We start from the raw sequence: 112,469 nt of genomic DNA on the forward strand, positions 1-112,469 counted from the left end.
TGTAACAGCCTTCTCAATTAGTCCTGCCTCCTTCAAACATTTATGTACATACACCGCTGTATCTCTAAGCTCCTGCACCTCCCTCCATTAAAATTATATAATTTAGTTATCTGTCTTCTTTTTCCTACTGAAATGTGTCACTTCACGCTCTGATAAATTTCATTTGCCATGTGCCTGCCCAGTTCACTAGTCTATGTCCTCCTGAAGTCTGTTTCTATCCTCCTCATTGTTTACAACATTTCTTAGTTTTGTATCATTTGCAAACTTTGAAATTACGTCCTGGATACTCAAGTCGAGGTCATTCATATCGAATTAAAAGCAGCAGTGCTCCTAATACCAACCCCTGGGGAAGATTACTGCATACTTCACTTCAATTTGAAAAACAACCATTTACCACTACTCTCTGCTTTCTGTCCCTCGGTCAATTTTGATTCTGGAATGGTCCTAGCAGATTGTAAGTTAGCGAATGTAACACCACTCTTCAAGAAAGGAGGGAGCGAGAAAACAAGGAACCACAGGCCAGTTTGTCTAATATCAGTTGTTCAGAAGGTTCTGCAATCTATGATTAAGAAAGTCTTAACAATGCACGTAGAAAATCATAGTGTTATCAAAGTCAACATGATTTAAAAATTTTTTTTCTTTATTCTTCCATGGGATGTAGGCATTGCTGAAAAGGCCAGCATTTGTTACCCATCCCTGTTGCCCTTGAACCAAGTGACTTGCAAGGCCATTTCAGAGGGCAGTGAAGAGTCAACCATATTGCTGTAGGTCTGGAGTAACCTGCAGGCCAGGTAAGGATGGCAGATTTCCTTTCCTAAAGGACATTAGTGAACCAGATGGGTTTTAATGACAATCGGCAATGGTTTCATGGTCACCATTACTGAGGCTAGCTTTTCCATTCCCGGTTATTAATTAAATTTGAATTCTACCAGCTGCCATGGTAGCATTTGAACCCTTGTCTGCAGAACATTAGCCTGGGCCTCTGGATTACTAGTCCAGTGACATTACCACTACACCACTGTCTCTCCACACACCCCCACCACCCCGCAACTTTATGAAAGGGAAATCATGTTTAACAAATTTATTAGAATTTTTTTTTGTCTAGTAGGGTAGATAAAGGGAAACTAGTAGATATAGTATACTTGGATTGCTGAAACTCATTCAATAAGATGCCACACAAAAGGTTTATATGCAAGGGCTCATGGAATGGGGTAATATATTAGCATGGATAGAGGATTGGTTAGTGAGGGGAAGCAAAGAATGGGCATAAATGGCACTTTTTATGTTGGCAGGCTGTGACTAGTGGAGTGCTGCAAGGATCAGCGCTCAGGCCTCAGCTATTTACAATCAATATTAATGACTTAGACACATTATTCTCTATCCCTTCATCTAAGTTTACTGATGATACAAAGCTAAATGGAAATATAAGCTGCAAAGATACAGAGGGATTGCAATGAGATATAGACAGGTTAAGTAAATGGCCAACAAGATGGCAGATGGACTATAATGTTGGGAAGTGTGAAGTTATTCACTTTGTCTTAAGAATGGAAAAGCTGAATATTCTTTTTAAAAGGCATGAAACTTGTAAATGTAGATGTTCAGAGAAACTTGGGTGCACTCACACAGAGAACAGAAAGTTAGCATGCAGGTACAGCAAGCAATTGGGAAGGCCTTTATTGCAAGGGAATTGGTGTACAGGAACAAAAAGTCTTGCTACAATTGTTCAGGGCACACCAGGTGAGACCACACCTGGAATACTATGTACAGTTTTGGTCTCCATATTTAAGGGAAGGATATTCTTGCATTTGACGCAATACAGCAAAGGTTCACTAGATTGGTCCCTGGGATGAAAAGGTTGTCCTATGATGAGGCTGAAGTAAGTCTATATTCTCTGAGGTTTAAAGAATGAAAGGTGATCACATTGAAACATACAAAATTCTGAAGAGGCTTGATATGTGAACACAGAGCACTTTTCTTCTGACTGGGGAATCTAAAACATGGGACACAGTCTCAGGAAAGGGGAAGATCATTTAGGACTGAGAAGAAATTTCTTCACTCGAAGGGTTGTGAATCTTCAGAATTCTCTGCTGCAGAAGGTTGTGGGTGTTCCATCATTGAATATATTTAAGGTTGGGATAGACATATTATTGGCCTCCTAGTGAATCAAAGAATATGGGGAGCAGGTGGGAAAGTGGAGTTGAAGCCCAAGATCAGCCATGATTGTATTAAATAGCGGAGCCGCTTGATGACATGGTCTACTCATGCTCCCATCTGTTGTGTTGTGATCTTATATCCAATGCTGCCACTGTCCCTTTAATCTCAGGTTTCAATTTTAATAACAAGTCAATTGTGTGGTACTTTGCCAACCTACTTTTAAAAATCCATATACACATCAACTGTCCAATCCTCACCAACTCTTTCCATTAATTCAGCAAAAAATTCAATCAAATAAGACAAATATGAATTGCCTTTAACAAATCTATGCTTTCATTTATTAGCTCATACTTTTCCAAATGCCAATTAATTTTGACCTGAATTATTGTCTCTAAATGTTTCCCAAACAGCAAACTGGGCTACCTGGCCTTTAGTTGCCAGGTTTATCTCTCCCCCCCTTTTTAAACAGAAGTTTAACATTTGTAATCCTCCAGTCCTCTGGCAGCACCCCATATCAAAGATAGATTGGAGGATTGTAGCAGGAGCCTCTGCAAATCCTATCCTTTCTTCCATGTGTATCCTAAGATGCATCCCATCCAGACTGGCCGATTTTTAAAAAAAACTTTAGTCTATCCAACATCACCACTACCTTCTCCTCTACTGCTACGTGTCAGCAACCTCTCCTCTGATGAAGACAGATGAAAAGTACGTATTTAGTACCTTAGCCATGCCTTCTACTATGAAGATGGCAGATTCTAACAACTGGGAGACAATCGCTGACAAACTCTGACCTTTGGAGACCAACTGTTTGGAAGAAGCGAGCAGGAACAAAAAGCTCAGCTAGCCAAGAGGGCCAAGAGAAAACAGAGCACAGCAAATCGTGCACCTTCTCAGCCCACTGTCTTCCTCTGCTGCAAACGTGGCTACGGCTGCCATGCCAGAATGGGGCTTGAGTCACATCAGGTGATGCTTAACACAGATTTGACGCCCATGGCACAAACCATTGTCTTAGGATTCGGAAGGCAGCCTTTGTTGTTGCTGTCTTCTGCCTCCACAAGATTATCTCCTTTTTGCTCCCTAATCAGTCCCACTCTTCCTTTGACTATTTATATGTTTATGAAAGACTTTGGGTTCTCTTTTATGCTAGTTGTTAAACTAATCTCACATTCTTTCTTTGCTTCCCTGTTTAGAACTCCCATGTACTGTCTTGTATTTATATTACAAGATTGTATTCATAATACAGTATTATGAACCTTACATTTGTCATAAGCCTCCCTTTTCTGTTTCACATAGCACCTTGCATGACCTTAGGACATCCCAGTGTTCTGACGAGTAGTCACTGTTGTAATGTTTAAATAAAACTATTTATTTAAAAAATGATCAATGGAAAAGTGAAGTATTCATTTCAATTTTTCCCATTTTAACTTTCTTTCTAGCTCTCCCAGGCGTATTTCCAAAGTCACCATTCGACTCATGCTCAATGTGCATGTGTAGTTCCCCACTGAGTATGCAGGCTCGTGGAATTATCATGATGGCAATTTTTGTTGAGTGTAAAATCCAGTGCACAAGTCAAATCTTCATCCAGAATCCTGGGCTCTTAATCTGAGGGTGTAAGTGATCTTCTGGCACTCAGTCACCCAACAGGAATGCCATAGGTTTAGCCTTTAATACTCATATAACTATGGTTTAATGCTTTAAAAATATGCTGACATTAGAACTTCTATCTCTTAATTGTTGACAATGCAGCGCGACACAATATACCATATGTACAAACCACGGAATTTCACTGAATATGTCTCAATACTAAAATGACTCACTTTGTCACACTTAAATCACGGCTTCAAGTTACTGATGTTGGCATTCTCTGACATCTACATAAATGTCTTGGGACACACTGTTGTGAATAGGGATTAGTTATCTTCATAATTAAAATAAAGTCACCCAGAATAAAAAAGGCATTAATGCTTTGTTTGTTTCCACTATTTTTAATTTACTATATTTACATGTCATAGCAATATCTGGTATATATAATTAGATGAAAAGAAACATTAAACAGACATTGAGTAAATGTTTCTCCATGTTTAACCACAAAAGCTGCCAAATATTTTGAACTTGTCTATGTAGCAGCGATAAAGACAGCAAATGTTTTCTTGCCTTTGTTACCCCCAGGCTTGACTATTCTAACACACTACGGCCAGCCTTCCATGTTCTACCTTCCGTAAACTTGAGGTTATCCAAAGCTTTGCTGCCTCACACATCACCTCTGTGCTCGCTGACCTACACTGGTTCCAGGTTAAGCACCAGCTCAACTTAAAAATTCTCATTCTTGTTTTCAAATCCGTCCTTGGTTTCACATCACCCTATCTCTGTAATCTCCTCCAGCCTACAACCCTCAGAAATATTTGCGCTCTTCTAATTCTAGAATTAGCATTCTCGATTTTAATTGCTCCAACTTTGGTAGCTGTGACTTCAGATGCCTAGGTCCTAAACTCTGGAATTCCCTCCCACCTAAATCTCTCTACCTCTTTCTCCTTAAAACCTACCTCTTTGACCAAGCTTTTGATCAGCTGCCCTAATATCTCATGTGTCATATTTTGTTTTGTAATGTTCCTGTGAAGTGTCTTGGGACATTATACTATGTTGTTTCTATTTACTATAAAACTTACTATGTTAGTTGCAGTTATATATATTATGCCTTTTATCTAATGTATGTAAGTGTGACTAGGGCACCGCTGGCTTTTTTTTTTTAACCAAAACTTTAACTGTGAAAAGATGGCGTGCATTTCATACATAGATAAAATTTTATCATTCAGATTTTACATGGCAGTTAATATTTTTAAAAGCTGTTGTAGCATAACATTTCATAAGTTTTATTACCCTCCCCCACTCAAAGGTTCTTGTATCTAATTCATTATGTCAGCTTAAAAATAAAGAGAGAGTAACAACAACGATTTTCACGTTAACATTCCCATAAAGGAATATTTACTCAAATAGTGTTTGCATCACTCAAACTTTTATACAACATCAATCTATCAAATCAATCCTAAATGAAATGCTTTATTTCAAAAATCTGCATAAGCATAATAACAATGATCTTTGGAGATGAACTGCTTACATTGTTCTTGATGCCTCCTTAAAACTCAATATTCATTGCCTGTTAAGAAGGAACTTTCGTGATTACAAAAATGGAACAAAATGTCAGTTGCACAACAAAAATACAGCATGTATAAAACTGGATTTATTTTTATCAAAGCAATTCATGCTCCACCAATAAATACCGTTAATCAACTTACAACCGGAAAATCAATATCCGCTACTGATATATTTTAAGGCATATACCAGATGACTTCAAGGTTTATCCATTCATTGACAGTTGCATCTATACCTCATTTTAATATAATTACCTTGAATAACAAACGTGACTATAATACTGCACCTATAATACTGCTGGAAAGAAAAATATATCATGAATACAAGGCAACAGAGCATGTCACTGTTATCATAATATATGAATACACACATCACGTAGTAAGGCTCCTCCAGCTCAGTATGATTTTGGAACACTATCTATCCTGAAGCTCAAATTTAAATAGCTTTGAGGAAGTTTGTGTTTGTGGCAACACAAATGTTTTAACTGCATTGTTAACACTTCTAACAGCATTCCTTTGCAGGGTCAGGCTCTGATGCAACATGCATACATGGTTGATGTTAAAAATTCATGATGAAATCAAAAATATCATCAATACCACATTCAGAAGTACACAATTCCTTTATTCTAAATTATCCTTCGGTTGTTTGTTTTGTGGTTTTTTTTAAGGTAAGGAATGCTGAGAAAATTGCAATATTCTTTTCTGATCTTTAGCCTGGAACTAACCAATAAGAGGCATATATTAATTGGTAAAAAGCAGACTGAGTCAGTTTTTTCATCTTTATCGATGAGCTTGACTCAGATCAAAACGTGGCACACCAGTTTTGAGTGATAACTACTGAGGCAGAGTTGCCTGGTTTGGCTGATGTTTTAACAAACAGGTCAATCTTTTTCTATCTGGCAACTTCAAATAGATAATGATAGAAAGATATAAACATTCATAAGAAATTGCTCATTTCTATTTCAATTTTAAATCAAGCCTTCAAAATTTCAATGTATCCATCAAGTAATATTTGCTGGAATTCACTCTGTTCATAATTTGTCATGTTATTGCACAACAGAATTAGAGAAATGTACAGAATCACTGTTTGTTCTCTCACTCTTAAAGTCATAGTAAATGGTTAGGTTTCATGAGGATGCCCAACACACACCTCAAAAGACTAAAGCCACTAGCATTACTTATGTGCCACCTGAGAAAGGTTGGCGCCTTTGGTTCAAGGCAAGGTGACATTAATGAAGCAATTTAGTCTTCAGCTATACGCTGAGCACACCAGCGTTTTGTTTCTGTTGGACATTTAATGAGCTTCAAATTGGAAGGGCACTATTTGGTCACATTTTTAAAAAATATATTCTCTGAATTCATAATCAGCACCTTAGCTATCATAGTCTTCATTTTGCTCTCCAACCAGCAGAGAGCATTTATCATGTTCCTCCTTTAGAGATACTCTCCGATATGGTCATTTGTCAGAGGTCAAGGAGTTGAGGGATAATTGACTAGTACGTCTTATTCGATCCCAGGCACTGGACCTTGGCAAATCTCGTCGCCTGTCATCTAATCCAATACGGATACTAATTTGTGATGGTGTTAATTGCTTCATGCGACCCTGTGCTTGAGATTCAAGCTTTTCTATATCTGGCTTCTTGTAGCTGAAATGGAGAACGGCAAGATAGAACATAAATTATACTCAGAATTGTGGATAGACACACACACACCATTTAAATTACTAAGCAGGTATAACTATTTCTGTAGGAAAAATCAGTCAAACATTGAGGTTGTTCTTTGATTCCAAAGAATACAAGTCATGGATCATAAGTTGTCTGATTCAAATTGATAGACACAGCAAAAAACATTGGTTTTGTTTTCAATCATATTACATTATATTGATATCTGCCATCCTTCCTAATGTGATAGTGGTGGAATGAGTGTAAGAAAAAGGAGCAGAAGGATAACAGGAAAAATTGGGAAAATGATACTGTATTCAATGGGGCAAGAGTTTAGTTAGTGGGATATCAAACACTTTAACATTATGGATTTTTACCCATAGTATTTAATACATTTAGACTTTACAACTAGTGATTAAAAGGTGTAATTTCTACATCTGTAACAATATCCACCTCAATTACTACTGGCAACATGAAACATGGAATGAGTTCCATCAAACCCAATCTTTTTGCAGGGAATGGTCTACATAAACTACTCATCCATCCCCACATTTCTGCTATTCATCTGCAACCTGTGCTCTCCACAATTAACATTTTCCACTTTACATAGCAAGACAACCGTCACATCCTGCAAGGCATTTTATCATCTCAGTTTGCTTCCCCACACCTACGATAGCACCTGTAACATAGAAGTGCAATCTGACAAAAATGGACAATGAGGCAGAGGAGGAGATATCAGAAAGCATGACTAAAAGTTTATTCAAAGAGATGAGGTTTAAGGAGGATGTTGTGGGATGAGAGGAAAGCGGAAAGTTGAAAGATTTAGGAATAAATTCCAAAATTTATGGCCTAGATAGTGGACAGCTAAGCCACTAATGGGGAGGTAAAGGGACTGGGGGGGATTCACAAGGCCAGAATTGGAGGAATGCCGAGTTCTTGGAGGGTTATAGGGTGGTAGAAGGTTACAGAGATAGGAAGGCAGAGGTCATAAAGGGAATTCAACACAAGAGAATTTTAGATTTGAGGCACTTGGGGAACAGGAGGAAGTAATGAAGGTCATCGAGCACAGGGGTGGTGGGTAAGTGAGACTTGGTGAGAAATAGGATACAGGCAGCAGAGATTTGGGTGTCATTTCATGGAGGGGAAAGAATGGGAGGCCAGGCAGGTAAACACTGGAATAGGCATGTCTGCTGCTTAGAAAGGCAGGGATAAATGTTTCTGCAGCAGATTAGCTGAAGCACAGGCAAAGTTAGAGGTAAAGGTAGGCCAGAATGAAGTTGGAATGGAGAGAATATTGGCCTGGAAGGTCAAAGTGGGGTCCAACAGAACACTGGTGTTCAGAACAGTCTGTGCAATGAGACATTGGCAGGGGAGAGGGACGAACTAGATGTCAAGTGTACAGAATTTGTAACAGGGGCTGAAGACATAGGCTTTGGTCTTTCCAGTGTTTAACTGGAAGAAATTGTGCCTCATCCAGGGCTGATGTTGAATAAGCAGTCTAACAACACAGAGGCAGTGGAAGAGTTAGTGATATGGTGGAGAAGAGGAGCTGTGAGTAGCCAACATACATGTGGAACCTAACACCATGATGGTGTTGCCAAGGAGCAGCATGTAGAAGAAGAAGAGGCAGCCAAAGACAAATCCTTGGGGAGCTCAGAAGTAAAAATGCAGGGTTAGGAAGGGAAGCCATTGCTACAGATGCCATAATTATGGCAGGTAATAATGTAACTAAGCAATTGATTGAGCTGAATAGTGAAGGAGGATTGTGTGGTCAATCATGCCAAAGAGGATATTAACTTGTATTTTTATAGCACCTTTAACGCAGTAAAACATCCCAACGTACTTTACAGAAGCATCATCAAGCAAAATTTGACACTGAGCCACATAAGGAGATATTAGGGAAAATGACCTGGTTAAGAAGCATCTTAAAGGAGGAAAGAGAGAGAGGTTTAGCCAGACACCTTGGCAACCGATGGCATGGCCACCAATGGAGGCGTGATTAAAAGTGGGGATGCTCAAGTGGTCACAACTGGAGGAGCGCAAGCATCTTGGCGAGTTGTGGGGCTGTAGGAGATTACAGAGATAGGGAGGGGTGAAGCAATAGAGGGACTTGGAAACAAGGTGGAAAATATTTAAATCAACGTGTTGCTTAATGGGAAGGCAAGGTAAGACAACAAGCACAGGGGTGATGAGTGAATAGGGCTTGATGTGAATTAAGATACGAGCAGCAGAGTTCTGGTTAGCTTCAAGTTTATGGAGGGTAGAACACAGAAATCAAGCCAGGGGTGCAATGGAATAGTCTAGAAGCAACAAAGACATAGATGAGGATTTTGGCAGCAGGTGAGCTGAGGCAGGGGCTACAGGGCAATGTTATGGAGGTGGAAATATGTTGTCTTAGAGAAAGCGCGATTTGTAGTCGGAATCTCGGACAAAGTTGACCAAGACTCCAAGGTTGCGAACAGTCTGAGTAAGTCTCGGACAGTTGCCATGGAGAAAACGGAGTTGGTAGCTAGGAAATGGAGTTTGTGGCAGAGATTAAAGACTCTTGCGGGGAGAGTACGGAGGGGCAATTGGGGTTGCTGCTTGTCAGGAGGCAGCAACAAATGTCTTTGTGAGCTTTTGGAGGATGCCAAGAGATGTACAGAGGGAAACTGTAAGATTAATAAAGAGGGAGTCAAATCTTGGACAGTGGCAGCAGAGTAGGAATGTCAACAAGTGAAGAAGTGAGCAGGAGAGATAATGCACCACAGTCAGAGGATGGGTGACTTGGAAGTATTGTGAAATTTGAGAAGGATAGTGATAGACTTCAAGGGGACATTAACAGGCTGATGGAATAGGCAGACATGTGGCAGGTAAAATTTAATACAGGGCAGTGTAAAATAGTACATTTTGGTAGAAAGAATGAGGAAAGGCAATATAAAATAAAGGACACAATTCTAAAGGAGATGCAGGAACAAAGGGAACAGGGGGCAAATATGCAACATCAGAGAAGGTGGCAGTGCAAGCTGAGAAAGTGGTTTAAAAGGCATCTGGAATGCTGGACTTTATAAATAGAGGCATGGAGTACAAAAGCAAGATAATTATGATGAACCTTTATTAAACTCTGGTTCAGCCTCAAATGAAGTATCTTGTGTCTAATTCTGGGCACCACAATTTAGGAAGGATGTGAAAACTTTAGAGAGGATTCAGAAAAGATTTACGAGAATAGTTTAGGAAATGAGTGGCTTAAGCTACATGGAGAGATTGAAGAAGCTGGGCGTATTCTTCTTAGAGTGGAGAAGCTTGAGAAGATATTTGATTGAGATGTTCAAAATGATGAGGGGCCTAGATAGAGTAGATAGAGAGAAACAGTTCTCATTATGGTAGAAGGGTCCAGAAACTAGAGGACAACAATTTAAAGTGATTGGTAAAAGGACCAACTGCAACATGAAGAAAAGCCTATTATGGAGTGAGTAACTAGGATCTGGGATGCACTAACTGAGAGTGTGATGGAGGCAGATATAATCAGGACTTTCAAAAGGAAACTGGGTAAGCACCTGAAGATAAAGATTTGTAGGGCTACGGGAAAAGAGCGGGGCAGTGGAACAAAGTGAGTTTCTCTTACAGAGCAGGTACAGACATGACACGCCGAATGACTTCCTTCTGTGCTGGAATCTTTCTATGATTCTATGTCATTTGTAGCCTTGATTAGGGCCATTTTTGGGCAGTAGCCTCCAATTCCATTTCTAGCTATTTCTTATCAAAGGAATGAATTGAAACAGCTTCACGTGTTCTGCTGTGAGACAACAGTGCTATTCACTACTTCTTTCAAAAAATAAAAATTTGTGAAAACGTTCAGTTACTTACAGTCTCAGCAATAGCGATGAAACCACTACAGAAACAGAGGAAGCAGCCATTGCTGCAGAACCCATCCATGGCTGTAAAACTAGGCCAAATGGCAAAAACACTCCTAGAAAGTCAAAAGAACAGAGCATATTTGGAACATCACAACAGTCAAGGGCCATTAATGAAGCTACTCTAACTTAGATTAAACAAATTAAATGAATCTGATAGCTTATATCCAAGAATCCTGAAGGAAAATGCATAAGGAAAAGCAGAGCTTTTGACTATAATTTTCTAAAATTCTTCAGAATGAAAATATTGCCAGAGGGCTGGAAGATGATAAATGTCAGGCCAGTCTTCAAATAAAGACATAGCTAAGCCAAAAAGTTACAGGTCACATAGTCTTACTTCAGTTATTAGCAAATTATTAGAATCTACAGCAAATAATGAAACTACAAAGCACTGAGAGAAACACAGGGCTGGATCTAATGGTCGCAGCAATGGGCCCATCTGCCATCCAGGCTGTCAGATTGTGCGCACCTACCATGTACTGGTAAAACACCAGCAGTGGCAGGATGAGGTTCTTAAATGATCCTTAATTGGCCTCCAGGCAGGAAGGTTGTCTTCAATCCTTCCCACACAGAACTTAACTGGAGGGAGTGAGGAAAGTGATGGCTTCTCCACCCCTGCCTTCCAGCTCCAACTTATGCTTCCCCTCTGCCCCCAGCTAGGTACCGGGAGTGGGGAGGAAGATATTATAATCTGCTCACAGCTACAGATTTCCAGCATCTGCAGTATTTTGCTTTTGTACAACTTCAATAGGGCCAATCAGCATGGGCATTTAAAACGCAGATCCCACTGAAGAAATAGCAGAGGATAGATAAGAGATTTTTTTTTCTATTCATTCGCGGGATGTGGGCGTCGTTGGTTAGGCCAGCATTTGTTGCCCATCCCTGATTGTCCTTCAGAGGTGGTGGTGAGCTGCCTTCTTGAACTACTGCAGTCCATGTGGCGTAGGTACACCCACAATGTTATAAGGGAGGGGGTTCCAGGATTTTGACCCAGTGGCAGAGAAGGAACAGCGATATATTTCCAAGTCAGGGTGGTGAGTGGCTTGGAGGGGAACTTCCAAGTGGTGGTGAAATGGTATAATTTAAATTGATTTTCAAAAAACATTTAATAATGTGTTGCCATGAATTAAGTGAAATGTGGCCACATGGATAGACAGTTAATGACAGAAAGCAAAGGGTAGGGTTAGGTAGAGCAAGAGTTTTTCCAGACTGAAGGTGGGAGTGTCATTCCACAAGTAACTGTGTTGAGGGTCATGCTTATTTATTAAATACATAGGAATGATCTAGACTTAGGAATTGATAGGTTGGGTAGTTTAGAGGTAAGTGAAGTTTAATGCAGTAAACAGTGAAGTAGTATATTTTGGAAGTAAGTAGAATGGGGAAAAATACAGAACATAGATATTATGTTGTGGAAGAACAAAATAATATACCTTAAATTGTCGAGGAGCAGAGAAACATTTGTTTGCTGATTCATAGGTCATTAAAGGTGACAGTGAAGTAATTAAGGTCATAAAAGGGCAAAAAGAATACTTGGTTTTGTACCCAGAAGCATATATCACCAAACAAGGGACACAATGTATAGCACTGAAAAAAATCTTCCAGTCCAATAGAGTTATGTTAAAAGACATGGAGAATGAGGAGAGTGGATTTCAACTGGGTGGCTCATCTGGAAAAATATTATGACACAGAATTAACAGATCTAATTGCCTACTTCTATGCCATATCATTCTATGATTCTAAGGATGAAATAAATGGTTTGAAATTTGAAAAGAAATATCAATATTTTGGATCAAGCCTTAAAGGTTACCAATAACTTCTTTAATAAAAACAAAAAATGCTGGGAAAACTCTGAAGGTTCACATGGGCTTGAAACGTTAACTTTGTTTCTCTCCACAGATGCTGCCAGACCTGCTGAGTTTTTCCAGCATTAATTCAGATTTCCAGCATCCACAGTATTTTGCTTTTATCTTGAATTAAAAACTACCTGGTGTCTAAATTGCTTCAGCCAAAGATACACATTCATCTATATATTTAAAAAAAGCATCTGTTCAAATTAACAAAACTATGATTCAAAACTCAAAACAAGGAACAATTCTAAAGTTTCAAAAATTGTATTGTATCAGAAGCTATTGAAGCAAAGAGCAATGCTTCATTATTTTCGTATTGCAGAATTATTTTAATGAGTTGTATATCACCAATCTATTATTTAGGTGTTATCTCATATTACTATCCCTCAAAGTTACGATCTGCGCAGGGTTTTCAAAGAGGACATCAAATTTTAACATTCACATTGCAAATGCAATACAATTTCTAGCTTGTTTGCTACACAATGCAAATAGTAAATAATGTCATGCAGCATTTTAACGTGGTGATAGATATTTTACAATTAATGGGGTATGACACTATTTTATTCATTGGATCAGCACAGTATGTGAATAAAATGACTAATGTTTTTAAACCTATTGTCATAATTTTATAATGCACAGAGATATTTGTCACCACACCCTCCCCATTGCTCTCCTCCCCTCCCCCCACCCTCTGAGTAAGTAAAAACTTGGAGTTTGACGAGAGGGGAGTTTTAAGTGTTAATTTTGTTCTTAAATTATGCTCTTAAAATATAATTGAGTCTGTAATCAGCAGTAACTGGAAAGTACTGTGTAAGCAAGCTAAGTTCTTTCTTTCTTGAAGTTTAGACAGGGTATACTCACTCTCAGCTGTAGGAGCTGAATAGTTAATTAGCTAACTGGTTGAATCTGGTTACTGTAGCCCCAGTTCAGTTTATTATAAATTCAAGGTTCTTTAGTGTAGCCTTGGAAAATGGAGTTCAGCAGACTAACTGAGTGAAGACTTGGAGTTTGGTGAGAAGGGGAGAAAGTTGTTTGCTTCCTCTTTCTATCTTTGTCACGCCACAGAAATTGGTTCTTGCTCCACTACAGGGAAAGGAACTAGCTGTTTGGTGAGTGGGTAAGTTCTATTCTATCCCCAAGGTTTAAAATCATAAACAATTTGGTGGTAAACTTAATAAAATATATAAGAAAGCAACATAAATAAGTGATTAATATAATTAAGTAATTATTTAAAACACACTAGGGATGGCAGGACAGGTGATGTGTCAAGGCTGCAGTATGTGGGAGCTCCTGGATAACATTGTGATCCAGGGCAAACACGTTTGCAGTAAGCGTGGCTTGAGGAACTTTGGCTCAGAGTCATTGAGCTGGAGGCTGAGCTGTAGACTCTGTGACACATCAGGGAGGGGGAAAGTTACCTGGATGTTTTATATCAGGAAGCAATCACACCACTTAGGATAAAGTCTTCTGATTTGGTCAGTGGCCAGGGACAGGAGAGTGTGACTGCAAGTGAGGCAGGTAAGTGGATCCAGAGGGCAGGAGTGTGAGGCTCTGCAATTGTCCAACAGGTCTGAGGTTCTCCCAGCTTGTTTGGATGAGAGTGGGGGCTGCAGGGTGGATGAGCTAACTGTCCATGGCACCATGGTACAGGAACCATCCAAATTGGGGGAGCATAAAGGAATGTAGTGGTAGTAGGGGACAGTATAGTAAGGGGGATTGACACTGTTCTCTGTAGCAAAGATCGAGAGTCCAGATAGATCTGTTGCCTGCCCAGTGCCAGGGTTTGGGACATAAGAACATAAGAAATGGGAGCTATTCAGAGCTATAGGAGCTAGGCTATTCAGCCCCTCAGGCCTGCGCAATCATTCAATATGATCATGGCTGATCTGCCCCTGGCCTCAACTCCTCTTTCGTGCCAGCTCGTCATAGCCCTGATATTTCAAAGCTCTATCTACCTCCTCTTTAAATACTTTCACTGATCTAGCTTCCACAACTCTGAGGTAGAGAATTCCAGACATTCACTACCCTCAGAGAAGAAATTCCTTCGCATCTCAGTTTTAAATGAGTGTCCCCTTATTTTGTAACTATGTCCCCTAGTTCAAGATTCCCCCACTAGTGGGAACACCTTCTCAACATCTACTCTGTCAAGCCCCCTCAGAATCTTGTACGTTTCAATAAGATCACCCCTCATTCTTCTAAACTCTAATGAATAAAGGCCTAATCTGTTTAGCCGTTCTTGATAAGTCAACCCCTTCATCCCAGGAATCAGCCTAGTGAATCTTTTTTGAACTGCCTCCAATGCCAGTATATCCTTTCTTAAATACAGGGACAAAAACTGTACATGGTACCCCGGGCGTGGCCTCACCAACACCCTGTACAGTTGTAACAAGGCTTCCCTATTTTTAAACTCCAGCCCCTTAGCAATACAGGCCAAAATTCCATTTGCCTTCTTAATTACTTGCTGCACCCGCATGCTAACTTTTTGTGTTTCGTGCACAAGAACACGCAGATCCCTCTGTGATGCACTTTTTTGGAGTCTCTCTCCATTTAAATAATAATCTGCCTTTTGATTTTTCCTACCAAGATGCATGATCTCACACTTTCCTACATTAAATTCCATCTGTCAAGTTTTTGCCCACTCACTCAACCTGTCTATATCCCTTTGCAGATTCCTTATGTCCTCATCACAACTCCCATCTATTTTTGTATCAGCAGCAAATTTGGATACATTAACTCTGCCCTCTCCTCCAAGTCATTAATATAGATAGTAAATAATTGCGGCGCTAGGACTGAAGTCCCAGGGCCTCAATTATTTACTATCCACTAGTTACGTTTTTCCAACCTGAAAAAGACCCATTAATCCCGACTCTGTCTTGTGTGTTAACTAATCTTCAATCCATGCTAATACATTACCCCAATACTGAGAGTTCTTATCTTGTGCAATACATTTTATATGGCACCTTTTGAATGCCTTCTGGATATCCAAATACACTACATCTACCAGTTCCCCTTTATCAACTCTGCTTGTTATATCCTCAAAGAACTCTAGCAAATTTGTCAAACATGATTTCCCCTTCAGAAAATCATGTTGACTCTGATTGTGTTAAGCTTTTCTAAATGTCCTATTTCTTCCTTAATAATGGACTCTAGCATATTCCCAATGACAGGTGTTAGGCTGACTGGCCTATAGTTTCCTGGTTTTTGTCTCCCTCCCTTCTTGAACAGGGGAATAACATTACCGGTTTTCCAATCCGCTGGGACCCTCCCAGAATCCAGTGAGCTCTGGAATATTTCGACTAATGCCTCCACTATCTCTGCAGCCACTTCCTTTAAAACCCTAGGATGCAGGCGATTAGGTCCTGGTGACTTGTCTGCCTTTAGTCCCATTAGTTTGTCAAATACTTTGTCCATTGTGATAGAGACTGTTACAAGGTCCTTCCTCCCATTAGCTCCTTGCTTATCTGATATCTTTGGAATGTTTATAGTGTCCTCCACCATGAAGACCGATGCAAAATATTGATTTAAATTTATCTGCCATTTCCCTGTTCCCCATTATCAATTCTCCAGTCACATCCTCCAAAGGTCCCATGCTCACTTTAGCTACTCTCTTTCTTTTTATACATCCGTAGAAGCTCTTGCTATTTGTTTTTATATTTCTTGCCAATTTACTTTCATAATCAATTTTCTCCCTCTTCATTAGCTTTTCAGTCATCCGCTGCTGGTTCCTAAAAAATTCCCAATCCTCTGGCCTACAACTAGTTTTCACCACTTTGTATGCCTTAGTTTTTGATTGGATACTCTCCGTGACCACCTTTGTTAACCACGGGTGGTTCATCCTTCTCATCAAGTCCTTCCTTTTGACCGGGTTAAATTTTTGCTGAGCGTTATGAAATATCTGCTTAAATGTCTGCCACTGCTCATCCACTGACCTTCCCCTTAGTCTATTTTCCCAGCCCTCTTTAGACAACTCTTTCTTCATACCTCTGTAATTGCCCTTATTTAAGTTGAGGACACTGGTTTGAGATCCGAGTTGCTCGCCCTCAAATTGAATTTGAAATTCTACCATGTTGTGATCGCTACCCCCTAGAGCATCGTTAACTACGTGATCTCTTATTAATCCTACCTCATTCCACATTACTAGATCTAAAATGGCCTGTTCCCAGGTAGGTTCTGCAATGTATTGCTCTAAGAAACAATCCCTGAAGCACTCTACAAATTCGTCTTTAATATGCAGATTAAAATTACCCATGGCAATTGTAGCGCCCTTCTTACATGCCTCCATTATTTCCCAGTTTATATTTTGTCTTTCAGCGAGGCAACTTTTCGGGGGCCTATATACGCCTCCCAGCTCTCAGGGCTGGAGAGGAACTTGCATTAAGAGGGATAGGATCCAGTGGTCGTGATCCATGTAGGTACCAATGAAATAGGCAGAATGAGAAAGGAGGCTCTGCATAGTCAGGGTGAGGAGCTGGGCACCAAATTAAAAAGCAGGACCTCAAAGGTAATAATTTCTGGATTATTACCTGAGCCACGTGCAAATTGGCATAGGACAAATAAGATTAGAGAAACGAACTTGTGGCTCAAAGACTGGTCTGGGAGAAGTGGGTTCCAGTTTGTGGGGCACTGGCACCAATATTGGGGGAAGTCAGATCTGTACTGTTGGGATGGTCTATACCTGAACTGTGTTGGGGCTGGTGTCCTCACAAGATGCCTATCTAGGGAAGTAGAGAGGGCTTTAAACTGAACAGTAGGGGTAAGGGATCAAATTTGGGAAGATGTGGTAGAGACGAGTAGAGACAAGGCAAGGGAGACAGATATTAATACGGGAAATAAAGAACAGAGTGACAGGAAGGGGCAGAGAGTACAAATCTAAAAGTAAATCGGCAGATAAGGCTAGACGCAACAAAAATAATAAAAGGACAAAACTAAAGGCTCTGTACCTCAATGCATGTAGCATTCGAAACAAAACAGATGAACCGATAGCACTTATTTATTTCTATTTACGCTGATAGCCATTACACAGATGCGGCTTCAGAATGACATAGATTGGGACCCGAATATTGAAGGGTACGTGACATTTAGGAAGCGCAGGAAATTAGGAAAAGGTGCAGGGGTGGCTCTGTTAATTAATGATGGTGTTAGCACGTTAGAGAGGGTTGATCTAAGTTCAGGAAACTAGGATGTAGAAGTGGTTTGGGTTGAGATGAGGAATGATAAAGGCAAGAAGTCACTTGTGGGAGTGGTCTACAGGCCCCCTAATTGTAACTACATGGTAATACAGGGCATAAAAGTAGAGATAATGGGAGCTTGCCAGAAAGGTACAGAAATAATCATGGGGGATTTTTATCTACATATATACCGAAAAAATCAGTTGGACAAAGGTAGCATAGATGAGGAGTTCATAGAATGTTTTCAGGATAGTTTCTTAGAACAGCATGTTCTGGAGCCAACCAGAGTGCAGGCTATACTAAACCTGGTATTGAGCAACGAGATAGGATTAATTGATAACCTCCTAGTGAAGGCACCTCAAGGTAGCAATGATCATGATATGATTGAATTTTACATTCATTTTGAGGGAGGAATGAGTGCGTCCAAGACTAGTATTTTAAACATAAATAAGGGCAATTATGAGGGCATGAAAGGAAAGCTAGCTAAAGTGAATGGGCAAATGAGGTTAAGGGATATATCATTAGAAGTTCAGTGGCAGACATTTAAAGGGGTATTTCAGAATACTCAGAATATATACATTCCAATGAGAAAGAAAAATTCCAAGGGGAGGGCCCATGGTTAACTAAAAACATTAAAGATAGTATCAAACTTAAAGGAAACGCATATCGTTACGCAAAGACAGGTGACAGGTCGGAAGACTGGAAAAAATATAAAGAACAGCAAAGAATGACTAAAAGATTAAGGAGGGGGAAAAATTAGAGTATGAGAGAAAGCTAGCTAGTGATATAAAGACGGATAGCAAGAGTTTCTATAGATACTTAAGAAAAGAGTTAACAAAGTGAGTATTGGTCCGATAGAGAGTATGTCTGAGGAATTGATAATGGAAAGTGACAGGTATTTTGCTTCGGTCTTCACTACAGATGACACAAGTAACATCCCAGAAATAGCTGTAAATCAGGAAATGGAAGAGAGGGAGGAACTCAGGAAAATTACAGTCACCAGGGAAGCGGTATTGAGCAAATTGTTGGGGCTGCGGACTGACAAATCCCCAGGTCCGGATGGACTTCACCCTAGGGTCTTGAAAGATGTAGCTAGTGAGATTAATTAATGCATTGGTTTTAATTTTCCAAAATTCCTTCGATTTGGGGAAGGATCCATTAGATTGGAAAATAGCGAATGTAGCTCCTTTATTCAAAAAGGGAGGGAGACAGAAAGCAGAAAACTACAAGCCAGTTAGCCTAACATCTGTCATAGGGAAAATGTTAGAAATTATTAAAGAAGCTATAGCAGGGCACTTAAAAAAAATTAAAGGCAATCAGGCAGAGTCAACAAGGTTTTGTAAAAGGGAAAACATGTTTAACCAATTTATTGGAGTTATTTGAAGGAGTTGTATGTGCTGTGGATAAAGTAGAACCGGTGGATGTACTGTACTTAGGTTTTCAGAAGGCATTTGATAAAGTGCCAGATCAAAGGCTTTTGCAGAAAATAAAAGCTCAGGGTGTAGGGGGTAACATATTGGCATGGACAGAAGATTGGTTAGCTAACAGGAAGTAGAGAGTTGGCATAAATGGGTCTTTTTCTGGTTGGCAGGATGTGACAAGTGGTGTGCCATAGAGATCAGTTCTGGGGCCTCAACTTTTTACAATTTATATAAATGACTTGGATGAAGGAACCAAAGGAATGGTTGCTAAATTTGCTAACGACAAAGATAGGTAGGAAAGTAAATTGTGAAGAGGATGTAAGGAGGCTACAAAGTGACATAGATAGGTTAAGTGAGTGGGCAAAGATTTGACAAATGGAATATAATATGGGCAAATGTGAAATTGTTCATATTGTAAGGAAGAATAAAAAAAGCATATTATCTAAATGGTGAGAGATTGCAGAGATCTGAGAGTCAGAAAGATCTGGGTGTCCTAGTGCATGAATCACAAAAGGTTAGTATGCAGGTACAGCAGGTAATTAGGAAAGCTAATAGAATGTTAATGTTTATTGTAAGGGAATTGATTACCAAAGTAGGGAGGTTATGCTTCAGTTATACAGGGAATTGGTGAGATCACATCTGGTGTATTGTATACAGTACTGGTCTCCTTATTTAAAGAAAGGTGTAAATGTGTTAGAAGTTCAGAGAAGGTTTACTAGACTAATACCAGGAATGGGCAGCTTGTTTTGTGAGGATGGGTTGGACAGGTTAGGCTTGTATCCACTGAAATTTAGAAGAGTAAGAGCTGACTTAATTAAAACCTTTAAGATCCTAAGGGGTCTTGACAGGGTGGATGTGGAGAGGATGTTTTCTCTTGTGGGAGAATCTAGAACTAGGTGGTCACTGTTTAAAAATAAGGGATGCTCATTTAAGGCAGAGATGAGGAGAAATTTTTCTCTGAGGGTTGAGAGTCTTTGGAATTCTCTTCCTCAAAAGGCAGTGGAAGCAGTGTCTTTGAATATTTTTAAAGGAAGAGCTAGATGGACTCTTGATTAACAAGGGGGTGAAAAGTTATCTGGGGTAGGCAAGATTGTGGGGTTGAGGTTACATTCAAATCAGCCATGAATTATTGAATGGCGGAGAAGGCTTGAGGGGCTGAGAGGCCTACTCCTGCTCCTAATTCATATGTTCATATGTATGTGCACAAATGCCACTGGGTCCCCCAAGGTGCTTTCTAGAAGCCAGTTGCAAGGCAAACAGCACTGCTGGGGTTCAGTAAGGGCTATTTCCCAGAAGATACACAAAAAACATCTTTTTAAACATTGGTCTTGGTGACTGCTGAAAGTTTTCACACAGAATCACGGCACAGAAGAGGCCCTTCGGCCCATCGAGTCTGCACCGACACGTGAGAAACACCTGACCTACCTACCTAATCCCACTTGGCCCATAGCCTTAAATGTTATGATGTGCCAAGTGCTCATCCAGGTACTTTTTAAAAGGATGTGCCGCAACCCTCCTCCACCACCCTCCCAGGCAGTGCATTCCAGACCGTCACCACCCTCTGGGTAAAAAGGTTTTTCCTCGCATCCCCCCTAAACCTCCTGCCCCTCACCTTGAACTTATGCCCCCTTGTGACTGACCCTTCAACTAAGGAGAACAGCTGCTCCCTATTCACACTGTCCATGCTCCTCATAATCTTGCACACCTCGATCAGGTCACCCCTCAGTCTTCTCTGCTCCAATGAAAACAACCCAAGTCTATCCAACCTCTCTTCATAACTTAAATGTTTCATCCCAGGCAACATCCTGGTGAATCTCCTCTGCACCCCCTCCAGTGCAATCACATCCTTCCTATAATGTGGCAACCAGAACTGCACACAGTGCTCCAGCTGTGGCCTCACCAAGGTTCTATACAACTCCAACATGACCTCCCTACTTTTGTAATCTATGCCTCGATTGATAAAGGCAAGTGTCCCATATGCCTTTTTCACCACCCCACTAACGTGCCCCTCCACCTTCATAGATCTATGAACACTGATGCCAAGGTCCCTTTGTTCCTCAGAATTTCCTAGTGTCGTGCAGCCAACTGCATGAAACTCAAATCTGAGAAGTTTAACAGCACTGGCACAGGTCTCATGCAATTTATAAGTACTTTAATTGCAATGGAGAGGGGTAAAAAGCATAGAGTTTTTAAAAATTAAATATGACATTTAACATGACGAAGTAAATAAAGCAAAGCAAAGCTCCCACTCACCAGCAGCAATAGGGATTCCTAGCAGGTTATAAAATAAAGCAAAAATAAAATTTATTCGAATTCGACGAACGGTCTTTTTTGACAAATCAATACTAGCTACGACATCCAGCAGATCATTCTGGGGGGCAAACAGAGAATGCATGAAACCGTAAAATATAAATGAAAAGATATGTTCAAATAATAATTTTGTATTTCTAATGACTAGTTTTATCCTGGGTCTATCTTTGCAATAAAATGTGGACAATCTGAGAACAAAACTTAAGAGTTAAATATTATATGAATATTAACACTGGCTCACTCTAATAAGCACGACATCTGCTGCTTCAATAGCCACATCTGTGCCGGTTCCAATAGCAATTCCCACATCAGCTTTTGCCAGGGCTGGAGAATCATTCACTCCATCTCCAACCATTGCTACAATTTTCCCCTGATTCTGAAGTTCCTGCACTTTGGCTACTTTATGTGAGGGAAGAACTTCTGCAAACACCTTCTTGATGCCAACCTTAAAAAATGGAAGCACAAGCATAAAAGGATAAAGGGTTTCTTGTATATAGTTATACCAACTATAAAAATCTAAACCAATTTAAATTTCTGATAACTGCGATTAGGAACATTAAATGGGACAAGTATCTTATTAATTCATGTATATATTTCCACTGGGTCTGGGAACTCTTAAAAACATTACTTTTGAAAAATGAGTAACTTGAAATGTGAACATAAAGACCTTCACCTCTGAGGAGATGGCAGTGTATAAGGTCTTCTTATGAATATACTGTATGTACTAAATGGTCACCTCTAGTAGAACATAGTAAAGAGACTGGATGCTAAGAAAGCGGGGTACTCATTCCATAATTTCAATGGGAATCTTCCAAAAGGACAAGGATTGTGCCCTGAATCCCTGAAGATGATTATTTCAAAACAAAATTAAATGTGCCTGTTCACAAAGAGAACCACTGTGGGAAGCTTCCAGATCTTCTGAGGGGATTGGGACCCTGATCTTGTGGCTCAGTTGGTCATACTCTCACCTCCGAGACAGAAAACTGTGGGTTCAAGTCTCATACTCGAGACTTGAGCACAAATATCTAGGTTGAAACTCCAGTGCATTACTGAGGTTCCAATTTTCGGATAAACTATTAACCCAAGATCCTGTTTGCTCTCTCAGGTATGGATGTTAAGGATCCCATGGCACTATTTCAGATAACAACAGGGGAGTTGTACATGGTGTCCTAGCTAATATTTGTCCCTTGCTCATCATCAATAAAACATTATCTGGTATATATCACATTGCCATTTGTAGGAGCCAGGTGTGTGCAAACTGGGTGCCGCTTTTCCTACATTACATAGAAACAAGGAGCAGGAGTAGGCCATTCGGCCCTTCGAGCCTGCTCCGCCATTCATTACGATCATGGCTGATCATCCAACTCAATAGCCTGCTCCCGCTTTCTCCCCATACTCTTTGATCCCTTTCGCCCCAAGAGCAATATCTAATTCCTTCTTGAAAGCATACAATGTTTTGGTCTCAACTACTTTCTGTGGTAACGAATTCCACAGGCTCACCACTCTCTGGGTGAAGAAATTTCTCCTTATCTCAGTCCTAAATGGTCTACCCCATATCCTCAGACAGTAACCCCTGGTTCTGGACTCCCCCACCATCGGGAACATCCTTCCTGCACCTACCCTGTCTAGTCCTGTTAGAATTTTATAGGCTTCTATGAGATTCCCCCTCATTCTTCTGAACTCCAGCGCATATAATCCCAATCGACTCAATCTCTCCTCATGTGTCAGTCCCACCATCCCAGGAATCAGTCTGGTAAACCTCCACTGCACTCCCTCTATAGCAAGAACATCCTTCCTCAGAAAAGGAGACCAAAACTGCACACAATATTCCAGGTGTGGTCTCACCAAGGCCCTGTACAATTGCAGCAAGACATCCCTGTTCCTGTACTCGAATCCTCTGGCTATGAAGACCAACATACCATTTGCCTTCTTTACCGCCTGCTGCACCTGCATGCTTACCTTCAGCGACTGGTATACAAGAACACCCAGGTCTCGTTGCACATTCCCTTCTCTCAATTTATAGCCATTTAGATAATAATCTGCCTTCCTGTTTTTGTTACCAAAATGGATAACCTCACATTTATCCACATTATACTGCATCTGCCATGCATTTGCCCACTCACTCAACTTGTCCAAGTCACACTGAAGTATCTCTGCATCCTCTTCACAGCTCACCCTCCCACCCAGCTTTATGTCATCTGCAAATTTGGAGATATTACATTTAATTCCCTCATCTAAATCATTAATATATATTGTGAATAACTGGGGTCCCAGCACTGATCCCTGCGGTACCCCACTAGTCACTGCCTGCCATTCGAAAAAAGACCCGTTTATTCCTATTCTTTGTTTCCTGTCTGCTAACCAGTTTTCTATCCATCTCAATACACTACCCTAAATCCCATGCGCTTTAATTTTACACGCCAATCTCTTATGTGGGACTTTGTCGAAAGCCTTCTGAAAGTCCAAATAAACCACATCCACTGGCTCCCCCTCACCAACTCTACTAGTTACATCCTTGAAAAATTCCAGTAGATTTGTCAAGCATGATTTCCCTTTCATAAATTCATGCTGACTCTGTCCAATTTTGCCACTGTTTTCCACGTGCTCAGCTATTAAATCTTTTATAATGGACTCTAGAATTTTCCCCACTACCAACGTCAGGCTGACTGGTCTATAATTCCCTGTTTGCTCTCTGCCTCCCTTTTTAAATAGTGGGGTTACATTACCTACCCTCCAATCTGTAGGAATTGTTCCAGAGTCTATAGAATCTCGGAAGATGACCACCAATGCATCCACTATTTCTAGGGCCACTTGCTTAAGTACTCTGGGATGTAGATTATCAGGCCCCGGGGATTTATCGGCCTTCAATCCCATCAATTTCCCCAACACCATTTCCCTACTAATACTGATTTCTTTCAGTTCCTCCGTCTCACTAAACCTTGTGTTCCCCAACATTTCTGGTATGTTATTAATGTCCTCCTTTGTGAAGACAGAACCAAAGTATGTATTTAGTTGGTCTATTTCCCTGTTTCTGACTGTAAGGGACCTACATTTGTCTTCACCAATCTTTTTTTCTTCACATACCTATAGAAACGTTTACAGTCAGTTTTTATGTTCCCTGCAAGCTTACTCTCGTATTCTATTTTCCCCTTATTAATCAGTCCCTTGGTCCTCCTTTGCTGAATTCTAAACTGCTCCCAATCCTCAGGTCTGTTGTTTTTTCTGGCCAATTTGTATGCCTCTTCCTTGCATATAATACTATCTCTAATTTCCCTTGTAAACCATGGTTTGGCCACCTTTCCTATTTTACTTTTGCGCCAGACAAGAATAAGCAACTGTTGCAGTTCACCCATGCACTCTTTGAATGTTTGCCATTGCCTATCCACCATCATCCCTTTAAGTAATGTTTCCCAATCCATCATAGCCAACTCACACCTCATACCATCGTAGTTTCCATTATTAAGATTCAGGACCCAAATGTCAGAATCAACTACGTCACTCTCCATCTTGGTGAAGAATTCTATCATATTATGGTCGCTAATCCCCAAGGGGCCTCGCACAACTAGACTGCCAATTATTCCTTTCTCATTACACAATACCCAGTCGAGGATGACCTGTTCTGTCACTGGTTCTTCAATGTATTGGTCCAGAAAAACATCCCTTATACACTCCAGGAATTCCTCCTCTACGGTATTGTTACTAATTTGATTTGCCCAATCTATATGCATATTAAAGTCACCTATAATTACAGATGTTCCTTTATTACATGCAATCTCTAATTTCCTGTTTAATGCTATTCCCAACATCACCACTACAGTTTGGGGGTGTATATACAACGCCCACTAACGTTTTTTGCCCCTTAGTGTTTCTCAGCTCTACCCATACAGATTCCATATCGTCGGAGCTAATATCTTTCCTCACTATTGTGTTAATTTCTTCTTTAACCAGCAATGGAACTCCACCGCCGTTTCCATTTTGTCTGTCCTTCCTAAATACTGAATACCCCTGGATGTTCAGTTCCAATCCCTGGTCACCCTGCAGCCATGTCTCCGTAATCCCGACTATATCATACCTGTTTACATCTATTTGCGCGGTTAATTCATCCACTTTATTGTGAATGTTCCTCATGTTAAGGGACAAAGCTTTAAGGCTTGTCTTTTTAACATTACTTGTCCCGTTCCCACAATTTTTCATTGAGGCCCTGTTTGATTCTTGCCCTTGATTTCTCTATCACTTTTCTTATTCCACTTTCTGTCCTTTGTTCTTGTCTTTGATTCCCCTTCCTCTGACTCCTTGCATAGGTTCCCATCCCCCTGCCATTTTAGTTTAAATCCTCCCCAACCATTCTAGCAAATGTTCCCCCTAGGACATCAGTCCCGGTCCTGCCCAGATGTAACCAGTTTGTACTGGTCCCACCTCCCCCAGAACCGGTCCCAATGCCCCAGGAATCTGAAACCCTCCCCTTCACACCATCTCTTCAGCCACGTATTCATCCGATATATCCTGCTATTTCTACTCTGATAGGCACGTGGCACTGGTAGTAATCCTGAGATCACTACTTTTGAGGTCCTACTTTTCAACTTACTTCCTAACTCCCTATATTCTGCTTTTAGGACCTCATTCCTTGTCTTTTTTACCTATGTCGTTTGTACCAATGTGTACCACGACCACTGGCTGTTCACCCTCCCCCTTCAGAATGTCCTCTAGCCGCTCTGAGACATCCTTACAACATTCAAAAGTACCTCATTGGCTGTAAAGTGCTTAAGAATGGGTCTCAAAGTTACAAGTGATGCTATATAAATGTAAGTCCTTGTTTTATTTTCCTTCTCCTTGGCAGGTCACCCTTCGGTTGGACTTTCCAACCTCATTAGCATTGCAGGGTACTTAGCTGCATCTTCAGTGGGCCCAGTGCCTATCACCTCACAAAATAGGACCTTCCTGCAACCCCATGCACACTGGTGGGGTCAGCATGTCTCAGCACTTAATAATGGATTGTACCTTCTCTCAGGTTTTCAGTGTCCTGAATTAAGGGATCGAGTCAGTAATCCTATTATTTCTGATTCCCCATGGAACTGATTCTTCTTGAATCCTTCATTAGCAATACATATTTATAGTAAAGTAGTTAATTATAAAGCACTTTTGGATACTGTGAGAGTATGATTTTCTTTAAATGCAAGTTCTTTACAATTCTCTCCCATACTAAGAAACCTGATTTTGGTCACTGGCGACTCACCACCTGATCATCACAGGTTTACTAACATGGGACTTCAAAGCACCTGGCGCATTAACTTAGCCCGTCTTTGATCACTTCCATTCCCCAGGTTCAGAGGGAGAGGGGAAGAGGAAACATAGAAACTAGGAGCAGGAGTAGGCCATTTGGCCCTTCGAGCCTGCTCCGCCATTCAATATGATTATGGCCGATCCTCTATTTCAACGCCATATTCCCACTTTCTCTCCATACCCCTTGATGCCCCTAAAATCCAAAAAATTATCAATTTATTTCTTGAATATACTGAGGGACCCAGCCTCCACAGCCTTCTGTGGGAGAGAATTCCACAGGTTGACCACCCTCTGAGTGAAAAATTTTTTCCTCATCTCAGTCCTAAATGGCCTGCCCCATATCCTGAGACTGTGCCCCTGCTTCAAGACTCCCCAACCAGGGTAAACATCTTCCCTGCATCCAGTCTGTCTAGCCCTGTTAGAATTTTATATGTTTCAATCAGATCCCCTCTCATTCTTCTAAACTCTAATGAATACAGGCCCAGTCGAACCAATCTCTCCTCATACGACTGTCCTGCCATCCCCGGTATCAGCCTAGTGAACCTTCGCTGCACTCCCTCTTTGGCAGGTATATCCTTTCTTAGGTAGGGAGACCAAAACTGTACGTAATACTCCAGGTGTGGTCTCCCCAAGGCCCTGTATAACTGCAGTAAGACATCCTTACTTCTGAACTCAAATCCTCTTGCAATGAAGGTCAACATACAATTTGCCTTCCTAATTGCTTGCTGCACCTGCCTATTTACTTTCATTGACTGGTGTACAAGGATACCCAGATCCCTTTATACATCCACATTTCCCAATATATCACCATTTAAGTAATACTCTGCCTTTCTGTTTTTCACACCGAAGCATATAACTTCATATTTGTCCACGTTATACTGCATCTGCCATGTGTTTGCCCACACACACAACTTGTCTAAATCGCCCTGAAGCCTCCTTGCATCCTCCTCACAATCCCACCCAGTTTTGTCTTGTCAGCAAACATGCAAATACTGCATTTGGTTCCCTCATTCAAGTCATTTATATATATTGTGAACAGCTGGGGCCCCAGCACTAATCCCTTCACTAGTCACCACCTGCCACCAGGAATAAGTCCCATTTATTCCCACTCTCTGTTTCTGGTCTGTCAACCAATTCTCAATCCATGCCAGTATATTACCCCCAATCCCATGTGCTTTAATTTTGCCCACTAGCCTCTAATGTGGGACCTTATCAAAAGCCTTCTTGAAATCCAAATACACCACATCCACTGGTTCTCCATTATCTATTCTACTAGTTACATCCTCAAAAAACTCCAGTAGGTTAATTAAGCATGATTTCCTTTTCATAAACCCATGCTGACTTTGTCTAATCCCTTAATGCTTTCCAAGTGTTCCATTACCAGGTCTTTTATAATAGGCTGTAGCATTTTCCCCACTGCTGATGTTAGGCTAACTGATCTGTAACTCTCCGTTTTTTTCTCTCCCTTCTTTTTTAAATAGTGGGGTTAATTTTGCCACCCTCCAATCTGTAGGAACTGCTCCAGAGTCCATACAATTTTGGAAGATGACCACCAATGCATCCAATATTTCCAGGGCCACTTCCTTTAGTGCTCTGGGGTGTAGATTATCAGGCCCTGGGGATTTTTCAGCCTTTAACCCCATTAATTTCTCTAGCACCATTTATTTACTAATACTGATTTTCTTCAATTCTTCCCTCTCACTAGACCCTTGGTTCCCTAACATTTCTGGGGAATTATTTGTGTCCTATTTTGTGAAGACATAACCAAAATATGTGTTCAATTCTTCTGCCATTTCTTTGTTCCTCATTATAATTTCCAACGTTTCTGACTGTAAGGGGAGGTGATGGCGTAGTGGTATTGTCGCTGGACTAATGATCCAGAGACCCAGGGTTACACTCTGGGAACCTGGGTACCAATCCCAACACGGCAGGTGGTGGAATTTGAATTCAATAAATAAAATCTGGAATTAAAAGTCTAATGATGACCATGAAGCCATTGTCGATTGTTGTAAAAACTCATCTGGTTCACTAATGTCCTTTAGAGAGGGAAATCCGCTATCCTTACCTGGTCTGGCCTACATGTGACTTCAGGCCCACAGCAATGTGGTTGACTCTTAAATGCCCTCTGAACAATTAGGGATGGGCAATAAATGCTAGCCTAGCCAGCGATGCCCACATCCCATGATTGAATAAAAAAAAGGGAACTACGTTTGTCTTCGCTAATCTTTTTTCTTCACATATTTATAGAAGCTTTTACAGTCAGTTTTTATGTTCCTTGCAAGTTTACTTTCATACTCCATTTTCCCCTTCTTGATCAATCTTTTTGTCCACTTCTGCTGAAATCTAAACTGCTCCCAATCCTCAGGCTTGCTGCTTTTTCCGACAATTTTATATGTCTTCTCATTGGATCTAATACTATCCCAAATTTCTTTTGTAAGCCATGGTTGAGCCACCTTTCCTGTTTTACTTTTGCGCCAGACAGGAATGAATAATTGTTGTAATTCATGCATATGTTCCTTAAATATTAGCCATTGCCTACACTGTTAACCCCTTTAGTAAGGTTCCCCAATCGATCATTGCCAACTCACACCTCATACCCTTGTAGTTCCCTTTATTTAGATTCAGGATCCTAGTTTCGAATTCAACTTCTTCACTCTCCATCCTAATGAACAATTCTATCATTTTATGGTCGCTCTTCTCCAAGGGAACAACAAGATTGTTAATTAATCCTTTTTCATTGCACCATACCCAGTCTAGGATAGCCTGCTCTCTAGTTGGTTCCTTAATGTATTAGTCTAAAAAAAGCCATCACATACGCAGGAAATCCTCCTCCACAATATTATTGCTCGTTTGGTTTGTCCAAACTATATATAAAGTCACCCATGATTATAGTTGTACCCTTATTGCATGCGTCTCTAATTTCCTGCTTAATGCCTTCCCTTACATCTCCATTACTGTAGACAATCCCCACCAATATTTTCTGCCCCTTGGTGTTTCTTATCTCCACCCAAACAGATTTCATATCATGATTTTCTGAGCCAATATCCTTCCTCACTATTGCATTGATTTCCTCCTTTACTAACAATGCTACCCCACCTCCTTTCCCTATTTGTCTGCCCTTCCTAAATATTGAATGCCCCTGGATGTTCAGTTCCCATCATTGGACACCCTGCAGCCATGTCTCCAGAATTGCAACTATATCATAACCATTTATATCTATTTGCATTGTTAGTTCATTTACCTTTTTGAGATACATTAAGATACAATGCCTTTAGACTTGTCTTTTTAACCTTGTTAGCCATCTTCGCTTTATTTTGCACTATGACCCCATTTGTTTCTCGGCCTTGTTTTTTCTGCCTTCCACTTTTGCTTCTTACTTTTCTGTCTTTTGCTTCTATCCTTGTTTCCCCCTCCTTTGTCTCCCTGCTGTTTCCCACCTCCCTGCCATTCTAGTTTAAACCCTCCACTACCGCACTAGCAAACGGCCTTTCCCAAATTCAGATTCCTGGGACATTGGTCCCAGTCCTGCCCAGACGCAACTCATCCTGTTTGTACTGGTCCCACTTCCCGAGAACTGGTCCCAATGTTCCAGGAATCTGAATACATCCCCTCTACACCATTTCTTCAGCCATGTATTCATCTGATATATCCTGTTATTTCTACTCTCACTAGCATGTGGCCTGAGTAATCCTGAGGTTACTACCTGTGAGGTCCTACTTTTTAATTTATGTCCTAACTCCCTATATACAGCTTGTAGGGTCTCATTCCTTTTTTTCACCTATTTCGTTGGTACCAGTATGTACCACGACCACTGGCTGTTCACCCTCCCCCTTCAGAATACTCTGCAGCCTCTCCAAGAAATCCTTGACCCTGGTACCAGGGAGGCAACATACCATCCTGGAGTCTCTTTTGCGGCCGCAGAAACACCTGTCTGTTCCCCTTACTATTGAATCCCCTATCACTATAGCCCTACACTCTTCTTCCTCCCATCTTGTGCAGCAAAGCCACCCATGGTGCCATGAACTTGGCTTCTGCTGCTTTCCCGAGAAGTCGTCTTCCCCAACAGTATCTAAAATGGTATATCTGTTAGAGAGGGGGACAGCCATAGGGGACTCCTATACTACCTGCCTTCCTCTATTCTGCCTGGTGGTCACCCATCCCCTTTCTGCCTGTTCAGTCTTTACCTGTGGTGTGAGCATCTCATTGAACGTAGAAAAGGAAAGGGTGAGGGCAGCGGCGCAACGAGGCAATGCGGGGCCGTGAGGGGGGCGGGGCTGCGAGGGTGAAGGAGCGTGGGGAAGGGAGGGGGAAGGCGGGGGAAGAGAAGGCAGGTAGAGAGAAGGAGGGGATGAGTCGGGGAAGGGAAAAGGGATAAGGAATGAGTGAGCGAAGGTGTAGGGGAACAGAGAGAGGGAAACAGTGAGGCCCCAAGAGTTGAGCAGTTTTGAAAATAAAACCTGTTCCACGCCAAAATCAAATGGCTAGCTAACTTATGCTGGACTCATGCACTTTTTATGGCAAGTTATAGTTCCCTTTTATTTCTCCCAACTTGTTTGAATTCTGGGAGATCAATGCTTGAGCATTACACTACTAAATAGAAATCACTTCTTTCCATTTCAGAATTATAGTCTCATATAAAACTGGGCCTATAATTATACCACTAAGATAAAGGAGCTGGATTTAGTACAATAAATATGGCAGCTGGCTGTCTTCCACAATCAGAACTAAAAACAACCAATGATGATATTGACAGAGGTCAAAAAACAAGTGCTCTCTCTGCTCTCTCAGATGGGGTTTAATGGAAGGATGTTCCCAATGGTGGGGGAGTCCAGAACCAGGGGTCACAGTCTGAGGATATGGGGTAGGCCATTTAGGACTGAGATGAGGAGAAATTTCTTCACCCAGAGAGTGGTGAGCCTGTGGAATTCATTACCACAGAAAGTAGTTGAGGCCAAAACATTGTACATTTTCAAGGAGGAGTTAGATATAGTTCTTGGGGCGAAAGGGATCAAAGGATATGGGGAGAAAGCGGGAGCAGGCTATTGAGTTGGATGATCAGCCATGATCATAATGAATTGCAGAGCAGGCTCGAAGGACCGAATGGCCTACTCCTGCTCCTATTTACTACGTATCTATGAAGGAAAAAATTTGATTACAGAAGTAATAAACCAGATGCAGTGAGTACTGTACATGGGGATCAATCAAACCTTATTAAAACCTACCTGGCTGGCAATTGATGTTGCTGTTTTGCGGTTGTCACCTGTTATGAGCACCACATCCACTCCCATGCTGTTCAAGGTGCACACGGCCAGTGCAGCTTCTGGTTTGACTGTATCCGCAATCGCTATCATTCCACAAAGCATACCTTTGCAGAGCAAAACATATAATTTCGCTGAATATTAGGAAATGCCACAGAAATCTCACGAGATCACACATCTCACAGAAATGTGCACGCATGATATTTATATCATTTGCATTTGCACTCATGCAAAGTAATTCATGCTTTGCATCGATTCAGTATACTGATCAATATTAATCATCTTTCTCTATATGTTTTCCTATATTAATTTTGAAGCAGAATGGATAAAATATTTGTCTAAATTTCTTAGAGTATTACTATTTAGTGTAGGATATTATTAACTACCAATAGTGTAACTATAGTACAAACTGTCCCCACACCCCAATCCAAATTCCTGATAAAGCTCAAGAATTTTCTGTTTATTTCAAGTTTCCAGTGTTTTAACTCCTTTCTCCCTATTTTCTAACTTTGTTTCTTTCCCATCGATTTTCATGGTTTTAGCTATTTAATGTGATGATCTTTGCATATCTTTCAGCAATTTCCAGCTCTATTATACTCCTTATTTTAACCATTTACTCATTGGGTGTACTCTGCATGAGTCAGTGTTCTACCTGCTGTTTACTGGCCCTCCTTTCTTTTAGTCAGTCCTTTTAAGGCATTCACCCAAAACACTAACCTGACTTATCCGTTTATAGATGCTGTATATTTCTTTTAATAAAAAAGAGCATCCAGGCAGAATATAAATAGTTCAAAGCATTCAAAAATCTTTAATCAAATAATTGAATCTAGAACAATTAGGGAAATGCTGATTAATTCCAGGCATGTATGGGTCATAAAGGGTTACCTGCTTAAAGTTAGGAAGTCAGACACAAAATATCTAAAGTCCCATGACCAGTGTCTGATTAATCTCTGTGCTATAAAGAGGGAAGAATACTTGCATTCAATCTTTAAAAAAATCAGGGAATCACACCTAAATGAATAGCATTATTTTGCAAGGAAAGCTATTCTTTTGCCTCCAAAAATGTCAATTAGAGTCCTTGAACCTATAAAGTTTAATTTATGTCCTAACTCCCTATATTCAGCTTGTAGGGTCTCATCCCTTTTTTTCACTTATTTCGTTGGTACCAGTATGTACCACGACCACTGGCTGTTCACCCTCCCCCTTCAGAACTTTGAGGGCCTTCTCAAAGCCAGAAAATATGTACAATTAGTGGAAACTCGCAAAGGTGATTAATTCAATTTGGCGCATGGTCAGATTTATGGGTGGAGTTGGCTTTCAGCATTTTAAACCAGTGCAAAATTTGCACTGGACATAATTTCTGCTTGAAATTCATTAGTCTTTTGTGCTAGTTTGACCGATTTAGTACAAATTGAACTCAGAATATTAAAATAATCTAGCAGAAGCTCCATAATTTTTTCTGGAACTTGCAGTTTTGTTTTGCTGAATGCAGCAGGAAAAAGTAAATAATACAAAATAATTAAATTAGATTATGCAAGATAGCCTGCAATTAAGTTTTAAAAAATTTGTTCATGGAATGTGGGAATTGCTGGCGAGGTCAGCATTTATTGCCCTTTTCAAATGCTCTCGAGAGTGCTGGTGAGCTGACTTCCTGAATTGCTGCAGTCTGTATGTTATAGATACGGCCACAGGCAGGGAGTACCAGGGTTTTGACCTAGTGATAGTAAAGGAATGGCAATATATTTTCCAGTGTGTGGCTTCAGAGGGAACTTGCAAGAGGTGGTGGTGATCCCACATGCCTGCTGCCCTTGCCTTTTTAGATGGTAGAGGTTGCAGGCTTGGAAGATGCTTTTGAAGGATCCTTAGTGGATTGCGGCAGTGCATCTTGTAGATAGTACACACCACTGTCACCGTGTGCCGGTGCATTTTAAAGGTGGAGGGTAGGGTGTCAATTGGTTAGGCAGCTTTCTCCTGATTGGTGTTGAGTTGAGTGCTGTTGAAGCCACACTAATCCTGGCAAATGTATTCCACCACACTCCTGATTTGTGCCTTGTAGATTATGGAAAGGCTTGGGCAATCAGGAAGTGAGTCCCCCATTGCATAATTCCCAGCCATTGACCTGTGCGAGGAGTCACATTTTTAAGCAGCTGCTTCTGCCGAGTTTCTGAGGTCAATGGTGATTCCCAGGATGTTGTTGGTCGGGGATTCTGCGATGGTAATGCTGTTGAATATCAAAGGGAGGTGGTTACATTCTCTCTTGTCGGAAAGGGTCATTGCGTGGCACTTGTGTGGCACCAATGTTACTTGCCACCCATCTGCCCAAGGCTGAATGTTGTCCAGGTCTTGCTGCACGTGGGTTCTGCCTGCTTCATTAGCTGAGGAGTTGTGAATGGAACTTAACACTTTGCAATCATCACTGAAATTCCCCACTTCTGACGTTGTGAAGCAAAGGTCATTGATGAAGCAGTTAAAGATGGTCAGCCCTTGGACTGCTCTGAGGAATTCCCGCAGTGATGTCCTGGAACTAAGATGATTGGCCTCCAATAACAACAACCATCTTCCTTTGTACTAGGTATGACTCTTCAGTGGAGAGTTTCCTCTTGGTTCCCACTGACTTCCAATTTTATAAAGAATCCTTGATGCCACACTTCATCAAATGCTGCCTTGATGTGAAGGGAATCACTCTCACCTCTCCTCTAGAATTCAACTTTTCTGACCCTGTTTGGACCAAGGCGGTAATGAGTTCTGGAGTTAAGTGATCTCAGCAGAACCCAAACTGAGCATCAGAGAGCGGGTTGTTGCTGAGTTAAGTGCTTGATACACTGTCGATTACACCTTCCAATACTTTACTGATGATTGAGAGTAGACTGATGGGCCGATAATTGGATTTGCCCTGCCTTTTATGGTTAGGAAATATCTGGGCACGTTTCCATTTTGTCGGGTAGATGCCAACGTTGAAACTGTACCAGAACAATTTGGCTAGAGTTGCGTCTAGCTCTGAAGCACATAAGCTGGGTGTTGTTGGGGCCCATAGCTTTTGATGTATCCAGTGGCTTCAGCCATCTCTTGATATCACATGAAGTGAATTGAATTGATTGAATACTGGCATCTGTGATGCTGGCAACCTTGGGAGGAGATCATGATGCATGTGGCAAGTACTACAGAGTTTGATTTGATCTGTTGTTTATTGGATCATTTAACACTGTCTGTAGCATGCTGCACCTGTTCTTTAGCAAGCATGCAAGCCCTGTGTTATAGTTTCACCAATTCTTCCTACTTCTCCATTGAAGAATTGGGGCTGTTGCCATTTACTCTGGATTATGGCCAGTGTTTGTAATGGGCCATTGCTGTGGAGTAACGTCTAATTCCATTATGATAGTTCAGAGGAGGGATTTTAATTACATGAATCTTACCATCAATGGCCACCAAAACTGCTGTTTGGCCTTTCATTTCATGGTTGGTCATGGCCTCATTGACATCACTTCCAACATGTAAACCATTGCGCATCATCCACTCCCGGTTTCCAATTAACACTGAGTAGACCTGAGAAGCCACTGCACCTAAGAATGGTGAAAAGGTCTGTAAATAATTTATTAATATGTAAATAATTTACTCATAATTATTCAAAATCCACCTATTTTAAAAATGTATCAAGAAAGTGATATGAACAGTGCAAAAGGCTAACAAAGTCATCATTCCAATATATACTTGGAATATTGCACTTCCATTTCTCACTATACTTATCCTTGTAGACATTTTGAGAGACACTTGAGCAAATTTGTGCACTTTAGTGCCAAACTGTGGGTCCTTTCATGTATTATATCATCTGGTGGCTTTTTGTGAGATAAACAATGACCAGGACCTCTGTATTTATCCAAGTGCTTTCATTGATAAAAATTACTAATGTTCAAAATATTTGGAACCAAATTCTTACCATAGTCAAATAAATTTAATTAGACATATTATCAATTGTTTGCAAATCTAATTTTATTCAAATAGACAGCAACGAACATTTAGAAGCAAAATATTTACCTTCTGGTGCAGTAGTCTGTGAGGACACTACATTGACACCATGAGACCCAATAATATGCAACAAATGTGTCTTCTGTTCATGTTGTTTGTTGAGACTCTGTTCACTTTTCATCACAACTGTTTCAACATTAGTAACTTTGCAGCTGATACCGCAACCTGGCACAGACTGAAAATCAGTGCAGTATCCGAGGACATCTGTGCTAAGCTCCTGGAACAGGTAAAAAAAAGCTTAACCTTAAGATAATTGTCAACATAATACAGAATACTTAAACTTTCCTGAACAACTACGAATAACACTTACAATGCACGTTTAAGGTAGAAAAATCCCAAAGCTGTTTCATAGAGGAGGAACAGATGTTAAAGAATAGCAGATGATTAAGGGAGGTAACCAAAGATATGTTTGTGGACAAAACAAATGTTATAGCAGTAAACTGTGGGATATGAAGTGAAAATTTGCCCTGATTAGTAAGAACATGACAGATCGAAAGAACAGAGATATAGGTGTGCAGTTTCATTGGTCAATAATGATGAGTGCAGGTAAATGGGTTATAAAAATGTAAATGGGATTCTGTGCTTAAACATATAGAGATATTCAATGTAAGAGCAAGGAAATGATGCTAATGTTGTACAACATATTCAGCCACAGCTGAATTATTCCATGCAATTCTGGGCAACCCACTATAGGAAAATATTAGTACCATTTAAAGGGTACAGTAAAAATTCATCAGAATTACATCAGGAACGAGTGATTAAAGTTATGAAAAAAGGCATGAAAAATTGAAGTTCCTCACACTTCACATTGAAGATAAGAATTGGGGTACAGGGAAAGGAAATCAAAGGAAGAAATATTGTTGAAAGGAAAATCTGGGATTACCTTAGTTTATTTTGAAGAAAACAGTTCTAAACATACAGATATTGGTCTGTTAAATTACGCAATACTCAAAATAGTAATATTTATTTCACAACAAAATTCCTACAAAAGCACAAAAATACTTTTTTTTTTAAGTGGGTCAACGATAGAATTAGTACAAATTATTATTTAGTGGCAAACCTATTATAATTTAAATAGACAATAATTTTGGTGTTAGTGGTAAAAATATTATATTGCCAAGATTAAAATGTTCAACATATTTGAATGTTTTGGCCCAAGTTTTGTGGTGAGCGATGAATAAAGTGTTTGTCATTCACATCATTGACAGCTGCCCACAAAGTTTATACAGGTTTTTGAACAGAGCGTTGCTTTAATCTGACGTCCGAATCATGGGCATCTGTAGCTTTTTAACAAGTTAGGCTGAAGAATCCTCTCTGAGACATGCAGACTCTAAACCATGAAGTATAAATTAGATTTAAATCATGCATCGGAAATTAAACAAAGATTACAAGAAAACAGGTGGAGTTAAGAGAAAAATAAAACTGACAGCCAGAAGAAGTAAAAAAGTATATATTTTAAATCTCTGCTACTAATTAACTTCTCAAACAATGAGACTCCATCCTTGTAAAATGTTCAAGGCCAGAGAGATTGATTAGCAGTTAATTACACTTATCACAATAACTTAATAACTCTTAATAACTCTCTTACTCCTGAATGTACCACCCCTAACCTTTTACTCAGTTAACTGTGCACGTGCAGACAGTTGATGTTGCTATCTGATTTACTCCATAATAAGTGAGTTGCAACGTCTCATCAGTATTCCTATTGCAAAATCCAGCACTATGGTATATCACCACGTTATACATGGGATTTTAGTATGAAGTATCGACTGCACTGAGAAACTGAGAGATGTAGTAGTGAAAGAATGTCTGTGACTTACTTCTTTGCAATATTTGGCCACAGCATTTCCAAGAGGATGCTCACTGCTAGCTTCTGCGGTACCAACAATTGCGAGCAATTTCTTCAACGGCAGTACAGTTACATCTGCCAGTACTAGAACCCTCATTACCTTTGGAACACCATGTGTAATTGTTCCAGTCTTGTCAAACATCACCACTTTTATCTAGAGATACAAAAGCTTTTATCACTACAGTGAAAAAATCAAAGTCATCAACTGTAGTTATAATTTTTTAAATGTAATTTCCCATCTGTTGTCAAGGTGTAGGGAAGTTTAATTTAAGCAGATTAGATGATGAAATATGTATCCCACTTTGTAATAACAAATAACCCACTAACCAACTACAAATGCTGAACTCACTGCTCCTGTGGTTGCTGAAAATATAACCAAAATGTATATATTTATTTTAATTTTGTGCAGGTATTCCACAAATAAAACTTTGAGCTAATTATTAAAATAATGTTATGTTGAGTTAGGTAATCTAAGTTGGTTAGGTGTTGGTGGTATTTAGAAATACCTGTGTCCCCATGTAGAAAGACAGAAAAATATCAGTCACAGTTTCCACTCATGATCACATTTCAGTGAGATCTCCTTCAAAGTAAGCATGCAGAGCCGAGGAAAGCAAGGTTGACTTGGCTTTGATGCTTCCTGTAGCTAAAAAGCCTGCAGACACACACTGCCCAAATACATACATACATAACTAAGATTCTTGGGTGAGAGCTATCCTCATCCAGATTTACTTGTAGGAAAAATACAATTGCCTTTACTTTTTCTAAAGAAAGAAACTTTGAAAAAGATAATCGTAGAATTATACAATGATACAACACACAAGGTGCCATTCAGCCCATCATACTTGTGCTGGCCCTTTGAAAGAGCTGTTCAATTAGTCCTATTCTCCTGCTCTTTCCCTATCATCCTGCATATTTCTGCCTTTCAATACTCTTACATTTCATGAGCTTCTGATTGGCTGTTTATCAAAAATATTGATCCAGTGTAACCAATCTGAACTGTTCCTGCTGGTAAAAAAAATGTTGCTTTCTACGGTAACTTTTCTTACTAGATCTCCACCACTAACCTTGTGTGCCATCTCGAGTGGTTCTCCACCTTTGATGAGAATGCCATTTTGAGCACCAACGCCTGTTCCCACCATCACAGCTGTAGGTGTAGCCAGTCCCAGGGAACAGGGGCATGCAATAGACAACACAGTAATGGAAGTCTGAAATGCGAATCTGATAATCAGCTCAGCTTTAGGTATATGCTTGCTGTAGCCCTAAGAAGAGAAAAGTTCATGAGTCAACATGAAAAACCAGCCAATTCTGGACACCTTGTGATAACAGTATATAATACAGTCTCAGGCAGTCAATAATCCTGGAAAATTACACTTCAACACAATATCACTTACACGATGGGGATATTAAATAGGTGGTATTACAGTTCCATGACTGAGCTTTCTCAGCTGACCACTAAGGTTCTGGCAGTAGTATAGAAGCATACTCAACTGGCAGAGATCATTTTGTGTTTGTCTAATTTTTTTACATGACAAAAGCCGACAACGAAGAGATCATATCAGACTTTACTTACTAATCTTTTGATTGACTGAAGAAAATGGTCTTTAGAGTCAATATTTCCTGCCAATGAAACACAGGCTGAATTTGATGGGGTGTTGTGGCTTTGAGGGGGGGGTGGGGGGTGAGGAAGGTAAAGAGGAAAGTGCGATCTTGGGGGTTTGGGGTGGGGTGGGGCCCTCCAATGGGCACAGGGGTCCCCCCACCAAGGAGGAGCCCCCCCCCCATTGCCCGACACCAGCTCACCCAGTAAAAGCTGCTGGCTACCCACTTGGCATGCCTCTGCTGTAGATAAAATAGCAACGAGGGCACGATGAAGCCTTTAAGTGGCCATTAATTGGTCTAGGGCAGAGAGTTAAGTGGCGGGAAGGCTATACGCTGGATTTTACAAGCTTCCCCCTTCAAACCAGCTGGCGGGGGAGCGTAAACTCCAACCCTAGGTTTTTGAAAATGGATCCTACCTAAAAATTGACAATGGGAACTAGGAAGAATGAACAAACTTGTATTTATCTTTCATTTTTAACAAGCTCAGAATGTCCCAAAGAGCTCAATAGTTAGTGAAATACTTTAGAAGTGCAGTCATTGTTGTGATGTAGGAAGCCCAGCAGCCAATTTGCAAACAGCAAGGTCCCACAAACAGCAATGAATTAAACAACCGGGTCATTTGTTTTAGCCATTGGTTGAGAGACAAAAAGTGACAGCATACTGGGCAGAAGTGTCATACTCTGCTTTGAATAGTGCCGTGGATCTTTTACATTCACCTGAGGGGGAGATGGGGCATCAATTTATCGTCAAATCTGAAAGACAGCAGCTTTGACAATATATCACTTCCTCCATACTGCACTTATGTACCAGCCTGGAATACATGTTGAAATTTGCGAGTAAAAATGATCTTTTTCAGAGCAACATAATAGGCACAGAAAACATGCCCGACAGCGAGATGGCATGTTTCCAGTGTCTGCATAATTAATAAAGCGGGAAGGTGGCGATACAGCACTAAAAATTGTGGCCAGTGGGTAAAACCATTTTTTTCATGCCCACTACTGCACTTAGTACAAATGGGGCGATTCCGCCCTAAGTCTTAAAAAATTTATATTGTACAAGTTCTTAATTTACTTTATCGTAATAATCTTACTCCTGATATCTGAGTATCTTTATTAGATCAGAATTTATTTTAGTATTGCAGGCCTTGAACTGAAAGCTTACAAAACCAGTGAGCCCAAGAGAAAGAGGTTTCCTTGGATCTGCCAGCAGCAGCCCAGGATTAAGTGACACTATGTGAATGGAAATGGATATTCAATGTGTCTTGCAGATGATTTCAGCCTGGCTGCCAGTGAGAGGTGCCAGGCATAGATAAAATGCTTATTCCACAGGAAGGAGGTAAAACTGGACTGCAAGTCTGCTCACACTTACTTTTTGAACAGCTAAATGGTTGACTGCAAAAGGCAGGAAGACTTCCAGCCCTCTTCCTAGGTAACTACTAAACTGTTTTGTGCAATTTATGAGAAAAATTCTCCCTTCCAACCACCCACCAAACACTGAAGTTCGATGGGTGGTAAATACCTAGGTCTTAAAATAAATTTTCAAACAGTCTTTTAAAAGAGACATTTTAAAAAGGGCGTGGGGAGACTTAATTTTAAAAAGAACACGGAGAACGGGGAGACTTCATTTTAAAAAGAGCGCAGAGAGCGGTGAGATTTCATAAGAACATAAGAAATAGGAACAGAAATAGACCATTCAGCCTCTCGAGTCTGCTCCGCCATTCAATAAAATCATGGCTGATCAACTTGCTTTTCGATTTCCACATTCCCATCGAACCCCGATAACCTTTGATTCCCTTGCCAAACAAGAATCTATCTACCTCTGCTGTAAAAATATTTGATGACCCCGCCTCCACCACCTTCTGAGGCAGAGAATTCCAGTCGCACAACCCTCAAAAAAATTTCTCCTCATCTCTACCCTAAAAGGGCAACCCCTAATTTTAAAACAGTGCGGTCTAGTTCTGGACTTACCCAAAAGAGGAAACATCCTTTCAACGTCCACCTTGTCAAGGCCATTCAGGATATTGTATACTTCAATCAAATCACCCCTCACTCTTCTAAACTCGAGTTGAAACAAGCCCAGTCTGTCCAACCTTTCCTCATAAGACTGCCCACTAATTCCAGTAAATCCATCAATCTAGTAAACCTCCTCTGAACTATCTCTAATGCATTTACATCCTTCCTTAAATAAGGAAACCAAAATTGCACACAGTATTCGAGGTGTGGTCTCACCAATGCCCTGTATAACTTAAGCATAACATCCTTACTTTTATAAAAACAGAATTACCTGGAAAAACTCAGCAGGTCTGGCAGCATCGGTGGAGAAGAAAAGAGTCGACGTTTCGGGTCCACACGACCCTTCAACAGAATTGAAGTATAGCTAGGAGAGGGGTGAGAGAAATTGAGGGTGGGGTGGTTGTAGGAACAAGCAAGCAGTGATAGGAGCAGATAATCAAAAGATGTCACAGACAAAAGGATCAAAGAGTTGTTGAAGGTGGTGATATTATCTAAGAAGAGTGCTAATTAAGAATGGATGGCAGGACACTCAAGGTACAGCTCTAGTGGGGGTGGGGTGGAAAGATTGACGAGGTATTAGTTGTAGATTTAAAAATAATGGAAATAGGTGGGAAAAGAAAAATCTATATAAATTATTGAAAACAAAAAAAAACAAAAGGGAGGGGGAGGAAACGGGGTGGGGATGTGGGGGAGGGGGAGTTTAAGATCTAAAGTTGTTGAATTCAATATTCAGCCCGGAAGGCTGTAAAGTGCCTAGTCGGAAGATGAGGTGCTGTTCCTCCAGTTTGCGTTGGGCTTCACTGGAACAATGCAGCAAGCCAAGGACAGACATGTGGGCAAGAGAACAGGGTGGAGTGTTAAAATGGCAAGCGACAGGGAGGTTTGGGTCTTTCTTGCGGACAGACTGCAGGTGTTCTGCAAAGCGGTCGCCCAGTTTGCGTTTGGTCTCTCCAATGTAGAGGAGACCGCATTGGGAGCAACGAATGCAGTAGACTAAGTTAGGGGAAATGCAAGTGAAATGCTGCTTCACTTGAAAGGAGTGTTTGGGCCCTTGGATGGTGAGGAGAGAGGAAGTAAAGGGGCAGGTGTTGCATCTTCTGCGTGGGCATGGGGAGGTGCCATAGGTGGGGGTTGAGGAGTAGGGGGTCTCTCCCCCCGCCCCCCACCTTAAACCAGCTTATATTTCACCCCTCTCCTAACTATACTTCAGTTCTGTTGAAGGGTCGTGTGGACCCGAAACGTTGACTCTTTTCTTCTCCACCGATGCTGCCAGACCTGCTGAGTTTTTCCAGGTAATTCTGTTTTTGTTTTGGATTTCCAGCATCCGCAGTAGTTTTTTAGTTTTTTGCTTTTATCCTTACTTTTATGTTCAATCCCTCTCGTAATAAAGGATAGCATTCCATTAGCTTTTTTAATTACTTGCTGTACCTGCATACTAACTTTTTGTGACTCATGTACTAGAACACCTAGATCTCTCTGCACCTCAGAATCATGCAGCCGTTCTCCATTTAAGTAGTACTCTGCTTTTTTGTTCTTCCTGCCAAAGTAAACAACTTCACATTTTCCCACATTAAACTCCATTTGCCAGATATTTGCCCACTCAAGGTGGAAGACACAAATAGCATTCCAAAAATACTAAATAATCAAGGGGCAAAGCTCGGGGGGCGGGGGGGGGGAGGAAATAAATACAATAACTATGACTAGAGAAAAAGTACTAGGGAAACTAATGGGGCTAAAGACCAATAAGTCCCCTGGGTCTGATAGGTTGCAACCTCAGATTTAAAGGAAGTGGCTCCAGAGATAGTGGATGCACTGGAAGTAATCTTCCAGAAACTAAGAATTCTTGGAAAAGTCCCAGAGGATTGGAAAACTGCCAATGTAATGCCCTTATTCAAAAAGGGAGACAAAAACAGGCAACTATAGGCCAATTAGCTTAACATCTGACATTGGGAAAATGTTAGAATCTATTATAAAGGATATAATATAGCAGAGCATTTAGATATACATAATATAATCAAGCAGAGTCAGCATGGATTCATGAAGGGAAAATCATGCCTGTCAAATTTATTTTAATTCTTTGAGGAGGTAATAAGCAGGACAGATAAAGGGGAAACAGTATATATAATATAATTGGATTTCCAAAAGGTGCTCAGTAAGGTACCGCACATAAGGCTACTTAATAAGATAAAAGCCCATGGTTTTGGGGGTAGTGTATTAGCATGGATAGAGGATTGGCTAACTATTAGAAGACAGAGAGTTGAGATAAGGGGGGCATTTTCAGAATGGTAGCCTGAAACTAGTGGAGTGCCACAAAGATCAGTTCTGGGGCCACAATTATTTACAATATATATATTAACGACTTGGATGAGGGAAGTGAATGTACTATCGTCAAGTCTGCAGATGACACAAAAATAGGTGGGAAGGCAAGTGGTGAGGATGACACAAGGAGTCTACAGAGGGATATAGACAGGTTAAGAGAGTGGGCAAAAACTTGGCAGATGGAATATAATGTGGGAAAACGTGTGGTTATACACTTTGGCAGGAAGAATAGAGGAGCAGAATATTACTTAAATGCACAAAGACTGCAGAAAGCTGCAGCAGAGACATTTGGGGGTCCGCAAGCATGAATCACAAAAATCTAGCATACAAGCTCAGCAGGTAATAGGGAAGGCAAATGAAATGTTGGCCTTTATTTCAAAGGGAATGGAGTATAAAAATAGGGAAGTCTTGCTAAAATTATACAAGGCACTAATTAGACCACACCTACAATATTCTGATCCATTTTGGTCCCGTTATCAAAGGAAAGGTATACTGGTATTGGAGGCAGTCCAGAGAAGGTTCACTAGTTTGATTCCGGGTATGGAAGGATTTTCTCATGAGGAGAGATTGAGTAGGTTGGGCCTGTATTCATTGGAGTTTAGAATAATGAGAAGCGGCCTTATTGAAACATACAAGATTCTTAGGGGGCTTGACAGAGTAGTTGCTGAGAGATTGTTTCCCCTTGTGGGAGATTCTAGGGCCAGAGGACATAATCTCAGAGGAAGGGGTCACCCATTTAAGACAGAGATGAGGAGGAATTTCTTCTCTCAGAGGGTAATGAATCTTTGAAATTCTTTACCATAGAGGGCTGTAGAGGCTTGGTTGTTAAGTATATTCAAGGCTGAGATGGACAGATTTTTAATCAGTAAGGGAATCAAGGGTTAAGGGGAAAAGGCAGGAAAGTGGAGTTCAGGATTATCAGATCAGCCATGATCTCATTGAATGTTAGAGCAGACTCAATGGGCCGAATGGCCTACTTCTGTTCCTACGTCTTGTGGTCTTATAGTGTTGCTAAACAGAAGCTGTTTTTAAAAAAAAACTGTTTCTTGCCCCATACATCTACCTGCAGCTGACTTCTTTATTGGTTTCAACTGTAATATCTGATTTGTAAAAAGCACCATTAAAATAGACATTGTCTGGAGCACATACAAGGTAACATTTGCTTTGCCCTTGCATAAAAAATTCCAAAATGCCTCAGGGCTTATTATTCCAGGCTGACAGCTATTGCAGGCACTACTTACTGACAAGTACTTTTCAATGGCGTCAAAGTTTGTAAAACCAATGATGATCCAGACAGTCAGTGTAACCACAGAAATAACAACGATAAATGGAACAAAATATCCACTCAGCTTGTCCGCAAACTGTTGAATTGGAGCCTGTAAAAGTCAAAACATATTTCATTTAGATTCATGAAATGAAGAGCAAATTAAAAATTATGTTACCATGTTAAAAATTATATTGCCACAGATTTCCATGGAAACCAGTCTTTCCCCCTTTGTTTTACTTTTCATTTCTCTCTTCACCCTCCCCTCCAAATTCATCATGGTTCAGCAATTTATAATGCACTAGGATAGGAGTTTCAAGCAATTGATGCAGTACTGGAAACATGAAAATCATTTAAATTTTTCCCTGTAACTTGTAGCATTGCTCCAATCTGTCTAAACTGTCTATATCCTGTGTTATTATTTTAAACAAATTCCTTAGTTTAAACAAAAGCAGTCTTTATGCCATTTTCAAGCAGTATTTTGTTTTCTGGTGATCCACACAAGTCGGAAGGGACCTTTACAATTTGTCTATGGTTTTAACTCCATAGAAATGTTTTATGATACTTTGATAGTATATAGTAAGAGTTAAAAATTAGGATAAACAATGACCTACTATTTAAAACACATGGGGTTGAATCTTAAAACAAAAAAAAGAGGGAATTGGGGTTGGGTGGTAGATTAATGTTTTAAAAATCAGAATCCTGATCCAAACCCACCTCCAACCCTCACACTTCCAGCATTATCCGAGGAGGAAAGGTAAATGGTTGACCAACCTGCTCCAAGGAGGCTGGTTTATACTTCAAATATGATGCTGAGGCTTTTCAACTTTAAATGTGGTTGCCAAGGTTTTCTGAGATTTAGGATGCCCAACAACTACAATGGCTGCATATCCAGAAGTTAAGTGTCTTTATACCTGGATCCATGGTGCCTGCCCGGGCAACCCCTGCGATTGAGAATATCCCTCTCCCGCCCATGACCTTCCCTTTGAAGCCACCACTCCCCACCCCTGGTGTCCAACCCCAGCCAATCTCATCCGCCTCAGCCTTTGATTATCTTTCCAGGCCTCTAGCCACCCATCCTGCAAAGCAGGCCTCCAAAATCTCCCCCAGATTTAGTGACAGGGAGCAAAGGGCAATGGTGGACAATGTTCCCTTTAAACTGCACGTGTGCACATCCTTACAGCAACTGTGAAGGCACTGGTTGCAAGGTTGCTCACAAGCTCTGCCCTTTAAGATACCGCAGCTGTGCAAAAAAATTTATAGGCATCATGCACCTAAATTAAATAGGCTGTGCACAATGAAGAAAATTTAGAGGGATCATTGGTGGTGGTTGGATATTTTTCTGGGGGATGAGCTGCAGTGGTGTCCCTCAGGGTCATTTTGGGGTCTGTTACTCTGTAATTTTTATAAATGACCTGAACTCGAGTGGAAAGAGCAGCATTACAAAGTTTACAGATGCTGCAAAATAGAAGATCATGATGATGATTGTTATAAGCTTTAAGATGATATGGACAAGGTTGTGAAATGCACAGAAGCATGGCAGATGGAGTTCAGTGTGAAAAGTATGAAGTAATACAATTTGGGAGGACCAATATGGAAATGCATGTACAATTTTGAAAAGTGTACATGAGCTTCATGGTCACGTACACAAATTCTTAAAGGTGATGGGGCAAGTTGAAAAGGTGGTTATAAAAACATAAGGGTTACTTGAGTTTCTAAACAGAAGAGTAAAACATGAAAGCAATGAGAGCTGTTAGAACTTTATAAATCACTGGTTAGGCCTCAGCTGGAATATTGTGGACAATTCCAGGCACTACACTCCGGGAAAGTTGCAAAGGCAACTTAAAAATATTCAATGACCCCACCTCCACCACCTTCTGAGGCAGAATTCCAAAGTCGCACAAACCTCAGAAGAAATTTCTCCTCGTCTCTGTCCTAAAAGGGCGACCCCTAATTTTAAAACAGTGCCTCCTAGTTCTGGACTCACCCAAAAGAGGAAACATCCTTTCAACATCTACCTTGTCAAGGCCATTCAGGATCTTGTATACTTCAATCAAATCACCCCATATTCTTCTAAACGAGCCCAGTCTGTCCAACCTTTCCTCATAAGACAACCCACTCATTCCAGGTTATCAATCTGGTAAACCACCTCCAATGCATTTACATCCTTCCTTAAGGAGACCAAAACCGCACATAGTATTCGAGGCACAGTCTCACCAATGCCCTGTGTAACTGAAACATAACATCCTTACTGTTCAATCCCTCTTGTAATAAAGGATAGTATTTCATTAGCCTTCTTAATTAGTTGCTGTACCTGCATACTAACTTTTTGTGGCTCATGTACTAGAACTCCTTGATCCCTCTGCATCTCAGAATTATGCAGCCGTTTTCCATTTAAGTAGTACTCTGCTTTTTTGTTCTTCTGCCAAAGTGACCAACTTCACATTTTCCCACATTAACCTCCATTTGCCAGATCTTTGCCCACTCACTCAACCTATCTATATCCATCTGCAACCTCATGTCCTCTTCACAACATTCTTTCCTATCTATCTTTGTGTCATTTGCTAATTTAGCTTCCATGTCTTCACTCTCCTCATCTAAATCATTGATGTAAATTGTAAACAGTTGAGGCCCCAGTACAGACCCCTGTGGGACTCCACTCGTCACATCCAGCCAATCAGAAAAAGACCCATTTATGCATACTCTCTGCTTTCTGCCAGCCAGCCAATCTTCTACCCATAGTAATATGGACTGGACATTGTCCAAAAGCTGTTCAGGCAAGAGAGACAAGTTCCCTAAATTGAATATCTTTGCACTTTAATTCCTGCCTGGAAAATGAGTGTAATGAGGTCCAATTTCATGCTCATTAACACCTTGAAGTGTTGAAGGTTTTGATTCAATGGTAAACTGGCTAATCAGGTCGAACACCTGTTTTTCAACAGCAGATTGTCCACCCTTTATAGAACCCGCTTTGAAAATGAAAAATGAGTGGGTTCTATAGTGGGTGGGTGATTCGCTCCTGAGTGGAAAAGCTGAAAATTATCTCCAATGATTCTTTCAAGTTTGGTCATCCTTTGCCCCCATTTTGTGAAAATAATATTGACAAACAGTAGCCAGAAAAGTACTTATGAAAGGTGCCTTGTTCTAAAATTACATTCTAATTCTATAAGTCTATTACAAATTAAGCCATGATTTAATTGAATGGTGCAGCTGACTTGAAGGCCCATATGGCCTACTCCTGCTCCTAATTCCCATAGCATTCCAAAACTATTTTTGACACATGCATAAATAAAACTTCAGTATTGCTGAAAAAAGAGACATGCTGTCGAAGCTTTTCGTCTTGCACTCAGCAGGAGAGATGCAAGAATGGCAAATTTCAAAGGGAGCAACAATTTATACTGCATGGTTAAATGGTTCTGATTGGTTGGCAAGTCGATTCTGATGGGTCGAGGCATTGTCTTGGGGAATGCACCCCAACTTCTATGATTGGACAGCACTTGCTAAGAATTACAATATCAATTTAATATCATCAGTCAGACTCGCAATGTGGCTCACTTACGCTTGCTAGAAGCTACATATATTCATATGCAGGGACCTGTCCTCTGCAGTCAAAAAAAACATGTCCAGGCATTGTACCTTTTCCAAATTAAACTAAAGTGTGGGGCAGCAGTTCCCTGATGCATTCTCCATGGCAACCCCTCTCAACCAGAGTGATCTTGCCAACCAATCAGCGCCCTTTCTTCATGCAGTATAAATTATTGCTCCCTTTGAAATATGGCACTTTTGCATCTGTCCTGATGAGTGCAAGACAAAAATACTCAAGTTCTGTACTACCAAATGACTATAAATATAGCTTTATAAAGCTGGACCCTGAAGAAGGGTCACACAGACTTGAAACATTAACTCTGTTTCTCTCCCCACATGATGTTGTCAGACCTGCTGAGTTTTTCCCAGCATTTTTTGTTTTTTAAATTCCGATTTCCAGCATCCGCAGTATTTTGCTTTTATATAAACATAGCTTGTTTAATTGCACAATGCAAGGATCGCAGGTCTACCTTTGATGTCTGTGCTTCTTCTACCAGCTTAACAATTTGTGACAACGTTGTTTCTGGACCAACATGGGTAGCTTGAATAAGCAGTGAACCCTGTGCATTAATAGAACCAGCAATCACTGTATTTCCTGCTCTTTTTACAACTGGCATAGGCTCCCCTGTAAGAACAAAATCAGAAAATTATGTATACTGTGAATCTGTAGTCTTAATTCCATACTCCTTTATCGTATATTACACATATTTAAGGGCAATATGAAGTCAAGATGATAACATAAAATAAGCTGAGTAATCGCCAGTCCTTTCCAGTACTGGCTGTCAAGAAACAAGAAAGGCTTTCAAGTCTGGAGGAAGTTCAGAGAAGATCCATGAGGCCTGATTGCGAGGAAAGACTGGAGAAAATTGAGCTTTCCACCTTAGAAAAGAAGCATCCATGAAGTGATCTTATAGAAGCAAATGGAAATGTTAAGACTGGTGGGCTGGGAAAAGAGAACATTTAGGTCTCTGGATGGATGAATTAAAACAAATCAAATGTCTTCATCCATAATTATATTGTGATTTTAATGAGATCTACGCCTACGAATCACAAAGCCCTGTTTTGTTTGTGCTCTGTTTGACTATCCTTCCCCATTAAAAGATAGGTTAAAAAGGTTAAAAATGGCAGATGAATTTTAATTGGTGCAAATGCAAGATACTGTGCATTGGAACCAGAAATGATGAACTGATCTTCATTAGTAAGAATTAAGAGATGGGATTTGGAAATATTATTACCGACCATATACCGAAAGATTCCTGTCTTTTGCATCTATTGCTAAGAAAGCAATTGAAATACTAAGCTATATCTGGAGACCATTTTACTGAACAAATCTGTAGATTGATATGTATCCAAAATAAATATCATTCCTAATATTGTTCAAAATAGTTGAGTAGGTTGAATACTATACTATGCTCCAAGTACTAAATCTCACCCCTAATGAACTTAAAACTCTAAAGTGCAGTGCTAAAATAGTAAGTACTCCTCAATAACCATTAAGAGACTTGAGAATGAAAAATGCCATCTACTCCTGATAACTTAAAGTCATTATGTCCAACCCACAGCCCCGATGTAAAGTCAAGTTATTGAAAAATTCTAATTAAGTACAGTAATTGCACCAAAGCGGCACAGTAGCACTTTAAGTACAATTCCAATTCCCCATTATCCAGAATTTCAAATTAAGTAACTTCTAAATAATAGTAGATGATCAAAATGCAATAATTCCTACAGTACAGATGGTTCTTGGGACATTGAAAGGCTCCTTTTCATTTAAAATGTTCATTGTCATGGTGTAATTTTCAAAGGAACATAGGAACAGGAATCGGCCATTCAGCCCTTGAGCCTGCTGCACTGCTCAATTGAATCATGCAGATCTGTACCTCCACTCCATTTATGCACCTTAGCCCCATATACCTTGATATACATATCTAACAAATGTCTATCGTTCTCAGTCTTCTAAGCTCCAATTGCCCCAGCTCTCCTTATTTAACTAGCTTGCCTGTATAATGTTATTTCTTGACATATTTTGCTGAAAGGTCGAAATTGAATGCAAAGTGGGTGCTGTGCCGATAAACAACGGCCATTTGAAAGCCTGGTCGTAGCCAACAATTTGGGGACCAATTAATGATTACCATGGCATAAACTCTCCTGGAGGTGCTAAAACAGACGCCTGCAGGTTTAGACTCAAGCACTGATTGGAAGCAATTTTCGTGACGTAACATAAGTACTCCATGCATCCACTTCCACTGAAGGTATGGAGTACACTGGCTGACACACAATGGAACATTTCAGAATGGCACAGGTATGGAGAAAAGGGACAGACAGATTCTTTGACATTGCATTGGAGGTTCTAGTGGGAGAAGTCCAGAGGAGAGAGAAAGTCCTATATGCGCAGAGGGAGAGGAGCTCATCTCGCCCTCTTGTCTCTCTCTCTCAGCCTCATGTCTTGTCCCATTCCTCCTTCAAACCAGGGAGAACCCCTAGGAAGATGCCCGTGACCAAACATCCCATTCTCTTGGTGACTCATATAAAGGTGTCCATTGAGATAATCTAATACAGAACTCACTCACTTCAGGTGAAGGTCTTAGAATAAATGCTGATAAAAAGTGTTCGTGGAGTCTTAACAAGGTGTCCCAGAAAGTCCCATGATGTGTCTCAGAAATCCTCTTCAAGTCCCCAGCAACAAGGGAATAGTGAAAGCTAAGCATATGTTTAAGTAATGCTTCAAATCCTCAGTAATGACCTCTTCATTCCTATTCAGGTGGTTGTTGTTATGAGAGGTTAACTGAAGCATAAGCCACCAAAATATCATGCAACCTCTTCAATGAGAATCGGCAGGCATTTTAATTGTCAATCAGATTCTTACTGATCTTCCAGGCAGCCAATCCTAACATGCACAACAACACCTTTCCCAAGCTGGTGTCTTGTGCTAAAGGTAGGCTAAACCAGTATTGCAGCTCAAGACCTCATCTTGGATACCCCGTAGGCTTTTTAGTGCGTAATGCATCCGGGGCAAATATGATAATGATTTGGCATCTTTAAAAGGAACACATTAGAAGAGGCATATTAAGCCTGGTATACTTTAAACGAAGAATCAACACATACCTGTAATGAGAGATTCATCTGCCATAGAACAGCCTTCTATTACTTTTCCGTCCACAGGGAACTTGCCACCAGGGACCACCTTAATAATGTCACCCCTTTGGACGAGATCCACAGCTATCTGCTCCTCACTGAAACAATCAAAATCATAGACAATATTTATATTTGTGTACTTCAGATTGAAAGATTTTCAGAAAGCTGCATTTTCTGTTATAAATACCACCATCCTCCACACCCATTAAAAATTGTCAGCAATGTAGAGACCTTGTGCAGATGGAACAGATGTACAATGTAACCCATCATTAGAGGAAGTCTCCTGCTGGTTTTAGAAGTCACAAGGTATCAGAAATGCTTCCTAGATTCCAACAACTAAGATTTATTAAATCATGTGAGAATACATTGAAAACAGGTTAATGAAAAAAAACTTTGAAGATCTTTTACTGAACTACTTCTTGGCTTGTTTCTTGTTCAATGCAACAGAGCTTGGTAGCACATAACAGCACTGTGGGTGTACCTACGCCACAAGGACTGCAGTGGTTCAAGGAGGAGGCTCACCACCACCTTCTCAAGGGCAATAAATGTTGGCCTAGCCAGCGATGCCCACATGCTGTGAAAGAATTTTTTTTAAAAATCAGAATCCCATATACTATCAGCCTCCAATGTTTGCTATACTGACTTTATGGCCAGAATTTTTCCCGTGTCGAGCAGGCTCGGCAGGAGGTCACAGAGCTGCCTGAGATCAGCTCCGCGCAGCCATTTTACGTGGGCAGGCCAATTAAGGCCCACTCAGCATAAGGCGCAAGCAGTAGCACTCAGCGCTACCTGTGTGGGTGGGCGGAGGAGGGAGGGTTGGAGCCAGTGTTCTTTCGCACGCGCTTCAATCTCCCTGAGGCAGAGTTGCTGGAAAACATAAATAAATATAATAAAAATTTATTGAAACATGTCACATGAGATGGGACATGTTTTAATTTTTCTGAAAAGCTTTTTAGATCATTCATAAAAGCTTTAGGAAACCTCATCCCGCTCGTGGATGAGATTTCCTAAAACATAAAGACCGCTTGGCCTTTTAGCCTGCCCTCCAACCGTAAACCTGAAATTAATTACCCAATTAATGGCCTTAATAGACCTTTCAATTATTGGCGGGCACGCAGCTGATTCTGGCTTCGCACCCGCTGAACGAAACATCGCGAGACAGCACGATGACGTCGGCACGTGTGCCCGTACGCCGACTGAAAAATCTTGGCCTATGATATAAAGTAACAGCAAGACATTTGACCCCAGACGCAAGAGCAAACCAGAGGCAGAATCATCATAGGTTATACACCTACTCGAAGTTGGATACAGTGACACTGGTGCACGATATGGGGAGAAATAAGATAGAAGCTCTGCTTTTAATCTAACCAGCAGGAACAAGGCAGGTTCGGGTCAAATGCACACTTCACACCACGCCCAATTTTATTCTCCATTGAAGTCAATGGGGTAAGTAGATCAGTTGGGCCGAGAAGCCTGTTCCTCTTGTTACAAAATAGAGATAGTTTAAGTAAATTATATTGGTATTTATGGGTGTTATAAATGAGTTTTAGCTTCAAAGTTTTAGTTTTAGTTGTATTTCTGTATCTGCGTGCTAAGAAAGGTCAAATTGAATTTTAGTTTCACTTTAAAAAGGTGCTTGCATTTCTAATGAGAGTTTACGACTTAAGAAGTTAAACAAACACAAGAGTAGAAAAAGTGCTGTTAACTAGCAACAGGGGGCCAGCAAGGCAGGTCTCTCCAACTGACACACACACGAGAAACAGCAGTTTTTGATTTGGAAGCTGTGGAGTTCAGTTGGTTTTTGAAAGTTGCTGCCAGGAGCAACTGGAGCAAAGGGGGCAGATAGCCAGCCCCAAGCTAAAGAAAAGACTCCAAAATCCAGGGGAGTGGAACAGGGGGAAGTCCAAAGGAGACCTTCAGGTCCAAGGACGGGCAGGAACCTGGAAAATGTCTTGTTAATGAAGTTAAGAGTGAGGGGCAGAGGGAAAGGCTCCAAGCTTCAGATTTAAAGAGACAAAAGCTTCAGGAAGCGGATTTAAAGCGAGAATAGCTTACAAGAGGCAAGAAGGTCCAAAGTGACGACTGAAGGTCTGTAACTCTTTGCTATGGGCATGTGAAGCAGTTGATGGCTGAGTCAGTGAGACAGAGTGTGTGGAAGACAGCTGGAATGCATGTAGTCACCAAGCAAGAGGAGTGTCAGAAGGAGAGTTCAAAACCCTGGAGGTGAACCCATGTGGGAGGCGTCTGAGAGAAAGTGTTGGTTTGGGAGACGATTCCGAGGCAAGGTCTTGGAGAGTGGAGATTGGAAATCCTCTTGTGAAGGACGGAGTGCAGTGAGACCAGTTGGCTCAGTGTGACAAGTGTCTGGGGGAGTTGTGGAGAGATCCATAGCATTTGCTTGAGGTGGCAACTGTCATCTGGTTTCAGAGTTTCGTCTGTCTGACCACAGGGTGCCTATTGGTACATGTGCTGTATACTTACTGTGGACATTAGAGTATAAAATAGCTTTTGTAACTTGTGGTATCCTTAAAAATCTGTATATATTTGTAAAGGTATAGTTGTGGGTGAAGGAGTATTGTGGTATGGTTCGTCTTTTCTTGTTCAATAAATGTTTTATTCTTTTGTTAAAAGTTCATCAGCTGACTTCTGTGACTGTTCAGTAGCCCCTCTCCACGTATCTAAACAAACAAATTAAAAGTTAGGATCTATCAAGCTGGGTTCCACTCTGGGTTCAGCCTTGTCCAGGGGCAACCTCAGCTGGAGATCATAACACTCTGCTGTAAATTCTAGGTAAATTTGCTGTTCTAGTAAAGTGCAATGCATTATTTTCCAGCTTCACAAGAGTGGTACATCAACCAATGATTTGGCTAACAATCAAATACATGCTGAAATCACACATTAAAGCCAGCCACTTATCATAAACAAGTCAATTGTTCTCACTGGTCCGAAGATTTCAAAACAGTACAACACAAACTCAATCAAGGCAGATCAGCACAAACAATGTGGCCTCAAAGAGTGTGAGACTTGTGCTAAAAACCAAAGAGTGTACTAAATTCACACATTGTCTTGGGCATTTAGATTCAAATCAAGCTCAGATTGATAGTTATTCTACTATCTGTATGGAATGAATGAAGAAACAGTGAGCGTATTTCTATAGCACAAACAATTTACAATTCAGCATACATGAAGTGGCAATGAGGACAACATCTGTGATAAGCTTCAGAAACTTGTATTAGTGCAATAGTGCTTACACTTGGTATAAAGAAAAAAACTTGCATTTATAAAGCACCTTTGACAACCACAGGCACTTTACAGCCAACAAAGTATCTTTGAAATACAGTCACTATTGTAGGAAATACTACAGTGAATGTGCGCACAGCAAGCAATAATGACCTCAACCTGTTTTCTGTGATGTTGATTGAGGGATAAAGATTGGCCAGGGCACCAAGGATTACTACCCTGCTCTTCTTTGAAATAGTGGCATGGAATGTTTTACGTCTGCCTGAGGGGGGCATCATCTGAAAGAGGACACCTTAAACAGTGCAACATTCCTTCAGTACTGCACTGAGTGTCTTACTTGATTTTGTGCTCAAGTCCAGGAGGGGAACTTGAACCTTTGCCTTCAGAGCCACTGAGCCACAGCTGACTATCCCAACTTGGAAATATATCGTTGTTCCTTCACTGTGGCTTGGTCAAAAATCTGGAACTCCCTTCCAAATATGCACCTTCACCACATGAACTGCAGCTGTTTAGCAAGGCAGCTTACCACCATCTTCTCAAGGGCAATTATGGATGGGCAATAAATGCTGGCATTGCCAGTGCACCCACATTTTAGAATGAAAAAAAAGCATATTTTCCCCATATCCTCTGTGTAAATGCAGGTTTAAACAGAAAAGATATGACTGCCACTTGAAGCTGCAACACAGACATGATGTACATTATGAATATGAGCAGTTGATTCATGATAAAACATTCAGTTTCATTACCTAATCAACTGGAGCACTAATAAAGCTGTCAGGGAGTAAGGTAAGTTAATAAGGAGAGTGAGCTTCCACTGAGGTGTTCTAATTAAATGGTTTTTACTGTAATGGGTGAAAAGTTAATTATGTTGAAAGATGAAATTTGCATAAGTGTACAAGAAGGATAAGCTAAAAGGAAATGATGCCCAGAAATGTCAGGTATCTTCTCAGCATGGCATGCATCATTTCATTCTTGCCTTTTGGGTTTATGTGAAAAGTGGATGGACTACATGAATCTCTGTTCCGTACGACATAACATCTTATACTGTCGCCGTTTTGTGCAGTTGCGCTAGTTTTGCTTTATGAATAGTACTCAGATGAACAAGAGATGCATGCTGTTTATGTTATTGTTCCTGATGCATCAGATTTCACCAAAACCCTGAATTCTTTGCAATCAAAATTAACTGCATCAGGTAGGCGCAGGATATCAAATGAGAGTTATAATTGTGTTGCCCCCTTCAGTAGAATGGCCTGACAATGCACACTATCTGAGCTCATGATTGATAATAACAAGTAAGTAGCTTGAATTGTCCATGGAAATGTGCTCTGCAAGGAGTCTCCTTTAGGATAGGGAGAAGGAAGGAAAGACCATTGGAGAAGCCTGATGGGTGAAAAGAGAAATACTCAATTCAAATTAATTTACCTAAATGTTGTTTCAAAATAGTTTCTCACCTTTTTCAATATTTCTCAAAAGTATTCTTTTCTTTGGAACTCCAGTCTCCAATCATATTTTAATAGCTTTTTTGAAATTAAAGAATTTTTATTTTAGGTAGGAAGATTTGTGCTGTGTGGAGCCATTTGAATTTCGGTACATGTTATACCATTTTTTTGTTAAAAGTCTTCCTCTAACTTTCTGTACATATCGTGGAAGACATCATGAACTGCCTGCTATATAGTCTATTTAATGGAACCAGTCCTGAAATAATTGATGGCAACTGTCCCCTTAATGACACTTGCCAAAATAAAAGGCCATACGTAAAACATTCATACATTTCAAACTTGTGATCATGTTTTATTCAGAAGTTATTTGCTGGATCTACATAGCCTTGGGTATCTATAGTAGGTTAAAAAAATATGTGGGCCTCTTTATTTCAAATGTTCTTCTCCCATTCCTAACTCTCATAACTGCTTTTGTATGACTGGTTTCAGCTAAATATGCTTTGGGTACATTTTAAGTTTGTCAGGCACTATGAAGATCACCTTTCATGTTTCACAAAAGACCATTCAAAATTAACAGTGGAATTTCAAATAGGAAATTAATATGGCTTTTAAAAACTTAGGAGTCCACATAATTGCCATGTTTTCAAACAGACTAAACAAACCGAACGAGATTTTGGCAAGTCCATATTTGTAGCGTCATCCCTGGTCATCCCACCCAAATCATTACTGGCAAACTAGAAAGCTGAGGCCATCAGGAGTGCTTTCATGATGAAGGTAAATATGGTTGATGTGATGTGCATGGACTTCCCAAAGGCGTTTGATAAAGTGCCGCATAAGAGGCATATCAGCAGGTTAAAGCCCATTGTTAGCATGGATATGATGCTGGCTGAGTGACAGGATACAGAGGGTAGTGGTGAACAGTTGTTTTTAAACTGGTGAAAGGTATATAGTGGGGTTGCCCAGGGGTTGGTATTAGGCCCAATGTTTTTCTTGATATATAATAACAGATTTGGCTATCCAGGGCACAACTTCGAAATTTGCAGATGACAGAAAATTTGGAAGTATTGTGAACTATGAGGATCATAGTGATAGACTGACGACATAGGCAGATTTATGGAAAGAACATACACGTGGCAGGTAAAATTTAATGCAGAGAAGTGTGAAGTTGTAGATTTTGTTAGAAATAAAGAGAAAGGCAATGTAAAACAAAGGGTGCAATTCTAGAGGTGGTGCAGGGACCCAGGTGTATATATGCATAAATCATTGAAGATGACAGGGCAGGTTTAGGAAGTGGTCAAAAAGGCATGTGGGATCTGGGCTTTATAAATCAAGGCATTGAATACGAAAGCAAGGAGGTTATGATGAACCTTTATAAAACACTGGTGCACCCTCAACTGGAACAGTGCGCAGAAAAGATTTAAGAAAATGGGATCCAAGGATGAGGGACTTCAGTTACTTAGATGAATTGGAGAAGCTAGGGTAATTCCCTTCAGAGAAAATTGAGAATAAACGTGATAGAGAAGTGCCAAATCATGAGGAGTCTAGACAGAGGGGGAGAGGCGGGTGCCAGTGCACGAGAGAACGAGTGCGAGTGAGAGAGCGAATCCAAACAAGAGCGAGCGAGAGAATGAGAGTGCAAGATGAAAGAGCGATAGGAGAGAGCAAGCAAGATGCAAGTGATACGAGAGAGAGCAAGATGAAAGAGCGAGAGAGAGAGAGCAAGAAACTGTACCCATTGGCAGAAGGGTCAAGAACCAGAGAACATCAACTTAAGGTGATTGGCAAAAGGGCTAAAAGCGACATGAGGACAAGCTTTTTTATGCAGCAAGTAGTTAGGATCTGGAATGCAGTACCTGAGATTGTGGAGGAGACAGATTCAATTGTGGCTTTCAAAAGCCATGAGAGATGAATAAAAGTGTAAAACAACAAAACAAAATTAAACTAAGAATATAAACATACTAAGTTGTTGCATTTATCTAAATTTCATTCAACAGGTTTACTGGAGCTCATGACAATAGGTTCAATTCAATTTACCCCAATATTGAGTTGCCTGGTCCTAGTTTTAAGACAGTAGCCTCTGTAGCCTGAAGGGATAACAGCTTAGCCAGTGCTTCTGAAGTCTTACTCTACAATAAAAAGCATTGCAAAAACAATTAGGAACGATGATTTTACCATTAAAACAAATCCCTGTCCCGTTGCAATATCTATTCCCTTGCCCTATTCTTTGTATTCTCCCCCTTCCTTTACTTTCCTGATATATTCTTGCCCCACTTTCTTTCCTTCCACTTCAAGCCTACTTCAGTCTAGCATCTAAAGCGCTTGACAATCTCCAGATCACTGCCCTCTCTGCACTGGAGATGGAATTCCTGTCTTACGAGTGTTCCCAGCTCATGTGTACAGAGGCTACAATACAGCCAAAGAATGCTGGCAATACACAAAGTAGAAGAACGAGAAGGTGATAGGGCCTACAGGAAGCACCATTGCACTAATTTGTCCCAGCAAGCACTGGATTCTCAAAGTGATGTCCAGCAGCGTGAAACACTGGCAATTAGCATACGCTCTAGTGGGTAAAGGCTAGTAGTAGCCTGTAGTAGCCAGAGAGTCCAGAATATCCCAGCTTCTCCAACTGTCAGTGATGCATTAACTGATCCAAGTTAAGTCAGCATTTGGGGTGCTATAACTGGTCATGCCTTTATAGTAGGGAGAGGAAAAATCAATGTTCACATTCACTATTATGTGGTAACGCATGCTGGAGAGTGCAGACGTGTGAACAGAAAATGAGAGCATTCTACCTTTGATGGCTTCCACAGTCCAGTATCTTACTAATGCTTACTGTTTAGATCACATTTATTTTGGCTTCCTAAAGACCAAAACTACCAGCAACAATAAAACAATATATTTTGCAAGTATGAACTCCTTCAGTAGAGGGGAAAATTGGAAACTATAATTTGTGAACAGGTAATAAAAGAGAAGATTCACTCTAAGCATTAAATGTTCAGCAAAAATTCTGGAACATTTTACTATAGAAAATAACTTTACCCGATTAACTATGTAGGTGAATTATTACCTTTGCTACATGTTCCAGCCATCTTCCCAAGGCAATAAAGACAAACAGCATCGGTGGAGTATCGAAGAACGTCATTGGACTTTGTTCTGCCTTTTCAGCAATAGCCACAATAAGTATCATACAGGAATACAAATACGCAATGGTGGTAGCCAGAACAATGAGCACATCCATATTGGCAGTTTTGTGCTTAAGAGATTTGTAGGCTTGAACGTAAAAGTACCAACCTCCGATAAACTTAAAAAATACATGTTAATTAGTGGCTCTACTTCAATTAATAGATGCAATAAAGTATATACAAGTACTGTAACGTGAATAACCAACTTTCTACAGCATTTTATTTTCATGCATCACTTGTCAGAGATTCAATTTGTACTGAAATATTATGATTTTCTGCTGCACAATTTACCTTTCCATATATAAAAAAATTCCCTCAAGCACTCAGAGCTTCAAGCCAAGTAGATTTTTTTTTGCTATAATTACATCTTTTTAAAGCACTATTTAGTTGGAGAATTGAATAAGTAAAAGGACCCAATATGAGCGTAATTAATTTATCACCAAGAAAATGGAAACCAAGCAATTCAGGACTACTGACCTCCACATCAGGTTCTTTGGACCAGTGACAGAGCAGGGCTCAGTCTCACATAGAGCGTTACGATCACTAAGTAAATCAAAAACTTTACTAGCCATGATGATGTACAAGCTTGGATTTGTTAATCACTGGAAAAGTGTAAATTTTCATGCCACTGAACTTAAGTATACTATGATTTAGATTTCATGTCAAAATTTGTTTTATACGAACTACAGAAAATAGGCCATTTTCTTGTTTTCTCTAGGTTCAGGAAATATTTGTTGTCGTCAGCGGTCCCTCGGAATCGAGGATGATGTCTATCAGGCTTGGTGATAACTAAGGAGCCCAATTCTGGATCACATGTTCTTCCGCTCACAGCCCCAGGTTGGCTTCCTTCTCCTTCCTCTGCTGCCGCCATTTTGCCTTGCTGTTGGGTCGCTAAGCCTCCAAGTGGCTTGCGCCTTGATGGACCAGGTGGTGCCAAGCCGAGCAATCGGCAGCATTCTCCTCCCAGTCAGTGGTGTTAATGCCTCCATGCTTTAGGGTGACCTTGAGTGTATCCTTATACCTTTTCCTTTGGCTGCCATTTGAGCATTGGCTGATGGAGAGCTGTGAGAAGAGAACCTGCTGAGGGCGGCGGTTTTCGGGCACTCGGACACAATGGCAAGACACCATATTGACATTTATAAGTACTGGAGCGCTGTCATCTGCAAAGATCATTTAATGTGTACTTCATTTCTCCATTATTTTCTTACGTTGAACTCTATCTGCCATCTTTCAGTCCATATTTTCCTGCACAATCCTTGTAAGGATCTACCACACCCAACAATTTGCTGCAATTTACAAATTTAATATTATTCGTCAATTCCTAAGTCCAGATCAATTACAAATAAAAGAGTCAGTTCATCACATCTTCCAAGTCTGAGAAACTTCCTTTTGTTTCATTTCATCTCTCAATCCATGTCCTGCCATTCACCTTAATTCTATATGCCATAACATTTGTCATAGTCGCCAACATAGCAGCTTATCAAATGCAAGTTGCGCTCCACAGATAATATTTTCCTAGTAAAGCACAACATTTTATCCAATACAATACAAGCATATTATTTAATTTAAATATAATTCTGGCGATAGGATAAAAATAGTCACCAATGTTCCGGTCAAGCTACTCAAGTGCACGGCCAAACAGCAGACCAGAAGGTACTGCACAGGCCTCGCCCCTTGATAAATAGCATGTGTATGCAGTCGCACTAAAACACCGAAAGGGCCCATGCATTGAAAAAACTAACCGCGCACAACAAAATTATAGGAGTACACTGGCAGTCAGCATTTTGACTAGACTCCTTCCGAGGAGTACTTAACAGTCTGCTGATAAACATGTTTAAGAAGCAGTCCTGAATGATATTTGGTCAAGAACAAATTTGGATGCTTTAACATTAAGCACAAATGATTTATAAAACACATAAGTTCTCTGATCCCAACAGCACAGGAAAAGTCATTTGTAGAGTGCTGTTGGTCACAGCTGAATAATGCAATCTGTAATATTAAGCTAATATCTTTGAGCCTTGGAGCTCAACAGAAATTTTGCAAAGATTTATCTTCTTTCATCAATATAAGATAAAATGAGATGAGATGATACACCTTCTTAAAGAGTTTACATTAATGAGATGGACAACAGGTGTAACTGTACATGACCTGTTATTTCCAATTGCTCTATTACATCCTGCTGTGATAAGATGTTAATTTGTGATTGTGATGCCCATTCTCAGCAATGGCATCTGAACAAAATACATATAAATGAAAAAGAAGCTATGAACATCCCACACCCCAAGTCAACTTGTGCTCTTTTACTACAGTTCAACTAGGGGAGCCATAGGGATTAAATTAAATTTACAAAAGGGGGGATATTTTGCTATTAATCTAGTTTAAAAGATTTATTTTGAACAACGGAGTTGTCCCTGGCCTACACTACAATAATTTTAAAAATTGCATTTATATGGCGCTTTCACCACTACCAGAAGTCTTAAAGCACTTTACAGTCAATGAAGCACTTTAAGTGTAGTCACAGTGATAATGTAGAAAATATGGCAGCCAATGTGCGCAAAACAAACTCCCACAAAAAGCAATATGATAATGACCAGATAATCTGTTTTTAGGACATTGGTTTAGGGAATAAATACTGTCCAGGACATCAGAGAAAACGTCCCCTGCTCTTCTTCAAAATAGTGCTACGGAATCTTTTACATCCACCCAAGCAGGCAGATGGGGCCTCGATTTAACATCTCATTCGAAAGTTGGCACCTCAGACAGTGCAGCACTACCTCAGTACCACACTAGAGTGTCAGCCTTGATTTATTTGCTCAAGACGTGGAATGGGACTTGAACCCAGCTGACACTATAACGTTAATAATGACGCTCGACATCTTAATTTAAATTCAACTTAACTATACTGTGCACCATTACTACAGCAGAATTATTTGATATTATTTTTGCATTTTAAATAAAGCTTTTTTGTTGTGCACTCACCTGAACAGGAGTACATAAAACAAAGAATGCCAGATTAAGAATTGATAAACCTGGAATAATGTTTTGTTCAGGAGGCATGGGGCCACTCTGTTTGTTATCCAGCACTATCATGTATATCATTAGTCCAAAGACAGGGATGCCAAAAATGAGGCTGAACAAGAAGGATCTCTTCCACCTAACACAGAGGCAAAAACATAAACATGATTATTTTTCATAATAAACCAATGTTTCCTATTTCTATTTAAATCATTGATAGGCTTACTGTTTTATTTCCTCTTCATGGTCCAGATTATGTATTGTTGTATCTCTTTTGACTAAAGAAGCACGATAGCCAAGCTCCTATAATGGAAATTAAACTTAGTTAATAAAAAAGTGAAGTGCAATCATGGCAGAGGAGTGAAAAGGATTATTATTACATATCTTCCACAAGAGAATAAATTAGTTTCAACCTATGAACAGTAATTGTACAGGGTTTCATTTATATATCCTAGTGTTGTAAGATATTAATTTGTCTTTGTAATTCCTCACAAAGAATAAAGGACACTCCAATAGAAAAGAAACTACTTGTGGTTGTAGGATGTTAAAAATGAACAAAGAGGTGAGAAAGCAAGTAAAATTTAGGCAGGGATGCATTACTAATAATAATGAAAAAAATCTAGGAGAGAATGAGAAAACATGAGGTTGAATGGAATGAGGAAAGCGAAGAAGGATATGTGGGAAAAGACGAAAAAGAAATATCTAAAGCAAGAGTAAAATTTTGTGCAAGTATATTAAGTATATTAGCAAAGAGAGAACTGCTATAAAAAAATGGGGTGAATCCTGAGAGGAGAAGATTTTCGATCTGTAAAATATCTGCAAAAATGGCAGAGGTATTTGATAGGAACTTAAGGAAATGTATTTACCAAAGAGAAAGATATCAGAAAGGAGATGAATCCTGAAGTGGCTAAAAATGAGATGAGCAACAAAGGAAAAACGGATCATTTCAAATAAGTTGTTACAGAAAAGGATGACAAATAATTGGAGAGAAGAGGGGTTTGCAGAGAAAGAAAGCAAACAGGAAATAAATAAGTGTGTGAATGGAGGGAGAATTGAAACACTAAAATACAGAGAGAACTTGTGATGAGAACAGGTGTCTTTGGCAAAGTGATTACTTAATGTCTTTGCTCACCCCAGTGTACAGAACACAGCATGTGCAATGAAATACAAGGTACTAAATTGTTACCTCACATGGAAGGAATATTTGCACTTAGATCTACAAGACGCACTGCAGGAATTCACCAAGGCTCCTTTGACAGCACCTTCCAAACCCACAACTACTGCCATCTAGAAGGACAAGGGCAGCAGATAGATGGGAACACCACCACCTGGAAGTTCCCCTCCGAGTCACTCGCCATCCTGACCTGGAAATATATCGCTATTTCTTCACTGTCGCTGGGTTAAAATCCTGGAATTCCCTTCCTAACAGTACTGTGGGTGTACCTACACCACATGGACTGCAGCGGTTCAAGAAGGCAGCTCACCACCTTCTCAAGGGCAACTAGGGATGGGCAATAAATACTGGTCCAGCCAGCAAAGCCCACATCCCACGAATGAATAAAAAAAAGAAAATGGTGTGGGAGAAAGTGCATCTGCTGCAGTTAATGAAAGGTAAGACTTACATTTATATAGTGCCTTTCACTACCGCAGGACACCTGACATTTTACAATCAATTAAGCACTTTTGAAGTGTAATGTTGTAGGAAACAGAACAGCCAATTAGCGTTGTTCCACAAACAGCAACGTGATAGTGACTAGATAATCTGTTTTAGTGATGTTGGCTGAGGGATAGATATTAGTCAGGACACCAGCAGAACTCCACGGTATGCTGGTATCTTTCACATCCAACTGAGAGAGCAGACAGGGTGCCAGTCTGACATTTAATTCAAAGATGGCACCTCTGACAGTGCAACATTCTCTCAGTGGCATTAGATCAGGTTTTGTCAAACCTCCAGAGTGGCATTTGAACTCAAAATCTTATGACTCAGTGGCACGAGTACTACTAACTGCGTCATGGCTGACACTAAAGTTATTAACAAAGGGTGTCAAAGGAAAGCCAGCTGAAAGTGGTGTCGATAGAAGAGTAAAGAGAGAGACCCTGGGAGTGGGCAAGTGGGAAGAGATGCCTCCAGAAACTGAAGAGAGGTTGGTGCATTCGGCACTAGGATCACTTTGTAGATTGTGGAAAGCAAAGATGATACATTGACCACAGAGGTTGAGGAGGGGTGAAGAAGGTGAGGGAGGTGGGACTTTAATGTGTAAAGAAAGGGAGGGATGAGGGTAGAGGCTGTTCTAATTATGGCTTCATTGCAGCTCAGTGCATTCCCATTTTATTCTATTAGTCCAGACAAAATTAAACAAACGTGCTTTACAGATTCAGAAAGACAATCAACAAAAATCATTAAAGCTTTAATTTAAAAAAACATTAAAAAATCATGCGATTACTTTCAGCCATTCAGGATTGGCCATATCTTACACCATCTACCCTTGTCATTTAATCTCTCCTGTCTTCCATCCTATCAGGGCTTTCCATTTGCTTGTTCCACCTCATCTTCACCTATACTTGGGTAAAACCTAACCCTGTCTTTTTTCAAATCTGATGAAAGGTCACTGTTTCTCTCTCTGTGGTTCTATGGTTAATAGGAGGAGTATTTTCAGTTTTTATTTCAGATTTCCAGCATTTGCTGTGTTTCGCTTTTTCAACTTACCTCAATCATTCTGATGACATCACGTGGGCCCAGTAATTCTGGATCAAATTTAATGTGTGCTTTGCTGGTGGCAAGGGCTACTGATACGTACAAGATGCCATTAACTCTCATTAACTTTGATTCAATATTATGAACGCAAGAGGCACAAGTCATTCCTGTAATCTAAAGAAACAAAATTATGTTGCAAGAAAAAGGAACATCTTCGTATAAGACAATACTAACATTGTTAATTACATATTCAGCACTGAAGTAAGGGAACCAAATCATTAAGATAATCGGCCAAGAGCTGGAAAGAATCTCAGCACAATCACCCACTAACTCGCAACTTAAAACAAAATCTATACAAATGGAGGCAACACTGTTGTGACCTCATTCAGACACCACACGCAATGTTTCTTCCCATTATTTGGAGTTAATCTGGGCCAACAAATCCCATTAATGTTAATCTTTGTAGATTGTAATGTTTGTAAATTTTATACACAGTTTGAGCTCTCTCGCATCTCCCTCAAAAGAATTACTCAAGCATACTGTAAGTCACTTCAACTGATCTATTAAAACAAATTACAAAGGTGCAGTAATATGAATTATAAATGACTTCTTACTAAAACATTTTGTTTCATAACAGGGTTACCATTCTCAACTGTTAAGCATCAAAAATGTTTCTGTAATAAACAACATAAGAACTAGGAGCAGGAGTAGGCAATTCAGCCCCTCGAGCCTGCCCTGCAATTCAATACGATCATGGCTGATCTCATTTCAGTCTCACCTCCAATTTCCCGCCCTCTCCCCATAACCTTTCAACCCGTTACTAATTAAAAATCTGTCTATCTCCTCCTTAAATTTATTCAGCATCCCGGCATCCACTGCACTCCGACGTAGTGAATTCCACAGATTCACGACCCTTTGAGAAAAGTAATTCCTCATCTCTGATTTAAATCTACCACCCCTTAGCCTAAAACAATGGCCTCTCATTCTAGAATGCCCCACAAGGGGAAACATCCGCTCCACGTCTACTTTGTCTATCCCCTTTAGCATCCTATATACCTCAATTAGATCTCCCCTCATCGTTCTAAACTCTAGCATGTATAGGCCTAAACTGCTCAATCTCTCCTCATAAAATAAGCCCTGCATCTCTGGAATCAATCTAGTGAACCTCCTCTGAATCGCCTCCAATGCAACTACATCCTTCCTCAAGTAAGGGGACCAAAACTGTGCACAGTACTCCAGGTGCGGTCTCACCAATGCCTTGTACAGTTGCAACAACACTTCCCTATTTTTATACTCTATTCCTTTAGCAATAAGTGCCAAAATTCCATTTGCCTTATTTATTAAAGCCATTCAATAGTACAAGGCAATAAAATCCTGTGCCTATCCACTAAGATCAGTAATTGCAGCATTGGTTTTAAGCCCAAAAAGCAAACTAAAAATTTCATTGTGGTATTTCACCACAAAGAGAATCGCCGTTGTTCAGGATACTCACTTGCCATGGATAAATGTAAGGTGCTGATGCTATACCGCTTGAACTCCTCAAGCGTGGGAAACAAACTCCTGCAGCATCTGCACAAACTTCTCTTTCACTGCTGGGGGGGGGAGGGAGCAGTGCCCCAAGATATGCATGACACAAAGGTTATGACCCTGTACAATAACAAGGGCAACCAGGGCGATTGCAACTATTGAGGTATCTCCTTGCTGAATAATGTGGGAAAAGCATTTACACCTGTGTTGCCTTTGTAAGACTGCAGGTCCTGGCTGAATGCATCTACCCTAAATTTCAGTGTGGTTTCAGAGTTAGAAGATGTACAACTGACATGATCTTCTCAGTCCGGCAGCTGCAAGAGAAATGCCGGAATGAAGGAGACCACTATACAGCGCCTTCATCGATCTCGCCCAGGCATTCGACCATGTAAGCAGATGCGGTCCATTTAAACTGAAGAAAACGGGCTGCCCACTGGAGCTGCTCAATGTGATATCCTCCTTCCACGACGACATGACAGGCAAGATCAGCTATGATGGAGCAACATCGGAACCCCAGCAGCGGGGTCAAACAAGGTTATGTTCCGGTACCAAAGCTTTGGTAGATTCTCCTCTATGCTGCTGTCATATGCCTTCAGGTCATCTACTAAAGGCACACACTTAGATACCAGAACTGACAGAAAGCTATTTAGCCATGCTCGCCTGAGATTCAAGGCAAAGGTGTGCCAACTCCTCATCAGAGAGTTACTCTACACTGACAATGCCGTATTAGCATTTCATACTGAGGAACACCTTCAGCAGCAAATGGACAGACTCTGGTCACGATTGTAAAGAGTTTGATTTGACCATCAGCATCAGGAAGATAAATGTCATGGCCCGGATGTTGCCATACTGCCATCTATCAGCTTTGAGAATGTGATGCTGGAGGCTGTTGGTGGCTTCACATATCTATGCTCCACAATCACCAGCAATCTGTTACTTGATGCTGAAATCAACACACAAATTGCAAAAGCTGAAGCTGTTATGTCCATGCTGAATAAGAGTGTGGAACAACAGCAACCTGACTGAGAGCACCAAAAAGTGAGTCTACCAAGTCTGCATCCTCAGTGTGCTCCTTTATGCTAGGCAGAAGAAAAAGCTGAACAGTTTTCATCTTCACTGTCCTAGACATATCCTCACCAACTTACTCTGGAGCATGCTAATTCCATCAGCCAAGCCAATGACATCTGCACTGGCTCAGCCACGTTCATCAGATGGATTAAAAACAAAAAATGCTGGAAAAACTCAGATGGTCTGACAGCATCTGTGGAAAGAAAGACAGAGTTAACATTTCGAATCCATATGACTCTTCTTCAGAGCCAGATGGATGATGGTCACATACTCGAATACTTTTTTTTACGGTGAACTAGCCACTGGATCACAATCTTCTGGGCATCCATACTTCTGCTACAAAGGCACCTTCAGGCGAGGTAAGATGGTGGACATTGACAACTGGGAGACAGTCACCAACAGCGGCGATTTCTGGAGGCCTACTGTTTGGAAAGGCATTGGAAGAAGCATGCGGATACAAAAAGCTCAGCTGCCGAAGAAGAGGGCCCAGAGAAAACAGATGCCAGTGAATTGTGTATCTTTTCAGCCCATCGTCTTCTATTGCAGCAAATACAGCAGAGGCTTCCATGCCAGAGTGGGGCTCCTGAGCCACACCAGGCAACATTTAACAGACAGTCGACCACAGTGGCACAAGCCATCGTTTTACCAGACAGAAGGCTGCTACCACTGCTCAGAATAATTTAAAATAATTCCTGAACTCAGTAACATTAGTCACATCGCATAACATGAAATATACTTACAATAAGCTCCAACTTTCCAGCTGAAGAAACATCATCTTCTATAACAGTAGATCCAAAGCCCAAATCTTTGATCAATTCAGCAATGTCAGTGGGCTGGATGATGTCTGGATTATATTTGACTTCTGCCTTACCTGCCATTAGTGCTACCAGAACTGAATATATACCTAAAAGATTAGATACATTTGAAACATTATTTTGCAATTTATAGAAATATAGTTGGAAAATAAAACAAACCAAAAAACAGTCTGGAAAGTTGTTTATATTCATGACAGCAACACATGACTTATGTAAAAAGTGTGTGAAATAAAGTCCTTTCATTGTTAAGATTTAGATTCGAATCCAGTTCATGATTACTGGGCTAGAAGTTTGCTCACAATAGTTGAATGAGGTGGATCTTGACTTAGTGCAATACGGTAAAACAGATGACAGCAAATCAGCAGCCTGCTTTACATCGCACCTGATTTTTATTCCCACTGTCTTCATTGGATGGGTGTGTACAGGTTCAGATCAAGAAGAGGCCTGCAGGATATATTAACACTAAACTGACAGATCAGTGATTGAGGCTACAAGAATTTTATGGTGTAGCAAATGGAAAAATCTTTTCTACAGGCTGTGTGTTCTTCCTTGCACTGCACTAGGTCCCTGCGATCCTCCAGAGATGGAGAGGGTGCAGAAAACTTAAGCCCAAATTTCACTAAATGAGAAGGAGAAGCTGGGGAAGGAAATTTTTTCAGCATTCAAGAAAATCTGAAGTGGAGGGGCCGGTGGGGTGGGGAATCTTCCTCTGCAATCCCACCCGAAATTGGGCAGAAGTGCAATGGAGAATATCAAGAAATGAGTGTAATAGAGCCTCGTACCCCATCATTCCAACCAGGATTTCTATATAGAGTCAGTGAAGGCCCAGGAGGTGACACACAAGGTCCAGAGATCCCCAATGGAGATAAAAAGGAAGCTTGTACCAGCTGCTTCTCCTTCCAGTTGGTTTTACAGACTTACCTGTCAAAGGCATTGCCTTTCACATTTTACAGCCAACAAACTGCTTTTTCTTTTAAAATGTATTCATTAACCTGGATTTTGCATTCATAATAATAACTGGGGGAAGGGGCTATCAACACTAACCAATATTGTGGAATAATTTAGACACAAAGTTCTGCCACCCACACACACAAATTAAAATGCAGAAATTCAAAATGTTGCTGTCAGAAATACCCAATCTTCCACAAAGTGCACTGTAACAGTCCTCCTAGATAAATTGATAATTAAAAGAGATGCAATGGTGTGAATTTAGGGTTCTTTTCCACTGGTTCTCCACTGAAGACACCAGAGAAAGTTAGGGCCGGTGCATTCAGGAGTAAATGAATTTTTAACAATGAGATAATTGCCTGCTCTCTTTCCCAATCTTTATTCTAGTTTCTATAGCAGTGCTTTCCAAGCTAGTTTCCAATGTGGTGCCATTTTAACATTTGAAAATTAACGAGACCCCAGACACCAGCAAAAACAAACCAACAATAAAGCAGCATAGTAACATTCAATGCATAATTAAAATTTGCATATTACAGACGAAAATTTAACAATACGTTAAAAACACATTTTTATATTTATATAAAGTACTTGGTAAAATGTTACTTTATGTACTCACACAACTTTCAGCCAGCTCTCCATATTCCCTGGAGACAGAAGACTCAGTGAAGCCCCCCTCCCCTCCAAACGCACAATTATAATCACCCTTCTCCGCCCACCACACACACACAATCTTCCCAACCCTTCCAACAGAGGGTGCTGGTGAGAAGTGACTGAAGCATTCTGGGAGAAGTCATCGCAGCCACCGCGACTCAGGAGGGAATTGAGGAGGACCCACTGTCAAAGAACGTTACATTGCTGTAGTGTTTCCATCCCTCCCTCCTCCTCAAACCTAAAAAAGAGAGGAAGAGGCAATGCCTTTAGGAGTGCACCAGACCTGCCTTCTGAAAGTGGATTTTGAAGTAAAAGCAGCTGATTGGTGAGTAAATCCTGGGAGCAGACTCAGAGGGAGGAGCACCGGAGCGGTGAGTATAAATCTAGTTTACCTCGGGGATTCGCGGCCTTGTCTCTAGGGAGCAGACTCGGAGGGAGGAGCACCGGAGCGGTGACCGCGGGGCACAGAGTAACTGAAGCCAAAACTGAAAAAAGTGACATCACAGGAAAGCTGTGACCTGATTGGTTGGTAGGAAATCTGCACCAAATTTGAAAAAAAACTGCAAAGCTAATTAATTAATTATCTAAGTAGAGATGGCTGGGCAGGTGATGTACTGTAGCTGTATGAAGTGGGAGCTGGCAGATCCCATTGTGAGCCGCAGTGACCACATCTGCAGCAAGTGTTGGTTGCTGGAGGAACTCCGGCTCAGAATTGATGAGCTGGAGTCTGAGCTGCGGCACATCCGGGAGGGGGAGAGTTACCTGGACGCTTTGTATCAGGAGGCGGTCACACCCGGTAGATTAAGTACCTCAAGTCCGGTCAGTGGTCAGGGACAGCAGGGTGTGACTGCAAGTGAGGCAGGTAGAGGGATCCTGTGTTCAGGAACAGAGGAGCCTCAGCTCTTGATCTTGTCCAACAGGTACGAGGTACTTGCTCCCTGTGTGGATGAGGAAGAGGGCTGTAGGGAGGATGAGCCAGCTGACCACGGCACCGTGGCACAGGAGGCCATTCAAGAGGGGGGAGCAAAAAGACAAGTGATAGTTGTAGGGGATTCTATAATTAGGGGAATTGATAGCATCCTTTGTAAGGAGGATCGAGAGTCCCGCATGGTATGTTGCCTGCCCGGTGCCAGGGTGAGGGACATCTCTGACCAGCTTGAAAGGATATTGGAGAGGGAGGGGGAGGATCCAGTTTTTGTGGTCCACGTCGGGACAAATAACATAGATAAGACTAGGAAAGAGGATCTGTTTGGGGATTATCAGGAACTAGGAACTAAATTAAAGAACAGGTCCTCAAGGGTTATAATCTCCGGATTACTACCCGAGCCATGTGGGACGCGAGAATAAGGGAAGTAAACACGTGACTAAAGGAGTGGTGCGGGAAAGAGGGGTTCCATTTCGTGGGGCACTGGCATCAGTATTGGAACAGGAGGGATCTGTACCGTTGGGACGGTCTCCACCTGAACCGATCTGGGACCAATGTTCTAGCGAAAAGGGTAAATAGGGTGGTCAACAGGACTTTAAACTAGAAAGTGGGGGGGGGGGGGGGGGGGGTGGGGGAGAGAAGGGTAAAAGTCCAAGATGTATGACTAATGGGAAACAAAGCAGCAGGTTAGCGTGTGGGGGGGTGGGGGGGGGGGGGGTGGGGGAGAGAAGGGTAAAAGTCCAAGATGTATGACTAATGGGAAACAAAGCAGCAGGTTAGCGTGTGGGGGGGTGGATTCAACTTCATGGAAAATTATGAAAAAACTGAAAGAAGAGCCCAGGAGAGGCTATTAAAGTCTCCAGAACACAAAATAGGACAGAGTGTTTGGAAAGGGCTAGGAATCTAACTTCAAGCACATCAGATAAAGGGACGACAATGAGATAGGGGACGGGAAATACAGGACTGAAGGTGTTGGATCTGAATGCACGCAGTATACGAAATAAGGTAAATGAGCTTGTGGCGCAGATTGAAATTGGCAGGTATGATGTGGTGGGCATTACGGAGACATGGCTGCAAGGGGATCAGGACTGGGAGCTAAATATCCAAGGATATACATCCTATCGAAAAGATAGGCAGGTTGGCAGAGGGGGTGGGGTTGCTTTGTTAGTAAGAAATGAAATTAAATCGATAGCAAGAAATGATGTAGGGTCAGATGATGTAGAATCTGTGTGGGTAGAGTTGTGGAACCGCAAAGGTAAAAAAACCATAATGGGAGTCATGTACAGGCCTCCGAACAGTAGTCAGGATGTGTGGCACAGGATACACCAGGAGATAGAAAAGGCGTGTAAGAAAGGCAAGGTTACAGTAATCACGGGGAATTTCAATATGCAGGTAGACTGTGAAAATCAGGCTGGTAGTGGATCCCAAGAAAAGGAATTTGTGGAATGTCTACGAGATGGCTTTTTGGAGCAGCTTGTGGTGGAGCCCACTAGGGAACAGGCAATTCTAGATTTAGTGATGTGTAATGAGGCAGATTTGATAAGGCAGATTTGATAAGGGAGATTAAGGTGAAGGAACCCTTAGGAGGAAGTGACCATAATATGATAGAATATACCATGCAATTTGAGAGGAAAAAGCTGGAATCAGATGTAACGGTATTACAGTTGAATAAAGGCAACTACAGAGGCATGAGGGAGGAACTGGCCAGAATTGACTGGGAGATGAGCCTAGCAGGAAAGACAGTGGAACAGCAATGGCAGGAGTTTCTGGGAGTAATTTGGGAGACACAGCAAAAATTCATCCCTAGGAAGAAGAAGCATACTAAAGGGAGGACGAGGCAACCATGGCTGATAAGGGAAGTCAGGGACAACATAAAAGATAAAGAGAAAGCATACAATGTGACAAAGAGCAGTGGGAAACCAGGGGTTGGGAAGCCTACAAAGACCAACAGAAAAAAGAAATAAGGAGGGAGAAGATTAAATATGAGGGTAAACTAGCCAGTAATATAAAAGAAGATTGCAAGAATTATTTTAGATATATAAAGGGTAAGAGAGAGGCAAAAGTGGACATTGGGCTGCTGGAAAATGACGCTGGAGAAGTAGTGGTGCGGAATAAAGAAATGGCGGAGGAAGTGAATAGGTACTTTGCGTCAGTCTTCACAGTGGAAGACACAAGTGACATCCCCAAAGTTCAAGAGAGTCGGGGGGCAGAGGTGAGTATGGTGGCCATTACCAAGGAGAAGGTGCTAGGAAAACTAAAAGGATAAATCACCTGGGCCAGATGGATTACACCCCAGAGTTCTGAAGGTGATAGCTGAAGAGATAGTGGTGATCTTTCAGGAATCACTGGAGTCAGGGAGGGTCCCAGAGGACTGGAAAATCACTAATGTAACCCCCCTGTTTAAGAAGGAAGTGATGCAAAAGATGGGAAATTACAGGCCGATTAGTCTGACCTCGGTCGTTGGTAAGATTTTCGAGTCCATTATTAAGGATGAGATTTCAGAATACTTGGAAGTGCATGGCAAAATAGGGCAAACTCAGCATGGTTTCATCAAGGGGAGCTCATGCATGACAAATCTGTTAGAATTCTTTGAGGAGGTAATGAGTAGGTTAGACAAAGGAGAGCCAATGGATGTTATCTACTTGGACTTTCAGAAGGCCTTTGACAAGGTGCCGCACAGGAGGCTGCTCAGTAAGACAAGAGTCCATGGTGTTAGAGGCAAGGTACTAGCATGGATAGAAGATTGGCTGTCTGGCAGGAGGCAGAGAGTGGGGATAAAGGGGTCCTCCTAAGGATGGCGGCCGGTGACTAGTGGAGTTCCGCAGGGGTCAGTGTTGGAACCACAGCTTTTCACTTTATACATTAATGATCTAGATGAAGGAACTGAGGGCAAGCTGGCTAAGTTTGCAGATGATACAAAGATAGGTGGAGGGACAGGTAGTATTGAGGAGGCGGGGAGGCTGCAGAAGGATTTGGACAGGTTAGGAGAATGGGCAAAGAAGGGCAGATGGAATACAACATGGGGAAGTGTGAGGTCATGCACTTTGGTAGGAAGAATAGAGGCATAGACTATTTTCTAAATGGGGAGAGAATTCAGAAATCTGGAATGCAAAGGGACTTGGGAGTCCTAGTCCAGGATTCTCTTAAGGTTAACTTGCAGGGTGACGCGGTAGTTAGGAAGGCAAATGCAATGTTGGCATTTATTTCGAGAGGACTAGAATATAAAAGCAGGGATGTGCTGCTGAGGCTTTATAAGGCTCTGGTCAGACCACATTTAGAATATTGTGAGCAATTTTGGGCCCCGTATGTCAGGAAGGATTTTCTGGCCCTGGAGAGGGTCCAGAGGAGGTTCACGAGAATGATCCCAGGAATAAAAGGCTTAACATATGAGGAACGTTTGAGGACTCTGGGTCCACACTCGATGGAGTTTAGAAGGATGAGGGGGGATCTGATTGAAACTTACAGAATACTGAAAGGACTGGATAGAGTGGACGTGGGGAAGATGTTTCCATTAGGAGAGACTAGGACCCGAGGGCACAGCCTCAGAGTAAAGGGAAGAGCTTTTAGAACAGAGATGTGGAGAAACTTCTTTAGCCAGAAAGTGGTGAATCTGTGGAGGCCAGGTCATTGAGTGTATTTAAGACCGAGATAGATAAGTTCTTGATTGGTAAGGGGATCAAAGGTTACGGAGAGAAAGCGGGAGAATGGGGTTGAGAAACTTATCAGCCATGATTGAATGGCGGAGCAGACTCGATGGGCCGAAAGGCCTAATTTCTGCTCCTATGTCTTATGGTCTTCCCCTACATACACAGGCTCAGCAGCCCCTCTTCCCAACCTCCCTCACACACAAACAAACAAGTCCCTCTTCCCAACAACCCTCTTCCTGCTCGCTTACTTAGCAATCCACCTTCCCAATCTCTTCTACCCCAAAGAAACACACACACATGGACACAGGCACACAAACATACACCAGTCCCTCTTCCCCTGCCCCAGTATCTACAAAGCAGAGTCTCTATCCTAGGGTTAACAGCCTGTACAACAGGCAGACATGAGCGGGAACATGGAAAAGTTTGAAGTCACTCACCTTCCCGGCTCAGCTGCACGACCTCCTGGTTTTCCCGCATTCTGGACACAGTCTCTGCTGCCCTCTATCTGTGTCAAGTCGGTGCACAAACATCCCAGGCCTGCTCAGTACTTGCCACTAAAAGTTATTTCTGAAGTTAAAGGGCACCTTGGGCTCACCATCCGGCCCGTGGCATTTGGCGGAATTGTCCCATCAGTGCCTCCAGACTGGGCAGTCTCCTCTCCACACTTGCCATTGCTGCTTGGAGGAGGGGCTGCTCGCAACCCCATCGGGAGGGAGGTAAGGTTAGGAACCCCTGTTCTACAAAATGATTTAAATCTAATATATTTCCTAGTTTAGACTCTGCCTGGCTCGATGAGGATTCTTCAATCTTATTTGGTTGAAGTGTCTTGCTATTTCTTGCTCTGCTCATAAGCATCACAGATTCTCTATAGAGAGTGTCATGCCATAATACAGAAAGTTTCTGCTCCGAAACCTGAGAGAACTTTGTGAGCAGCTTTCAGCACAGTGAATGGCAAGCTCTGTTCCTTCACCAACTGACTACAAAATAACATTTACAAGATAATGTTGCTTTGCAGATAAATACTGAAGCTAAATTGTCCAAAATCCAGCAAACATCAATCAAATATAGGACCAGATAACCTGTTTGGTGATATTCTTTTTGGAATAATTGTTAATAAGGATGCTTGGAGAATGTAGTTGCTCTTTTCGCAATAGTCTCATAGGATATTGTGTGTACACCTAATTTACCAAGCCTCAATTTAACATCTCAGCCAAAAGACAGCACACCTGACAATGTAGCATTCTGTCAGCACCATGCTTAAGTATTACACAAGATTATGTAATTGTATCCTGGAGTGGAGTTTGAGTCATGAATTTCTGATTAGAAGTGACAGTACAGCCAATTTGCCAAATGTACCCCCATGGCAAGTACAATGTGACAGGTGTAACATAAATTCTGAGGTAGATATGTTTTAAACCTAACACATTAGTTTCTTCTTCAGCTGCAAGAAAAAAGTTTCCATAACTATTTAGATTGACGGTATGAATCACAAAATACAAGTGCAGCATAAAAACATTACTCACCTTCTTCTTTTTGAAGATTATTTTCAATATTGGCAACACAAGAGGCACAAGTCATACCAGTAACCTGTAGGAAACACTTTGCTGTTGTGGCTGGTGCTTCATTATTTTGGTCATCTGGGTTGGACTTGGGAGGTAGAAACTCAACGATATGATCACTAGAAGGGAATACTTTTTTCTTCCTTACAGCAAGTACTTCTTCTTTGGTATGTGTGGAATGCCTCGAGGGCTCATTTGAAATGACTGAAGTAGACATGCTACCAACATCTATATTCCGAGGGAAATAAATGCCGAAGATCAAAGACAGTCCGTATCTTGCTTTCTCTCAAAATCTTTTATGACAAGAAACAATTTATATGAATTTTCAGGAACAAGAAAATGCCACAGAATTTTGGTAAATTAATCTTAAAGAGAATTTATCCCTGCTTTCTAGGCAGGGGCAAAGTGGTTTAGCATAAAAGTGTGCAATCCCATTTTCCACTCCATTACTGCTAATCTCTGATTTTGACAGCACTAGTTTTGGTAGAGGACCCAATGGATGCCTGTCGGGCTCATGCAGGAGTCTTACCCATAATTTCTAATCAGGATCCTAGGACAATAGGACTCCACTGTATTTTAACCAGCACCTGAGTGGGGAGACCACCATGGTTTCCACGAGTCTGGAACAGGTTCATTGCCAGTAGGAAGGATGAAGAGGCCCTCAAGGTAACTGAAAAACTTTCCTTTATCGGATCAAGAAGAGGGAGCATGACTCCAGGCTTCACAAGGAAAATTCTCCACACCCTTATTCTGAACTTCATCTTTCCCTCCCATAAGTCCTCTCAAAGACTCCTTCCAGCCAGAAACCAGCTGAGGACTGCCTGTTCCACTTACCAGATCGGTAGTCGGTTTATAAACTTGCATAAGTTCATTATTTATCCTGTAACAGATCAGAGCTCTTTACAAAAGCTATTTCACCACCCCGCTTGGGTGTAACAAGGTCTACTTTCAGGGAGCAATATCCTGCAGCCCAAGGACCCCTGAAGAACGTCTGGCCCAATATTAAATCAGGTCTTTTATCAGGCATCCAGAGTAGCTGCCTAGGATGAGCATTTGGCCCTTTCCATAGGCCAGTGAGGGGCCCAATTAACTGGAATGCCCAGATGTCAGGCCTACTCCAACCAACTGGGTTAGCCTTGAAAAGCTCAGTATCTCCCCTCATAGGAGTATCCAACTAGTGAGTGTCTATGGGAGGTCTCTTTTGGAAGGCTTCATTATCTTCCCCCTTCTAGTGGATGACTAGGGTGGGTGGTTCTAGGAATGGGGTGATGGGTCTGTGAGGGGAGAAGGATTTATGAGCAGGGTGGGTGGTGGGGGAGTATGTGATTGAGATGGTTCTGTTAGCTCAGGGAGAGGGTGCTGAGAGCCAGTAGCTGGGGGAGCTGTGATGATTAGCAGGCCGAGTGTAAAGGACCATAAGCATAGGAGGGATGGTGGTGAGCTTCGCGTGTTGTTAGAGCTGCACTCATCCAAGCAAGTGGGGAGTGTTCCATCACACTCCTGACTTGTGCCTTGCAGAAAGTTGACAGGTTTTGGGAAGTTAGGGAGATGAGTTACTCGCCACAGAATGTCCAAGTCTCTGACCTGCTCGTTATTACAGTATTTCTGTGGCTGATCCAGTTAAGTTTCTGGTCAATGGTAATCCCCAAGATGTTGATGGTAGGGTATTCAGTGGTCATAGTGCTGTTGAATGTCAAGGAGAGATGGTTAGATTCTCTCATGTTGAATTTGGTGATTACTTGGCACTTAAGTGGTAAATGACATTTATGCCATACATCAGCCCAAGTCTGAATGTTGTCCAGGTCTTGCTGTATGTGCGCACAAATTACTTCATTATCTGAGGAATTTCAAATGAATCTGAACATTCATCATTGAACATTTCCACTTCAGGAAGCTGCTGAAGATGGTTCGGCTTAGGACACTACCCTCAGGAACTCCTGCAGTGATGTCCCAGAACTGATGTCATTAACCTTCAACAAACACAACCATTTATCTTTGTTAGAAGTGATTCTGATGAAGGGTCAACCTGAAACGTTAACTCTGTTTCTCTCCACAGATATTGCCTGAGAGAGTATTTCCAGCATTTTTGGTTATTTCAAATTCCAGCATCTGCAGTATTTTCCTTTTGCATTTTCTTTTGTGCTGTTATGACTCCAACCAGTGGAAAGTTTTCTCCTTGATTCCCACTGACTTCAGTTTTGCTACAGCTCCTTGATGCCACACTGCGTCAAGTGCCACTTTGATATCAAGAGAAGTCACTCTCACCTCACTTCTTGAATTCAGTTATTTTGGCTGTAATGAAGTCTGGAGCCAAGAAGCCCTGGTGGAACCCAAACTAAACATCAAGGAGCAAGTGCTACTTGATCGCTTTGTTGACAACACCCTCTCTCACTTTACTGATGATTGAGAGTAGACTGATGTGGGTGTAATTGACCAGATTAGGTTTGCCCTACTTTTTGTGGACAGGATATGCCTGGGCAATTCCCACCTTTGTCAGGTAGATACCAGTAGGAATATTGGGACAACTTGGCTGTGCAGCTAGTTCTGCAGCACTACAGATTGGGCCCAAACCAATGCTGCATCCAGTGCACTCAGCTGTCTCTTCATATAGCATGTAACATTTGTGTCACACAGGTGCCAGGCAATGACCATCTCCAACAAGAGGGAATCTAACCATCGCTCCCCCCCCCCCCTCCTCCCTTGACATTCAATGGCAATTCCATCACTGAATCCCCCACTATCAACATCCTGGGGGTTACCATTGGCCAGAAACTGAAATGGACTAGCCATAATAATACGGTGCCTACAAGAGCAGGACAGAGGCTAGGAATCCTGTTGCAGGTAGCTCAGCTACTGACTTGCCAAAGCCTGTCCACCATCTGCAAGGCACTAGTCAGAAGCGTGATGGAATACGCTCCACTTGCCTGGATGAGTGCAGCTCCAACACTCAAGAAGCTCAACACCATCCAGGACAAAACAGCCCACTTGATTGGCACCCCATCCACAAACATTCACTTCTTCCACCATTGACACACAGTGGCAGGAGCAGCCTGCTCCAACCATCTACAAAATACACTGCAGCAGCTCACCAAGGCCCCTTAGACAGCACCTTCCAGACCCACGACCGCTACCATCTAGAAGGACAGGGCTGCAGACACATGGGAACACCACCAGCTGGAAGTTCCCCTCCAAGCCACTGACCATCCTGACTTGGAAATATATCGCTGTTCCTTCACTGTCGCTGGGTCAAAATCCTGGAAAACCCTCCCTAACAGCACTCTGGGTGTACCTACACCACATGGATTGCAGTGGTTTAAGGCGGCAGCTCACCACCACATTCTCAAGGGCAATTGGGGCTGGGCAATAAATGCTGGCCTAGCCAGTGACGCCTTCATCCCACGAATGAATAAACAAAATTACAGGGAACTGATTAAATTGGCTGAAGACTGGCATTTGTGATGCGAGGCACCTGACAGGAGGCAAGCAATATTCCACTTGGCACTTCTGGCTGAAGATGGTTGCAAACTTTTCCGTTGTATTGTTCACACTGACATGCTGGGCTCCTCCATCATTGAGTTATGAGTCACTTAGCTCTGTCCACAGATTACTGCTTTCAATGGTCAGCGTACATGTATACCTGCATTGCCCAGATTGGCACCTCATTTTTAGATATGCCTGATGCTGCTCCTGCCACACTCTCATACACTTATTGAATTAGGCTTGATGGTATTGATAGAATGAGGGGTGAGTTACAGTTTATGATAATGTACAACTTTGTTGCTACTGATATGGGGGAGAATCAGTGAGATAGGGAAGTTCATGGGGGGGGGGGGGGGGGGGGTTGCAGATCAGTGACTGGGGAGTGGGTGGTAAACAAATGGGGAGGGAGGCAAAGAGCAGTGTGGGGGAGGGTCTGTGTGCGAAGAGCGGGGTGTAGGGAGTGGGGGCCCAGGGAGAGGGGGAGCTCAGTGAGTGCGAGGTGGGGCGGGGGGGGGGGCGACTGAGGGCCCAGTGAGTGGGTGGGATTAACGCGTACATCTCCCTCGCTGACTCTCAGTCTCTCTCCCTCTCCCCCCACTGTCCTACGTTCTATGTTTGCACGAACCCGGTTCTCCCAATCCTTCCTTCTGCGCCATGCTGCCGACTCTCCGGAATTTTCTCACCCGCTCAAATACAAACTTCAGAACCACTAGCTAAACGTCATCACGTAGCGATCCAGGCACAGAGCAACGTTCAACCCGGTGGGCGGTTCTTCTGGTGTCTGCGCGTGCGCCCGGCTCCTGCCCGCTCTACACATGCGTGAAATCCCGGTCCCGTGGGCATTAGCTCACGCGGAATGCACGAGATCGGGTCACGCGCGCGCCATTCTGATCCGGATGCGCACGCGTAGAAATGCTGTGTTAAAAAAACCCGCCTTCTGGGAACCCGTTCGCGACTGAGGCGGAATTTGAGCGAGAAATGGCTGCGCCCCATATCACCCTTCCGTTTCCAAAAATGTATATACATTTTTTCAAGTTCTAGTCATGAGAATAAGGGAGAGGAGGCGCCTTAGTGGTAATGGCACTGGACAAGAGGCCCAGGGTAGTGCTCTGGGGGACAGAGGTTCAAATCCCACCAGGGCAGCTGGTGGTATTTAAATTCAATTTAAAATTCTGGAATTGAAATGGTGACCACACAACCATTGTCTCAAAAACTCAAATGGTTCACATTTGAAAGAAACCTGCCATCCTTACCTGGTCTGGTCTGCATGTGACTCCAGAACCACAGCAATGTGGTTGACTCTTAAACGCCCTCTGAAATGCCACTCAGTTGTATCAAACCGCTACTTGCAGGCCCACCAAGGGTGGCGGCACAGTGGTATACAGTTGGGAAGGAGTTGTCCTGGGAGTCCTCAACATTGACTCCTGACTCCGTGAAGTCTCATCATCTCAGGTCAAACATGGGCAAAGAAAACGCCTGCTGATTACCACCTACCGCCCTCCCTCAGCTGCTGAATCAGTACTCCTCCATGAACACCAATCAGAAGAAGCACTGAGGGTGGCTAGGGCACAGAATGTACTCTGGGTGGGGGGCTTCAGTGGCCATCACCAGGAGTGGCTCAGCAGCACCACTACTGACCGAGCTGGCTAAGTCCTAAAGGACATAGCTACTAGACTGGCTCTGCGGAAGGTGGGAGGGAGCCAACAAGAGGGAAAATCCTACTTGATCTTGTCCTCACCAATCTACCTGTCGCAGACGCATCTGTCCATGAGAATATTGGTAAGTGTGACCACCACACAGACCTTGTGGAGACAAAGTTCCATCTTGGAAACCATAAATCTGTTGGCACTACAACTGTGCTAAATAGGATAGATTTTGAACCACCTAGTAAATCAAAACTGTGCAACCATGAGGCGCTGTGGGCAGGCCATCAACAACAGCAGAATTATATATAACCACAATCTGTAACCTCATGGCCCGGCATATCCTCCACTCTACCAATACCATCAAGGTGGGGGATCAATCCCGGTTCAATAAAGAGTGCAGGAGGGCATGCCAGGAGCAGCATCAGGCATACCTAAAAATGAGGTGTCAACCTGGTGAAGCTACAACACAGGACTGCTGGCATGCTAAAGAGCAGAAGCAGCAAGTGATGGACAGAGCAAGATGATCCAACAACCAATGGATCGGATCAAAGCCCTGCTGTCCTGCCATACCCAGTCATCAATGATGGTGGACAATTAAACAACGAAAAGGAGGGAGAGGCTCCACAAATATCCCCATACTCAATGATGGGGGAGCCCAGAACATCAGTGCAAAAGGCAAGGCTGAATTATTTGCAACCATCTTCAGCCAAAAGTGCCAGTTGGATGATCCATCTCAGCCTCCTCCTGTGGTCTCCAGCATTACAGATGCCAGTCATCAGCCAATTTGATGCACTCCACATTATATCAAGAAATGGCTGAAGGCACTGAATATAGGCCCTGACAACATTCCGCCAACAGTATGGAAGACTTGTGCTCCAGAACTTGCTGCGCCCCTAGCCAAGCTGTTCTAGTAAAGCCACAACACTGACATCTGCATGGCAACATGCAAAATTGTCCAGGTATGCCCTGTTCACAAAAAGGAGAACAAATCCAACCTGGCCAGTTACAGCCACATCAGTCCACTCTTGATCATCAACAAAGTGATGGAAGGTGTCGTTTACAGTGCTATCAAGTGGCACTTACGCAGCAATAACCTGCTCACTGACATTCAGTTTGGGTTCCACCAGGGTCACTCAGCTCTTGACCTCATTACAGCCTTACACAAAGGAAGATAGCTATGGTTGTTGGGGGTCAAACTTCTCAGCCCTGGGACATCGCTGCAGGAGTTCCTCAGGGTGGTGTCCGAGGCCCAACCATCTTCAGCTGCTTCATCAATGATCTTCCTTCCATCATAAGATCAGAAGTCGGAATGTTTGCAAATGATTGCACAATGTTCAGCACTATTCGAGACTCCACAGATGCTGAAGCAATCCGTGTCTATTTACAGCAAGACATGCACAATATTCAGGCTTGGGCTGATAAGTGGCAAGTAACATCTGTGCCACACAAGTGCCAGGCAATTAATATCTCCAAGAGAGTATTTAACCATTTTACCTTGACGTTCAATGGCAGTACCATCACCGAATCCCCCACTATCAACATCCTGGGGGTTACCATTGACCAGAAACTGAACTGGACTAGCCATGTAAATACTGTGGCTATGAAAGCAGGTCAGAAGCTGGAAATTCTGCAGAGAGTAGCTCACCTCAGGACTCCCAAAAGCCTGTCCACAATCCACAACGCACAAGTCAGGAGTGTGGTGGAATACTCTCCACCTGCCTGGATGAGTGCAGCTCCAACAACACAAGAAACTCAACACCATCCAGGTTAAAGCAGCCAGCTTGATTGGCACCCCATCCATCACCTTAAACAATGACTCCCCCCAACACCGACGCACAATGGCAGCAGTGTCTCCCATCTACAAGATGCACTGTAGCAACTCAACAAGGCTCCTTCGACAGCACCTTCCAAACCTGTGACTTCCATCACCTAGAAGGACAAGTTAGCAGGTGCATGGGAACACCATTACCTGCAAGTTCCTCTTCAAGTCACACAGCATCCTGGAACTATATTGCCATTCCTTCACTGTTGCTGGGTCAAAATTCTGGAACTCCCTTCCTAACAGCACTGTGGGTGCGCCTACACCACATGGATCGCATCGCTTCAATAAGGCAATTCACCACCATCTTCTCAAGAGCAACTAGGGATAGAGATAAATGCTGGCCTAGCCAACGATGCCCACATCCCATGAAAGAATAAAATAAAATAAAGCTGTAGAATGCAGGAAGATATCAACAGACTGGTCAAGTGCATAGAGAAAAGTGTCAACTGGTATTCAATCCGGAGAAGTGTGAAGTGAGCTATTTGGGGAGGACAAACAATGCAAGAAAATGCAGAATTTATGATAGATACTTAAAAGTGTAGAACATGATCTCATTGAATGGTGGAGTAGACTCGATGGGCTAAATGGCCTACTTCTGCTCCTACGTTTTATGGTCTTAACCTCAGATTGCATGCCCACAGATCCCTGAAAGTAGGAGGACAGGTAGATAAGGTAGCCAAGAAAACATATGGGATACTTCCCTTTATTAGTCAAGGCCCAGAGAACAAGTGCAGGGAGGTTATGCTAGAACTATATGAAACACGAGTTCGACCGCAGTTAAAGCACTGTGTACAGTTGGGAAGATTTAATTGAGATGTACAACATTGAGGGATCTACAATGGATAGGAAGGACCTGTTAGCAGAAAGGTCAATAGCTAGGGGGCACAGATCTAAAGTAGGAGGACTAGAGGGGAGTTGTGATTTTTTCACTCAAAAGTTGGTGGGAGTCTGCAATTCACTGCCAGAAAGTGTGGCAGAGGTGGAAACCCTCATTGCATTTAGAATACAACACTTTGATATGCACTTCAGGTGCTGTAAACCACAGGGCTACAGACCAAGATCTCGAAGGTCGTACTAGACTGGATAGCTCTCTTTTTAGACTACACAGTCACAATGGCCCAAATTACCTCTTCCTGTAAATCTTTCTGTTTATAACACCGAATGTGAATATTGTTCAAAATGTTGAGGAAAAAAAGTGTTATTCCCCTACCAGATAAAGAGGCAACAAATCCCATCTCATCTATCGTAGCTCTCAATTCCTCAGAGTTTGTCAGTGCTGGGTCAAAGTGGATCATCCCCTTCTCTTTGGCCAGTGATACTTTGATGTATTTTACACCTTTCATTTGGGAAATCATGCCCTCTATAGACTGTACACAAGAATAACATGTCATTCCTCTGATGTTAATTACTGCAATGCTGGTTGTCGTTTGAGAGTGCATTTCATTATCATAGTTTGGTTGATGTAGTAAGGGTGTAACTGGAATTGATGATGAAGTCACATTTTTCATTTCCATATCAGTTGGAAGATAAACTTTAAAGTTCCCTGGTGGTAGAGCTTCAATTTCCAATTTTAATGATGCTGGATTAGTCAAGATTGAATCATACTTCACAACAACCTTTTTGTTCTCCAAAGACACCATGATGCTCTGTACACCTGGGAGCTCTTTGATATTTCCTTCAATATTAGCAACACAAGATTTGCAATGCATTCCCTCTACGTGGAGAGCCACTGCCATGAATTTGCTTGTCATTTTGTTGTTGGACGTCAAGGTTTTATTTTTAATTCTATCCTGAGAATCAGTAGATTTGATCACACCCAGTTTCAGAGAAGCTGGTCTGCTCTTGATCGTGGCTTGAAAACCCAAATCATTAATTCGGTTTTTGAGCTCTTCTGGCTGAATCACACGAGGCTGGTATACAACAATTGCTTCCTGTTTGTTAAGGGAGACCTTAACTCTGTTTACACCTTGTAATTTGCCAATTTTGCCTTCAATTTTGCTAACGCATGAGCGACATGTCATGCCTTCCACTTTCATCTTCACCATAACTTCAACTGGTAAAGGAATCACCCTCTCAAGCGAAGATCCATTTTGATTAGTGAGAGATGCTTCGAAGCCCATGTCATCAATCGCCTCACATATCTGCTGACTGCTGATTATTGTAGGTATATACTTTACCAATGCATTATTATATTTGAGAGATACCTTAGTGCTAACAATACCTTTCTCTTTAGAAATCTGGCCCTCTATTGACTGCACACATGATTGGCAAGTCATGCCCACAATATTGATATGTGCAGTGCTGATAGCAACTGGTAGAGGGAATAGTTCACTCAGGCTGGCTTCAAATCCAACATTATTAATGCCACACCGCAAGGATTCAGGATTTCGGTCTGCAGGACTGTAGACAAGAGTACCATTGTGTTTCTCCAAAGGCACCTGAAAACAATAAAATGATTCTAGGTTATTTTTAAAAATCTTAAAATAGGAGCTTGAATGAATTTTCTTTTTTAACTTGGAGAAGTGGGTGGCAAACCATCTGGCTTTGGTGGGAGGAATAGACCACAGGAGATTTTAACTCCTGAAGCTCTTTAGCGATCCCGACATTCCGAAGCTGGTGGAAATGACATTACTGCTGCTGAGCAGGAGTCAAAATCTGTGGGAGATCAGGCCATGGTCGGGCATTTATTGTCAGGGACCATTTTAATGTAAGAAATAGGGGTGTATGTGGGGAGTGGACAGGGGGGGGTGATTTCAGGCTAGGTAGAATAATAGGGACGGAGGATGAAAAAGAACAAACTGCTGGCACGCCATTTCCTCAGGGGTTGGTTAGGGGTGGGGAGGGGAATTTTAAAATACTCCTTTTAAAGTTGTGATTGATAAGTTTTTAAATAAATAAATCCTATAAAACTGACTTAAGTGATTCTATTGTCATGAGAACTGTACCAGTACCATATTTCTATATAACATCTTAAATATGCAACATGACTTTAAACCTAAATGTACACAAAGGTTTCATACCAGAATAGCCCATCCATTAATAGTTGTTCATCAGATATATATCTGAACAAATCACACAGCACTTTTGTATTTGAACTGATTCCTCTTTCAAACAGACTGCCTGGCAGCCTTAATTTGTTGCAATGTTGCACCATTTAAGGGGAGGAAATGATTTGTGTGAGTGCACACATACCATGATAGAATTAAAAAAAGCAAATATTAAAGTAAATCTGGGTACAAAATTGCTTCACATTTGTCATAAGGGGTCAAAGTATGAGCAAGGCCTACAAGTGTTTAACTGTAAATTAAGAGTATTAATATTGTGTAGTAGAGTACTAATTTCAAAGTTAATCTCAAAACATAGACATGAAACAAGAAATACTTAGTCCCTCAGGTAAGGTCATACACACTAATTAAGGCATTTATTATCTACGTTCATAACCTCTGACTCTTCAAAATCAAACAATTTTCCAACTCCTTTTTAAAAGTATAAATTATGTTGGACTAACTATTTTTGAAAGATGTCTACTGATCTGGTATTTGTGTGTGCATGCACACAATAACTTATTCTGCTTCTGTGGTCTGATAGCTCTAGTTGACTGATCACTGACAACATACATGTACCAAGGAGAATTTGGTTTCCTTTGTGCTAACAAAGAATGAAATAATTTATTTAACATTTTTCATGACCTCAGAACATCCCAAAGTATGCCACAGCTAACAAATTACTTCCTTTGAAGTGTAGTCACTGTTTTGCATGTAAACGTGACAGCTTATTTGTGCTCAACATGGTCCTTCAAACAGTAAACTGATGTTGACGGAGAGATAAATGTTGGTCCTGAAAGAAACTCCCCTGCTCTTCTTTGATTACTGCCATGTCCACCTGAACAGGCAGACAGGGCCTCTATTTAACATCTCATCTGAAAGACAGCACCTCTAACAATGCAACATTTCCTCAGCACAGCACTGGATTGTCAGCCTCGATTGTGTCTCAAATCCTAGAGTGGGACTTGAACACATGAACTGCTGATTCAGTGCTACCAAATTGACACTCAAAGCTAAGGCTAGTAGGACAACAATAGGTACATTCTGGTTTATCTAATTATCGGTGTACATGGAATCCAATAGAATAATTCCTTCGTGTTGACAGTTTTGTTACTGCTAGGTTGTGATACATAAAAAACTTAGTGCTAAAGATAAACAGCACAAAGCGGGTGTGCTTTCAACCTGGAAGTACAGATATTTTTGAAAATAAATTACTGTTTTTCCTGCACACTCATCTCATGATCCAATTCACACCAGATCACAAATTTATATTTTTACTCATTCATGGGATGTGAGCGTCACTGGCTATGCCAGCATTTATTTCCCATCTCTAGTTGCCCTTGAGAAGGTGGTGGTGAGCTGCCTTCTTGAACCACTGCTGTCCATGTGGTGTAGGTACACCCACTTTGCTGTTAGGGAAAGAGTTCCAGGATTTTGACCCAGCGAAGGAGAAGGAGCGGCAATGTATTTCCAGGTCAGGAAGAAGTGTGGCATGGAGGGGAACCTCCAGCTGGTGGTGTTCCCATGTATCTGCTGCCTTTGTCCTTCTAGATGGTAGTGGTCATGGGTTTGGAAGGTGCGGTCAATGGAGCCTTGCTGAGTTCCTGCAGTGCGTCTTGTGGATGTTACACAGTGCTGCCACTGTTCGTCAGTGGTGGAGGGAGTGAATGTTTGTGGATGGGTTGCCAATCAAGGGGGCTGCTTTGTCCCAGATGGTATCGAGCTTCTTGAGTGTTGTTGGAGCTGCACTCATCCAGGTAAGTGGGGAGTGTTCCACCACATTCCTGATTTGTGCCTTGTAGATGGTGGACAGGTTTTGGGGACTCAGGAGGCGAGTTACTCGCCACAGGATTCCTAGCCTCTGACCTACTCTTGTAGCCACAGTATTTATATTGCTAGTCTAGTTCAGTTTTTGGACAATGGTAACCCTCAGGATGTTGATAGTGGGGAGATCAGTGATGGTAATGCATTGAATGTTATGGGGCAGTGGTTAGATTCTCTCTTGTTGGAGATGGTCATTGCCTGGCATTTGTGTGGCACGAATGTTACTTGCCACATATTGTCCAGCTCTTGCTGCATTTAGACAGGGATTGCTTCAGTATCTGAGGAGTCGCGAATGGTGCTGAACATTAGCGAACATCCCCACATCTGACCTTCTGATGGAAGGAAGGTGATTATTGAAGCAGCTGAAGATGGTTGGGCCCAGGACACTACCCTGAGGAACTCCTGCAGTGATGTCCTGAAACTGAGATGATTGACCTCCAACATCACAACCATCTTCCTTTGTGCTAGGTATGACTCCAACCAGCGGAGAGTTTTCCCCCTTGATCCCCATACACTCCAGTTTTGCTAGGGCTCCTTGATGCTACACTCGGTCAAATGCTGCCTTGATGTCAAGGGCAGTCATTCTCACCTCACCTCTGGAGTTCAGTTCTTTGACCAAGTTTGAACCAAGGCTGTAATGAGGTCAGGGGTTGAGTGATTCTGGCAGAACCTGAACTGAGTGTCAGCGAGCAGGTTATTTCTAAGCAAGTGCCACTTCATAGCACTGTTGGCGACCCCTTCCATCACTTTAGTGATGAGTGAGAGTAGACTGATGGGGCGGTAAATGGCCAAGTTGGATTTGTCCCGCTTTTTATGAACAGGACATATCTGGGCAATTTTCCACATTGCCGGGTAGAGCACAAGTCTTCAGTACTATTGCCAGAATATTGTCAGGGCGCATAGCCTTTGCAGTATCCAGTGCCTTCAGCCATTTCTTGATATCACGTGGAGTGAATCAAATTGTGATGCTGGGGACCTCTGGAGGAGGTCAAGATGGATCATCCACTTGGCACTTCTCGCTGAAGATTAGTGCAAATGTTTCAGCCTTATCTTCACACTGACATGCTGGGCTCCTCCACCATTGAGGATGGGGATATTTGTGGAGCCTCCTCCTCCACAGAGTTGTCTAATTCTCCACCACCATTCACTACTGCATGTGGCAGAACTGCACAGCTTTAGTCAGGTCCATTGGTTGTGGGATTGTTTGGCTCTGTCTATTGCATGCTGCATACTTTGTTTGGCATGCAAGTGGTCCCGAGTTGTAGCTTCAACAGGTTGATACCTCATGTTTGGGTATGCATGGTGCTGTTCCTGGCATGCCCACGTTCACTCTTCATTGAACCAGGATTGATCCCCTGGCTTTGTGGTAATGGCAGAATGGGGGATATGGCGGGCCACAAGGTTGCAGATTGTGATCGAGTACAATCCAGCTGCTGCTGATGGCCCACAGTGCCTCATGGATACCCAGTCTTGAGTTGCTAGATCTGTTCAAAATCTATCCCATTTAGCACGGTGCTAGTGCCATACAACACAATACAGGATATCCTCACCATCTAGACAGGACTTCATCTCCACAACAACTGTGCAGAAGTCACTCCTACTGGTGCTGTCATGGATAGATGCATCTGCGGCAGGCAGATTGATGAGGATGAGGTCAAGTATGGTTTTATTCTTGTTGGTCCCCTCACTGCCTGCCGCATACCCAGTCTAGCAGCTTTAACCTTTAGGACTCAGCCAGCTCGGTCAGTTATGGTGCTACCAAGCCACTCTTGGTGATGGACATTGAAATCCCCCACCCAGAGTACATTCTGTACCCTTGCCACCCTCAGTGCTTCCTCCACGTGCTGTTCAACATGGAGGGGTACTGATTCATCAGCTGGTGGGTGGTGGGGGATGGTGGGGTAGGTGGTAATCGGCAGGAGGTTTTCTTGCCCGTGTTTGACCTGATGCCATGGGACTGCGTGTAGTCCACAGTCGATGCTGAGGACTCCCAGGGCAACTCCCTCCTGGCTGTATACCACTGTGCTGCCACCTCAGGGATGGTGGTGGTGGTGTCTGGGACATTATCTGTAAGGTATGATTTCATGTGTATGCCTATGTCAGGCTGTTGCTTGTCTAGTCTGTGAGACAGCTCTCCCAATTTTGGCACAAGCCGCCAAGCTCGTAAGGAGGCCTTTGCAGGGTCTTCAGGGCTGAGTTTGCCACCGTCATTTCCGGTGCCTAGGTCTATTTTTTTTATTATTCATTCAGGGGATGTGGGTGTCGCTGGCTAGGCCAGCATTTATTGCCTATCCCTAATTGCCCTTGGGAAGGTGGTGGTGAGATGCCTTCTTGAACTGCTGCAGTCTATGTGGTGTAGGTACATCCACAGTGCTGTTAGGAAGGGAGTTCCAGGATTTTGACTCAGCAACAGTGAAGGAATGGCAATATATTTCCAAGTCAGGATGATGGTTGACTTGGAGGGGAACTTCCAGGTGGTGGTGTTCCCATCTATCTGCTGCCCTTGTCCTTCTAGAAGGTAGTGGTCATGGGTTTGGAAAATGCTGTCAAAGGAGCCTTGGTGAATTTCTGCAGTGCATCTTGTAGGTGGTACACACTGCTGCTACCGTGCGTCAGTGGTGGAGGGAGTGAATGTTTGTGGATGTGGTGCCAATCAAGCGGGCTGCTTTGCCCCAGACAGTGTCAAGCTTCTTGAGTGTTGTGGGATGCCGAGTGGTCCATCCAATTTCATTCCTTACAGACTTAATGGCGTTTTGATACAACTGAGTGGTTTGCGAGGCTATTTCAGAGGGCATTTAAGAGCCAACCACATTGCTGTGGGTCTGGAGTCACGTGTAGGCCAGACCAGGTAAGGAAGGTTGATTTCCTTCCCTAAAGGACATTAGTGAACCAGGTGGATTTTTATAACAATCAACAATGGTTTCATGGTCACTAGACTTTTCATTCCAGATTTTTATTGAATTCAAAATCCACCATCTGCCCTGGTGGGATTCGAACCTGGCTTCCCAGAGCATTACCCTCGGTCTCGAGAGTACTTGTCCAGTGACAATACCATATTGCCACCACCTCCCCAAATTTATTTAAATGAATGACCTCTCATCCCCTTGTGAGATCTGATCCATGCAACATTGATGCAAAATGCCTTCTTAGCTCACTGCCACTGCATCTCTATTATAAAATCAGCTCTATGATTTCTTCCGTTGTCTATATAAAATGTATATTTGGTAAACAGTGACTATGATAAACTAGAATTGAGACAATGTCTGTAACCACAAAGGGTACTTTAGTGATTATATGACTGGTCTAGTAACATAGCATCTAGTAAACAGGAATTCAGATCTTCCCATCGCAGTTTGAGAATTTGAATTCAGTTAAACAAAACCTAGGAATAAAAAAACAATTCTGCTGTCAGCAAAAGTGAAATGAAAAGCTGTCAGATTGTTGTAAAAAGCCAACTAGTTCAGTCATGTCCTTTAGGGAAAGGAACCTACTGTCCTTACCTAGTCTGACCTACATACGGCTCCACTCTCCCATTGATATGGTTGACTCTTAACTGCCCTCTCAAGTGGCCTAACAAGCCAGTCAAACTATTATACTGCAGTGATTCAAGATGACCAAGCACCTCCGCAGGGAGATTCACTTTGGGCAATAAATACCCAATGCTCACGTCAGTGAATGAAAAAACAACAAATTCACAACTGTTTACTTTTTAACTATTATTACAATACAGCAGGTGGTATTTGCCAGGCTGACCAAATCCACAAGGGAAACTTGGCCATGTTATCACAATGATTTTGCAATTTGTATTTATTATGAGAAGGCTTGTGCACTGAAATCAGGAGTAATGAGTTCACTACTATCGCTAGAGATTTTAAAGATTAAATTAAAACATTTAATAAGAAAACAAACACACACACAAGGTTACAGTTACACAGTTATAACAGTTTCCAAAATTTCTACTTAAAGGCGGTGTGTAGTTGGGAATCCGGTTAAGACAACAGTCCAAATAGATTTCAAATTTATAAAGTCATCCAGCAATTTTACCATAAGCACCCACTGGACAATGGACTTCCAAAAGCTTTTAACACAATTTTGGTTACTGGAACAGCAAACTTCTGCAAGGTGGCTGGAGACTTTTTCCCTCCAAGTCTGTTTCACACAGTCGCCTTTCGAGATTTCACGTGGGCACACACCACACATCCTTCCATCCTTCTTTAAATATATTTCTCCCCTTTTGATTTGTAAATCCCATTGTTTCAACTTGTCTTTAGAAGTCACTTTTCCCAGAATATAAAAATCTTTCATGTCATCATTATGGCCAGCACTTTTGGGAAAAATCAGCATAATAACTTTGCCTTATTTATCTTGCCAATTGTAGACAGTTTACAAGTCCCTTTGAAAATCAAACACGTCTCCACTTATCTAAAAATGCAAATTTAATTCACACGACCTCTGTTGAGACTTCACCTTAGCTCTACTCATTTCCATTTCAAACGCCTGTTTTACACCTCGCTTCTTTGATAATTTAAACCTTACAGTCTAACTGTCTCTAGTTTAATTAAATTACACACACGCACAAGCCTGCTGTAAAATAGCCAACAATATGCGGTAAAATCTGAAAGTTTCTTGACACTATGATAATGAAAGCCACTAACAACAGTTCTCAAATGGTTAAACTAGACTGATGAGAAAATCAGAATTGTAATTCCTTATACTTTGTTGTGCATATAATTAGGAATAATTAGAATGCACTGATTCTCAGATAATGGCAGATCCCCTGGGGTTTGTGCCTTTGATTTACATCCAGGAGCTGAGCTATAATTTCTCTTGTGATTTGTCATTCAGATCTATTAAATGCTTCTAAAATTACTCTAACAATATGCATTCACCTATACTATTCTACAAAAGTCAATTAAGCTGTAATGTATTTTGTTCAAGCTTCATGTCCCAGGAGGTCAGGACTGTTGGTTTATGGTGACTTTAATGAGTCAAATTCCAATTAGATTACATTGCACTGGCAGGTTATCATTTTAGGGATTGCTTTCTGTGATCCTGTTCATTTGTAATAAGAACCACTGCAAAAGTCAAGTTTTGTTTTTATTATTAGAGTACAAGATTTTCAACAAAATTTTCAGGATCAGTTTCCACACTTCCATTTTTAGTGAAAATCACAACAGTATTGCTGCTGACGGTGAAAAAAACAAAGTTCTCCTTTAAAAAACACTAGAGATATGCCTCAGTTCCTATTGGTTACATACTTCACCTTATACAGGGCCCATATTACTAAGTGTGCTTTGCTAATGTTAGAGTTAATTCACACAATTGGTCTGCCTGATTCCAGCTCCACAAAGTGGGAGCATGTTCCATTCCATGCAGCATGTAAGAAAAATGCTTTGGTGGCCTGATAGTGAGTTAACAAACATTTCTAGACTAATTTCAGACTGAAAGGACACAGATTTGAACATACAATGGGGCAGATCTTGACTTTGTGTGTTAGTATAAAATGTGTAATAATGAGTGTCTCATGTTTTTCACTTCTATTTGTTTCAGCAGCCAAGGAGCAGATGCAGGATGGGGTTTAAAGTTTGTGGGGAGAATCAGAGATGGCATAGGGACTGGGTTGAAAATTGTAGGGGTTGGAGATAGTGCAGGGCAGGGTACAGATCTAAGTTTGCTGGCCCTGGAGCAAACACTTTTGTTCCTCTTGACCCACAAGCGGTGTTGTAAATGCACCTACCTTATGGATCCAACCCTTCTTGCCTCCTTTTACCTGGCTGGATTCCTGAATCCCCAAGAAACCTGGCAACATTAGTTAAAAATAAAAATATTTTAAAATGGTGGCACACTGCCTCTGAAAGATTGCAGTGATCAACCTGCCTCCCAAGAGCAGAACGGTCCTTCGACCTGCCCCCATTAAAACTGGGCATGTATGGGTTGGAGCTAAGCTGGGGTCAAGTTTGAAATTTAAAACATTTTTACTGAACTATGGTGGATAAAATTATCCCAACACCTCCTTACAGGAAACCTAGCTGAACAGCATCATTGGCAACTGTCACATTCCTTCCTTTTAGATCTGGTGCTTGACAACTCCAACAGGTTAATGTGACACATGATTTGAGCATCAAGCCTGCACCAACCCTATTCTATGTGACTGTGACAAGGTAAACTATCCTCCCTTGTCTTTCTCAACCCGCATGCAGCCTTTGTCACAGTTGATCATCTTTTTCCAACACCTCTCAGCTGTTGTCCAGCCGGGTGGGAGTGTGTGCATCTGGTTCCATGCTTATCTATTTAACTGGAGCCAGAGTATCACTTGTAATGGCTTCTCTTCCTGCCCAGGCACTTTTACTTATGATATCCTCCAAGGATCTTTCCTTGGCATTTCCTATTTCTCAAATACATGCTGTCCCTTGGCAACATCATCAAAAAGCACAGCATTAGTTTTCATCGCACCCAAATCTCCATCACCACCACCTCTCTCGATTCCTCCACTGTTGCTAAATAATATGAGATCACCCCCTACACCTCAACCCCCTCCCACAGCACCTTCCCATGCAACTGCAGAAGGTGCAACACCTGCCCCTGCACTTACCCCCTCCTCACTGTCCAAGGGCCCAAACACTCCTTTCAAGTGAAGCAGCACTTCACTTGCACTTCCTTCAATTTAGCCTACTGCATTCGCTGCTCCCAATGCGGTCTCCTCTACATTGGAGAGACCAAACGCAGACTGGGTGACCGCTTTGCGGAACACCTTCGGTCTGTCCGCAAGCATGACCCAGACCTCCCTGTTGCTTGCCATTTCAACACACCACCCTGCTCTCATGCCCAAATGTCTGTCCTTGGCCTGCTGCAATGTTCCAGTGAAGTTCAATGCAAACTGGAGGAACAGCACTTCATCTTCCGACTAGGCACTTTACAGCCTTCCGGACTTAACATTGAGTTCAACAACTTCAGATCATGAACTCTCCCCTCCATCCCCACCCCCTTTCCGATCCCCCTTTTTCCAATAATTTATATTTTTTAAATATATTTTTCTTTTCCCACCTATTTCCATTATTTTTAAATGTATTTCCATCTATTTTTTCATCTCCACCTTTTAGCCTATTCCGATCCCCTCCCCCCACCCCACCCCCACTAGGGCTATCTGTTGCTTGCTCGTCCTGCTTTTTACCCTTAATGTCACCATTAGCACATTTCTTAGCTAATATCACCACTGTCAACACCCCTTTTGTCTATGACATCTTTGGCAATCTCTCCTTTGACTCCACCTATCACTGGCCGTCTACCCAGCTCTACCTCACCCCCCTCAACCAGCTTATGTTTCACCTCATTTCTATATTCCCTCAGTTCTGATGAAGAGTCAGACTCGAAACGTTAACTGTATTCCTCTCCGCAGATGCTGTCAGACCTGCTGAGTTTTTCCAGCTATTTTTATTTTTGTTTCAGATTTGCAGCATCCACAGTATTTTGCTTTTTTCTGAGATCCAGTACTGAATAAGAAGAAATTTCCTCCAATTAAAGATTGGAAAGATTGTTTTCAGTTCCCTCTCCAAACTCCGTTCCCTATCCACTATCTCCATCTCTCTTCCTGGCACCTATCTGAGACTAAACTAGACTGTTCACAATCTCGGTTTCATATCTGACCCCAAGATGAGTTTCCAACAACAGCCATACCGTAACTAAGACCAGGGGTGTAGTGCCAAATTTTGAGGTGCAAGAGGTCTAAAAAAGTGTTGGCCATATCATTTCTAAATCTGCTATAACGTTGTTTTCCTACATATTAATCATTTGTGTCCCCAAAATTCAGTAAAACTATGCTTTTTAAGTGAAAAATATTAGTGCCAGTAGGCATTTTGAACCATGTGGTATTTTGAATCATTAGTCTTTGGCATAGCTAGAATTTCATTATGCAAATGTTTAAATATTTAATTCAAGCCTATTAAAAACATGAATTACAGAAAACTTTACTTACTTCTGTCTGGGGGATGGTATACTGCTTTTCTTGATTTAGATTAGTAACCTAGACCTGGGTGTACAAGGCACAATTTCAAAATTTTATATGATGCAAGACTTGGAAGTATTGTGAACTGCGAGGAGGATCGTGATAGACTTCAAGAGGATATAGACAGGCTGGTGGAATGGGCAGACAAGTGGCAGATGAAAATTAATGTAGAGAAGTGTGAAGTGATACATTTTGCTCGGAAGAACGAGGAGGGGTGACATAAAATAAAGGGCACAATTCTAACAGAAATGCAGGAGCAGAGGGAACTGGATGTATATGTACATAAATCATTGATGGTGTCATGGCAGATTAAGAAAGCAGTTAATAAATTATACCGAATCCTGAGTTTTATAAATAGGTGCACACAGTACAAAAGTAAGTTATGAACCTTCATAAAACACTGGTTCGGCCTCAACAAGAAGGATGTGAAGGTTTTAGAAAGGGTGCAGAAAAGACTTGTGAAAATGGTTCTGATTGAAGGCTTCAGTTATGTGGATAGATTGGTGAAGCTAGGGCTGTCCTCCTTGGAGAAGGGATGGTTGAGAGGAGATTTGCTAGACATGTTCAGAAACATGATGGGTCTAGATAGCGTAAATGGGGAGAAACTGTTCCCATCAGCAGAAGGTCGAGAACCCCAAGGTGATTAACAAAAGAACCAGAAACGACACAAGGAAAATCTTCTTTATGTAACAAGTGGTTTGGATCTGCACGACCTAAACATGTGATGGAGACAGATTCAAATGCGGTTTTCAAAAGGGAACTGGATAATTATCTGAAGAGAAAAGATTTTATGGGGTTACAAGGAAAAGGTCAAGGAGTGGGACTAGCTGAGTTGCTGCTGCAGAAAACTGACACATTGACAATGTTCTGAATGGCCTCCTTCTGTGCTGTAACCATTCTATGATTCTAGTGTAGGTACATTCAAGGAACTTGATAAGCACACAAGGAATAGCTCCCTGACTGTAAAAAATAAAAATACAGACCTTACAACTCCATGTACACAGCTTCCTCATAAACAGGCATTTCAGGAAACTGAAGCTCAAGGTTCCCGAGATCTAATGCAGCATCAATATCCCCAAAAACCCTGCTACGTTTGCCTACTGAACATTAATTCCTTAGCTGTGATGGCCTAAGTGTGTGAGACAAGAGAATTCCATACACTGACGACCCTCAGAGAAGAAATTCCTCCTCATCTCTGTCTTAAATGGGAAACCCCTAACTTTAAACTGTGCCCCCTCGCTCTACATTGCCCCACGAGAGGAAACATCCACCCAGCATCTACCCTTGGAAATAGACAAGAAAGACATTCACCCTAACCCTAACATTCAGATGCTAAGAGGGCGGATCACCACCACCTTCTCAAGGACAATTAGGGTAATAAATGCTGGAATAAAAACAAAGTGCTGGAAAAACTCAGCAGACCTGGCAGCATCTGTAGAGAGAGAAACAGAATTAATGCTACGAGTCCAATATGGCTTCTTTAGAATAAATGCTGGACTTGCCAATGATGCCCACATCCCATGAAAGAATAAAGAACTCTAATAAAGCACTGAGAGGCCACATTAAAAGAAAGGTTATTAAATATTATATATTAAACTATATAAAGGTTATTGAAGTTATTAAACTCTAAGAAAGCACTGTGAGACCACACAGAAGATTGGTTAGAGTTTTGGCTGCCACACTGTATAAAGTGTATTCAATATTATATACAATTATAATTACCATATATAAAACAAATAAAGGTTATTAAAGTTATCAAACTGTAAGAAAGCACTGAGGCCACATTGAGAGGATTGGACAGTTTTAGCTGCCACAATGTATAAAGTTTATTCTATATTTTATAATTATTAGGTACATAAAACTATATAAAAGGTTATTAATGTTGTTAAACTAAGAAAGCATTGTGGGCCACGTTGAGGGGATAGGTCACAATTTTGGCCGCCATGCAATATAAAAGTTATTAAATATATATAATTGTTTAAGGATAATCTCGATCACTATAGGAAGGTAATTAAAGGCTGTGTATATTGAGCTCACACCCATCCTCAGGGCTGTTAGGTGACTGATTCCAGGCGGTAGCTCCTTGATTGGGTGATTGGAGTTCAGAAGGAAAAGGCCAGGCTGGAAGGTGTTCCTGGGCAGGGGTTGCAGCTGGCTCCCAGACACACTGAGGCTCCTGAAGTGGAGGCAGCGGCCGAGGCGGGGTAGCTGGCACAGGTGGTTAGTGCTCACATTTAGGCTACTGAGCTACTCCAGGAGTCCCCAGGGCTGTTGAGCTGGGAGCCAAGCTCATTCCCGGACATAGAGGATCTGCAGGCAGCCCAAATCGGCAGGGAGGCCGGCCAGCTGGTTTGATCTGAGCACCAGGTTCCAGAGCTAGTTTGGGCTGCACAGTTCAGGTGGCAGCTGTTGCAGGCCTGCCGCCAGTTCCAGGTGATTGAGTGGCCGCAGCCGGTACAGCCTGGGGTCCAGGCCGCCCTCCCTGCAGTGCCAGCTCCCGCCGCCACTTAGACAAAGCCAGGCAGACCTCTAGCCTCATTACCCCGGCTACTGCCACATCACAGCCAGGCATGGAGCAGCAGAACGGATGGCCAATTAGCAAAGGAGAGTTTACCATCCGGCAGTGCACATCAGAAAATCACGGGTAACACAACCATGATTTACTGATCAGGGCTACTCGCTACTGCACACTCGGAAAATTACCTAACCATCTAAAATTATAGAGAGCTGCTACAGAGCGTCATGAGAAGGAAGAAAGGTGAAAAAAGGTGAAAGGTGAAAAAATGGGGGAAAGAAAATAGGAGAGAAACAAACTAGGATGGGAACTCCACTGGGACGAAGAGACAAAAGTAAAACACAACAACAAAGATAAAGGGTGAGTTATGAAGTTTACATGTGCAGCTGGTCGGCTTAAAACACAGATTACTACAGTTACCACCTTCCTGAGACTTGACTATGGGGAGAACAATAAAACTTATTATTTCCGTGGACTGAGGAGGTGAAGATGAAACCTAAACATGCAGTACTGCTTAATACCTTAATTCTATGTTATTCAATGAGTTGCTGCTTTCACAAGATCTTGAAGTTAATTGCATACTGAAAAGGGTGCAGTATTCAGATTTAAATTCAATAGCATGCCATTTTTAAATGTCAAAAGAAATAGAGTAGAGGTCATTATACAATAATCAATGAAGAGTTCTGTAAATGTACAAACTTTTTTAATACACAAGGTTAAACTATTTTTAAAGAGCTCAGTTTCTCAAACATTTCTAAAGGAAGTGCTGAACCAAGTCATTCTCACCACAAACCAGTTTGTCAGCACTTCGCCATCGCTTTTCAAAAGATTATTTCTTACCATGAATACCATCACTTCTCAATGGCACTTCAGCAGTAACTACTTGTGACTATTGACTAAACCTTTTCAGAACCAAATATAGGCTGAAACTCAGTTTTAAAATCATGAGACCCTGTTGCTTCTGAATTTATACCAAAAATCATTTACTCAGAGCAGAGTTTCTTTTTCTAAGATTGCTGAACCAGAATTAGACAATTCGTTACGTAAAAAATATAACAATTTGTGAGTAGTTCTTGAAGGAAAACCTCTCAAATGAAACTGGTGCAGGGGCCTTACAGCATACCTTGCTTCCAGCTCATCAGTCCAAACATCTTCCACTATAGGGCATTTTGACAAAGTTGGGCAGTATATGTATTTACTGTTAAATATGTTGCAAAGGTACTAGGCAAGTATATGCCACTGAGCCAATGCAAGACCCATGTTTCCCAAGTGCACAACTTTGTTGATTTTTTTGTACGAGTCCAATTGATGACAAATCGTGTGTGTGTCTGTTTGGTATTTCGCACATGTATTCAAATTGTTGGCATTTGGCATGTGATAAATAGCCAGTACTCAGAAACAGGTCATTCAGCCTGACCAGTTTGTGTCAGCATTTATCTTCTATGCAAGCAAATAATCCTAATCACATTTAACCAGCCTGTTCCCACATTCCTTCACGCATTTTGCATTCAACCACCCATCCAATTTAACCTTTAAAGTTGACATTACTTCCACGGCATTTCCCCCAACCTCAATCCTTTATATCCTCAAAACCTTCTGAACTGTCATATATGATCATCCTTTTCAAATCCACGCCGTTATTCAAGAAGGGAGGAAGGGATAAACCAGGGAACAACAGGCCAGTCAGTCTAACCTCAGTGGTGGGGAAACTATTGAAAGCAATTCTGAGGGACAGAATTAATCTACACTTGGAGAGGCAGGGATCAATCAAGGACAGTCAGCATGGTTTTGTTAAGGGGAGGTCATGTCTGACCAATTTGATTGAATTTTTCGAAGAGGTGACCAGGTGTGTAGATGAGAGCAATGCATTTGACGTAGTCTACTCGGACTTCAGCATGGCTTTTGATCAGATACCACACGGGAGACTGATAACAAAGTTAAGAGCCCATGGGATCCAAGGCAATTTGGCAAACTGGATCCAGAATTGGTTGAGTGGCAGGAAGCGGAGGGTGATGGTCGAGGAGTGTTTTTGTGACAGGATGCCTGTGTCCAGTGGGATTCCACAGGGATCGATGTTGGGTCCCTTGCTGTTTGTGGTATATATAAACGATTTAAACTTGAATGTAGGAGGGTTGATCAGTAAGTTTGCGGATGACACGAAAATTGGTGGGAAGGTAAATCGTGAGGAGGACAGCCTTAGATTACAGGAGGATATAGACGGGCTGGTCATTTGGGCTAACCAGTGGCAAATGGAATTTAATCCAGGTAAGTGTGAGGTGTCGGACTTGGGCAGGACAAACAAGTTACGGAGATACACGATGAATGGCTAGGAAGTACCAAGGATCAGATGGACCTTGGTGTGCATGTCCACCGGTCCCTTAAAGTAGCGGGAAACGTAGATAAGGTGGTTAAGAAGGCATATGGCATACTTGCCTTTATTAGCCGAGGCATAGAATATAAGAACAGGGAGGTTATGCTGGAACTGTATAAAACGCTGGTTAGGCCATAGCTAGAGTATTGCGTGCAGTTCTGGAATCTGCATTGTAGGAAGGATGTGATTGCACTCGAGAGAGTGCAGAGGAGATTTACCAGGATGTTGCCTGGGCTGGAGAGTTTTAGTTATGACGAGAGATTGGATAGACTGAGGTTGTTTTCCCGAGAACAGAGAAGATTGAGGGGGGACGTGATTGAGATGTATAAAATTATGAGGGGCATAGATAGGGTAGGCAGGAAGAAACTTTTCCCTTTGGTGGAGGGATCAATAACCAGGGGGCATAGATTTAAGGTAAGGGGCAGGAGGTTTAGAGGGGATGTGAGGAAGGATTTCTTCACCCAGAGGGTGGTGGGAATCTGGAACTCACTGAAAGGGGGGTGGAGGCAGAAACCCTCATAATATTTAAGTAGTATCTGGATGTGCACTTGTTATCTGAAACAAGTTTGGATTTTAAGAAGGTGTTAGAGATTGCACTGGCAATGGAAAGTGCAGTTAGAGATTCGAAAGCCATATAGGGCGCGCAAAATGGCGCCGTCCTCTGCATCGGGTGGGAAGCCCCAGCCAAAAATTAGAATAGTCAGGTGCTTGTTTGACCAGTGCAGGCTCGATGGGCCAAAGGGCCTTTTTTTGTGTTGTAGACCTCTATGACTCTATGATTATTTCTAACTATTTTCTAAATACAAGGTCATTTTATCCCTGCCATGGATGAACTAATTATCATCTATAATAACCCAGATTACCTCTATTGCCTCTCTTCAAAAATGCTGCTCCAGTTCGCACTCGACAAAGCCCTAAAATTCTGGAGCCTTGGCAATTTCCTCCCTCCTCCTCCACAGGATCCTAGGATGCATCCCGTCAAACCCTGGTGCTTTTTCTTCCTAGCCAGCTTATCTAAAATTGCCCTTTTAGCAATCATATCATAATTCATCTCACTCTCAGCCTGTTCAGGAATCAAATCCTCTCTGATACTCTTCTCTTCAGTATATTCAGGGATCAATTGAATCAAAACAGTTTATGCTGAATTTTTCAGGTGCATTGAAGACACCGTGACAGACCACAATAAAGGGTGGCTGTCAGTGTGACATATTTGGTGGGAGCTGGAAGATAGAAGAATAAAGTACTCTAATCATTTAAAAATAGGTCAAAGTGCACCTATTCATTCAGTAAATTTATTGATTGAAAGCAGTGCTATGTCCAGTTGTATATTTTCAATTTCAAACTCATATTGTGTTTGTGGATTTCAGAAAATCAGCATAAATATTGCTACAATAGGCTGTAATCTCTCTGAGGCAGGAGGAGGAAAGATTAGATGCCCAGTGAGTGCAGAATTTGGCTCAGTTGCGATAACCCTTTCCCATCAAAAGTTGGGTTCAGATCTGGAGTCATCCTCGTCTGTGTGGTTCAACCTGCTGACACTCACTACCAAGGCTCACAGACGAATAACATCTGTCTTAACAAGGTCTCCGAGAATATGCGGACACGTGTGAAACACTACTCCTCAAGGAGTCAATACTGTGAAACGTCAAGAGAAAAATAGTGATAAAAACATTATAATAGAATGTTAATCGAAGAAAGGAATAAAATTGGGATTACATGCTGCAGAGAGGACTGATGTATAGAAAAAGAGGTCCAGAGTAAATATAGTGTTAAATCAAAGGTTAAAGAGATAGTTGAATTAGGAGGCAATGCTACAGTTTTTCCAAAGTGGTTGGAAGTGGGTGTAGAGTTTTGTTCTGGGACTACCTCCTACTACCCTGCTGTATACAGAAATTATTTGGATAGGGGGCATAGGGTCCAAATGTGTAGATGATACTAAAATAGGAGACATTGTAAGTAATTCTGAGGACCCATAGAAGCTGAGAGAAGATACTGCTTGTTTTTTTCTTAATTTATTCTTTCACAGGATGTGGACATCACTCGTTACGCCAGCATTTATTGCCCAACCCTAACTGCCCTTGAGAAGATGGTGGTGAGTCACCTTCTTGACCCGTTGTAGTCCATGTGGTGTGGGTACACCCACGGTGCTGTTAGGAAGGGAGTTCCAGGATTTTGATTCAGTGAAAGCTAGTGTGGACAATTGGTAATGGGAATCAAGGAAATGGCAGATGAATTGCACAGGTATTTTGCATCGGTCCTCACTATAGAGGATACAAGTAACGTCCCAGAAGCAGCTATAAATCAGGAAATGGAAGGGAGGGAGGAACTCAGGAAAATTACAATCACCAGAGAAGTGGTACTGAGTAAATTGTTGGAGCTATGGGCTGACAAGTGCCCAGGACCTGATGGACTTCATCCTAGGGTCTTAAAAGAAGTGGCTAGTGAGATAGTTGATGATTTTCCAAAACTCCCTACATTCGGGAATGGTTCCATTAGATTGGAAGATAACAAATTTAACACCATTATTCAAAAAGGGAGGGAGACAGAAAGCGAGAAACTACAGGCTAGTTAGCTTAACATCTGTCATAGAGAAAATGTTAGAAGCTATTATTAAAGAAGCTATTGCAGGGCATTTGGATAAGATAATCAGGCACAGTCAACATGGTTTTGTGAAAGGGAAATCATGTTTAACCAACTGATTGGAGTTCTTTCAGGAAGTAACATGTGCCATGGAGAAAGAGGAACCGGTGGATGTACTGTACTTAGATTTCCAGAAGGCATTTGATAAAGTGCCACTTCAAAGTTTATTGAAGAAAATAACAGCTCATGGTATAGGGAGTAACATATTGGCATGGATATAAGATTGGCTGGCTAACAGGAAGCAGAGAGTAGGTATAAATGGGTTTTTTTCAGGTTGGCAAGATGCAATGAGTGGTGTGCCACAGGGATCAGTGCTGAGAGCTCAACTGTTTACAATTGGATGAAGGGATGAATAGGATGGTTGCCAAATATGCTGATGACAGAAAGTTAGGTAGGAAAGTAATTTGTGAAGAGGACGTAAGGAGGCTACAAAAAGATATAGATAGGTTAAGTGAGTGGGCAAAGATCTGGCAACTGGAGTATGATGTGGGTAATTGTGAAATTGTCCATTTTGGCAGGAAGAATAAAAAAAGAGGCATGTTATCTGAATGGTGAGAGATTGCAGAGCTCAGAGGTACAAAGGGATCTGGGTGTCTTAGTGCATGGTTTGCAAAAGGCTAGTATGCAGCTACAGCAAGTAATTAGAAAAGCTAATAGAATGTTCTCATTTATTGCGAGGGGAATAGAATACAAAAGTAGGGAGGTTATGCTTCAGTTGTACAGGGCATCAGTGAGACCACATTTGGAGTACTGCGTACAGTGTTGACCACCTTATTTAAGGAAGGATGTAAATGCATTAGAAGCAGTTCAGAGAAGGTTTACCAGGCTAATACCTGCAATGGGTCAGTTGTCTTATGAGGAAAGGTTGGACAGACTAGGCTTGTATCCGCTGGAGTTTAGAAGAGTAAGAGGCGACTTGATGGAAACATAAGATCCTGATGGTACTTGACAGGGTGGATGTGGAGAGGATGTTTCCTCATGAGGGAGAATCGAGAGCTTGGGGTCACTGTTTAAAATAAGGGGTCGCCCATTTAAAGCAGAAATGAGGCAAAAAAAATTTCTCTCAGAGGGTCGCAGGTCTTTGGAACTCTCTTCCTGAAAAAGCGGTGGAAGCAGAGACTTTGAATATTTTCAAGGCAAAGGTGGTTAGATTATTGGTAAGCCAGGGGGTGATAGGTTATCAGGGGTAGGTGGGATGCAGATTTCAGGTACTATCAGATCAGCTGTGATCTTATTAAATGGTGGATCAGGCTCAAGGGGCCTAATGGCCCACTCCTGCTCCTTGTTCATTTGTTCATATGTATATCAACCCTGGTTCAATGAAGAGTGCAGGAGCACATGCCAGGAGCAACACTAGGCATACCTAAAAATGAGGTGTCAACCTGGTGAAGCAACAGCACAGGATTACTTGCGCGCTAAACAGCATAAGCAGCAAGTGATAGAGCTAAGCGACTCCACAACCAACGGATCAGATCTAAGCTCTGCAGTCCTCCACATCCAGTCGTGAATGGTGGTGGACATTTAAACAACTCACTGGAGGCGGCGGCTCCACAAATATCCCCATCCTCAATGATGGAGGGAGCTCAGCACAGCAGTGCAAAAGATAAGGCTGAACCATTCGCAACAATCTTCAGCCAGAAGTGCCGAGTGGATGATCCATCTTGGCCTCCTCCAGAGGTTCCTAGCATCACAGGTGCCAGTCTTCACCCAATTTGATTCACTCCATGTGATATCAAGAATTGGCTGAATTCACTGAATACTGCAAAGGCTATGGGCCCTGACAATATTCCGGCAATAGTACTGAAGACTTGTGCTCCAGAACTTGTAGCGCCCCGAGCCAAGTTGTTCCAGTACAGCTACAACACTGGCATCTACCGGGCAATATGGAAAATTACCCAGGTATGTCCTGTACACAAAAAGCAGGACAAATTCAACTGAGCCAACTACTGCCACATCATTCTACTCTCCATCATCAGTAAAGTGATGGAAGGGGTCATCAACTGTGCTATCAATTGGCACTTGCTTAGAAATAACCTGCTCATTAATGATCAATTTGGGTTCCGCCAGGGTCACTCAGCTCCTGACCTTGTTACAGCCTTGGCTCAAACTTGGACAAAAGAGCTGAACCCCAGAGGTGAGGTGAGAAAGACTGCCCTTGACATCAAGGCAGCATTTGACCGAGTGGGGCATCAAGAAACCCTAGCAAAGTTGGAGTCAATGGGAATCTGGTGGGGTGGGGTGGGGGGAGAAACTCTCAGGTGGTTGGAGTCATACCTAGCACACAGGAAGATGGTTGTGGTTGCTGGAGGTCAATCAGCTCAGTTCCAGGGTGTCACTGCAGGAGTTCCTCAGGAGTAGTGTCTTCGGCCTAACTATCTTCAGCTATTTCATCAATGCTTCATCATCCTTCCATTATAAGGTCAGAAGTGGGGATGTTCACTGATTTCACAATGTTCAGCACCATTCGCAACTCCTCAGGTACTGATGCAGTCCATGTCCAAATGCAGCAACCTGGACAATATCCAGGCTTGGGCTCAGAAGTAACATTCACGCCACACAAGTGCCAGGCAATGACCATCTCCAACAAGAGAGAATGTAACCATCGCCCCTTGACATTCAACGGCATTACCATTGCTAAATCCCCTATCAACATCCTGGGGTTTAATCATTGACCAGAAACTGAACTGGACTAGCCATATGAATACTGTGGCTACAAGAGCAGGTCAGAGGCTAGGAATCCTGCAGCGAGTAATTCACCTCCTGAGTCCCCAAAGCCTGTCCACCATCTAGAAGGCACAGGTCAGGAGTATGATGGAATACTCTCCACTTGCCTGGATGAGTGCAGCTCCAACAACATTCAAGAAGCTAGACACCATCCAGGACAAAGCAGCCCACTTGATTGGCACCCCTTCCGCATTCACTCCCTCCACCACCAACGAACAGTGACAGCAGTGTGTACCATCTATAAGATACACTGCAGGAACTCACCAAGGTTCCTTAGACAGCACCTTCCAAACCCATGACCACTACCATCTAAAAGGTCAAGTGCAGCAGATACATGGGAACACCAGCACCTGGAAGTTCCTCTCCAAGCCACTTGCCATCCTGACCTGGAAATATACCACTGTTCCTTCACTGTTGCTGGGTTAAAATCCTGGAACTCCCTTCCTAACAGCACTGTGGGTGTACCTACACCACATGGACTGCAGCAGTTCAAGAAGGCTGCTCACCATCACCATCTCAAGGCCAATTAGGGATGGCCTAGCCCATGATGCCCACATCCCGTAAATAAATGAATAAAAAAAATCAAGCGAACATAAAAGGTGCCCATCTGAACACACTCCCACTTTAATCCTTTCAAAGACAGCAATGCTCTAAGTCATTTGCAACTGTTTTGACACCTTCAGCAGAAAATACTAATGATAGGTCCCATCATCCAGCTGCCATAATTTGATCCATAAAAAATTGTCCGTCCTTTGCAGGTAGGGGGGCACATTTCAATTTTTTCTTACTCACGGGGCCGGTGATCAAATTTCAGTAAGATAGGGTTAAATTAAACATGAATTTCAAAAATATCAATGTCAAAACAATGAATTTCAAAAAAGAGTAATTAATAAAAATGCCCATTAAAATATGCCATGCAGCAGAGTTCACCTATTAAACCTCTTTTTTGCCTTTTCGTTTAAGAAGCAGAGCTGGAGAGAGGCAGACTTGACCCCCAGGTCACCAGGAAAGGGGTGGGGACCAGGCCTCAGCTAAGGAGTTGGGTTTAACTAACACTGACCCTGCATTCGCTTCTGGTGGCACACAATCCATGCTGACCTCAGCGGAATTCATAGGAAAGTGGAGGTCAGAAGCGAGTTGTCATCTAGCCTGGGATTTCCTCCTCTCCCAGCCTGCTTTGTGGATAGAGTTTTGGGGACGGAGGATGAGGAAGGCATCGTGTGCATTTCCGACTCACTCCAAGTCCTTGGGCTCACACTCATTCACAACAATCACTCTCTCTCTCTCTCTCTCTCTCACACACACACACAAGCTCACTCCCCACGAAGTTTGGACACTATTGCAGGAGGAATTGATCAGGCAGTGAGCGAACCCAACCTCCAGCTGCTCCCAGGCTTTTTCTAAATTCATTATACAGGATGTGGGCATTGCTGGCTGGTCCAGCATTTATTGCCCATCCCTAGTTGCCCTTGAGAAGGTGGTGGTGAGCTGCCTTCTTGAACTGCTGCAGTCCATGTGGTGTAGGTACACCCACAGTGCTGTTACAAAGGGAGTTACAGGATTTTGATCCAGTGACAGTGAAGGAAAGGGGATATATTTCCAAGTCACGATGGTGAGTGACTTGGAGGGGAACTTCCAGGTGATGGTGTTCCCATCTATCTGCTGTCCTTGTCCTTCTAGATGGTCACAGTCTTGGGTTTGGAAGGTGCTGCCTAAGGAGCCTTAGCAAGTTTCTGCAGGGTGCCTTGTAGATGGTACAGACTGCTGTCACTGTTCATCGGTGGAGGAGGGAGTGAGTGTTTGTTGATAGGGTGCCAATCAAGCAGGCTGCTTTGTCCTGGATAGTATCTGAGGAGTCGTGAATGGTGCTGAACATTGCTCAGCAGCAAACATCCCCACTTCTGACCTTATGATGGAAGGAAGGTCATTGATGAAGCCGCTGAAGATGGTTGAGCTGAGGACACTGCCCTGAGGAACTCCTGCAGTGATATCTTGGAATTGAGATGATTGATCTCCAACCCCCGCAACCTCCTCCCGATTACTGTATAATTGTCGCTTCCTGATTGCCACCCTGCTTAACGCACCTTTTCCGAACCCTTGCACTTTTCCTTTCCTCTTAGCTTCCCTGCTCTCTGCCACCTTGGCCCTGTGCTCCTTCAGCCAGCAGGAGGCGAAGAGAGAGTGTACAAGTGAAAACAAAGGAGCAGCCATTCACCTTTACACTGTTAGCTGCTTGGCCAGAGACTCATTCTTTCCCTCATTTGCTGCTGATAGGTTCGCCAGCAAGCCTATCAATCAGCAGCAAATGAGGGAGAGAATCGGTCTCTGACTGGAGGAACAGATCCTTGCAGATCTTCCATTCAACCTACCCGTGAACAGAGATTCGGGCTGGATAGAGAGGCTTCGGGCTGGACAAGCCTGATTTAGAGGATATTTATTATATTTCTGACCAAATTAGGAGTTGACAGAAACATATAGCAGAACTTTCACCAGAGAGGTAGTGAACAGAAGCCAAGTTTGTTTTTGGGTGAGAAACACACCTCCATTGTTGAGCATTTAATTGGCATGGAGACGGATTCCCAATCCAACTAAGGGCAATGGGTGGGCTCTTGAAGCTGGAGGGTTAAAGCAAGATATGTTACCATGGGGATGGCGAGGCACCTCAACAGTAAGGTGCCCTCTCAGCTACTTATTAAAAAAAAATTAATAAAAAACACAAAGGCCACCATTGTTGGGAGGGAGGGATCCCTCTACAAGGTGGTCTTTGGTTGTACCCCCATCCAGGCAGGCAGGGAACTAGGCCTGCATGGAGGGCTGAAATCCTACCTTCTGCCAGTTGATTTGCCCCCCCCCCCCAAATACTCATCTCCTCTGGAAATTGGATGTCAACTTGAAAATCCAAATCGGCCTCTATTACCTACCTTTAAAAGGGCACTTAATGAGCTTAATTGCTTGCCAGCCGCATTGGAGCACCTGACCTTCCCGGGCCCTGAACCCTCCTTCCCCAAAATGGCCAGCGTCAGGAACAGCGTCCCAATGCTGACATGCCGGCAGGCACTGGTTTTTTTTTTAAGGCTCCACTCCCCCACCTCCATTCGGTGGGGGCTGGGAGGGGGAGGGGGCACAAAAGTTCAGCCCATAAAGTATCCAAGTAAATTGTGAGTTGTTATGTTACTCAAGTGTTCTGGCCTTCAGTAACTAATGCCAGTATCAGTGAACCTTTGACCACTTCATCCCTTTGGAAAAAGAGCAATGACATTAATAAGTAACAGCCAATACAGCACAAAGTATTTTCCATTACTCAACGGATCTTTAAACTATTTTAAATGTGGTAGATAAAAACATATTTGCAAAAAGTAAATTTAAAATTAAAAAAGTTCAACAATTATTCAGCCCTGTTCTACTCATTCTTCTTACAATAAAGGCTGCCGGTGTTCTTATTAAAACTCCACCTGTGCATTAAGATACTTGTTAAAGTATCATCAGCTGAATCATGTTACTATCGCAGAAACTTGTCATTCAATTGAAATGGAACTACTCTGTTCAAAGAAATTCTCTCCGTTTAAAGATCAACCTGGGTAGGAATGTGATTGCAGGCACATCTCAAGTTCAGATCACACTGATGAACTCCCCGAACATTCATAGTTTCTGAACATTTTGTTGTGGGTTAACCCCCATGAAATGGACATTCCGACTGAAATTCTCTCTTGTACTAACCTGACCTGCGTTTGTCTCCTTCTTGGCAGAATTACGCTTCTGTGAAACTTCGCCTTCTTCACACTGAAGGAAGTTTCTATTGCCTTCATGCTCCATACGATCACTGACAGTCCATGGGGTACACACACTGGCAGATGAATGACTTGCATTTCCAGAAACTGGGGATAAGAGGCCATTACCATTCAGATCTGAATCTGCACTATCCGGCTCCACTTTATTCTGAACTTCACTCCATGAGGTTCCTCTTTTAAATCGCCTCATATCGAGATAATCCGGGAACATTAAAATATCCTGGCACACAAAATGCTCAGCATCACAACATCTGACAAGGCTGAATCGTGCTGTGAAGCCCAGGTAAATGGGAGTACGATGGTTTCATTCTTAGTGGTTAAACAAACACAGTAATCTGCACACTGTGCTACACCCACTTCAAACATTGGCTAACAACTTCTTTGCAGTCTTTTTTCAGTTCAATGAACCACCTGCAGCATCATTAATCTTTGCACACGGCACACCAAACTGAAAGTAGTTCGTTCACTGTATCTATTACAGAATGAGAAGTGAAAAGTCTTGCACAAAGTTCCCTCAGTTTGTGATGCTAGTGTTGCTATTAGTAAGTAAATTAGTAAAGTATGAACTGATGAAATAATTTGAAGCCTTTATTAGCACCACTTGGTAGTTTTTAATAGACTTGCTCGTTTTACAAATACTCCCTCTTTATCAATTTTTGGCCCATCCAATGTTTCAAGTACCTCCCCGTTCACTACAAAAATTCAAACTTTTGGCCCAATTTCAACCCATGCTGTTAAGCATTATCAAACTGAGTTTAAATCACCTGAATGAAACCAACAGATTTGATAGGCTGGCTGTACTTCAAGCCGATAAATCACCGGCATCTGAGGATGCTGAAGGACAGAAATTGCTGAGACACTGGACGTATTCTTCCAATCCTCCTTAGGTACAGGGGCGGTGCCAGAGGACTGCAGAATTATAAATGTTACACCTTGCACAAAACAGGGTACAGGAATAAACCCAGCATTTACAGTACAGATTAATTGTGGTGGTGGGAAAGCTTTTAGAAATAATAATACGGGACAAAATTAACTGTCATTTGGGAAAGCCAGTACAGATTGGTGAAGGGCAAATGGTGTTTAACCAATTTGATTTGAGTTTTTTGACGAAGTGATAGAAGGTGATGGTAATGCAGAAAGGTGTTTGATAAAGTGCCACACAACAGGCTTGTCAACAAAGTGCGACCCATGGAATAAAAGGGACAGTGGGCAGCACAGATATAAATCTGACTGGGTTACAAGAAGCAGAAGCCCAAAACGTCCAATCTGGGTGGGGTGGAGGTGGGTAGCATACCACACAAGCGCCCAGGAAGATGCGCTGGGCACCACCCGCACCCCCCAACCCCTGGAGGTCCTCACACTAGGATTTCATAGGAATCACCTGGGACATTTAAACTTCCGATGGGCAATTACCCTGCACCGGGAACCATCTGATACTCCGATTTAACTCAGAGACTTTGGATGGTTCTCAGCAGAATAGTGAACCAATAAAAGTTAGATGAATTAAAACCCCTTTCTAAACTCCTGGGTAACTACACTATTGACCACCCCCTCGCTGGACCCCCAAATAATACACCCCAACCACTCAACATCCCTGATCTCCTCGACCTACTCCCAACTACCCCCGACCCCCTGACTACACCTCCAACCCCGACCCAACCGCCTCCCGACCCCTCGCCAACCCATCCTATCCCACCCATCCCATCCTTCCACCCCCGAACCATCCTACCCACTTACCTTCTCCATGGCTTCTCAAAACGCATTTAAACACAGGGATCTTTAAACTTACCTGGTTTACAGCAGCTAGTGCCATAGTGTGGGTGTTCCTATAACACATGGACGGCAGCAGTTCAAAAAAGCAGCTCACCACCACATTCTCAAGTGCAATTAGGAATAGGCAACAAATGCTGGCCTAGCCAACGATTATATATAGCGAACCGGGTATGCTGCACTTTTTTCCACCAGGCCTGGGTTGGTA

At 42.0% G+C, this 112,469-nt stretch overlaps 1 protein-coding gene across 1 annotated transcript; it reads right to left on the reverse strand.

Moving 5' to 3' along the window:
• Positions 1-5,972: 5,972 nt before the first annotated feature.
• atp7b (ATPase copper transporting beta) lies at positions 5,973-110,859 on the reverse strand. Its single transcript, XM_078545238.1, has 21 exons — positions 110,421-110,859; positions 84,794-86,021; positions 76,600-76,863; positions 68,831-68,994; positions 65,508-65,669; positions 63,027-63,103; positions 62,765-62,939; positions 59,671-59,904; positions 58,638-58,729; positions 51,895-52,022; positions 49,263-49,417; positions 45,185-45,319; positions 39,078-39,272; positions 37,985-38,167; positions 36,174-36,381; positions 35,555-35,701; positions 32,106-32,248; positions 21,845-22,048; positions 21,547-21,664; positions 10,811-10,913; positions 5,973-6,949 (listed from the first exon to the last, which is right to left on the reverse strand). Exons 1-21 carry the CDS (start codon positions 110,700-110,702, stop codon positions 6,760-6,762), a joined length of 4,587 nt encoding a protein of 1,528 aa, XP_078401364.1. The 5' UTR covers positions 110,703-110,859; the 3' UTR covers positions 5,973-6,759.
• Between the last annotated feature and the right edge of the window lie 1,610 nt (positions 110,860-112,469).

Source organism: Cetorhinus maximus, chromosome 7 (assembly GCF_964194155.1).
Source record: "Cetorhinus maximus chromosome 7, sCetMax3.hap1.1, whole genome shotgun sequence".
Taxonomy (NCBI): Eukaryota; Metazoa; Chordata; class Chondrichthyes; order Lamniformes; family Cetorhinidae; genus Cetorhinus; species Cetorhinus maximus.

Coding starts and splice junctions, on each gene's coding strand:
- atp7b (XM_078545238.1), bottom strand. CDS start 110,702: ATGTTCCCGGATTATCTCGATATGAGGCGATTTAAAAGAGGAACCTCA. Junction 68,995..76,599: donor TAATCTTCAAAAAGAAGAAG/GTGAGTAATGTT, acceptor CTAATCTTTTAG/GTATATATTCAGTTCTGGTA. Junction 45,320..49,262: donor AAGAAGCACAGACATCAAAG/GTAGACCTGCGA, acceptor TGACTTTTACAG/GCTCCAATTCAACAGTTTGC.